Source organism: Anabrus simplex, chromosome X, assembly GCF_040414725.1.
Source record: "Anabrus simplex isolate iqAnaSimp1 chromosome X, ASM4041472v1, whole genome shotgun sequence".
NCBI classification, from domain to species: domain Eukaryota; kingdom Metazoa; phylum Arthropoda; class Insecta; order Orthoptera; family Tettigoniidae; genus Anabrus; species Anabrus simplex.
This window is the reverse complement of record NC_090279.1, coordinates 17,887,657-18,031,835: the sequence shown is the minus strand read 5'-3', so window position 1 is coordinate 18,031,835 and position 144,179 is coordinate 17,887,657. Positions and strand designations below refer to the sequence as shown.

The window sequence follows — 144,179 nt, the reverse complement described above, 5'->3', positions numbered from 1 at the left end:
TTTCGTGTCATATTGAGTATTTGGAGAAGTTAGTGCAATGGTTAGATAATTGGAGGTCGAGCAATTCTTATGGAAGACTCAGTAAAGAGGCACAACCTGCATTGGCTCTCTCTGCAAAGGGTTTATCAGAAATGGCAAATTACTTTCTTATTGATAAAGGCCACAGCTCTTTCTTGCCTGGAAAAGTGCAGACGGATAACTTGGAAACTCGGTTTGGTAAATATTATCAGCTTGCAGGTAGTCAGTACAATATATCTCTCAGACAAATATATGAATTTGAAAATAAATTGCGACTTCAGTCTGTTATGGAGCTGGATGATGCTATTGCTGACTGTGCAGAAGACAAGGAGTGTGACGTTGGTGTATTTGTGGAATGTACAACAGATGAAAATGATGTGGATGGCATTGAAGAAGAATATTGGCCTCTGTTATATTACATCAGTGGATACAATTCCTATGGTATAATGAAAAGATACAGCTGTGATTACTGTGAAGTTTTTATCTGCAATGAAAGATGTGATGGTGCTGTTGCCCATTCACAATAAATGCAAATGACGGGAGGATTGTGTCATCCACACAGTGATGTGGTACTCTGCACATCTACTGTTTCATAATTATGAATAAACTATCACGGAAGGATTTCAAAACACAATTTCTACATCATTCCAGTCACTTGAATGTGTTGTTACAAGTAGTGATGGGCGATATTTCACGAACTGTGATTTTTTCACTGATATCAACAAATCACGAGTAACGACTGTTACTTTCTACGCTATCACTGTGATCAGCCGTGATTTCAAGATTTCACTTCAAGTGATCACCGTGCGCACTCTTAACTCCATATACCGAACTAGAATGTTGCTACCTAAACTGTGACTGTGATCGATGTTGTGATCAGTCGTGATATCACGACATATGTTGCCGCAACGGTATCCTCGCGAAGCGATGCGTTCAAGGAAGGAGCATCACCATGATTACCAACAGTATGGACATTTGTTAATTTCATTTTTTAAGAACATCAACATATCGTTCAGTTTATAATGTATTTATAGGAACTGAGCACATTCCTCCCGATTATAACAACAACTGAACACTTGTAATCCTCGGCATCACTTGCAATATCAGTTTTAGGAAATTGTCAGTTGACTCGCAGTGTGGTATTATTTTTAAGCGCGCTTTCAAAAAAATCGTGATACACGGGACTCTCCTAGAATAGTAACAAACATGTATTTCTCCTGTTTTTTGAAATGCCTGGGGACATATTGTCACTGGAGCTCAGTAGGAGGCATGTTGACCGAAATTGCGTTTTCTAGAAGGAGGAAGAATAGTGACTTGTAGCAGTTCTTTAAAGAAGTGGATGAAAACTTCAATTATGTAATATGTGAAAACAGAAATTGTCTTAAAAAGAAGTACTTCAAATCTGAATAAACATTTGGAATGCAAGCACCTCTCACTTGCTTTGCCAGAAAGCAGTAATCAACAATCGGTATGTATCTGATGATACAGACCTGGGATTTTAGGCTCTAAAAAAATTGTTTTAGGCACATAAAATCGCCTTTTAAACAAGTAAATAGGTTTATAAAAGAGAATATAATCACTTCAAATATGCTTTAAAAATAGGCAGAAAATATACTTTAAAATATGACAATATAAACCTACAACGTAACGTGATATTTTTTTACTTTAAGTACAGTAATGTGGTATAGGCTACCCTTTATAAACAGGAATAGTTGCAAAATGAAGGCATAATTAAACGGGCGTTTATTACAAACAGCTATGGATTAGGAAACATTTTTTATCAGTACTGTACTGAAATTATTGAACACAATTACAACACTGTAGGCATCCCATAACGGTGTAAATGCAGAGTACCGGTATGTGTATTTATTTGTGAGGAGCATTCCTACTGCACTTTTCAGTCGTAGTTTGCTTTACAGTACATAAAAATAATCTTCTCCAAATGTTCCACAGTCAGCCTGCGTCTTTTGTCTTTAAAATAATTTTAAAAGCAGAAAAATATATCCTCTATACTCGCAGATGTTGGAGGGGCATAGCAAAATTTACCTACATTTTTCAGTTCAATTTTACTACGTAGATCTACTTTTCCCCCATCCATTACTTGATGTACCCTATTCTGCACTGCACTGAATTACCTATATTCTTCTGCAGTACACCAGCCCAACTGTCTTTTATTTTATCCCCTACTTTACCCCTAGTACTCTGGATAATATTCTCAGCTTCCTCAATTACAAAATATATCTGGGGCCGATGACCTTCGATGTTAGGCCCCTTAAAACAACAAGCATCATCATCATCAAAAAATATATGTTTGTGACTCTACTTTTTTTTCTAATTTTGGTAATGATTGACTGGAAGAAATAAAAAATTTGCCTGAATATATGCAATGTCTCTCTGGACACTGGAATAATCCTTTAGCAGATCTTTGCCCATATGACACACATGCAGAGTTGTCTGTTAAAGGTATATTGTCTATCACAGATGTTCCATATAGAGTACAGGGCAACTTCCATTGAGGAACCCCAATGGCTGATGATTGGCTGTGGTGCAAAAGGAATAGAGGGGAATTTCTCTCAGAAGATGGCTATTCTTGATGGAAGCTTACAGAACACACTCTTCGTTGTTGAAATCAGATTATTTACTGCAAGCAACTTGGCCCTAACTGTTTCTGTGAGTCTATGCAAAGCATGGGCTATGCAGGTAACATGAACATTAAAGAAGGGTAGAAAGTTTTAACGAGAGGTAGAGTAGCAATCATGTAGGAAACAGCATTGGGGACAAGGAGAAGGACTTTATAACCACCAACACTCCAAGGATACAACAATTGGAACCCCTTGTTGATGATGTATACAATGCTTTGCTCTATTTTTTGAAGCTGCTTAGAGCAAAGAAGGAGAGCAGTAAACGCCAATTGGGTTCTAGTTTTCCTTCTATAAGATTAGCAATATACCTGCCCACAGAGTTGCTAGTTTTGTCCACATACAACCATATGTAAGGACTCCCAAATATCCTCCGTGACTGACAAAATTACCTCCTATATCTAAGTAGTTTTTATTTAATGTAGATGTTGAAGGTATGTGTTGTTGGTGTATTTCTGTAAACAAATCTCTGAAAACAGTACTATGCACAGAATTCCAGGGGATATTTTCAGCAACTAAGGCTCTAAACATATGAGCATAGAAACTACTGTGGATTGTGGGAGGCATACTTCGTTTGAGCAGAGTCTGTCCAATGTTACTTTTCATGGTTGATTTTGCTTTGTGACTGGCACTATCAGCATGCTGCTGAAGGTGGCATTTTTTCTCTTGTGAAATCTAAAACGCAATAATGTGATGGAAATTACAGACTAAGATAAGGAATAGCTAATGAATAAAATTTGTAATTGTGAATTATTTCATTTAAACCAGTATTAATCTAAAGTTAATTAAGAACAAGAACACTCCAGGCCTCGAAAGATCTTGGCTTTCAATAACAGCTGCTGCCCAGCTCTAGGCTTGCAGATATTAGCCGTGTGGTCAGCACGTCACATCCCTCAACTGTATTGCCTTGCCTCTGAGACCGCTGCTCATTGTAGCTTCCCGATTGCTCTCACGCAGCTGGGTCAACGCCTTTCCATACCTTACATCTTTCTAAATTACTGCCGGTACTGGTATCTTGGGAAAGGTGCACTGGTATCGTGAACCTTACATTAGGTGGCTGAGAATAGTCATTCAACATTATATTTTTCACTTGTGCCAGATAAATGTGTAGAATTTCATTTCCTAGCACATACCAAATAATCGGTTACAGTATAGGACAGGACTGTTGCCAATACTGATCCTATTTTTTCCTTGACATATTGGTTGAACTTCGGCATGCCTACAAAAACTATTGTAAATAATAAAATGATTATATTTGTACGCCTAGAAGTAAATTGGCAACGGTCGTGTCTGTAATGCAACCAAAATGTAGGCTGTTTATTAAATAAAAAACCCTAGGTGGCTGATTTTCTTATAAATGTTTACACAGAGATAGCCTAGTCACAATAACAAGGCATTCTGTTGATCACAAGCTACAAATAACAAGCAGCGATGACAATGCGGTGATTGTGATCACGTCACGACTAAAAATCACTGATATCAGAAAATCACGATATCAAATCACGCTGTGACTCACAAATCACGGTATCGCTCATCACTAGTTACAAGTAGCTATGAAATGTTTGCCCTATGACACTTTTATGGGCCACAAGTGCCCAGTCATATGACAGATCTCATTCAACGGATCATTCTTCATACAGCTAGCAATATATTGATCAATGATTTTGTAAATGACTTCAATGATGATGCTAAATCTAAAACTCTCGCCCAGCAGTGAATTATAGTGTTTAGTGCTGTTTATGACAATCATTTTGTAAATAGAGTACAGACTGCTTTTAGTGTAAGAACTATGACTAAACTTAAAAGCAGACAACTAGTTTGTAAATTAAATTAACTTATCTGATATTTCTGCAAATGCTCTACGCAACTGTCAGTAATTGGTATTTTAAACTTCTACATTGATGTCTATGCCATGTAGGGCCCTACTGAACTTCGTTCATTGATAAGGTAATTATAGTACGATTGAGTGTGCGTACCAGTTTTTAGTTGGTGTGTTTGAAATTGTTCATGTTTTAGAGGTAAGCTTGTGTGTCATGTACTGTATTTTGTTATTAAGGCAAATATGTGGAGTCATTGAGTATGCATACCATTCTTATAGTTGGTGTGTTTTAAGATGATGCTGTTCTTGTTTAGAAATTGTTTTATGAAATATCTTAGCCTATGAATTCATCAGTACCTACTGTAAAATCTGTGGGTTACTGATTATTTCACTTTTCTCTTGAACAGAATATGAATATTATTCAAACTACGAAACGAAGTATAGGAATAGCCGGGTACCTATTTGCGTAAAATTTCATTATTTAAACATTGGTTGTATTTTCCGAAAATCCTTACGTTAAAAATAATCAGTAATGCATCTTGCATGTTTTGGTACGGTAACTGCTCGGTAAAAATAAAGATTGAACTGTAGATTCGAACTGAAATAATTCGGTCTAAGTGTTTAAGTTGCGAATAGCATGACATACGCCCATGGCCCGTTCTCGGCCTTAGCGCTGTGACGTCACGAATCTTATTGCGACGCCTTCTCCATAGGTGGTGCTGCTACAGTTGAGAGAAATGCGTCTCCTCTCATTATATATATTTGAATCGGTGAGTCGTGAAAGGAACTAAATACGCATTGAGTACTTTCTGGTAAACCGATAAAAACTGTTTGATTATTACAGTTTTAAAACTTTCATGTACTTCATTTTTCCAAGTTGTACAGAAAGGACCACTGAGTATAAAAAATAGAAGTAACTTTTGCCATTGTGTATTTTAATAGTTATAAACTAGACATGAATGCATTGTACTTAGTGCCTTTTAATTCTGATTGAGATTATATGACAACAATTGGCGTGTTATATTATCTTATTGTTATTTCTTCAACTTATAAATTGCAACTTCTGAAATACAACTGTACACACATTAGACATCATCATCATCATTATCATCAATGTTACAGGTATTTGTGGTAGGCCATTGCAGAAGTCTTTCATAAAATGTCTGTATCTCATCGTTGGGTGGAATGAATTGAGTCAGTTTCTTAAAATCAACACAAGAACGTACACACTTCATTAGCACCTTTCTTCGCATCTCCTTCGGTGTACAAGTAAATAACAGAACTGTTGTCCTTCAGATTTGTTATACAAAAAACGAACACAGATAACTGTCTCAAGTAAAACACTTCTTGCACTGGGATGCATGGGACAGACAAGTTCTGCGTATAGTCGAGGACTAGTCCACACACCGAGTCATCCCTGGCAGCTAGTTCTCTACACTTCTGTAGCTCCTTGTAAAACTTCTGGCTGAATGTCCAGTTTACCCTGTGCCATACGTTTAACTAATTCAGAGAGATGAGGCGATTTCAATTTAGTTTGTAGCTCTTCACACGTGCTGCACACATCAATTTGTGCTCTCCCAAACTTTAAATTAAAATTGGCATTGAAGTATGATAAATAAAACTATATTTAACTGTCGTTCCAGAATGAGATATTTTGAAGAGGTTGTACATGGTTTTCACATTTAATTCAAAGTGCAGATATTTTACTTATTTTCCTCCGTGGTGTGAAGTAGTAACAGGGAATGAACTTATGTGATCATAAATATCTTTGCAGATATCTCCTGGAATTGCATGGGTCTTCTTGTTGTAACCCCTGCCATCTTCTGGTCTGGAGCCTGATATTAAAAGAGAAGTTAACCTGAAAAACCTTTTCTGTGATATACAGTGAAGGTTTATAAAAGCTTTCCTGCAAATTTCTATGCGGTTTGAGTTATGCCGTACATAGAACTTAAAGCTTACTCTAGTTTGTTTCGCTTTGTTTGAGTGTTCTGCTTTATCGGAACGGCGTTTAATGTCAAAAGCTTCCATGAGCCGTTGTCGATGAAGGTCTTGTTCACTTTTGTTGTTGAAATCATGAAATTTCGAGAGAATGACAAATTGACCATTTTCTGTGAACTTCAGATAACACTGCCGGAGTTTGCACTCACATATTGGAATAATGATTTTTTGTCATCAATTAGTTTACCTGAACAACTGGTGTAGGTTTGCCCTTTCACTATCTTTTCTTCCCCCAATATTACACTTTCACTTTTCAGGTCTTCCCTTCCGCTTCTTACCTCTATCTAGAATATCTAGCTCATCTGTGCTTCTTCAAACTCCATAGTTTTCCAGAAAACCCTCAAAAATACTATTTTACACACAATAAACTCTGCTGTATACGAACTGCGCAGATAGATATCATATTTCCTTTGTCACGCAACCTTCAGCACTGCACCATGGAGCCACTATCACATCAGCTGGCGCAACGTTTGGAATTGAACAGAACTAAATGCAGCAGTTAGTTCCTTTCTTCACCAGCTCTAAAGAAGAGGTTATGCATTACATCCATATTGAAATATCTTCGAGATAGTGAATGTTCCACAACCCACGTGTCTGCCGATGGTCATCGCATGTGTCCCATAAGACGTGTTCGTATCGATTTCAAAATTCGTAATTTTTCTTGGGACTGGAATTTTAACGTTGTTCCCGATCTGACTGTTCCCCTCATCCTTGAATCTGATTTCATGTTAGCCACCGGGTTATCTATCGATTTCATCAGCTGTTCATTTGCTTTTCGTTTTGGATCAAACGAAATTTTCCCTTTTGAGAATCTCACAGATAATAATCCGTTATGCTTTGTATCAAACGGCGGTCCCCTTATCGATCCATCCGATCTTTCCGGCAATCAAGTCTCCGTACTCAATGATCTTCCATAAGATTTCCCTGAGGTACTTACTGCCAAACTAGGATGCGCGAAAGAGTTTTCGTACTGCATTAAACTGAAAGATCGTACTCCCGTCAGACACCCTCCTTTCAGTTGCTCCCCTCCTAAGCTCGCCGCTATGAGGAAGTGTATTAATGAACTGTTGGAGAAAGGTGTTATTAGCCCATCAAAGTCTGCCTGATTGTGATGTCGTTATCCCTGCCAGTAGTTTCAGTTCTCTTCAGAATGCAATCGACAACAGATTTATGTTAAATGCACTGGAAATGGATCATGACTATTTTAGTCGTAACTATGATTCAATTAGTATATATGTTGATAATGTAGTTGAGTACATTGCAGGGAGTGTAGTTTGTCAGGCATCTAAGAAGTTGAAATGCTTACAATGTTTGGAGGTTCTATTGGCTAATAGTAGTACGTACGGAAGTAGATTAGCAGTAGAAAGGAATGTGAATGGTTCTCTTGCCATCTCAAGATGTAGTAAAACTATGTAAAATTGCTGAAACAGTTTTAGAAATAATTATGAACTACTGGGAAAGCATGAAAGAAAAGTAATGTTAAAACTGCAGACTGAGGTGTTAAGTTTATTGCCGAATTGTTTATTTTTCGAATTTGATCATTTGTTCACTGCCGTGGAACCAGGTGAGGAATCTCATTATGCCTCGCCCATTAAATTAATTTTGCATCAGTATTTTACCTGTAGACTGCATCATGTTTGTAGAAGCAGATCTGAGAAAGAAGGAGGAAAGCCAGTGAGACAGATGTATACAAAATTAATATTATTTGAAGGGCAGTAGCTTGGCCTGTACCATGTGAAATGAGATAGATTTTCTTTTTCTGTAATATCTTCTAGGCTTTTACAGTCTTTGTTAAAATACAGGCGAAGTTTATTAATTCTTTATGAAATAAACTGTTACCAGTCACAAGTTCTACGGAGGATCCAAAAAAATGAAGAAACGTTTTGATAGTTAATATCTTTGGAACAAAATGACGTATCACTGCAATTCTTGCACAGTAGCGTAGTCCATTGTATTCTGAAGAGATGGTGATCACGTGAATGGCGCAACAATCTTGGCGCGCGTTTTCCAGCAGATGACAGTGCAGCAGTGAATGAAGTAAGATTGTCGTTTGAACAACGCAAGGCCATATTGAAGTGGTACTGGAAGTACGAAAACATGGAGGTACAGCGGTAATGGCGTAATGTGTGCGGAACTCGGCCGCCAACACGTACAGCAATTTATCGTATCCGGGATAAATTTGAAGCCGACGGTACTGTTCAGGATGTGCATAAGAAAAGGTCTGGCTGACGGAAAACATCAACAAATCCAGCTTACAGCGCTACTGTGTTGCAACATTTTACCAGGTCACCTCAAAAATCTATGAAGCGGGGTAAGCCGATTAACCGTACGATGAATTCTGAAGGCTGTAAAGTGGAAAGTGTACGTTCCAAGATCGTGGCATGCTATGAACGAGGGCGATCCGGATCGAAGTATGGAGTACTGCGAGTGGTTTGAAAGCATGCTTCATGAAGATGAACGGTTTGCAGGGATGATTGTCTGGTCAGACGAGGCGCAATGCAAACTGAACGGTACTGTAAACCTCCACAACTGCGTGTACTGCGCTCCTGAAAATCCTCACGTTCACGTGGACAACATATTAATCTACCTGGTGTTAATGTGTGGTATGGTCTGTCATCGCGCGGTTTGATTGGCCTGTTCTTCTTTCAACGTACCGTAACTGGTGAGGTGTATCTTCATGTGCTACGAACATCAGTTTTTCCTGCCTTCCGAGAGGTGTTTGGAAATGAAAGATATTACCTACAACAAGGTGGCGCTTCACCTTACTACCACAGAGGTCTCAGAGCCTACTTGGAGTATTGAGTACTCACCACGGCCTTCAGACCTCACACCTCTTCTGCATATGGGGGATGTTGAAAAATGATGTTTATCGACAGAAGCCAGCTACACTGAACGAGCTACGAAAAGCCATTGAGGCGTCCTCATCCTGTGTGGCTATCAGACTGGCAACCCTGACGGCCGTAGTTCGGTCAGCAGTTCAGCGGCATCGACGTGGTGTGGTTGGTAATGGGGGTCAATTTGAACACTGAAAATGAACTTCCCTCCATGCAAGGTTTTTAAGGTGTGTCATTAATATTGACTATCAAAAAAGTCTACATTTTTCTGGACCCCTCACTCTGAAAAGATTTGCTCAAAGTCTTTGAAATACATAGGGTAGTAAATCATTTAAGTCAACTTGTGGCTGGAAAGAGATTTTATTATTTTATAAGAATAAGTTCATGGCCGAGGCCTTTCCTAAAATCATGCTAATGTTTATAACATTATTTGTCTTTTGAAATACTTTGAATCAATAATGGCCCCATCAATTCAGTACAGCGAATGCGTTGACTTTTCATGCCCCTTTTTAACAGAGACTCATGTTTTTGCTCACTTTCATCTTTGAATCTGTAGTTTCTTAAACCATACACATTAACACAGTACCTGTTCATTTCCTTGACTGTAATGTGTGTGAAATTAGAAACTGCTCTAGATTTCTAACAGTCAAACTTTGAGATTCAGCTGATTGAGAATCCGATTGTGCGTTTTCTTTACAACTCTCTTAGCACTTTCATGCACTTTTATTGGCAATGTTCTGAGACTATTTTGGCATGTTTTTGTTATTCCAACAAGTTGATTTTCACACTTAAATTATTGTTGCCTTTGAGAGTTATACAGAGTATTATGCTGAGGATAAGTAGCCTCCCCCTACTTTCTTTGTAGGATTTAATTGGCTTTTGAATATATAGGGTGGTTGGTAACAAAGTGAACCAGGTGGATGAGCATTATAGTATTGGCCGTACTGATAAATAAAACCATATTCCTCACTGTTGTCAATTTAGCAGCTGCCGAAGTTAGCAAATCAATCACGACATGGGCAAATTCAAATGGGCTTTAGGAGAAGGTGTTACTAAATCTGCACATGGTTAAGGCCAGTTTGACAGCACCAGTTGATGAATCGATGCTGACAGGACGGCAGGTTTGCGTTATAGTGCGAGTCCATGTCCACTATGAACATTTTCTATTGCCCCTCAGGTACCAATGATGAGCAATCAGAATCAAAGACAAGCACACCATGGATTCAGCTGGTGTCACTTTAGCATACTTGCTATGGTGCAATACTGTCCGCTCAGAGTTTCAGGGTCTAATTCCTCCCCTGGCGATTTTTTTATTCGATTGGTGCTTTCAAGCAGTATCAAGTCACGTGCAGATTTAGCAATAATGCCTCGCATTGTCCATTTGACCTTCAACAGCTGATAAAAGTACGACGTGAGATACTGAATTACTTTTTTCAAAATATTTATCAGGTTGACCAACACTCAAATGCTCACATTCCCGGTACCTGTTGTTTTCGACCACCCTGTGGTGTATCTCATTTAGGCATTACCTGGCAGCAGTATAAAGTCTTACCAGAATGCTTGCAGGGAATGAAAAACATTGCACCCATGAGGAGCTGAATAACTGGCTATTGTACGCCTGTCACCACCTGACCTTTTCCTCTTTTTTCGATTGCCTTTATGTCACACCGACACAGATAGGCCTTATGGCGACGATGGGATAGAAAAGGGCTAGTAGTGGGAAGGAACCGGCCGTGGCCTTAATTTAGGTATAGCCCCGGCATTTGCCTGGTGTTAAAATGGGAAACCAGAGAAAAACCATCTTGTGGGCTGCCGCCAGTAAGGTTTGAACCCACTAGCTCCCGAATGCAAGCTCACAGCTGCGTGCCCCTAACCACGCGGCCAACTTGCTCACTTCCTCTTTCATTTCCCTGCTTCCTGTATTAGCTTCACTTATTAAATCAAGAGCAGAAATTTCAAGCAGCCTGGACACCAGGCACCTCAATTGCCAGAATGTGGTGATTCAATTACAGTCCAAAAGACTGTTAACTCAAAGCTAGGTGTAACCGAAAACATGCCCGATTGATTGAAATATTGCCTTTACTGTATTTCCTAGCGAAGATTCATGTTTAAAATCAAAGTAAGCTCACAAGTTGAAAGTCCTTAATAAGCTGAAAATAATGCTGTACATTACTGTTTCGTTTTTTCAAATATTATTTTGGGGAGAAAATATTATTTGAATGTTCGCTCCTCGTGTGCATTTAACAGTTGGTTATTGGCAGGTGTGATATAATTTTTGTTTGTAAATTTAATGTATGTATATTTGAACTTTCATGTTTGCTGTAATATTTTCATTCTCTGTAAATATTGTATTGCTGAATGTACTTAATGCACTGATCTCTATACATGGATCGCTGATGGCAGGTCTCCGCTGCAGGAGAAAGTACGCCAAGTTGAGCGCGCGGTTCGCCATGTTGGCGTACCCAACCTAGAGCTCTTCTTATGGGGAAGCAATGATAATATAGTGAATTTTAAGTCGCAATTAATGGCGCATTGGAATAATTAAAAATATAGAGACATGTTCACTCAAAGCATAAGGACACTGGGATCACTGACACGTCATTCCGAGGTCAGTAAATCTCCGGGATAGCAATAAACATGAGTGTATAATAACAGCCGACAAATATTAACTTAGGTGCTGAATAAATGCAATTAGCGATCGGTAACACAATACGAGTGAAAACCAGTTTCTGGAAACACTGATGTAAATTGTATACATTTATGCCACGAAATTATGCATTCTTAAAATGATGTACCTATAAACGTAGCTCACTATACAGGCCTAGATTCGACATATCGTAATCGGGGCTTGATAATGAATTTCTGTTTCCTGTTTCCATGAAATAACGCGCAGTTTATCAAATTAAAATATCATTGAAGCAAATGTACACATTTATAAAACCAGCAAATATTCAAAACTTGTCAGTATATCACATTACCTGCAGCTTAATTTACTGTTACAGACCTCTTTAATTAAATTCAGCTAGCAAAGCGATATTGATAGTTACCATAAGAAATATGTAACACCAGTTAAAAGAGTCCCAAATACCACGAATAGTATAATGGGATAGCTCTAAACACCCACCACACTTTCCCTTCTCCCACCACTCCAGTGTCTGAAACCCATAATTATTACTGATGTAAATAAGGTATAGAATTCCTCCAGACTTCATTTTATAAGATTGTTATAAGGTCACGTCAATTATTTCATCGAAACCGTCAGTTTAATTATGAGAAATAAAAAAAATTTAAGTTAATCTTTACTTGCAGTTAATGTTCAGTAAAATTGAAAACAGTTGGCTGTACATCACTTCTAAGGTGTACAGTTTGTCCATCATCATCATCTGTTTACCCTCCAGGTTCGGCTTTTCCCTCGGACTCAGCGAGGGATCCCACCTCTACCGCCTCAAGGGCAGTGTCCTGGAGCTTAAGACTCTTGGTCGGGGATACAACTGGGGAGAATGACCAGTACCTCGCCCAGGCGGCCTCACCTGCTATGCTAAACAGGGGCCTTGTGGAGTGATGGGAAGATTGGAAGGGATAGGCAAGGAAGAGGGAAGGAAGCGGCCGTGGCCTTAAGTTAGGTACCATCCCGGCATTTGCCTGGAGGAGAAGTGGGAAACCACGGAAAACCACTTCGAGGATGGCTGAGGTGGGAATCGAACCCACCTCTACTCAGTTGACCTCCCGAGGCTGAGTGGACCCCGTTCCAGCCCTCGTACCACTTTTCAAATTTTCGTGGCAGAGCCGGGAATCGAACCCGGACCTCCGGGGGTGGCAGCTAATCACGCTAACCACTACACCACAGAGGCGGTCTCAGTTTGTCCATTTCTATCAAAACAGTCTTCCTCTAAGAAATCCGAGCAGAGAACAGCTGTTTTAGAAGGCTCCTAATTCTCCCGCCTGATACTCCTAATCGATGATCTTAGATGTTCGGGTCTCGAGAAAGGAAACCTACAAAAATTAATTGCCATTTTGCTCCCGGAATATGCGAAATAAGATACAATAAACCTAAAACTCAAAACACTGCCCTAGGAAGATTCTTATCTACAGTATAAAACTCCCCGATGAAATGATTTCTCCTTCTGCTGATCGGTTCTGTTTGTACATCCATAAGCTGAACACTGCGGTATGTTAATACCCCGTAGAATGTCTCTTCATTCATATTTCAGATAAACACATACATATTTAAATTGAATCTTGTAATCCACAAGTATACTACAAGGCAACGAACCTTAATTCGTAAAATACACTACTATTTACTTTGCAATAACACAGCACAGATCACTCGTGGAACTACAATCAAGAGGCCTGGCGTCACTGAACTAAGCATAAACAAAGTAAGCGCGCTCCTCGTGGTCTACTGCACCGTGCGCTCGCTGCCATCTTACTACGCCAGTCATCTTCTATTCGGCTTACTGCTCCCCAAGCCACCAGCCATCCAGGTATAGAGATCAGTGACTTAATGCTAGAGTATTCTGATTGCTTTTGTAATTAATTATAATGTATGCATGTATAATATATATATTATTAATGTCCCTGTAATACACCCGTCAAAAATGTTCAGTGTATACCAGTTTCTGTTGCTTTCAAATAGAACCGATATCATATTGCTTCATGTGAAACTTAGAATAATAAGTACAATGAAAATATACTCAATAACTTAGGATCCAGTGTTAAAATTAAAACACTTGGTATTCAACTAAACCCCACAAATTAAAGACAGTTTTTAATGCACCCACAAGTCAATAGCGTTTTTGTCCTCTACGAAACTTGTGGCACTCTTGAATACAGCGGGACATGTTCAGTACCAAATTATTGAACATTTCTTGGGGCAAACAATCCCAACTCTTGATGGCAGCATGTTTTAGGACCTAGATCGTTAGTGGTGGATGTTGATGGTTTGAAATTGTTACTCTAGGAAGGGACCTGAATCGGTAGTGGTGGATGTTGATGGTTTGAAATTGCTACTCTACGAAGGGTCTACGCATGTTTTATGCAGTTCATGTCCAGGGAAGATGCTGGCCAGTCCATTCTGCCGATCACATATCCTTCCAGCTATGTTCACAGCTGCTGCACGATGTGGACAAGCATTATCGTCTTATAGAGTAAATACATCTCCTACAGTTTCTGCAAAATGACTTGCTATGGGTCGGAGAGTGTTGCGTTGTACACATCAGCCGTCACGTTGAATGTGAACCAGTGGTGAAACAATGCCGTCCAGGATAGCGCCGAACCTCCAAGATGTTGGTGACATTCTACCGAGAACAATTCATTGTAGCGTTCCTCTCTTGCCGTCCACACACGCGGGGAGGTACCAATTCTCACTTCATCAGTGAACCATGTTCTGGATCATTGATCTCGTGCCCAAGTCTAATTTGCTCTAGCCCATAGAATGCAATCCACCATGTGGAGGAGTCCTGAGGGGGGTTATCTTGATTAGCTCCCCTTCATGGTGTCTCTTGCGCACAGTTTGGGTACTTACAATAACTCTTCTGTTGTCTCAAAGCTCGTGCCACAGAGTAACAGCTATGTGTATAGGGTGTCTCCATGCTTAAATTCATATATATTGCTCTTGAGGTGGTGGTGTTTTGCGTGAATGGCCTGCGCAATGCACACCTGTTACTGAATGGGGGTCTTGTAACTTTTCCCACAACTTGGAACCAACACTTTGATTCATATCAACAATGTTATCGTCAGCTTATCTAGTGTGATACGATCTGCCGTAGACAGTGTAGGATGAGGTATTTCAGTTCATAGAAGCGAGTCACACTGACAAGTTTGCTTGTACGCCACTTCAGTTCTAGTGTGCTGGATTTGTTTACGAATTCTGAGTCAAATGCCCCTAGCTGTGAAGAAGGCAGGGCTGCCATGATTCAGAGGTGCCATCTATTACGGATTGTCCGTAATTATTACGGATTTCACCTCACGATTACGGAGTTATGGTCAAAGGGGAAATTATTACGGAAAAGCTGACATTATCACGAAAATATAATTTCCGACGGAAACAAAAGAAAAGGAAAAATGTTGAGTCCTTTCGAGGCTTTTTCCTAAATCGACTTTATTTCAACGCTTGTGAGTTGGCAACGATACTTATTCGATCGTGACTTCCTTTTGCTACCAATAACCGTTGTAAAATTAATTGTGAATGAAGGAGCTCAGGCGGTGCTCTTCTCCACTACAAATCCTTCAGTAATGTTGTATTTGCTGTGTTAAGTGTATCTGACAGTTGACAGAAATGTTGAGAAAGAAGTGAGGCCTACATTAAGCACATCTGCACTGGTATCGCTTATGGTTCAGAAAACGAAAATGTCATCACAGTTGGAAGGATGCTTCAAGAAAAACTACACTGAAAAGCAGCTGCTGCGTGAGAAACAAGCTACAAGGAATGTTTTATCACAGAACCAACAGGTTGCGTGCAAATGTTATTGTGTAATATGATATACTTTTCGATAGATTGCTAGAGGGAAGGGCAAAATGGATGTGTCATTATCAAGAAGGAAGGCATATGCTTTGGACTTGACTCGAAATTTTACTCGGGGACGGAGGGCAATTACTGATAATCCACTTCAAAGTTGGCACCTCTGATGATTTAAACAATGTACGCAATAATAATTAAGTTGTGTGGCCTCCGAAGAGGCCTGATGCAGGTCTTTTAACTTGATGCCTGTTAGGCGATTCGCGTGTCTGCAAGAATGGGGCCTTAGCTATGATGAATACTAATGCTGGAGACGGCACACACATGCCCATCCCCCGAATAATGGGAATTAACTGTTGAAGGTTAACACCCCGGCCCATCTGGGAATCAAATCCGGACCCTTTGGACCTTACTAACTATTTTGTCGTGGAGCTGGACAATGTACTTTATAAATATTTAAATCCATTGCCAGTCACAATTTTTACTGAATCTTCTTCACAATGCATTTCAGAGTCTAACCATAAATACAGCATAAATGTTACATTGGTACGTAAACTGCAAATATCTTTAGCATTTTTGATGAGTATATTATGATTTTTCTTTATTTAATAAGCAATTTTGTATTGTTACTGCCTTTCTAAAAATATATTACAGTTTAGTGATTTCCTAATGAAGAAAATTGTGTACTGTTCATTTTTCCTGCACGTTGTGTCCTTGATTCATCACCACGCCCATTTGTTTTAGGCCCTTAGAATACTGATGCGCTTGTGCGTGTGGGTAGGTTGTCAACTGTTTTACAGTGTCAGAATCAGGATTAAAGTTGATAACCTTCGTTCAGTAGATTCCAGTCATTTTACCACTGTTGTAATTCACATTTTACTTTGAAATAAGTTCACGGTACAACTAACACCTGTCTTGGAATATTTTGCTATATGAATATCTGTGTATGAAACAAGCAATTATGTTCCTCTTTCTGAAAAGTACTTTTTGCTTGGACATTGACTGCCTCTGTGGCATTCTCTATGTAAAACTAGCAGTATCTTGTTGAAGTACTAGATAGGTGTACCAAATAAAACTGCATATCTTTATTAATAATATTTATACATACTTGCAGACATATGTGTCAGTTGTAAGAACACATGCTGACTGACTTACTTTCTCCTTAATACATTACATTAAAAAAGCATATTGATCAATACAGAAAATGTAAAATTTTCACAAGGCTCTGAATCTCATGATTGTAAGATCATCAAGCTACGGTTTCATTGAAAATCTTGTATGTTACTGGCTCAAGATTTGAATGGCAGCTGCAAAGGTGAGTGAAAAACTTATGTCAAAACTGAGCCAATAGGCACTGCTCAAAATGAGCAGCATGTCCCTGCAATAAACAGCTGTAAATTATGAATATTATGTTACAATTATGGCCATCAGTCTGAGGACTTCTGCTCAAGTGGTTTGGTATTTGCAATTAACTAGGGTAAGTAGTAGAAAGGAAACAGTCAAAATGTATTAGCAGATTATTATAAAGCCACCATGCTTTCACTGGGGATGAAATTGGATACCATTCTCATCCATTACATGATGTTATGTGGTCTCTGGCGAGGCCAGAAGCATGCAGGACTTTGTAGCTTATGCTCATGGGCGATTGTGCATCTGCGTATGACGAAGGTAGGGAGAGGATGAAACCTGGTGTTGGCACTTATCTTACTCCTATCAAGGGGTCTGTGCAAGCCTGACATCCCCATCCAACAGATGAGTCACCGTCAGCAGAATCATATGCCCTCACCCCACATAGAAATTGCTTTAAATACAAATTAATGATGATTGATTGAAATTAAAGTCTCCACAGCTAGCACACTAGTAGATGGATTGGTTCATCATGATCTGCATTGCATTGAAATAAATGTACTGAAAGGAAATATAGATGAAGGAATTTTTGTTCATGGCTCAAAATGGTTTTACATTGATTTAACATGGTGTATGTCATGGTACCTCGGACGTATTTACAGTATGTACTATAGGCCAATATCTGAGATACACTGAGAATCTAACCCCAGATCAGGTTTGATATTTGTCTTGTCCATCAGTTCAACACCATTGCTTGTAAGGTTGGTGGTATATAGACAGCATTTGTAGGACTTGGGTAGCACGGCAAGAGTACCTATCTCTGCTACTGACCATATACAAATTGTGACACGGATGTGAAAGTGTGTGTCGCTAGTGTTGGAGTGAGTGAGAGTGATTTATCCAAAATTTTAAAAAGTTTCAGGGAGAAATAAACTGTTGCTGGTCGACAAAGTGAAACAAATCGCTGGAAGAATCGGTATTTTTTGCTTTTGGCATGTCAAATGCCCATGCTACCGCCACCTTATTCCATCAGGATTTTCAGGGATGCACAGAAGTGAAGGTGTTAGATCGCCCAGGTGGCAGCTCCCCTATCAATAGTATACCTAGCCATTTGTCCAATGTTTTCAAAGAACTTGGACATTTATTGAACATTTCCCTTTTGCCCGAGTCCTAACGTGCCGCGCATTTCACAACTTTGAATGTATGAGCGACAGAAGGTTGCCTTTGTAATAAACCACCTAAAACATGACCAGGCAATTTATAATATTTTAAAAGATAGACCTATGTCCGTTTAAGAGATTTAAATATAAAACCATTTTTCTGGAGAACTTCAAAATGAACATGAAACGGCAGTTTTACTTGCGAAGAAGAAAGTACATTCCATATTTTGTAAAATAAAAAATAAAAATACATTTACGTGTCGGTTATTGACAGGCACAACGAGGTATAAAGAGTTTCCTCTTTCCAAATCGTTAGACTGGCCTAATGTACATTTAACACCGGTAATAGGTTTATTGCGCGGCGCGCGGCTGTGAGCTCGTATCCGGGAGATAGTGGGTTCGAATCCCACTGTCGGCAGCCCTGAAGATGGTTTTCCATGTTCACACCAGGCAAATGCTGGGGCTGTATCTTAATTAAGGCCACGGCCGATTCTTTCCAACTCCCAGGCCTTTCCTATCCCATCGTCGCCATAAGACCTATCTGTGTCGGTGCGACGTAAAGCCGCTAGCAAAAAAAGTTTTATTACAGCTAATGTACATTTAGAGTGTATGTATTTCGTACTTTCAGTGATTTCTGTTCTATTATTTTCATTCTCCATGTGTTGTAATGCTTAATGACAGAGTAGGCCTAATCTGATTCTTCTTGTAATTATGGAACCGTACTGGAAATTCGTTGATTTCTCTTCTTATTTAATACGTAATTATGTATGCACTTGCAGAATACATTATGCTCCTTTGAGTACTTTCGCAATGAAGGAAATGTGACGATTATTTTTCGTGCACTTTGTGTTCTCAATCACGAACGAGTTGTAGCCCGATGGCGACGCCCACTTGATTTCATTGTTAATAGTACGGCGGACGCGGCGTTCAAGAAGATTCAAATACAGCGGTCGAATAGCCACTCTACAGTCCTCTTTGTAGCTCGTTGAAAGAAATGTAAGAACGAGTTTAGATGTTTGGTTATATTTATGTTTAGACAACTTCAGTTTATATAGAATGAATAGTTGATTTAATTGATATTACTGATTGTATTGGATGCAAGCGATGGGTTATTCGGAGCAGACGAGCAGACCTAGATCATATAGTCAAAAGTGATGGACCAGAACATTTGAACAATAAGAAACAAGAATTTATTAAGTCTGGGGTGAGTATTTCGAACACATTAGGATTTGAGATTATGTAGACTTTTTATAAGATAGCTTTATTACTTTTTAATTCTTAATTGATCTTTTCAGACTTTGGCCTGGATCTGACCCCTCATTTCTGCCATCTGTGAATGAAATCAATCCCAGGAGAAGCCCAAAGAATAGGAAGAGAGAGGAGAAACTGGAGTCAGAAACAACAGTGGATGGTGAAAGTGATGTGTTGAGTAATGACACCTTCAGGTTTAGGAAGAGTGCACAAAGTGTTCACAAATTGCAAAAAGTGCAGAGCATTGCAAAAAACAGTGTCCAGATATAAGAAATAGAATTGTGTGTTTAAAGCTTGGCTAAGTAGTTTGAATCATTCTAAATTGAGAAGTAAAACGACAGAAAAAGGATATTATTAGTAATTGAGAAGGTAATTTTTGTAGTGTTATAGCTGATAACTTTATAAAACTTTATAAAATTACAGAAAGGTTCAGGGGATGAGATACTCAGATAAAGATAAGAGTTTTGCTTTGGCCCTGAATTTCTGTTCTCCAAAATCATACAGGTTCTTGGAACATACTTTTCTTTACCTACTACCAGGTCATTGAGAAGTTGGCTACAAAATTCAGAGGTAAAGCCTAGTATGAATGGCATGGTTCTTGATTTGTTACAAATTATGTGTGAAAATATGAAACCCCAAGAAAAAGTCGTACCTGTGGTAATTGACGAAATGTCTCTTAAGTGTATGTTAACCTATAATGCTCAAAATGACTTGTTCAAAGGGTTTATAGACACAGGTTCAGAAATCTTGTCTGAATTAAATGTCACTGAAAGAAAGTTATGTAATCAGGCTATGCTCATAATGGTTAAATGTCTGTACCTCAATTTCAAGCAAATTATACGAGAGCTTTAAATATACCGGCATGATAAATAATGCATTAGTGAAAATTCAGGACACTGGACTAATACCCAAGACTGTAGTTTGTGATCAAGGGGCAAACAATGTTAAAATGTGGAAAATTTTGGGGGTCAGTTCAGAAAAACACTACCGTATATTGAAATGAATGATGAAAAAGTATAGTTTTCCTATGATGCCCCTCACTTGATTAAATCACTCAAAAACAATCTAGAGGAGGAGAAATTTGTAGCAAGTCTCATGCTGAAGAATTTTATAACAAAGATTCAACTATTGTTACCAAACTAGCCGCAAAATTAACTAAACACTGTAATTCACTTGCCCCCATTTCATCAATGAGAGTGTGTTTAGCTCTTTGGACTGTGATTCATTCTATTGCTTGTGGCATAAAGGTGCATGTTCTGTTTAATTCACTACCACCCTCTATAGCTATTACAGCTGATGTAATTGAAATATGTGACATACCATTTGAGATCTTCAATTCCTCAAAATGTAGTATCCCTAGCCATAAGCAGAATAGAAAACATCTTTGCAGTAATTTTAATCATTTAGAAAATTAGGTAGAAATTGAAAAATCCCTAAGGCAGATCATTGTGTTGAACAGAGGTGCTAATAGTAAACTCAGCCCAAAATGTATTCAAGGTTGGGTGGATAATATCACTGCTCTTAAGATTTTGTGGTCAGAATTGATGGAGGGGTTTGATTTTCAATTTATCTTCACTAGAACACCGACACAAAATTGTCTGGAAAATGCATTTGTCACTGTCAGGGGTAAAGAGGGCAATAATGTAGCTCTAGATGCATCTAATATTCACAGTGCTTTAAGAACTGTTAGATAAATAACTTACTATCTCCATCACAAGATAGCAATTGTGAGGCAGATGCTGCAGTATTCCTAAACAAATACAATTATTTGAAAATGAGTTACACTATCAATGAAAGATTAAATATTAGTGATAAGAGACCTAATTGTAATTAAAAAATGAGATCATCGACAGTAATGTGCAAACTACACAGGCAAATGCAGACAATTATGTTCTTGGTTGGGCAATCCCAAGACTGCCACACAACGAGTGTAAAAATGTTTTGATATCCCTTGAACTTAATTCCCATGACCCTGAATACTTGCTCATATTAGTGAAGAAATATGAAGCAAGTAACATGAATGTCCTCAATGAATGCTCTCTCATGTTGTATTATAAAATGTACGGTGTTTTCCAGAATAATCTAAATTAATTCATATGTGAAAGCACTCAGGATGTCAAAGACACATTAGTGAAGATCTTAATGAATGAACGTGTTAGTGTAGAAGCTATGTATGACAATTATTATTCCTTGTTGGCCCATACATACTTTGCAGATCTCAATAAAATTTTGTAAATAAAACAAATGTTTTCTTCACATGCGAGTAGAAAAGGAAAATGCCAAATTACAGAAAGTAACGCACATGGAATTTCATGTTCACGTACATTGGGATGTACATAATATAATACATATATATATATACATTTATGGTATGTGCATGGTCGTCAGTACAAATGGTTGCCTAGCCTGTCATTGTATGCAAATTGTTACGGAAATCTGTCATGACTAAACTAAGCTGCCTAGCTTGGGCATTATTATTTTTCTCCTTAATAGATCAATAAGGCTTCAATGCTGTAGATCGGAGGAAAAAATAAAGACATCTATCTATCTAAAATGGATATTACTTTGCATGCCTTATTTCGTGACTAATAAAATGCTATAACCACAGATCAAACATATTGTACTTGAAAAGCTATTCCATAATTTGTTTAAAACTTAACACAATACATTTTTGTGTACAGGTGAAATTTCTAGATCTCTGGTTGAGTTATTATGTCATAGCAGCCACAAGGAGCAGTCGACAGCGAGCCGCTAGATAGTGGTAGTGGCGCTGCCTCGTCGAAAAGCTATGCACCTTCGAGAGTGCTTCTGCTATCAGCTTCATATCCTAACTGATATGGCCATGCAATGCGTAGAGAAGCTTCGTCTATTGTACAGACGGCACTTCACATCACACCATCTGAGAACAGGCCACGTGGTCGGTCCTAGAAACACTGGCTTGATCGCCTTCAAGAAGACATGAGGGATGTTCATCTTGTTCCAAATGATGCTCTCATATAACCAAATGAAGATTGGCTTACAAAAGACAGCAGCCCCTGCTCCATTGCGGGACAAGCGCCAGGACAATGGTGATGGAATCCGTAGAACAGGTATCAATACAGTAAACTGTACACTGGTCCGATATCAGTACCGTTAACACGTAGTAATACGAGCTTGTGTCATGAGCACGAATATCTTACTTATAGAGTTGGCAAGTAATTGAATTACTTGTAACGACTACATTCTTAGTAACTTTTACTCGTAATTTACTGCTGAAAATAAAATTGTAATCCATACATTGTAGTAATCGATATTCATCGCATCGAGAGCTTGGTAACTTTGGAGCCCCAGCACTGGTTCATTTACTCACAGCTTGTTGATATTTAGGTAATCGTGAGACGGTGGTGGTGATTATTGTTCTAAGAGGAAGTATAACTGGGCAACCATCCTCTATTAACACTAATCAGAGGGAAAATGGAGGAGAAGTGAAGGTATCGGCGAAAGAGAGGGAGAACTCCCTAAGACTCGTGCACCTCAAACCGTGGAGGAGCCTAATACCAGACTCAGCTAGCGGATCCGTGGTCACCAAACGACACTCCCAAGTTGACAGTTCTTGGTCCCCCTTAAGGTCGCCTCATTCTACAGGGAGGGAATACAGCCCCCACGTCGTGGAGAATAGAGCCGGAATAAACACGTGACAGTGAACGAGTTAAGGCACTTCCACTCACCTATTTGAATAAGTTACCCTGAAAACTCGAAGGTGACATTCTAATTTTGCTCGGGAGCTCTCGTTTTGAATGTCTGTTTAGTCTCACGCAGCGATGATAGCCACTTAATGTCCTTATACTAAAAGGTACAAAACAGACTAATGCATTTCCCTCTGGCATACCCATGTGAAAAACTCAGTGGTTCTCTGAAGACTCACGTTCTACGATTATTGTAGCTTTACTGATTACATTCAGAAATTAGTTTCTGTTCGGGTAACTAATTGAGCTCGATCACTCTTATTTTGCACTTTTCCCATCACAGCTTAGTTACTGCATAACTAAAATGTTTCCACAGAGCTAATGACCACATAACTGTCGGGAGAAAATGGGATCAAATTCCACCTCAGCAAACTTGAATATTGATTTCTGTGGTTTCCAAATGCCACACCAGGCAACCTAAAGGCCAGAGTGACTTCCTTCCCTGTCTCATTGTCACCGTAGGACCTGTCCAAGTCGGCTTGAGAAAATACTGGGTGAACATCTAATAGTGAACCTGCCACCTGGTGAGTGCCCTAAATGCAGATCAATGGTGACTGACTGAAGTTTGCACCTTCCTTTTCCCATACCATGGTTATTCCTAAATGCATCAAGGAATCAAATGAGTCATTTCTTGTTGGAAGATTCGCAAAGGATTTGTTGCAAGTAAGAGTTAAAATGTTTGGCTTGAACTACATAATATCGCATAGTGCAACTAGTGACCCACTCAAGTTTCGTATGGGATCAATAGTTTCTATGTAGCGACAGCCCTCTTATGTCATTGGCCGTTATCCCCCTGTGCATAGCTCAGTATGACAGCCGTCAGCTCAGTCCGTTCAACCTGTGTTGTGTTCAAACCAATTCTGCCATTTCAATGAAACCACGGCAGAATAATATTTAGCTCGGGTTCCATTCCAGGTATGCGGTTAAAAAGGTACTTATATGGGCTCCATTGGGGGTTTGCCTCAAATTAGCTTCACTACTTCAGGGTGAGGACGCGAGTTTACTGAGCCAACGGCTTTCAAACCAAATATTCACTGCAAAAGGTATTTTATCGTCATAAGTTAATTGACATCATTAATTATTATTTTGATAAATACTATGTAATTAATCTCAGAATATGGTTTCTAATTTCAAGCCTGATTTTATACTCTGGTAAAGTCGCATTTCAAGCACTGGGATAAGTGGAACATTAGTCTGTCTCACTCTTCGCTGACACAGCCACTTGCTTCAACCTTCACTTTCACCACTGTTTAAAAAATAATTCAAATACTTCTGCAGGGATCAATGCAGGAACTACTGAAAGCATAAATGTAGTGGTGAGGAGGGAAAACATGAAAATTATAAGATGACTGAAATGCTTGTCATCTGTGTGATGGGAAAATTACGTACACTACTTCATGTTTCCCATCTGTGCCACATCTGAAGGCCACCTATCTTTGTGAGATCATGCTACATATTTCGTTGCCAGTGTCTTCAACGGAAACGTTTCTCGAGGTCACTTACCTGGGTGATCTATGGCGCTGACTATCCACACTGTCTTTAGCCTGTAGAGCGGCTTCAACCACTTAATTGGACGATACTGTGCAAGTATATTACTCTAGTCAACTCCCAATTAGGGCGAGTCATAAGGTCTGCACCCCTCGCGAACAAAGGAGGAGGGAGATGCTAATTTAATCACAAGGAAGATGGGGCTGGGGCCAACACTAACTCACATTTAACAGTTTTATTACCTTGAAATAATTTATTTGCATTGGTACAAACCTTAGCACATAATACCATTCGCTTCCAGGCAACGACACAACACAGAGTTCTTTGGTACCGGCAGAATCCCTCACTGTTGTAGGACCGAACCTCCTGAGAGAATGAAGGGCTCCTCCTCACCTCCAAGGCAAAGGTAAGGATCGTACTACGGTTAGAGGGAGACACACTAGATTACTGTTGTGTGTCCAAGTAACTTACCTGTTCAGTGAGTACTGCTCTAGGAAGCGTACCACCTCATGGTGCCTTCCCCCCTCCGTTTGGCAAGGGTCAGGCGTGCGCAACAATTAGTGTTAGCATTGAGACTAGTAGGGTCCAGTGTGGTGATGTACTTCACTACTTCAAAGTGACCTCCAAGTGCAGCCCAGTGTAATGGTGTGTAAACACTACTGGTCTTAACATTGAGACTAGTGGGGTCTAGTGCAGTGAGGTACATTATATTTCAAGGTGACATTAACGTGCAGCCCCATGTAGTGTAGTGTAACCACTACTAGACTTAACATTGAGACTAGTGGGGTCTAGTGCGGTGAGGTACTTCGTTTCTTCAAGGTTAAATCCCTGAGAAGCCAGGTGTAATGGAGTGCAACCATGAATAATCTTTGCAGTGAAACTAGTGGGGTCTAGTGTGGTGAGGTACCTCACTATATCGAGGTGACCCCACTGAGCAGCTTGTACACGAGTAATACCCAGCAATTCCCCAGTAATACCTCCCTCCTCCACCAGGTACATCACCACCTCCACTTGGCCCTCTATGGCTGACAAAGTCAGTGCAGGCACTCCCTGTCTGTGGGTACCAATGTTCACATCAATGTCACTCCTTCCAAAGGAGAGACAGTCCTCTCGACCTCGATTTTCTCCTTTCCTACCAGTGCCTCCACAATATGCAGCTGTCCCCTTCTGCAGCACGGTTCAAATCGGTACGCTTCAAGTCCACACAGGGATTTCTTGCAAGAAGGAAATTCATCAATTCGCTTAATAAGGAATTTGCTGAAGGAATTCGTGATCTGGTTCGTACTTGACGAGCAGTTCCCGCCACCGTGGACCTTCCTCTCTGTTCCACTAGCCCCTCTCTCTCTGGGGAGGAAGTTTCTCTCTCATCTCGCACGCAAGCTCTCTCTTCTCAACAACCTTCTCTCCGTCCTTAAATGCTCTTTCCATTTCCTCCTCTCTCTTTTTACGTGTTCTCTCCACCTCCTCTTCTCTGTCCTTACGTGCTTTCTCCGCATCCTTTGCTTTCTTCTCAAATGCCTTCTCCCTCTGTTATATCCCCATCTCACTCTTTTTCAGCATTTCTTCCCATAAACTCGGGCTGTTGTCTGTCTCCTTAAGGGTTCTCTCCAATTCTTCCACCACTCTGGTGTCTTCTCTCAGCTGCAATTCCCTCATCCCCACATGTTCCGCCAGTGACCCATAGAGTGCCGCACACAGTCGCACCGAGTCTGGAACACACAATAACACCACAAATTAACAGAGAGTCCTCCTTAGAGCCGGTTTACATGAGATCAATCTTAATAAAACTGGCCACCATGAGAATTACCTGAAGGGAAATTGATTAAGTTACGAAGTGCTGCAGACATGGCAGGGTTGTTACAACCTGTCAATTATCTATGATCTGAATTTTTGGGAATTTCTTTACTGTGAGAGTAATTGAAATTCTTCACTCTTTAATTTTAGTTTTAAGTTATTACATTTTTATTTAAAAATTGAATATGCTGTCTTAGGTTTTTTGACTGCTCAGTTTGTCTAGGGAATAGTTCATCCTTTCAAATTAATAGCAACCCTCGATTCCCTATTCAAAGTAAGCTAAACAACTATAATTAATGCCAGACTCGGCTTGAGGTTCTGTAGCCGCTAATACAACACTCGGAAGCTGAGAGCTCATAACACCCCTTTTTAGTCGTTTCAAACAGCAGTATTCCATCTCCCTCCTACGTATGTTACATCACTCGACCGAGAGTCGCAAGTTAGGAAGGGCACCCGGTTAGGAGAATTCAACCTCGAATTAGGGCAATACGTGAAAGAAGCCCTAGCACAGCCTCCGCCGGGTTAGTGCCATAAGAGCCCATGTATACGTGTGCTTCTACTTACTTGTGTTAGGCCACTCACTTTTATCTATCCTATCCGACCTTCCTCGGTTAACTCTTCTTCTTTTCCGAGCCCCCACGCTATTAGGTTTACGAGGGCTAAGGAGTCTTTAATTTTCACGCCTTTCGTAGCGTTTGCCTTCCTTTGGCTGATACCTTGCGCAGATGGTCAACTCTCCAAGACATAAGGTCGCTTTTCAGCGTTACGCTTCAATATATAGAGCATATGTGTTAAGTCTTACACCATCTCCCTGGTACCATGTCAAGTCCTGGGAGTTTAACGCGTGGTCAACGCAACGTTAGGCCTTCAGGGGCATCGAACGTGAAGTGTAGGTAGGGATTTTATTCTGTATTCGGGATTTCTGACAATACGCGAAATCCTGCAGAGCTAAATTCCGGCACTATATTATTTCTTACGCATTATATCGGGTATTCAGTATGAGGATAGGTTGTACCCAAGTTACGAACTTGTAGAGAAAATGAACTTTGCATTCCATGTGTCAGCAAATACATCCAAAGCTAGTCAACTTGCACGTGCAGTTATTTTTTGCTGATATGTGCATGCTAGGCTCTCCGTTTCTAGAACTTCGAAGATGCTTCCCAATATTACACACCCTATGAATAAAGCATTTGTATTACACTATATCCCTAGTCCTATGTGTAGCCATCAGCTTCCACCAATCTGAGCATCAAAGTCCCTGGATCATGTCTCATCTCGTCTATTGATCGTAGGATCGAATATCAAACTTGAGACTGTAACACCCTTGTAAAGTTAAGCCTGGTGTCAAATGTATGGGTTAACCTAGCACTTTTGACCATAATCACGTCAGCAGTTAGGTCTTGAGAGGTCACCCTCCTCAGTTGTATCCCCCGACCCCCAGAGTCTGTAGCTCCAGGATACTGCGATTGAGGCGGTAGAGGTAGGATTCCTCGCTAAGGACGATGGAAAAGCCGATCCTGAAGGGTAAACATAAAGAAAAAGGAGAAGAAGGAATTAGGAAATGCTTCCATAAGGCTCTGTGTATGCCTATTTACCTATGTGTCGTAGCACAGCTCTCCCCTGAGTTAGCCCTCACTTTTAGTCACCCTCACGACTGACAGTACACCATTGATGCAATTCTACTCCTCCACCTCACCTCATAAAAAATGAGGATCTTAGTGGAATGACGTCATCATAGTAGCAAGAGTTGTACTGACGTCACAGCGAACAAGCCTTGACCTGTAGTTGAAGACTCCGAGTTCTCTCAAGTAAGGTGTCTTGCGCCCTAACACGCTGTCTTTTTCCTTTACAACACCAGATCGGAAAAATACAGCTTAGCTCGCAAAATCATTCTTTCTGCTGATATGTACACGTCTCCCCATTTACTGAGAAAGTTCACCTTCATCGTACACATATTTCAGTCAGGGTGAGGATATTTGAATTGAACATATGCTCTTTAGTTTTTGAGTTTATGTCAATCCTTAGGAGTGGCATTTACTCTGCTCACCTAGGGCTGAAGTGCCCCTTACAAGAGTTAGCCAAGGAGGTTAGATAGACTCAGCTAAAGATCCCCGCAATTTCGCCAATGCTGACACAACAACAACAAATGTTGCTCGGCTCGCACGTAAGGCAAGGGTGCCCCTGGAGGAGCTTTATTCTGCTCGATCTCCACCACACCAGAATAAAGTGTCCTACAAGAGTTGGCCAAGGGAGGTTAGATAGACAACAACTTAGAATACATAATGCCTAGACTCAGCTAAAGCCCCGTAGTTCGCTAACCCATGTTCTCTCAATCAGGTGCCCCATTATAATAGTCTCCTTCGACAGTATTCCATAAAATAACGGCCTCCTATTGTCTGAAGTTGTCAGAGGACGTAACGCCTGGCTAGAGGTGGATTGCGCGTCGCGGACATCTTGCGCCGTAGCCCCTGGGCCAGCTCCCAGGAGTTAGTCCCATAAGAGCACATGTATAGCCACCATCTTGCGCAGTAGCCCCTGGGCCAGCTCCGCCTATTTTTCCCTCCTCAGGGCATTTGTTCTTTTATGAGCCCCTGCAGAAAAGGTTTTCATATTTGTTTTCTCGCATTTTTCACACCTTTTAATAGTACTTTCCTCTCATCTTTAGATATGGTAGAAATAGTTTACACTGTACCCGCGGATACACAACGTAAAATGCTCTCATGTAGGAAAAAGTCGTATTTATTGTTTCTATATCCTTGTTGGATAATTTTTATTTGGATATTCAGTAGTAAGTTTCCCTGCGCAACACGTTCTTTCTTGTTGTCCCCTGTAGGGACGTCTTAAGGAAGTTTTTTCTGTCATAAATGTCATAAAACAATATTTAAACTACACTATTCATAATTCATAAAATGAACACATCTGTAAGTTCAATAGTAAATTTTAGAAATAGTCCAAACTATTTGATGGCAAATTTTATCCAGTCTTTTAAAGAAATATGTTATGTTCACTTTGACAGCTGTACTCAACAACAAAATTTAATTTTGCAACAGAACCAAGGATTCTGAATTGGAGGAAAGTAACACAAAGTAACTTACAAGTAACATAAAAGACATATGTGCTAACATATCAATTTCTTAAACAATAGATATAATAAGTGATAGGAATCCGTGTGATGATGAGTAGCAAGAGAAAGATGTGCCTCAAAGTGTTCAACAGAGTTTGACTCTTGTGCAGGCAACAAACATGGCACGTAGTCTTCAGGATTTTCTTCTGGCACGAAGTGATGTGCCAGAACCTGTGTTAAATTCACGTGCAATCGTTGCTGACTGCCTTGAATATTCGTTTGTGTCTGGGAGTGTTCAGAAGAAATTCGCAGACTTTTTCATAATATAGAGCCCAGGAGATAATGTACCGATTCAGGGTAAAATTTGAGATGCTGAAAACTTTTAATTACAACATTAACACATACTTATTCCTGACAGAAAGATACACAAACACTGCTTCCTACTGAGAGAGACCGGAATAGATTTATGTTTATACTTCTTATCTCTAACATCCTCTATTGGTTTTTCAACTACATAACGGTTGGTTATGAAAATAATTCTCAGGCCCCTCTATAGATGACAGATGTGTACGTTAAGTGTCCACGGCAGCATCTGCCTCAGTACTGGTAAGTATCACTTCACTGTTCTCTTCTTCTTCTTGTTATGCTAAAAACTCCTCCACACTTCATTCCTCTGCAGTTATCACAGAATCCTCCCCACGAAAGAAGTCCTCAACAGTGCAGTTTGACTGCAGCATACTCTATACATCAGGAAGCTAGCCTCCTTCTTTCACTGGCAGGCAAGAGTTGAAATTGTAGTCAGCTTCACAACTTTCCAAGACTTTTGAATAAAGTGAAGCGCACCCACGATTGAAACATAAAATGATAAGGAATTAAATATGCTTCACATGGTTCTCCCTATATAATTACTTAAATCCCGCTCACTCCCAGGGGATTTACCCCATTGAATAAAATATGTATTTACTTGCGTAGAAACAATCTTAGACTAAAACGAACTATAGAAGTGCCCTAAGACAAATATCTATTTGAATATAGTGTATTTAATAGTTGAAAAATCCTATTGTAATTTTTCAATCCTTTACGCAAGAAGTTCTAAGAGCTTTCACACTGTGATACAGAGCTTGTTTCTCCATAATAGTTGATCTCTGTTTTTTTAAACAGTAACTTATACCTAAATATTTTAGGCAGTTTACTAACAATCTACGCATGGAAATAAATTTTATGTACTTGTAAATTGTAGATTTACAATGTTTATATGAACTTGAATGGAATAAATTATAATAGTCACGGCATTTTCTATGTTGGCTAGCGCTTTTGAGGGATCCAATTTATATAGGCCTACCTACAATTCATAAGTGACATACACGGACTATATTACACTACAGGTAATACTTAAAGTATTTTAAGTCTTCACAGTGTTATGTCTTTTACAGCTGTTCATTATGATACACACACACAAGCAGAACATGTTCATCCCGATATCGCATCATTTTTAAGATTCAGTTTCGAAACACGGTCGTTTGCTTGGTACGTGAACTTTCCACCCTGGCCACCGTTACCATAACACGTGATTCTCATCAACTGATACTCTGCCATCAAGAGTAAAAGCTTCCAAACATTTTTCTACCAGGTGCTTAATATTAAGAAGGTCAAAGACATAAGGAAACTTATACGGTATACTGGTGATAAGATGTCAGTTTCTACCATGACACTGTCAACAACTGTCCAATTACAGAGCAGGAAGCTCTGCATGAAGAAGAATTCTGATCCTCTTACAGAGAAGCTACTTGCAGTTCTTATTTTCTATTCTTAACCTATGGTCAGGGACTATAATCCATTCATTACAATGTTTACAAGGTCAGTTCTTGATAAGAGAACATGAACCGTATTGAACAATATAATATCCTATAAGACGGAATGAACATGATTGGAGATTTTGTTTGTCAAAACGACAATATGTGTCTTGTTTGTAATCACTTCATAATTCTCTAATTTCTAAATGTTGATTGAAAAGAGACATTGTAATGATAAAATCGAATTAAAAACAAAATTAAGGGACAGGTATGAAAATTTCCTTTTTCATTTTCTAAGAAAACTCAGTTCACACGGAAAACTGTACGCATCCAGAAAAAAATTGTTTCCTTACCTTCAGGGAAGGAATCTGAAATCCGTATTATAGGAATAAATGGCCTTTTACTATTTATATGGAATTTCGATAATTTCAAGCTTCATTCCATTTTGTGTCTCCCCTGTTAAATGTAATTTTGTGGACGTGTCCCCTTTTCCAGACGATCGACTCAGTTTGTGCCAATTGCTCAGCTTGACTTACGTCAGGAGACTTTGCTGTCCACCACAGAAGCTGACACCAGAGATGAGAACTCAGTTCGTTCTGATAACCACTAGCAGTAGAACGAGGAACTCTCAGTAACGTTATCAAGTCTAGCCGTTACTAGAAACGTACAACTTACCGGAAGTTCCATGGAAATGTATACATCATCGCGCTAAGGAATGAACAATACCAATTACACTTCGCCAGTGTTGAGTCTCTGCATTTGGGTAATGCGTTGAATCAACTGTACGGTATATTAATTTTAGTCGATACAGTACCTAAGTTCTCTTTGAATGACAATCCAAGTGCTTTTAAAAGTTTCCTGTTCGTTGAGATATGGATATAAATGTCCTCCATCAACAGTGAGAGAAATTTGGCTACAGGTGAACGAAACGCAGAGTGCATTCCTCAGTACAGCTACGAGGAAGAACGCAGTAACTTTGGCCTTACGAATTAACCTGGTGCTCATTTTTGGAGCTGGCTGAATATACCTCTGGGCCATGTGCCGCTCCAGAAGTTGAAATCTCTTTTCTCACATTTCTCGAACCCACGCCCTTCCAGGAGAATTGAGGGCTTGTTTGCCACCTCGGCTATGCAGCCCTTGTTAAATAGGGATTTCACAGTATTTGTAAGTGTGAGTCTCAATTGTGTGAAGTCATGACTGGCTGGTAAAAACTCAGGATATTTCTACCTCTCTCGGCCGACCAACGAGATATATTCAAGTGTTAGGCGCTTTAATACGCGTGACTATCGGGCAACACAGTTGTTCATAGACACTAAAACTGCATATTATTCTTCGTAATTTGACATTGAACGAATTTTTAACTTTACTCTGCACGTTTAGCAGTTAAAAGAGCAAACATGTATTTTAGAGAATATGCTCAGGGTGGTCGTAAGGAAGGCGATGGCAATAAACAGTTCCACACCGCGGGTGTGATTGTACGTCTTAAAATCTCTAACATTACGGTACCAGTAATAACAAAGTACATAAGAAATGTGTGTAGATCTGTTTGTACCGTGAGAGAAATAAGAACTACCAGGTATTGTATCGGTTACGACATGTACATAAGTATTTTTTGAGCATAAGTTACGTTTATTTATCACGCGTAATGTTCCGAGAGCGCCTGGTTTGTTCACCAGCAGCGAGGACCAGCTAGCGAGTGTATGACGACTGTGAGCTGTGACGTAGCCACAGGGGCTACCTAGACCGCCCGCTCGTCTCAACACGTGTTACCAGCCTTGACTGGTATTTTCAGGATTCCACGTCACTTGTTCTAGAGAGTTCGATGGAGAAAATTTTGAAATTTCTATAATAATGATGCTAGCGAGTCGAGCGACATGTCATCTTGTTTGGGATCACCTAAACGTCCCAATGCTCGAGTTTCAAGCAAATCCATCGAGGTATTCGGGAGATATTCAATCAAACCGTGTTATGACGTAGACATCCCGGATTGAATAAAAGGAGGACCTACTGTAGCCTATTCACACAGTCTCAGCTGAGTAGTCAGCGGGGACACTCTTGCTGCTACTATCATCGTGGAACTCTGTCATTATACAAGTGTGGGAAGACGATTCTTCCAAGTACTATAAAGTGGACTCATAAGACTTCGAGTGTTGTAGAAAATTTTCTAAGTCTTCGTAATTGAACTTAGAATATTTACAAGTGTTAATTAAATGGACTTGTATTATTTACGTGCCTTCGAGACTGAAACTTTTCTAAGTGTTTGGACTTGTATTATTTACGTGTCTTCGAAGCTGGAATTTTTCTAAGTGTTCGTGAAATGGACATGTATTATTTACATGGGTTCGAGACCAGAATTTTTCTAAGTGTTCAATGAATGGACTGGTATTATTTACGTGCCTTCGAGACTGAATCTTTTCTAAGTGTTCACTGAATGGACTTGTATTATTTTCATGTGTTCGAGACCAGAACTTTTCTACGTGATCATTGAATGGACTTGTATTATTTACGAGTATTCGAGATTGGAATTTTTCTAAGTGTTCGTGAAATGGACTTGTATTATTTACGTGGAATATTTGCGACTGTTGAGGAACTCATCCTTCTAATAGACAGTGATTGATTAACATTGCTAGTGATGAACTTTAACTTTCCAACGGCTTTAAACGAAGTTAGGATTTCACTTACATTTACTCAAAGACTTGTACATTTGCCAGTGTTGGTTTAAAAGACTTATAAATTTCGTCAGTGAATTTATTTATGTGGAAGGACTTGTGTTTTCGTCAGTGGTCACTCAAAGACTTTATGAATTTCACCAGAGATTATCTTTAAATATATTCAAACTTCCAAGTGAATGGACTTGTGTTTTTCATTCGAGTTTAGGCAAAGACTTGCACCTTCGCCAGTAATGAACTTTGAGTTTAACTATAATTTCACAAGAAGGGACTTGTATTTTTCGTTGCCAAAAGTTATTCAGGGACAAGGATTTTCCTAGTGATGAACTCTAAAATTATTAATACCACTCATATCGTTTTAGGAGTGTTGGAAGTCTTGATGTACAATTATCAAGAACTCTGCTTATAAGTTGATCATCCAAGGTTTCAATGGACTCAGTGCTACTAGTGACCTTGGAAACATCAATCCTCTCAGTCTCATTGGGCTGAGGTTGTACATGACTATCTACAACATCGCCTGGATCACCGGGGTTCAACCCGGGCCTCAGAGTTCGAGACATCTCTACTTGCCGTCAATCCAGACAGTCCAGCTGCCTCTGTCTGGAGTATCTGGAGTCCCTGGTATCCCTGGAGTCTTCTGGAACGTGCTTCAACCAGCTTGGCTTGGTGAGCTGGAGAACCCGAGCCATACTATTGGTATACGAGGAAGACAATCCATTTCTACTTAGAGGTTATATGCAAATTCAGGACTTATTTGAATAAACTCTTGTGCAATCAGAGTCAAAGTTTTTCTGTAGATAGGACCCTACCTACTGTACGGAGCCCTAGCTACAATTAATCCCGTTTTTCGCCCTGAGAACTATATTCATGCTACTTTAAAATTTAATCTGAGAGTCGGGCTCTTTTACTGGTACAGAGAGGGGGTATTATACGTGGCGCCCAACGTGGGGCTCGATAGCTAGGTCAACAGTGCTATCAATTAAGAGACAATTATAACACCCTGGACGTGGTGTTCTTTCTTTCTTTGCAAAGTGAAATTTATGCCCTGGACGTGGCAAATTATTTGTGTTTTATGTGTTCTGTGTCATATGGTTGATTTCTGTGTGCTGATATATGATGAACTGAGTGCTTTTGAACTTTAAAGCCATTGGTATTTCAATTTATATTTGAAATTTTCTAAGTGTCACATATTGAAATATTTTCATTACTCTCAACATGGAAAATATATTAGCAGCAATTGAAGCCCTTAGGCTTAATATGAATGAAGTTAACGCCAATTTAGAGACTAGGCTTACTGCAACATGCGCTAGCTTAGAGCGACGCCTCACTGAAACTAATACTAATCTTTCTAGCTTGGCTGAGGCTAATGTGCAAACTGATGCTAATCTTGCCAATGTAGACCAGCGTTTAAGTAACTTAGCCCAGGCAAATGTGGAATCAAATACCAACTTAGATAGGCGAATAGCTGAAGCAAATGCCGAAATTAAAGCCACTCTTGCCAACCTAGATAAGCGAGTGACGGAATCTAACACCGAAACGAAAGCCACTCTTGCCAACCTAGACAGGCGGTTAGTTGAAGATGACGCCAAGTTAGATAAGCGTTTACATGACGTGGTTCAATCCCAATTTACGGAAATGAACACAAAATTAGAATCTCGTTTTGAGCAAGCAAGTGTTCGAATAGAAGAAAGATTCACTGAGATCCACTCCCAATTTACTCGCAATATCGAAGAGATTAAAAATACTATTAAAGACCAAGTCTTAGAAGCTGTTAAGGAAGATTTAAGGAAGGTTGCTCCTTCCGTTCAACAACTTTCACAGGGCATTGAAGAATTCAAGGCCGAATTTCAGGAGTCTCATGGTCAGCTTTCGCAAATGCAGGCCAAAATTGTTTCCGTCCAGGATACCTTAAGGGAGACAGTTAAGAATGACATTTCCAGAGTTGGAAACGAAGTTGCTCTATTAAAATCTAAACAGGGCGAGTTTGACAAACGATTCACTCAGCAAGCAGATATTACGACCACACAAATTAGTCGTATTTGCAAAGATGTGGGTGAACTTAAAACCGAATTGAAGAACGATGTCAAACAGGTCGAAGGAGTAGTCCAACTCCAATTAGGAGATGTCAAAAGTAATCTCGAACAATTAGCCACTAAGGTCGTTAATCTTGAATCTCGAGATACTTCCAGACCTATCTCTAGTTCGACAGAAGGAGTCGAAGGAACATCGTACCAGACGACTATTGTTAAAATCCAAGAGGAAAAACCCCCTAAATTTTCCGGTAAAGAAGACTATACTGGTAAGGAATTTCTCATAAATGTAGTGGAATATTTTCAAGAACATAAGATTGGCGAATATAGAAAGCTAAGGACAGTTGCCCGATTACTAGAAGGCAAAGCTCTTTCTTGGTTTTCCGTATTCAAGTCCAAATCAAGGCATATTCTGATATTGAGAAGGCGTTAATTGACCGTTTTTGGAACGCAGAAACGCAACACCTTATCAAACTTCAACTGTACTCGAGAAGGTATAACACCTCCATCAATACTTCTCGATACGCAGACTTTCTAATATCCCAGTTGAAGAAAATGCAATACTTAGATCCTCCTTTGCCTGAGAAGGAACTTATTCAGGTTATTACTTTGCAATACCCTTCTCACGTCCAAGAAATTTTAGTAGCTGCTAACATACAGAACTTGGATCAATTCGACGCTGTATTACGACGTCTGGATACTGCTCATGCACAGGGCACTTTATAGCCGAGCAAGAATAAAGACATAGCTGCTCACACAGTGCAGGTTAATGCTTCTGAGCAACCACGTCCAAGTCCAGAACGAATGGATAACAAGGAAGAGAGAGATACTCAATCATCACTTCCGCGGTATAGAGGGTATAGAAAACGCCCATACCGTAGCCAGAGGCCATACCCAACCAAACCTACTTGGTTGAAACAAGAAAGAAAACAAGAGAGTAGAGACTCAAATAATCCGAACTTACACAAACGATGGAAGGAAACACAGGACTACCTCCATCAGTTAAAACAAGAGGGTCGTCAACCTAGAGCGACTTCTCTTGAATATCAAGAATATAATAAGAGGAACACCTTTGGAGAAAGTCCAGAATCCACGGGTGCTGTTACAGAAAAAAAACTTAAATTTTTCCAAAACAAGATTGCCTGAAAATGAGGAGGTCGGGTCATTTCACGTCGATATAATAAATTATTGGCACATCGATGATGACTTACTGTTTGAGGACGAGTCACCTATTCGTCAACAGGTCCAACGAGGTTTACCTATAATCAATATTACCATTGGGGGAGTCCAAGTATCATCATTGGTGGACTCGGGAGCGCAAGTGTCCCTGATTGCTGACAAACTGGTAACACTGATTAAGGATAAATGTGATCTTCTGATTTTGCCAGTTGCACAAGTGAAGATCAAGGGCATTATTCCTGACTGGAATATTAAGTGCAAGCAGCAAGTATTCCTTGAGTTTACCATTAATGAGGAAATGTGTGAACATGACTTTTTGATAGTTTCGCCTATGAAATTCAAACTTATCTTGGGTTCAGACTTTTTGTCTAAGTATAAGGCTACTATTGACTACTCTGCCAACACCATTCATCTGTGTAGGATTGGGTCTGTAGAGTTGCAGCTGGTGGATGGTGATGACTTTAGGCTTCAAGGGATTGATTTACCCTATACCCAAGTCGATGGTGTGATTGGCAACGCCGCCCCAGCCGACCCGGTATTGAGAGAAGAGGGTGATCCCGAGGAAGAAGAGGGACCCGTGTCAGAAGAAGAAGGAGATCCCGATGAAGAGGGACCCATTGAGGAAATTTTACATGACAAAGGGCCCGATTTTCTCACTTATATCTCCAGTGTAACTGAAGCGCCAGATCACCACCCTGACATAGCAGCGGCAGAGGAAGAAATCTATCAGGCTTATTCGGACGTTTTTGTTGAAAAGCCCGGAGAAATTAAGAATTTTCAGCACCACTTCAACGTCAAGGATACTTCGCCTTATAAGCGCAAACCATATCCAGTGCCCGAGAAGTACATGGAAGAAACCAGGACACTGATTCGCCAGATGGAGGCTGATGGAATTATTTCCAAGTGCGTCACGCCTTATATTTATCCGCTCACCATAGTAAGGAACCCGATGGTAAGCTTCGTTTGTGTTTGGACGCTCGTGTCTTAAATGACCGCCTGATGCTTGAATATGACCAACCTCCTCCGCTTAAAGATGTCACTAAGCGATTTTATGGAAAGAAGTATTTTTCAGGCATGGAGATTTCTAGATCTTTGGACAACGGTGCTTATGAGATCACAAGATTAGATGGCAACCTTGAAGGCATTTACAATGCTTCTAATCTCAAAAAATACTTCGAATAAGGTTCATTAAAGAAAATCCTCATCGTATTTTCTTTTCCCTGAGAGGGAGGGATATGTACCGGTTACGACCTGTACATCACTATTTTTTGAGCATAAGTTACGTTTATTTACCACGCGTAATGTTCCGAGAGCGCCTGGTTTATTCACCAGCAGCGAGGACCAGCTAGAGAGTGTATGACGACTGTGAGCTGTGACGTAGCCACAGGGGCTAGCTAGACCGCCCGCTCGTCTCAACGCGTGTTACCAGCCTTGACTGGTATTTTCTGGATTCCACGTCACTTGTTCTAGAGAGTTCGATGGAGAAAATTTTGAAATTTCTATAATAATGATGCTAGCGAGTCGAGCGATATATCATCTTGTTTGGGATCATCTAAACGTCCCAATGCTCGAGTTTCAAGCAAATCCATCGAGGGATTCGGGAGATATTCAATCAAACCGTATTATGACGTAGACACCCCGGATTGAATAAAAGGAGGACCTACTGTAGCCTATTCACACAGTCTCAGCTGAGTAGTCAGCGGGGACACTCTTGCTGCTACTATCATCGTGGAACTCTGTCATTATACAAGTGTGGGAAGACGATTCTTCCAAGTACTAAAGTGGACTCATAAGACTTCGAGTGTTGTAGAAAATTTTCTTAGTCATCATAATTGAACTTAGAATATTTACAAGTGTTAATTAAATGGACTTGTATTATTTACGTGCCTTCGAGACTGAAACTTTTCTAAGTGTTTGGACTTGTATTATTTACGTGTCTTCGAAGCTGGAATTTTTCTAAGTGTTCGTGAAATGGACTTGTATTATTTACATGGGTTCGAGACCAGAATTTTTCTAAGTGTTCATTGAATGGACTTGTATTATTTACGTGCCATCGAGACTGAAACTTTTCTAAGTGTTCACTGAATGGACTTGTATTATTTACATGTGTTCGAGACCAGAACTTTTCTACGTGATCATTGAATGGACTTGTATTATTTACGAGTATTCGAGATTGGAATTTTTCTAAGTGTTCGTGAAATGGACTTGTATTATTTACGTGGAATATTTGCGACTGTTGAGGAACTCATCCTTCTAATAGACAGTGATTGATTAACATTGCTAGTGATGAACTTTAACTTTCTAACGGCTTTAAACGAAGTTAGGATTTCACTTACATTTACTCAAAGACTTGTACATTTGCCAGTGTTGGTTTAAAAGACTTATAAATTTCGTCAGTGAATTTATTTATGTGGAAGGACTTGTGTTTTCGCCAGTGGTCACTCAAAGAAAGACTTTATGAATTTCACCAGAGATTATCTTTAAATATATTCAAACTTCCAAGTGAATGGACGTGTGTTTTTCATTCGAGTTTAGGCAAAGACTTGCATCTTCGCCAGTAATGAACTTTGAGTTTAACTATAATTTCACAAGAACGGACTTGTAGTTTTCGTTGCCAAAAGTTATTCAGGGACGAGGATTTTCCTAGTGATGAACTCTAAAATTATTGATACCACTCATATCGTTTTAGGAGTGTTGGAAGTCTTGATGTACAATTATCAAGAACTCTGCTTATAAGTTGATCATCCAAGATTTTCATGGACTCAGTGCTACTAGTGACCTTGGGAACATCAATCCTCTCAGTCTCATTGGGCTGAGGTTGTACATGACTATCTACAACATCGCCTGGATCACCGGGGTTCAACCCGGGCCTCAGAGTTCGAGACATCTCTACTTGCCGTCAATCCAGACAGTCCAGTTGCCTCTCTCTGGAGTATCTGGAGTCCCTGGAATCCCTGGAGTCTTCTGGAACGTGCTTCAACCAGCTTGGCTTGGTGAGCTGGAGAACCCGAGCCATACTATTGGAATACGAGGAAGACAATCCATTTCTACTTAGAGGTGATGTGCAAATTCAGGACTTATTTGAATAAACTTTTGTGCAATCAGAGTCAAAGTTTTTCTGTAGATAGGGCCCTACCTCCTGTACGGAGCCCTAGCTACAATTAATCCCGTTTTTCGCCCTGAGAACTATATTCATGCTACTTTAAAATTTAATCTGAGTGTCGGGCTCTTTTACTGGTACAGTATATCCAGATATATTCATCTAACAAACGTTGAAGAAACTGGAAATTCTGGTAATATTCCTTCTGTCTTTGATTTGTACACTTTCTTCATGAAGCATTCCTCCGAAGATTCGATCTCTGAGGTACACAAAACTCTACAAATTGCACTAACTACGCCAGTTTCAACAACGAAAGCAGAGCGACGTTTCAGCACATTAAGAAGAGTCAATAATGAATAATATGAGTCAAAACGGACTGAATTCATTCACTGTTTATTCAGTTCGTAAGGACGAATCTGGTGAAATGTCCAACTTCAACAACAGAGTCATTGAAATGTTTGCCGGTCAGAAGAACAGGCGTGCTCAACTGTTGGATAAGTAATGTGCCATTTGGTGAGTTCACGTCTATGTCTTCATTATTAACTACTAGCTACTGTAGCCGTGCTTCGATACGGGATTCTCCGAAAGACTGTCTCTGTGGTTTTCCTTACTACAATGAACTTAGACCATTAAAAAACGTCAGTAGGAATGTAGGGATTAAAAATAATGTTATCATATAAAATATTCGCTCAAATGAAAAAGCGCACATTTTCTCACTTTTATCAAACAGTACTACCATGCCGATCTAACAGTCCAAAGTTCCAGTACTGGAATGACCAGACTGCAGACTGCCGTGAATACTCCTCTGCCCTTGTTCCGTTAAATATACACTCTGCTCATTCCAATCAGTGCCTCAGGGCAGGGGTTGAACAGCTCGAATGCTATGATGAAACAGTTAGTTACGTACCAGTAGTATCAGAAAATGTATGAACCAGAGGAATTGCATGCTTAAGAAGAAAGTTATCTAACACCCAAGCTACTTCCCGCCAATGTTCAGGCTGGCTGTTATACTCGGTACGACCGGGCGAGATGGCCGTGCGGTTAGGGACGCGCAGCTGTGAGTTTGCGTCCGGGAGGTAGTGGGTTCGAGAACCACTGTCGTCAGCCCTGAAGATGGATTTACGTGGTCTCCCATTTTCACACCAGGCAAATGCTGGAACTGTACCGTAATTAACGCCAGGGCCGCTTCCTTTCCACTCCTAGCCATTTCCTATCCCATCGTCGCCATAATACCTATCTGTGTCGGTGAGACATAAAGCAAATTTTAAAAAAATACTCGGTATACAGCAGTAATCCCATCTATCGGACATGACTCGCAACAGAAGACACAAAGCTCATCAAAACAAACAATGGTCAATGTAATGTTATTGTTGTTCAATGTTATGAGCTTTCGGTATTGTAGGCCTTCACATTTAGTTTTCTTTCGACTCTGTGATATTAGGGCGCCTTACGAAATTATTTATAGCGTAGACTGTAGTTCCTTATTCCCCGAATTTACATAACGATTTTCATTAAATTATATTTACCCATTTTCTCGTGACTTGGCACTCATTTCCTGACTGTGCATGCCGATTTTCATTAAGATAGAACACTAATAACATAACAATTTGATAACTTAAATTTAGGCCTTCCCCTAAACTACCATTTCTTTCTGCATGAATAAGATTATTTATGGCCGAGATTGTAGCAACTTCTTTCTCGACTTTGCATACCGATTTTCATTAAGATGAGACCACTAATAACGTACATATTTGAGAATTAAATTTTTGGCCTTCCCCTAAACTACCTTTTTTCAGCGTGAATAGGATTGTTTATGGCCTAGATTGTAGCGACTTGTTCCCGGACACTACATAGCCATTTTGATCAAATTCTCTTCATCCGTTTTCTCGTGAGGTGTGTACATACAGGCAGACAGACAGACAGACAGACAGACAGACAGACAGACAGACAGACAGATAGCCAGGCAGACAGACAGACAGACAGACAGACAGACAGGCAGACAGACAGACAGACAGACAGACAGACAGACAGACAGACAGGGAGGCAGACAGATAGATAGACAGACAGAGAGAGACAGACAGACAGACAGACAGAAAGAAATTACGGAAAATTAAAAAGTGCATTTCCTTGCTACTATGGACACGACCGATACACAAATGTCATCCTTTTTAAATTCTGAGCAATGTACAGACACAACTCTTATTTTATATATGTAGATTTAGTGTATATATTTAGGCTGATTTATTTTGATATACGTACTCTCTTCTGGAGTTTTGTGGTACAGGATAGTACTGCACCCTTCGCAATGTGTTGTCTGCGACGACTCGAACTTCCTGGGATCTGCCACAGCTGCTTCTTAAAAAAGAATATACTCACCGCAGATGACTCTCTTCTTCAGGGGCGGTGACGTTCTCTTGACTGTCTAGGTGCTTCGCTACAAAGGGGATACGCTAAGCTATACTACTGAAATAAATAAACGACTGAGGTTAAATATGTATATCATTTATTATAAAACTGGTGATTATCATTCTTACGCGCGCGCGCGCGTGTTTGTCTCTGTGTGAGAGAGAGACCAGTGTAAATAGCGGTGAAATCAACCACAAACATAAAACAAAGACGAGTGAATCGGTACCAGATAAATTCAAAGTAGAATAATCACGGCTAAAATGACTTTTCTCACTGATTAAATACACTCAAAAGTAATTTAATCAAATACAAATATTTTCAATACAATCACGTCATTAGAAATGAATGACACTCACCAACTCAATGGCTACTCACTCATCTGAATCGTGTATGTAAATTGATCAGAACGCTTTGTTATTCTCCTTCACCTTTAAAATGTTAATAGTGTTGCACATAAGATCCTATAACTCAGAACATTGCATAATTGCCGGGATTCGACGCTCCCCTATAGTAATCTAACCAAACTCAGTTCACATATTTCATTATATAAATTCCAGTAGGCCTAATCTTTAAAGGCTGGATATCTCTATCGGACATTTAGAATTTTTACTCAGGACATTACTAGCCAACATATTATCATAATACCTTTACAAATTTAATGCTAACATTACTGTCAAAATCAAATGGTAGGATGTCAATTACCTCAAGCTAAATTAATTCACCTAATCATCTGAACAGCTATTTCGTCTGACATCTTTATTGATAAGAAGTTGTAGATCATACTGGGTCCCTCAGGAACCCATAAATTAGCGTACCTAAACATGACAAAATACCTTTCTTACTTTCACAATTACAGGATCAACACATCTTAATCTAACACAAATACAGTTTCCAATTTATAAGGTGCGCTGTTCAGTGATGTTAACATTTATTATGTTTGCTGTTTGCTATGATTTATCCATGAAGTGAATCTTACATGTTGCTTGGTTTAGTTAACGCGAGCTCTCGTTACCCTAACATTTAAATTTAAGGCTTCCGTCTTAAAGAAAACATATTTACAATGCGCATCACAGTCGGCCACTGCGTACCCTAAGACAAAATCAAAATAGACAGAAAATATATCTGAAACACAAATACAATAAATATGCTAAAACCCTTTACTAATGTATTTACATCCGATTCACGCACATCGTTGTAAGCCACAAAATATCTATAATCAATTGATATAACTGAACACTGCACGTTGATTTCAATGTCCATGGGTATCTTCATTGAAATCAGCCGCGACCATGTCCAAGATCAAGTTATTCAAGGCTGTCTCCTGCTTCACATAACTCGAGTAACCTCTCATGGTAAAACAAAGCCTATTAATCAATCATACTTCACGCAAGAAAGATCATCGGATGACGCTACTTCACATCAAATTATAGTGGATCACGGCGACATCATATACCCAACAAAGATCGCATTGGGAACCATTTGATATTATTTAAAATTAACTGAACTTAGCCATGCTGCACGGCCAGTGTGCTTCACTTACGCCTCACATAAGTGAACATCCGATAATTTCTTGTGTGGTTTGTATTATTCAAATTATGTCTTTATCTAGCACTTTCAACACTACCATATTTTAACATGGATCCTGGCTGTGAACTGGGTCTTTTTGCTAATTTTTAACACGTTATTATGGATCAGCGAAACATATTACATGCCTAAATTTTATACCGTATGAAGGTGTCATCCATCCAAAATGAATGTGTTAATCAGCAAGTGAATATCTGAAGTAATTTAATTATACTAGTCATATGAAAAACATGAAAAAATAGTACGGAAAAATTTACATTGAGGTTATACCAATAAGTTTGCTCAAACAATAAAAAATAATCATTTGATGCGACTACTTAGGCCACAAATAAACACAAATGCAGTGGAATAAAATATTTTCCTATTTAGGAATAGTTTGTTCTCGTATGGTATTCCTGAAAACATTGGACTATACACACTCCTTGCACCACCATCTACTCTCTTACCACTTTCCTTGTTGCCCCTGTCTGAGCATGCCTTGCAATAACGAGTATCATTCACTTTATTGTTCGTTGGAGGAACCTTTTCTGGAAAATGGCGAGCAAAATTCCTGTCAACACTGGGGGAGGGAGTAGGTTCCAGCCTTGAGATGTCTCGTTCTCCTTTAGCTGCTAACCGCGAACTGATCACTCTCATGTAATCCACCAGAGGTATCTTTGAGTTTGAGATTTCTTTATATAGAATAAAACCATTCACAACAGACATAAGGAACAAATGGAAGAAGATATTTTTCCACCATTTCATTGTCTTCCGTGCAAATGGGTTATAACTGATCAGTTGATCTGCTCTATAAACACCAGTTTTATTTATATTGTAATCGATGATTACGTCAGGCTTTAGTTTCTGTACTACACCACCCTTCGATCTACCAGAAACAAGTGTAGTGGAAGCCTTATGTTATGTTGAAAGGCATAAAACATCCCGATTGCTCTTCCACTTCACAGCAAGAAGGTGCCCTTTCCTCAAAAATATCATGTCGTCCTTCTTCAATTTCTTAGTCTTGAACGTTGGTGGTAAACCATTCCTGTTTATCATGACAGTTCCAACAGCCAGGGTTTTCTTTTGCCACAGCATATTCAGTAGGGAGGGGCTAGTATAGTACCTGTCCATTTAAATACAGTGGCCCTTACCGAAAAACTGTGAGCATAATCTATCTACAAGAGCCTGAATGCTGTTGTCAACGTTCCCTGCGGATCCCGTATATATTTCACAATTCAGTACGTAGCCTGTTGTCGCATCGCAAAGTACATACTTTTATCATACCGTACTTATTGGGCTTATTCTTCATTTAAACCCTAAACCCTACTCCAACACGGAAGGGACATATTGCCTCATCTATTGTTAGGTTCTCATAAGGCTGAAAACTGGCAATGCATTTGTGCACAAAAAAATCAAAGAAAGGCCTGAGTTTATGTAGTGGGTCATGATCAGGTTCCCCCTTCTTGATGGAGGTGGCATTGTCATTTAGGTGCAACATAAATAAAATTCCGGAAAATCTATCACGACTCAACAGTCGACAGACAAATCGTGTATGATAAAAGGGATCAGTAGACCAATAATCACTAAGTTTGGGTAGCTTCACCACACACATTTGTAAAATTGTTGCAAAAAACCAACAAATTTCGTGACGTTTTACTGCAGACCACCGGTGCCACATGGAATTTTCCTTCAGTTTGCCCTGACGTTTCATTGCCGCAATTGTCCTACCTGCATATCTGTTAGTTTCTGGTTTTTATATTTTCGATCACATCGTCACTAAAAAGTTAATTAAACAATCCATTTCGTCACTCGCCGCGCAAAACTGAGTAGAACCAGATGCCGATTGGAAGACAGGTAGCTGTGGTTGGTCATCTGTTCTGACCATTCATCATCAGGTTCAGATGATCTAGCAGATGTTCCCGGCACAGGTGAATCATCAGCCTGCGTCTCTTCGTCTAAACGAAAAAAATGAACACAAATTTCTGTAGGTGGAGTATTTCTATCGTTTGTATTCGGAGTAAAATAATACAGCTAAACACTTACGATCCAAACTGACGTAATAAATAATAATCTTACCTGAACTATCGCTTGATACGTTATACGGTTCGAAAGCAGGGTCGTCATCACTTTCATCCATCTCTGAACCCGCTTCTCCCGATAAAACATCCAAAATATTACTAACATTGAGCCGGCGCGGCGTGAAGACATATTTACACAGTAACACAGCTGACAGCGTGACACGGCACACAGAGTGCTTCGGTAGAGGTCACGGCAATGTGAAATTACACTGTAACTGCTGCATTCTAGTGGTCACTAGATGAACTATTATCTCCAAACAAAGGACGGGAACCGTACGTGGTACGTTCAGCTGGATATAAACACACGAGAAAATCACGTCCAGATGCAGGAAAGCAGCGCGCCCGTATCCCTTACGGGCATAGTGTTGAAAGTGCTAATTGTAGTGAGCAATCTCTTTACTCGTTAACCCTCTGCATATTTTATTTATCCTCATTTATATCGTTATATACCTCAAATTATTCTCATGACCTCGAGTATACCATATTACTGCGCTATTCCGTCATACTCAGAGCTTCGCGCACTTTTTGATTATTTCCTTCTACATTCTCATTATTCATCATATACGTCTCAGCTAAACCCGCTGATATAACAATACCTCTATTCTTTTGCTCAGGATAAATTTCCCAATAAATGCCCGTAATTTTCCTTATGACGGACAAGTCGACGTTAAATCCATTCGCAACCAGTTTATCAGCTTCAATGTAGCAACAATGGCTTCATTACTCATTATTCTAATAAAATGCTATAAAACAATCTCAATGGTAACCATGCGGATATGAATAAAAAATGAAATCTCAACAGGCTGAGTAGCATATCACCAAGGAATATTACAACAACACAAACATCTCCCTGCGCACGACAAATTTTATTATCACCAACTACTCGGTGACTCCATGAGAATAAAAACTCCTACTGACTGCGGTACATGAATATGTTGTCAAATAATAACTTCACCAACGTGAATGTACGTTACTCTGCACATTAAAATCTGACTTAAAGGCTGGCAGAGAAAAATAAATATCACCAACACCTCAAAGAAATAAACACAACCATTGTGCGCGAATGATAAACAACTCTATTTTCACTGGTGGCGACTGCGATGTACACGTTATACGCCTAAACTTACAAGAAAAGTAAACTTACACAGCTATAATTTCTGACAATTCGCGTCCAAAACAAATATATTACATAATTAAGAGAAACAACATGTGAGATTGGTATGATCACTTTGCCGGCTGTTCCTCTGTCGTCCCCTGGCCAGTGGAATTTAAGCCATGGCTCCAGTGATGTAGGACGTGGTCACTAACTTGCTGTATCCGGTCATGATTGATGAGCACCAGTTTTACACACGACACTTGATTCTTCTTATATACTAATTACATCTGAAATTAGCACTATAACTGGCAATATTAGGCTTGGCACACGACTTCATTAATACTCCAATAATGAACTCTACCGCAAACTGCAAGACTCTTTCCAGGAAGTAACGGTATCTCGACTGCACCTTCCCATAGCACGAGATTTCTGAAGGTTTGTGGACATTTGAGGTCGACCACCTTGCCATTCCATGAACTGACTGGTAATTACACATTCCCTTCCTGGCCACTACCTAGGCTTAACCAAACAAGTAAGCAAAGTCTGTCCTTCAGTAAATCTCTGCTTTCCCGCCCACTTCGTAATGTATCTGTTTTGTAGTTATTTAAGAAAACTGGCAATGTGAAATGCTGCCGCGTCACACTTTATATGATAAGGCCTGAATTCAATAACATGTAAGTCAGATTTAATGTTCATTATCCCACTGGAATTCCTAGCTCTGACTAAATATCACCTCTCACTGAGCACTGCGTTCTAATAATCTATGTTACTTTGAATGTTTGGAAGTTACTGTCTCCAAAACTGTCTATGCGTTAACACCGCGAAATCAAAGTTATTGTTTCCCATAACATCCAATTCAAAATTTGCAATTGCAAATGAACATTATATCTGACTTACACGTTATTGAATTCAGAAGTTTTTTGATGATATGCGCTTTTCGTCTGTTCGGAACGAACCATCTCTGTCTGAGGGAGGTCTGTCATCACTCCAACTCTCTCGCACAAAACATGCCTTGTCCCCTCTATTTCTGTCACCTTTGTTCAGTTATTGGGTGCAGTCATGGTATCCGTGAGAAAGCGCTGACCCAAGCACTTAGCTGTCGGCTTCAAAGTTTTACTTGACGGTAGTTTTGAGTGCAAATATCTTCGCTGCACCCTGGAACGTGCCTTAAGCTTGGTGACAGGACTCGAATTTGTGTCACCAACTTTTATTAGACTTGCCGTGCCGCCTGCCGAAATATCTACCGCAGTGGTTGTCTCATGTGCACAAATGTTGCATAAAATAATTCATTATTTAATGCTAATTCGTCATATGGGTGCAGTACAGTATAGAAAACCAATTTTCAAAAATGCCTGCCTCAGTCCCACATTCATGGCCAAAAACTTTATATCAGGCCCCACTGGCGGAATTGATCACGAGCCGCAACTGTATGCATTCAGGTCTGATAATATTGTACTTGGTCTTGATTCACGCTCGGGGACTGGGTGTTTGTGTTTGTCGCAGCACTCTTCTCTTGATATTTACGCAACACTACCAACACGCAATAGTGATTACATCCCATCACGTAGGCTAGGCGTCGGGAAGAGCATCAGATCATAAAACAGAGTCAAATCCACCTGTGAGAGATATCTCGCACCCACTGGTGTGGGAAAAGCGGTGAATATAACAGATCCATGTCATGGTTACAACTGAGAGAATACACAATTACTGTTGGCCACGCGTCGCGCATGCTCCTTAGCAGGATAACGACGAAGTGATGTGACTGCACGTATGGAACGTGGTCGGGAATTTGAGTACGTGAAATTAAATTGTTTAAATTCCCTTGCGTTATATTCAATACCTTAGGCACTTAGATGTACACTGAGACATAACACAAAAATGGAATGAGAGATAACTTATCCTATTACAGGGTACACCTGCAGACAGAGCGACAACTCAAACAGCTTGGAACCGGCTTGTAACCTCCTCAGCCACTAAAAACAGATATGGTCGTACTTCACTCCTCTGAGACACACGTCAGGTTCCATATGTTCCCAGATGACATCTAAGGGGTTCGGATACGGTTTCCTGCCGACCACGCAAGGGGCCATGAACGCCCATTCCTCCTCTGCATATAGTTGTTATCCAGGTGTTGTGAGAAACTGCGGGAAGGACACACCAGTAATGTTCTCAGCATTCACCTCACAGTTTGGGAACTGTTCTTCTCTTACACATCCGCCTTATGGAGACCTCGTTTGTGAACAAGGTACAACCGTAGATGGAGCATAGTCTCTCTCAACAGGTGCTCAACAGGCTGCAGTGTCCTGCCATAGGATGTTCGTCGGCAAGTTCTGTTACACCTCCAGTCGGAGCAGATGTCATCCCTCCTCTGGGCCCATCGTGTAGGGCACTTGACACATGTTGTGAGGTGATGGCTCTAATATTTCTGTACTTACCTACGAGTAAACACTTTGAATGACAGTAATGCGCCTATGAACAAAGTGGATATCTGCCAACACTTGAGAATAATTTGTACTCCTGCGTGATGGTACAAACTACAGGGATGTATCCACTCTGAATGTTCATAAGCGGAAACAACTCATTTATATATATCACACGAGGCGTCTGTGGATCACCTCACATTTATAACGAACAGTATGCTTCGAAACACAGAGCCGATGCAGTCAGTCGTGTCGCGTTAACAGGAACCCACACTCGTCAGCTACATCGATGCTTCGGAACAGCAAAGCTTTGAAACAGTGACGCAGCTTTGCTTATCCCCTCGCCTCACACAGCGTGAGACTGCCCTGAAGATGAGCCGATGTTCGTTAATAGACTCTTCATATTCCGAATCGTGAGTCAAATTATTAAAAGAACAATGTACTCTACAATGTAGGGCCTTTCATATGGAAAAAGGATTTATTGTTCTCAAACCAGGGTCACATAATAACAGAAAGTCGCTTCCGTTTGTCAAGTGCAAAAGTTTCTAAAATTACGTTTTAAAACTTCAATTTGAAGTAAATTTTTAAACTGGAATAGGTCAAGTCTGTTACTGTATACATAATACCGATCTTGGGCTCTTCGGAGATTTAATTAATCATTTTATAATTAATTATTGAGGTTAATCCACTCACTTAGACTAATAGATACCGCATGATTTTGCAACTGGATTAGGTAAGTTATACATAAAATACATATTTTGAAATGTTCTTAAATTTCGTTAATCATTTTATAATTATTCAAATTAGTTACTGTTTTAGTGTGCATTTGACGGCAAATTTAATTCCTTTTAATACCAATGTAAGCGCTTAGGGAAGAAGGAAACGCTGTTTATTACCGGTACTATATACTGGTAATATTATATTGTGCATCATACATTTATCATACTGTACGTTGTACATTTGCTCATTAAATATTTCACGAACCTCATATTTTATCTGTATCAGGACTTCGAACATTTTAGTCAGTGAATTGGAAGCGTGGTTCAAGTTCCGTCACGCCATCGCGAAGTACTGTTTCTCTTGCATTCCGAGACGGAAGTGCGCCGTGTGTCGACACACTGCTTCCAAAAATGCACTGCACCGTGTGGATGTTTCGAAACATTCAGCAGTGACAGTTAGGCTTTGTCTATTATTAAAACAGTATTTAAGCCACACGAGGCGGAATAATTCAGGTTTATCACATGCTACGTTGGACAGGATTTTTGCCTTGGCGTTGATGCATTGATACTTGCAAAGAGTGTCATTAGATACTCAAGTGTATCAATGTGTTCCAGTAAATTTCCCAATCACTTCACCTGCAACTTTAAAGATGCTCCTTTATTCCTCACGTGAAAAGCATGTGCCTGGGTGTTTGATGGATTTGGTTTGAAATTATTATTCTCTAAAGGTATAAACCACTTCAGTAGCTTATAATTTCGAATTACATGACCAAAGTACTCTACTTTATGATATTGTACATGAATACTGTAGCCCCACATCTCGAAGGATGGTGTTCAGACCTCATACAGGACATACAAAACACCGAAGAAAACAGGGGTGGAGAACATGAAGTCATTGTGACAGAGGATTTAAATCATTCTCTTGAAAGCAGTTCTTGGAACCTAGATTCGACAGGACTGCTCAAGCTGTGATCAAGTACGCAGGTGAGAGACCTAAAGCACTGGACTTGCTTCAGTGATGTGCCAGCTACGTCAAGTTCATAGGTTGAATTACATGTTTTATTACGACCATTAAATAGTATTTTTCGTGTTTAAACGCAGAACTGTGTTTGACCACACAGTTCGCTAATATCTGTGGACCTTCAGCACTTATTGCAAACAGAAAAGTATAATATGCATATGACTGATTATTTATTACGATTCCAGTAAATTTCCCAATCACTTCACCTGCGACTTTAAAGATGCTTCTTTATTCCTCACATGAAAAGCATGTTCCTGGGTGTTTGATGGATTTGGTTTGATATTATTCTCTAAACGTATAAACCACGTCACTAGCTCATAATTTCGAATGACATGACCAAAGTACTCTACGTTATGATATTGTACATGAATATGTAGCCCCACAGATATCCTGTTTCCCTTGCAGTGCTTTAGAAAAAACACCCTTTCACAGCAATTATTGAAGAGGAGTGGAGTTATAGCACAGCCTTGCCTCATCTCTCACTTTATTTCAAAAGCACAGATGTTGGTGTTATCAACGTTAACAGATGCGGACAGATTCTAATATAGGTTGGCAACGGTTCGTTTGTCTTTTACATCAAGACCAATACCATATAGTATATTCAGTTTACCATCTAAACCAAAAAGTCTCTAGACAACCGGGAATAAAACAACACCAAGATGAATTAGTCTCTTCTGCAAGGAAACAACCTGCCCTTCATGAACAATGATAACTTGATCATGACCATTGGTTTCTAGTTTAATGTGGAATCCGAGCCAAAGGCTGTTTTCTTCATCTCATAACTCACATATTCCGTGGCCGCAACTCCAACCGCAGCCAGCTCAGCGACAATGATTGTAGACTATCATGTCCCCTGATCTTTATCGTCAGATTAGGTCAGCAATACCCTTATGATAGAAACATCGGTCCTGGTCGGAACTGGCCTGTACTTTGTGTCGAACTTGGATGTCATCATCTAAGGCACCATTTGGATGGTCCACTGACAGAACACTAGAGAGGGAGATGTGGAGCTATAGGCAAGAGACCAAGAGAATTTAGAGTTTTGGTAAACGTGTTGTAAGGAAGACATTTTAAGATGTCCTTGTGACGCGGGTGGTCACTTCAGCACAGCCCGCTCCTTAGGCTCGAGAGCTTCCTGAGCTCTTTGAGATTGTCGTTTAGTCTTTCACGACCGGTATCTTCGCTGTATGCCATGGTCGAATTGCGTTAGTAGCTGCCAATGTTTCGCCCGAAACTGAGCGAGGCATCTCAGGAATCCACTCTGTATGAAGGTGTGGCATCCAGTAAATGGAAGAGCAAGCCGAAGTGCAAGAAATTTCTCTGAAAGGAAACTTAAAACACTTTGTTGGTGTAGCTCTGACGATGTAGCAGAATGAAACTGCCGTGAAAGTGCGAATCTGGCAACGCTTGTGGCCGTCGAGTGGAATGGACGTGTTCCTACAAGCTGTGGCTCAGCCAACCTCGCCCGTCCGTTATATATAACAGAGGAAGGACTGTTCAGAACCCGGCCATGTGTAGATATTTCCAACTGCACTCAACGTATAACAGCCACACCCAGAAATCTCCTGAGCTGTATAGTGATTACTTTTCCCATGACTGAACAACAAAGTGTGTAACAATCAGCCAATTTACTCCAACAATTCGATGTAAAAAGATTTAAAAGTCCAAAAATTCATCCTCTGACCAGAATTCAAATCTTGATTGTGAATAACGAATGGATGAAACGAATGTAAGATAATCAGCGGATCGAAATCACAATATTCAAAATTTAAAAAAATCCAAAATGAATCCTCAGACTAGAATTAACAAGCACGACGATGAACAACGATTATGAACATAAAACAATCAGCGGAACCGATACGCAATGGCCCACCTTCCCTGATGCCAACTTATAACAATGGTATGCACTAACCAAGGGGCTGCCTCCAAGGCACAGCCCTGAATCAATGATTCTTTTTGTCTAAAGAGGTAAAATCCAGGTCAACGGCCCCTCATAAATGTACGCATCGATAGTAAAGCAGAACCATGTTAATTCTCACGTAGCGGTACTAATTACAAGTAACGTAGACTCACGGTGCTTTATAAACATAAGGGCGCAACCCAAAGGCAACGCAAACCAATGGCTTCCCCAGATACGGGTACGAATCTCAGGGACGCGTACTAAAGCGTGGTGTTCCTCACATTATGGGTACTCATCACATGTACCATATCATCCCGCGGTGTTCCTCGCATAAGGGTACAAATCTCAGGGACCGGTAGAATCCCGTGGTGTTTCTCACATAGTGAGTACTAATCACAGTAACCTGTACTATCGAGTAGATGTTCATCACATAGCGGGTACTAATCACAGTAACCCATACTATTCCGCGGTGTTCCTCACATTGTCAGTACTATCCACAGTAACCCGTACTATCCCGTGGTGTCCCTCGCATTGTGGGTAATAATCTGTCCCAGAGGGGACACGTTTTAAGCTTTTCCCTTCAACATTTTAGACCTGGGCAATTCGCCATTGAAATGTGTATCACTTTGGGATCTTATTCGTACTCTCTTGTAATTTTTTTTGGTGCAACTTAGGTCGCTAATTGTAACTGCCATCGTTTATATGCGATGTGTTTCCTTTTTTCTTCCCTGATTTTACGTCTTTTGTTTACTTGTCTGATCTCAGGCCGGGTAGAGAGCGAGTCTGCTCTGTTGGTGTACCTCGCCTTGTCGGGAGCCATGCTGTTTGCCGTCGCTCTTGACAAGAGCAATTGCCTGGGTAACATGTAATAAAGTGCCTTATTCTTTTAATTTACTATTATCTTCTTCAAAGGAGTGGACGTGCATTATTTAACTTGTTTTGAGCTCTTCAAGAAGGTAAGTAAGCTGCTTTTCTATCTGACGTCATGCATTAGCCGGGCTTCAAAGAACAAATGTAAGTTATGTTATTCAAATATATTTTACTTAATTTTCTACTGGAGCTGGACTGAACCGTCTCGAAACCCAAACTTAATTCGTGGACATTACTAGGTTATACGATCCCCTATTCTGGTAATCCTTCATTTCGAGCCTCTTGGCATAAAGAAACTTTCGGCTTACTGACTGCTCGGTTGAAACCGCATCTGTGTGGGAGTTACAACTTTCGGCTAAGTGTTTATCGGACTAAAAGACTTTTCTGTTTCAACGGTGTTAAATAAGTCTGGAGTAATGAAAATTTTATTTAAAAAAGTATGTAATGCTATCATTTATATAGTATGAGATTGCAAGATTATCTCTGTGGATCGGAATCTGTTTTTGCTTAAATTTTTTTGACCTTATTTTCTCTTGGTGTTAATTTTCCTTATTGCTGGGTTAACGCTCTATCTTGTTTACGTCCTATACGGCTATTGTCGCCCATAGGAACTATTGCTCGAGATAATTGAAAAATGTTTGATTATTATGGCCCTTGAATATTAACTGGTGATGTGCGCGTATTTACACTGACTGACAGAGCAAATGCAACACCAAGAACGAGTGGTCAGAACTTTATGCCAATTGCAGGGTAGACTGACGTCACTGAGGTATGCTCATGATGTGAAATGCGCCGCTGTGCTGAGCACGTAGCGAACGATAAATGGGACACGGCGTTGGCGAATGGCCCACTTCGTACCGTGATTTCTCAGCCGAAAGTCATTGTAGAACGTGTTGTCGTGTGCCACAGGACACGTGTATAGCTAAGAATGCCAGGCCGCCGTCAACGGAGGTATTTCCAGCAGACAGACGACTTTACGAGGGGTATGGTGATCGGGCTGAGAAGGGCAGGTTGGTCGCTTCGTCAAATCGCAGCCGATACCCATAGGGATGTGTCCACGGTGCAGCGCCTGTGGCGAAGATGGTTGGCGCAGGGACATGTGGCACGTGCGAGGGGTCCAGGCGCAGCCCGAGTGACGTCAGCACGCGAGGATCGGCGCATCCGCCGCCAAGCGGTGGCAGCCCCGCACGCCACGTCAACCGCCATTCTTCAGCATGTGCAAGACACCCTGGCTCTTCCAATATCGACCAGAACAATTTCCCGTCGATTGGTTGAAGGAGGCCTGCACTCCCGGCGTCCGCTCAGAAGACTACCATTGACTCCACAGCATAGACGTGCACGCCTGGCATGGTGCCGGGCTAGAGCGACTTGGATGAGGGAATGGCGGAACGTCGTGTTCTCCGATGAGTCACGCTTCTGTTCTGTCAGTGATAGTCACCGCAGACGAGTGTGGCGTCGGCGTGGAGAAAGGTCAAATCCGGCAGTAACTGTGGAGCGCCCTACCGCTAGACAACGCGGCATCATGCTTTGGGGCGCTATTGCGTATGATTCTACGTCACCTCTAGTGCGTATTCAAGGCACGTTACATGCCCACCGCTACGTGCAGCATGTGCTGCGGCCGGTGGCACTCCCGTACCTTCAGGGGCTGCCCAAAGCTCTGTTTCAGCAGGATAATGCCCGCCAACACACTGCTCGCATCTCCCAATAGGCTCTACGAGGTGTACAGATGCTTCCGTGGCCAGCGTACTCTCCGGATCTCTTACGAATCGAACACGTGTGGGATCTCATTGGACGCCGTTTGCAAACTCTGCCCCAGCCTCGTACGGACGACCAACTGTGGCAAATGGTTGACAGAGAATGGAGAACCATCCCTCAGGATACCATCCGCACTCTTATTGACTCTGTACCTCGACGTGTTTCTGCGGGCATCGCCGCTCGCGGTGGTCCTACATCCTACTGAGTCGATGCCGTGCGCATTGTGTAACCTGCATATCGGTTTGAAATAAACATCAATTATTCATCCGTGCCGTCTCTGTTTTTTCCCCAACTTTCATCCCTTTCGAACCACTCCTTCTTGGTGTTGCATTGTCACTGTCAGTCAGTGTATGTTGAGAGCTCTGGGCTATTTATTCTTCTTCCTAAGTGATCTGTGATTTAATTACGGGAGCTTTTCCTGGTGGATTGAGCTGCCTGGCGTTTAATGCCAGTGGAATACTGTGTAGAAGGGATACTGACTGGAGGGTGATTGGGGATTTAAATGAGACTATGGAGTGGGTATGTGGGAAACTGGGAGTGAAATTTCTAGATCCTAATGGGTGGGTAGGAGATAGGGATCTGCGCTCAGATGGCCTTCATTTAAACCGCAGCGGTACATATAAGTTAGGAAATTTGTTTGGAAGGGTAATATGGAGGTACATTCAGGGAAACGGGATGGCCTAGGGAGCGGTGATAAGGGAACAGGGAACTGGAAATCAAGTAGGGATGACATAAAATTGTTAGTGTTGAACTGTAGAAGTATTGTAAGGAAAGGAATAGAATTAAGTAATTTAATAGATATATATTTACCAGATATTGTAATAGGAGTTGAATCATGGCTAAGAAATGATATAATGGATGCAGAAATTATCTCACGGCACTGGAGTGTGTATCGTAGTGATATGATAGGAAGGGTGGGAGGGGGAGTGTTCATTCTGGTGAAAGAATAATTTGTAAGCTACGAAAAAGTTAAAGATGAGACACATGAAATTCTAGGTGTAAGGCTCATTTCTAAAGATAATAGGCAACTTGATATATTTGGAGTGTAGAGATCGGAAAAAGGTAGCACTGACGCGGATTCGGAATTATTTGATAGGATAGTCAGCTATGTGGGAAACGACATGGAAAGAAATGTGATTGTAGCGGGAGATCTGAATTTGCCAGATGTCAATTGGGAAGGAAATGCGAACGACAGGAAGCATGACCAACAAATGACAAATAAGTTAATATGGGAAGGACAGCTGATTCAGAAAGTGATGGAACCAACCAGAGGGAAAAATATCCTGGATGTCGTGCTGATAAAACCAGATGAGCTCTATAGGGAAACTAAAGTAATAGATGGTATTAGTGATCATGAAGCTGTTTTTGTGGTAGTTAAAAATAAATGTGATAGAAAGGAAGGTCTTAAAAATAGGACTGTTAGGCAGTACCATATGGCTGAGAAAGCAGGCATGAGGCAGTTTCTAAAAAGTAACTATGATCGGTGGAAAACGGTAAATAAAAATGTAAACAGACTCTGGGATGGGTTTAAAGAAATTGTTGAGGAATGCGAAAACAGGTTTGTACCATTAAGGGTGGTAAGGAATGGTAAAGACCCACCTTATTATAATAGAGAAATAAAGAGACTAAGAAGGAGGTGCAGACTGGAAAGAAATAGAGTTAGAAATGGTTGTGGAATTAAGGAGAAATTGAAGGAACTTACTAGAAAATTGAATCTAGCAAAGAAGGCAGCTAAGGATAACATAATGGCAAGCATAATTGGCAGTCATACGAATTTTAGTGAAAAATGGAAGGGTATGTATAGGTATTTTAAGGCAGAAACAGGTTCCAAGAAGGACATTCCAGGAATAATTAATGAACAAGGGGAGTGTGTATGTGAGGATCATCAAAAGGCAGAAGTATTCAGGCAGCAGTATGTAAAGATTGTTGGTTACAAGGATAATGTCGAGATAGAGGAGGAGACTAAGGCCAAAGAAGTAATAACATTTACATATGATAACAATGACATTTACAATAAGATACAAAAGTTGAAAACTAGAAAAGCGGCTGGAATTGATCAGATTTCTGGGGATATACTAAAGACAATGGGTTCGGATATAGTACCATATATGAAGTACTTATTTGATTATTGTTTGGTCGGAGGAGCTATACCAGATGAATGGAGAGTTGCTATAGTAGCCCCTGTGTATAAAGGAAAGGGTGATAGACATAAAGCAGAAAATTACAGGCCACTAAGTTTGACATGCATTGTATGTAAGCTTTGGGAAGGCATTCTTTCTGATTATATTAGACATGTTTGTGAAATAAATAACTGGTTCGATGGAAGGCAATTCGGTTTTAGGAAAGGTTATTCCACTGAAGTTCAACTTGTAGGATTCCAGCAAGATATAGCAGATATCTTGGATTCTGGAGGTCAAAAGGACTGTATCGCGATTGACCTGTCTAAAGCATTTGATAGGGTGGATCATGGGAGACTACTGGCAAAAATGAGTACAATTGGACTAGACAAAAGAGTGACTGAATGGGTTGATATATTTCTAGAAAATAGATCTCAGAGAATTAGAGTAGGTGAAGCTTTATCTGACCCTGTAATAATTAAGAGGGGAATTCCTCAAGGCAGTACTATCGGACCTTTATGTTTTCTTATATATATATATATATATATATATATATATATATATAAATGATATGAGTAAAGGAGTAGAATCGGAGGTACGGCTTTTTGCGGATGATGTTATTCTCTATAGAGTGATAAATAAGTTACAAGATTGTGAGCAACTGCAACGTGACCTCGAAAATATTGTGAGATGGACAGCAGGCAATGGTATGTTGATAAACGGGGTTAAAAGTCAGGTTGTGAGTTTCACAAATATGAAAAGTCCTCTCAGTTTTAATTACTGCGTTGATGGGGTGAAAGTTCCTTTGGGGATCATTGTAAGTATCTAGGTGTTAATATAAGGAAAGATCTTCATTGGGGTAATCACATAAATGGGATTGTAAATAAAGGGTACAGATCTCTGCACATGGTTATGAGGGTGTTTAGGGGTTGTAGTAAGGATGTAAAGTAGAGTTCAAGTCTCTGGTAAGACCCCAACTAGAGTATGGTTCCAGTATATGGGACCCTCACCAGGATTACCTGATTCAAGAACTGGAAAAAATCCAAAGAAAAGCAGCTCGATTTGTTCTGGGTGATTTCCGACAAAAGAGTAGCGTTACAAAAATGTTGCAATGTTTGGGTTGGGAAGAATTGAGAGAAAGAAGAAGAGTTGCTCGACTAAGTGGTATGTTCCGAGCTGTCAGCGGAGAGATGGCGTGGAATGACATTAGTAGACGAATAAGTTTGAATGGCGTTTATAAAAGTAGGAAAGATCACAATATGAAGAAAAAGTTGGAATTCAAGAGGACAAACTGGGGCAAATATTCATTTATAGGAAGGGGAGTTAGGGATTGGAATAACTTAGCAAGGGAGATGTTCAATAAATTTCCAAATTCTTTGAAATCATTTAGGAAAAGGCTAGGAAAGCAACAGATAGGGAATCTGCCACCTGGGCGACTGCCCTAAATGCAGATCAGTATTGATTGATTGATTGATTGATTGATTGATTGATTGACTGATGCCCATTTGATTTAATGTGTGCTCACTCTGTTATGATTTGAGCTGCTCACCCTGTGAACTAACGTTTGAACTCTGATTTGGTGGGCGCGTTATCCACCTGGGTGATATCTTCTCCTATTTTGAAGTGTGGTGGATTTCTAGAGGTCACTTGGTGCCCTGTTTCGTGGCTATTTGGTTTGAAGTTTGCCTTCCGATTTGGGTATGCCTTCCGGGCGTGTTAATTCTGTTTTCCACTTGTATCCGTTGTGAACCCGTTTAAGAGAAGTATCTCGCGGTCTCACCTTACCATATTTCACCTGATGTACAAATAATTCCTGGGGAAAGAGTTTTTTTATTTATTAATTTTCAAGTAAATCCTTGTAAGTGCAAGGTACCTTCTTGAGCACTTCTGACGATCAGTAATAGATGTGACCATGGACATTCTTGACTTTTAACTACCTTGTACTTTATTTTCTTTCAAGTTTACCTTTAATTCATTTTGAAATCTAAAGACGTCCCTCTACTGCAAGTACCTATTGATTTTTCAAATCTAATCTATTTTGTTAAAACAATTTATTGTTACATTAATTCAGTTCAAAGTTTATTTTATTAATCTATTGACCCTTAGGCAATTAATTCGATAGTATTTTACAGTTAGTCAATGTAGGTTTGTTCTATTATCATGTGTTAATGTTTTTAAATCACAGCAATTAAATAATCTATTTTTAAAAGAAATTAAGCAGTATTTTTCTTTCATTCTTCTATTATTTACCACCGCGAAAACCGCCAGGTTACGATCCGACTTGCCTCTGTTTTGCGGTCCCGTTGCTGCATTTTGGTGAGTATTGACGATCCCTGTTTAAATATTTTTCCTGGTTGTGCTATTTCATGGCCTTGCTTACTTGTACCAGTGAGTGCCGGTACGAGCTGGTAAAAACCACATTCACCCGTACTATGCAGTGGTGTTCCTCTCATTGTGGGTATTAATCACAGTCACTCGTACTACCCAGTGGTGTTCCTCACATAATGGGTACTAATCAAAGGACCAGTACTATCCCGCGGTGTTGCTCACATAGTGGGAACTAATGACAGGCAAACCCCAGACCCGTGAAGTTCCCGGGAACGCAAACCCATGGTATTCCTCACATGGTGGTACTAATCACAGGGACCTGTACTATCCAGTGGCGTTCCTCAATAATGGGTACTAATCGAGTGACCCGTCCTATCCCGTAGTGTTGCTCACATAGTGGGTACTAAACGAGTGACCCGTACTATCCCGTGGTGTTCCTCACATAGTGGTACTAATCACAGAGACCCGTATTATCGCGTGGTGTTCCTCACAAAATGGGTATTAATCAAGGGATCCGTCCTATCCAGTAGTGTTGCTCACATAGTGGGTACTAATCAAAGAGACCCGTATTATCGCGTGGTGTTCCTCACATAGTGGTACTAATCACAGAGACCCGTATTATCGCGTGGTGTTCCTCACAAAATGGGTATTAATCAAGGGATCCGTCCTATCCCGTAGTGTTGCTCACATAGTGGGTACTAATCAAAGAGACCCGTACTGTCGCGTGGTGTTCCTCACATAGTGGGAACTAATGACAGGCAAACCCCAGACTCGCGAAGTTCCTCAGAACGAAAACTCATGGTGTTCCTCACATGGTGGTACTAATCACAGGGACCTGGTGTTCCTCATAGTGGGGACTAATCGCAGGTAAAACCCAGAACCGTGGAGTTCCTTGGAACTCGGTCCCATGTTGCTCCTCACATACTGGTACTAATCACATTGAGCCGTACTATCCAGTGGTGTTCCTCAGAGAAGGGTACTAATCAAAGGGGGGCGTACTATCCCGTGTTGCACCTAACATAGTGGGTACTAATCACAGGGACCCGTACTATCCCGTGGTGTTCCATGGAACAAAAAACCATGGTGTACCTCACATAGTTGCACAAATCTCAGGGATCCGTACTCTACCGTGGAGTTTCTAACATAGTGTGTACTAACGACTGATAATCCCCAGAATTCTTATGTTCCTCGGAACGCAAAACCATGTTGTTCCTCACATAGTGGTATTAATCACAGGGACACATGCTATACCGTGGTGCTCATCACAGAAGGGTACTAATCAAAGGGGCGTGTACTATCCCGTGGTGTTCATCACATCGTGGTACTGACAGGTAAACCCCGACCCATGGTGTTGCTCGAAACGCAAACCCATGGTGTCCGTCACATAGTTATACATGTCTCAGGGACCCCTGCTATACCGTGGTTTTCCTCACATAGTGGTACTAATCATAGGGACCCGTAATATCCAGTGGTGTTCCTCGAAACGACAATCCATGGTGTTCGTCACATAGCTGTACAAATCTCAAGGACTCGTACTATCCCGTGGTGTTCCTCACATAGTGGTACTAATCACGTCTCAGGCACCCGTACTATACTGTAGTGTTCCTCACATAGTGGTACCTATCACAGGGAGCCGTACAATCCCGTGGTGTTCCTCACATAGTGTTACAAATCTCAGCGACGTGCACTATCCCGTTGTGTTCCTCGGAAGGCGGACCCATGGTGTTCCTCACGTAGTTGTAGAAATTTTAGGGACCCGTATTATCCCGTGGTGTTCCTCGGAACGGAGACCCATGACGTTCACAGACGATGCTGAAACACACGAGCGAGATTAGCCAACTTAATGCGGGCAAAGGGATAGCCTCCGTCATTATGGTGCGAACTATACACCGGTACATTAAACAAATAGTCATCCCCCAACAGACCAATGGTATTCGTCTCTTTGTGGTACTGATCACAAGGATGATGGATTGAAACACAGGTAATTCGGTTCAAAATTCAGCATGCCTTGGTGTCTTCTCCCACCCACAGGTGTTTGTGTGTTTGGTCCACGAGAGCTCATGTCGGCCGGAAAACCAGGGACGGAGCTCGTGGGAGTCACAGCTCTCCCCCTGCTACGACACCCTAGCAGGTTCCCTCATTCTCGTCCTGCCTCGACCCCCCATCTTCTTTGAAACCTTGTACGATTGTACGGTATTAGGTATTTAAAATTTAGACCTGACTTGTAATGAACTTAATTATCGCTTGTTCATTCTCACTGTTGCTTCTTTTGAATTGTGTTACTCATTCAGTTAAATTTATATCACTTGTTAACGATTTGGCATAAGAGTTTCCACGTCTATGCATCTGTATTAACTATATAACGTTTTAAAACCTAACACGTACCATACATTCTCAACATTTGTCCCAGTATCCATCGAATTATATTTGTTATACATTGTACCCGCTGATCGGTTGTGTACACACACGTATATCTATTCTAGTGAAAGGTTGTTGTTATGATTATTGAAATGATCTTTTCATTTAGTTGTATACCTTATCACCATCCTGTATGCACCGGTTCCCTCTAGGCTGTATTCCACTGCGCACAAAAGTGTTTAATTATTATTAATATTATCAGCAATGTTAAACCTGTACTCTGTCACTGAGCAATAGCTCCTGTATAACATACGGTCACCACATGGTGCCAGAATACCAATATAACCTAGTAACAAATGATAACGTACTAACAGTTTATAAGAACATGAAAAGGAACAACAACTACGAAATGTAACATGGTAGCATGGATTCACTAAATCGAAACTCATTTCTTTGCTTCGCTGTAATTTCCATCGTACTTAACCTCACATTACCTTACGAAATATTTTAAATGAATCACTTTTCCGACGACTTCGTCAATTGTTTGACATTAATAACACTCAACCCCGGCAATTACCTCAAAGTCAATCGTTACCTAACCTCATATTAATCGAACATAATTCCCCTCATGAGTTAAATACTCCCTCCACCTATGACAACGATCGCTAATCTAATTTGCTCTTTCTGATCGCCAGTCATTCGTTCCTATTCTGCCTCTTTTTCCCTCTTTCATATTTTCGACTGTTAAGAGTAAGCTCAACCTTGATAAACTAACACATTTCCTTATACATTTTCCACAGTTACTTACTTTCTATCTATTTGCGCCTCCTTATTTTGTGCTTGTTACTTTTGACTCGAGGTTCTGTGTTTTTTTAACTGGGCAGTGATTGCCGGTTTAGGTTAGGTTCTCGTATATTAAGAGTGATAATGTTGATAATACTGTGCTTTACAAGCGTTTAGTCGTAAGTTCAGTTTTAAGTCCCAACATCCTCAACTTCGAATCAAAGTTTTATAAAATTGTTTAACCCTTTGTTGGCACATAGTAATTTGTTATTTTTTCATCTTGAGCTTTCTCCAACTTCTCGATTTCTCTTTCCATCCACCCAATTTCATCTCCCCTTTCCACCTTTCCCCCGGGAGAACGTCGGCGCTTGTTGTTGTCTCTGCTATTATATGTCCTTTTGATGACATGTTTTACTTGTTTCTTATGCCCTCTACTTGTACGGCTCTTCCGGATCCAACCCTCTTGTATGCAATGTTCATTTCCCTAATTTTTTCTCAGCATAGTTTATACACTGACTGACAGAGCAAATGCAACACCAAGAAGGAGTGGTTCGAAAGGGATGAAAGTTGGGGAAAAAACAGAGACGGCACGGACGAATAATTGATGTTTATTTCAAACCGATATGCAGGTTACACAATGCGCACGGCATCGACTCAGTAGGATGTAGGACCACCCCGAGCGGCGATGCACGCAGAAACACGTCGAGGTACAGAGTCAATAAGAGTGCGGATGGTGTCCTGAGGGATGGTTCTCCATTCTCTGTCAACCATTTGCCACAGTTGGTCGTCCGTACGAGGCTGGGGCAGAGTTTGCAAACGGCGTCCAATGAGATCCCACACGTGTTCGATTGGTGAGAGATCCGGAGAGTACGCTGGCCACGGAAGCATCTGTACACCTCGTAGAGCCTGTTGGGAGATGCGAGCAGTGTGTGGGCGGGCATTATCCTGCTGAAACAGAGCATTGGGCAGCCCCTGAAGGTACGGGAGTGCCACCAGCCGCAGCACATGCTGCACGTAGCGGTGGGCATTTAACGTGCCTTGAATACGCACTAGAGGTGACGTGGAATCATACGCAATAGCGCCCCAAACCATGATGCCGCGTTGTCTAGCGGTAGGGCGCTCCACAGTTACTGCCGGATTTGACCTTTCTCCACGCCGACGCCACACTCGTCTGCGGTGACTATCACTGACAGAACAGAAGCGTGACTCATCGGAGAACACGACGTTCCGCCATTCCCTCATCCAAGTCACTCTAGCCCGGCACCATGCCAGGCGTGCACGTCTATGCTGTGGAGTCAATGGTAGTCTTCTGAGCGGACGCCGGGAGTGCAGGCCTCCTTCAACCAATCGACGGGAAATTGTTCTGGTCGATATTGGAACAGCCAGGGTGTCTTGCACATGCTGAAGAATGGCGGTTGACGTGGCGTGCGGGGCTGCCACCGCTTGGCGGCGGATGCGCCGATCCTCGCGTGCTGACGTCACTCGGGCTGCGCCTGGACCCCTCGCACGTGCCACATGTCCCTGCGCCAACCACCTTCGCCACACGCGCTGCACCGTGGACACATCCCTATGGGTATCGGCTGCGATTTGACGAAGCGACCAACCTGCCCTTCTCAGCCCGATCACCATACCCCTCGTAAAGTCGTCTGTCTGCTGGAAATGCCTCCGTTGACGGCGGCCTGGCATTCTTAGTTATTCACGTGTCCTGTGGCACACGACAACACGTTCTACAATGACTGTCGGCTGAGAAATCACGGTACGAAGTGGGCCATTCGCCAACGCCGTGTCCCATTTATCGTTCGCTACGTGCGCAGCACAGCGGCGCATTTCACATCATGAGCATACCTCAGTGACGTCAGTCTACCCTGCAATTGGCATAAAGTTCTGACCACTCCTTCTTGGTGTTGCATTTGCTCTGTCAGTCAGTGTATTTGTAAAGAAAAAGATCCTCTATCTCCCACCTGTTTCCTTCATGTGTGTGCTCGTGCATCCACTCATCCATGGCCTTCTTTACATTATCACTCCTCTCGTTTTTCTTCAGGTATTTCATTCTCATGTCAAAAACATTTCTCTCTTCTATACTTAATTCTGATGTAACAAAATATCATCTTCTTAAAAGTTTAATTTTCAAGTAAAACACACACAAAAAAAAATTGTACAGTGCATTTCCATCCAACAAAAATGTTTCTTCTTCAAATTTACTCCTTATACCAAAATATGTAAAATATGTAAGATCTTCTTCAAAGTCCATGCTCAATTCTTATGCCGAATGTAGCTAAAATGTTACATCATGTTTATTATATCCTCCTTCTTCCCACTTTTCTACCATTTGGAGCGCTCCACATTCTCTGTCGTCCTTTTCCCCCCAAAACACTCCTGACACCCTTGGACTCTTACTGAGTAAATTAATTCTGCTCCCAGTGTAAAATTTTCTTTCTCTACGGACATACATGCTGCTGTCTCCTTGTTGGCACCACCATTGATTATGCACGATATCTCGTTCAGGAACACCATTCTCCGCCTACCTCTGCAAGCATTTACCATCTCCTACCTACTACGTTGCATCATCGCATAAATCAAGTATTTGGATCCCTGCTTCTGATGCTTGCACAAAGAAAGAGTTTCTGTGGCCTCAACTATTTTTCTACGAGCATGGGGATATCGTGCTGTACCTTGTGTAGCAGCCAAGCACATTACACTACCATCCACCGGACATGTTTTCCACAGAGTGACCGCCATTTTGAACAATCAGCTGACTGTCCCGCTCACCTGACGTCGCTCTAACGTCTCACACATTTTAGAATAAACTGTCGATCATTCCCTTTGACTGCTGCTGTTTTGGTTTCAGGTGAGACGTAGAGATCAATTCATGTACAACATCGTGCATTCATATTTCAAAACAATGACGGACTTGGGAGAGTCATGCAATTGCACGGCACCAAAATTCATTTGTGTTTTTGGCTAGTGAGCCTTAACTTACACGCTTTATCGTATTTTTGAACTACTTCACTCTTAGAGGAAATGTTATCTCCATGTGTCTGCCATTACTCATATTGGAACTCTTTTCGCGTCAATCGTGTCTCTCGGTTCCCTCATTCCCGTCCTGCCTCGACCCCTCATTTTCTTTAAACCTCGTACGATTGTACGGTATGAGGTATTTGAAATTTAGGCCTGACTTGTAATGAACTTAACTATCGCTTGATCATTTTCACTGTTGTTTCTTTTGAATTGTGTTGCACATTCAGTTAAATTTATATCACTTGTTAACGATTTGGCGTAAGAGTTTCCACATCTATGGATCTGCATTAACTATATAATGTATTTAAACCAAACACGTACAATACACTGTCAATATTTGTCTCAGTATACATCGAATTAGATGGTCGGTTGTGTACACACACGTCTATCTATTCTAGTAAAAGGTTGTTGTTATGATTATTGAAATTATCTTTTCATTCAGTTGTATACCTTGTTACCATCCCTCACGTCCCGGATCCCTCTGGCTATATTCCACTGCGAACAAAGTTTTTAGTTATAATAACAATTATTATTATTATTATTATTAAACCTGTACTATTTCACTGAGCAGTAGCTTCTGCCTAGTATATGGTCACCACATGGTGGCAGAACATCCCCGAATGTAATAATGTTGACCATTTTCCACGAGCTGGCGGGCAATCTGTTTAGCTGTTACATACGCCTGACCATCTCTAGCTGTTGGGTAACAACTCAGACGCTTAAGGGACCTTCAGGATTTCTGGATACTGTTCCTCAGATCAGTCTCCTCCATCGCTCCTGTTATTAGATATCGCTTTTAAGAGATCTTCCCCAGCTTGGACGGAATCGGAGCTCAAAGGACTGTTGTCTATGAGATCACGTTAGTTTCTCAATATTTCCCTAGTTTACGTATATGTATATAGTGTGCAGCCTCAGGGAAATGAGATACGAGAACAATGCTTGATGATATTTACAAAATCATTATATGATTCAAGAAGAGACTCTATATTCAGAATTTTATCGTCCAGTGAAATGGTACATTTCTCCCAATCAGCCTTCTTAAAATGATATCTTCTTCGAAAAGGAACTCAGATTTTAATGATTTAGAGGTATGATGTATAGAAGACGATGCCACAGAATTAGCTGCAAATAGAGGATTGTGGTGGGGCTTTGTAAATTCACAGTGGGTCGCAGACTGATTGCTGAAAGGCATAACAGTCTGTAATGAAGATGTCTGTAAAGGAACTGTCTGTGGTCAGATTCCAGCATATATCTGGCATATAAGAGGACTATGCAGGATTGCTTGACCCACTGATATCGCTGATAACTGAGATATGTCCCATATACAGTAAGTTAATATTTGGATGATATCTAAGCCTAAATCTCGCAATGTTGAATGATGCTGGAAGTTTGTTATGCAGTAGAATTATATCACACGAATCTGCCCATTATACCCCAGCATCTCCGCTTCTGTCGGTACGTGCGTAGCCCCATGTTGTATTATGACCGCTGAAGTCACTAACAACAAACTTCACATATTGATGCTGGAAGGCTGCACAAATCTAAGTACAGTACCTGGTAGCTTATTAATTGAGCTCTACTGTGAGAGTTTCAATGTGATCATGGGAGAGGATCTGGATGTTGGATAGCACTGAGGGTGTTCAACCACCAAATGCATGCCCTTGATTTTTGGATGGCGAAGATTCTCGTTTCGGCGAGTTTCCTGTATGTATATTATTAGCGTGTGGAGAAAACTGCGAGGGTTGTTGAACGACAGATAACGAGTAGAAAGTGGACCAATTTATCCTGTTTTTACTACTTCATTCATTTTTTAAATGGCCAATTATATTGGGTACATTTTTATCTAGATACAAACTTTAAATATTGTATATCTCAACATCACAAATGTAAATAGTAACAACCTCACAAATATTAGTGTACATAAGTAATGTAAATTTTAATTGATTTTCACTAGATCAATGAAGTAATGAAGTGGTATACCTCTCACAACATGTAACTTTTAAAGTTAAAAGGAAAAGATCCATTTTATTCTCATCATTTTAACACTAACTTGTCTTTAATAAGTTGTCAAATCGGGTCAGTACATCGTTTGTAATGTGATGTTTTTGCAAACTAGTTTGATATATGGCAGCTGAGGATGACCCCATAGGGGTCGAAACCAGTACTGGATTTACTGTAATTAATAGTAAATAAACATTGTATTGATAAGGTGGAGGCTTCCATAGCATTTTTATGTTGAAATGTTTGATATCGTGCATAGTCAGGCGCTTACACTGAAATGCTTGACGTAGCTTCCCAGCATGACTGCAAGTTGGATAAAGCGGCAATGACTTTGCAGAATGTCTGTAACAATAATAAACATGATTGCCAGATGGTGGTTTACATTACAGCTTTGACTCAAAATAGTACTAATGTAGAGTAGAAAATGTCATAGCTAAACATCTAAACATACATACCCTATCCTCTTTTCTCTCTCATGTTTCTGGTTGCTAGGATACGCTTTCCGCTTCCAACACCTCTCCTTGGATCACATGGAGTTATTTAACAGAACAATCTTCCATGTTATTAACCACTTTGTTCATAGGGCACGTTCAATTACATTCAATGAAGGGTCACTTTGGTCATCAGCTACGTTCAATTAACTTAAATTCAACGAGACTTCACTTTCATCATCAGGCACGTTTCCTTAACCTTAAACATTAATTTTACCGGGCGAGTTGATCGTGCGATTAGGAGCGCGCAGTTGTAAGCTCGCATCCGGGAGATACTGGGTTCGAACCCTACTGTCGGCAGCCCTGAAGATGGATTTACATGGTTTCCTTTTTTCACACCATGCAAATTCTGGGGCTGTACCTTAATTAAGGCCACGGCTCCCATTCCTGGGCCTTTCCTGCCCCATCATCGCCATAACGCCTATCTGTGTTGGTGCAACGTAAAGCAAAATAGCAACAAAATACATTAATTTTATTGGATGACCATGATAGCTGAATGATGTAAATTGGAGGTTACTCAGATTCAATTTTAGGGTCCAGGTAACTCATCCTATGCTGATGGTCAGATAGTGGACAGCCCCAATTAAAAAGGTGTGGCGATAACTTCCTGATAATTAGATGATTGTGAAACAGGAAGCATAGTGCACAGTTGTTTATGGAGCAAAGCAGATTAAATCCCAAGATGTTATTTTCTAGTCAATCACAAAGTGGTTTTCTATAAATAGCCCTTCAAGCTTTCTTTGTGGTGGATATTAATTACATCCTGAAATCGTCCGGCCGCAGCGTTATATTAATGTCACTGACCGCATACCACTGTTTAGGCCATATTTGTAAACATGCCCACCATCACATTTCATTGTTTTTGATTGAACATAGTCAGATAATGTAAGTACTTAATTTAAATAAGCAGGCCTTCCTTGGTACCCGACTGTAATGTCTGGAAGTGACGAAGAGCCATTAACAACCCCCCATACACAAGAGTTGACAATTCATGCTGAAGGCCTTTAACAGGCAAATATCAGTTTGACATGATGGAAAGGGTTCAGTATTCACTATGTCCCTTCAACACATGCAACTCTGAGATATAAGAGATTTTTAGTGACTTATTTGAGGTTCCAGTAGAGAAAAGTGAGTGGCCAATTCTCCGCCACTCCTTAAAAATGAAGAAACTTACGGACTAGTATACTGCAACTCTCACATACGAACCTTTGCTTACACACGCCTCCTCCAGAAGTACGTGATCTTGATTAACGGCTATGGTCACTAAAGCTGAACTTTCAATTTTCATTCAGAACAGGTTGACAAAGTATTGTTGTTCTAGAGTTGCGGAAACAGGTACAGTTTTGAGCTACAGGTCTACTTATAATTAAAAGAACACACTAGTGACACACAGGAAGGGGAGCAAAAGGAGTGCTTGATTTTCAGCAACAATTTCTTCAATTGCATACCCTATTATGACTTGACTTGGCACTTATTTATTCCCCTGAAATATTTATTCAAACGTTTGAATATTATTTCGTGCGCTTCTACTATTTTACTAACTGTCTTTGCCATATGATTCTTCCGTGCTCATACGGATTACTCCTTATTCTCGAACCTATACGGCTCTTCAATGAGTGTTAATGAGCACACTTCTACTGAAGTCTGAAAACAGAAAAAGCGTCGTCCATGGTGTCATATATCTGTGATTGATGAGGAGATAACTCATGAAATGTCCTTTGATCCTTCCGCACACGGACCTGGCATTGTCACCACAAGATTCCATCTCAGAGAAAATGGCACAAACGGACGAACCGCTGTCCGGCGTACACCAAGAGTGTGCCTAAAAAGTGCCGTTCTGGCCGAGGAACTTTTTTTCTCCGCTGTGTGGGATCGCAAATTCGTGGCTGTATCTACAGAATTGGAGAAGGTCGTACGAAACATCAAACTCTCTTGCAGTAGTTAGTGGGATGTAAAATAAAATACGAATAAAACAGTTCACATGTGCGGCTTCGGCCCGGCGGGCAGGTTTTAAATGAACGCAACGCCCATGCTCGAAACACTTCTTAGCTCTGCGACGAGAGACTCATGAAAATAATGGTTTCCCCTCTCACTCACCGTGGAGAGAACGATCAAAACAGGAAAAAACAACCCTGAACAGTGGATCACTCGGCTCGTGAGTCGATGAAGAACGCAGAAAATTGCGCGTCGATATTTGAACTGAAGGATACATTAATATTGACATTTCGAACGCACATTGCTGTCCATGAATTCCGTTCCACGCCTGGCTGAGGGTCGGTTGCTAAAACTGAACGCGGAGAGTTGCTGCACTGCTCCGTGTTTTGTGACATCGTTCGCACGCAGTTGGTGTACACCGCCGAGACGGCGCACCAGCATAACTTCACGCCGGAATGAAGCTGCACGAGATTAAATAATAATGTTACGAGTACATGATCCTTTGAAATTTTTTACGGAATACCGAACAGTCGTGTGCCTTAACATCCCTATGCATTCGGGTGCGAGCTCTATGATAGATTTTTCGGCTGAAAAATATGCCACGGACATTTCACGGTATGGCTTCTCGTCTGTGTGCGGCCACGTGTTGCGAGAGTACAATACTCCCGGAGACATACTGCACCACTGTGGCTACAAGATCGTGTCAGTCTGCAAATTCCCTACTAGGTTTCCTTTCCGGATGGATTTGCCACAGACACTGCATCAGTCGCCTTTACCCCGGTGTGCGTCCGCACATGTAGTGCTACGTAGGATTTACTGCTGAATGACTTGCCACATATACTACAACAGTATGGCTTCTCGTGTGTGTGAGTCCGCATATGATATGCTAGGTTGCCTTTCTGCGTGAAGGATTTGCCACAGACATTGCAGCAGAACGGCTTGACGCCGGTGTGGGTTCGCACGTGTATTGCTAGATGAGGTTTGCTGTTGAAAGACTTACCACAGACATTGCACCAGTGGCGCTTGTCTTCTGTGTGAGTCCGGACGTGTACTGTTAAATGACGTTTACTGTTGAAAGACTTCCCACAGACCTTACAACAATGGAGCTTTTCGTCTGTGTGAGTTACCAGGTGATTCGACAAAGTACTTTTATGGGTGAAGATTTTACCACAGATACTACAAGAGTATGGCTTTTGGCCTGTGTGAATCCGGATATGTCCAGTTAGGTTGCTTTTAGATATGAAGGATTTGCCACAAACATTGCATTGGTTTCGCTTCTCGCCTGTGTGAGTCCGTTTATGATCTTTCAGAGTGGTTAAATGACTGAAGAATTTGCCACAGATATTGCACCAATTTTGCTTAACGCCTGTGTGCAACCGCATGTGATCTGCTAGGTGGCTGTTCCAGCTGAAGGATTTGCGACAGATATTGCAACAATGTAGCACGTGAGAACGCATGTGGTTCGTCAAGTTACACCATTTCCTGAATGTTTTACGACATACTGAGCACTCGTTTGCTATCCCACTTGTATGTAAACGCATGTGGTCTGTCAGCATGTTCCTCTTTGTAAAGCATTTATGGCAAAATCCGCACTCTAGGAGCGGGTGGATCCTCAAGTGTTCCGACAAGATGCTTCCGCTATCGAACAACTTTCCGCAGTGACCGCACTTGAAGGGACGATCTTCATTGTGTCTCTTCAGATGTCGTAAGAGGCCTAAATTCCCGGCCAGGACATCACTGCACACATTACACCAAAAACGAGGTGCTCCACCATCCGGAGGTTGATGATCTGCATAGCTTACCTCAGGTCTCGATGTGCAGTGAAAAATTAATACCATGTGAACAATAGTTCAATAGCCACCTATCACATAAAGGAATTCCTAATGAACATTCCACTCACTGATACCCCATGCAGAGAGCTTGTTACTCATAAACATCACATTCCTGAGGGTAAACATCATCTTAGGTTAAATTCAGAGTGTAGACTTAAATTTCAAAAGCTCTCATTTGTTACGAGGTTGTGTTGCATCTTTTCTCTCCAATCACGATATCACGGGCAAGAAACTTCTGACCATTTTGGAATGAACGTGTTAACAGACCTCATTTAAAGAATGCATGAGAAGTTGTCCAGCCTCAAAGGAAAAATACAAGCCCTTTAATGCGGCACACATTTAGCTATTGAAATCTGTATATTCTGTTCTACATAAATGATGGCACATGGTTTGGAGTTTTTATCTTCTTCATCCACACTGTGCTTTGTGGCATGCAAGTAACATTTTTTGTAAAACCTCTGTTCACGTTGTGAGATTCGCAGTGATGTAGATATTAGTAAAGTTGAGAAAATTGTTTGCCGACAGTCAGCTAGATCTGCTGAATCATGGCTAATGTTTTATGAATGTTATTTACTGTCATGCAAACACACATATTGTATTTGTACATTGATATCATATCAGTGTATAGCATTCTATTATGTCATAGTGCGGTTATTTCTAATTAGGTAGCTTTGATGTGCAATCAAACAGAGCCTACCTATATATAGGACAGTAGGTTCATACAAGGAAGTTCATACTTACTACCTTCTATTACATCAGCCTACCTCTTAATTGCTGTTTTAACAGAGGCCGCATGCAACATGGAAACCAGTAATCCTGATGAAATCCTGGAAAGGCTGAAATAAAACAAGCAGATGACCGCTCGTACCTAAGACTGACACTTTTTTTCCTCACCCAGATACTGCTGTCATAGACATTATGAAGGCAACAAACAATATGGCTTTTATATTAGTGTTTATTACAAAGGGCACTAGGAAAGCTTTGCAATGTGAGTGAACGCTTTAGACTTCTTCAAAATAATTTCCACCACACTCAATACACTTGTCGAAACTAGTCACTGAACCAACTCTGTCACGTTTTTCAGTTACATTTTCACACTCTTCATCCAGTGGTGCCAGAAGCTCCACGTCGGATGCAAAACGCCGCCCTCTCAGCTTCATCTTCACTTCTGGGAAGAGTGAGAAGTCACATGGGCAAGATCAGGACTCTATGGAGGGTGATCAAGCACAGTCAACGCGGATAAGGCAAGAAAATCCAGTTACATTAACAGGATGTGCTGGAGCATTGTCGTGATGCAAGAGCCAAGTGTTGATGCGTCACCTTGGACAGAGCTACTTGATAGCCTGGAGGACCTGAGGCAGACAAGTCTCACTGTACCACTTCGCAGTAACTTTCCTTTGTGTTTCTAGCACATCCCGATTCAAGATGCCCCGTTTAGTGAAGAATACTGCAATCATCCTTTTCTTCACTAACCTTGACTTTCGCACAGTCGCACGAGTGCCCTCATCTTCACACAGCCACACCTTCTTCCGAGATTTTGTTGGGACATCGTAATAATAAAGCCAAGTTTCGTCACCTGTAACGATGCTACTGACGTTACGCGAAGTCCCATTTTCAATCTTTTAGCATTTTTCGGCACCGTTTCACTCGATGTGCCCTTTGTTCCTCTGAAGGTGAATGGGGCACCCAAAGGGAACAAACCCCTCTAACATGGAGATGGTCGTGTAGCATTGAATGAAATGCAGGTGCAGGGATGTGGAGGGACTCTTCTATCTGCCCATAGCAACCGCCTCTCTTGATGCAACATTTTCCTCCCAGCTTCAATGTTTTCCTCGGTCACTGATTCAGACGGTCGCCCAGAACGATGATCGTTTTCAACCCCAGGATTTCCCCTCTGGAACTGTTTGTACCAGCATGAAATTGTTGTCCGAATAGGAAAGTCTTTCCCCAGCACAGGAGTCACTTCCTCCAGGCACTGGTCAACAGTTAATCCATGAGCAAATCTGTAGCGGATAATTGAGTGAACCTTTAGAACACACTGACATCTTAACTTCCTTTCAATTCCATTGCTTGGTAATAACTGGTGTGAAGGTCGCACCATGCTCTCCTCTACAGCGGATTTCACCCCTCTTTTCATCCCTCACCATAACAGGGGTGACCGGCCAACCGTTTTTGCGTATTGCAAAACTTTCCTAGTGCCCTTTGTACAATGTTCTCATATCCTGAATTGAACCCAAATGCAAGCTCTCATGTACTTGAACATTCACACAAGTTTCCCCCTAACACTACGGTAAGAAGGAGCACGAAAAACAAGACTTGAGCCAAATTTCGAGATGACAGAACGATGAGTTGCACCTTAGTGGATATTGTCCCTATGTAAAGGAACGAATGAGAAGCCTTTTATTTCAAAAGTTCACTGACAACCTAATTACTTTTAGTGGATTGATAACACAGTCAGACGGCATCCAAGTCTGTGCCTGTCTCCCCACCGCAAGTGGATCTACATATTCTACGAAAGAAGAGCAAGAAATAATAATTTCTTGCTTAAAGGTGAGATCAGGCACATGGGAAATAACAGTCACGCAGAGCAGGATACATCGTAACATGAACTGGTACTTTCTAATTCATATTGTATTCACTGAATTCACATGCCCGAGTCGAATGCATGACTTCTTCTCAAGCAAAGTAATGGAAGGCTCGACCACATGTTCTTACTGCACACTTAGGAGAAAATGAGTGGATAAATAAAAGGGGGACATTTATTCCAGATACGACAGGATAGACATCTTGATCATCACACAACATATTGATGTAGACAACAGGGGCAGAAAATACGACACTTGATTGTACGTCATACGTTTTGTGGCATATCATGCCAAGCAAAAGGTGCAAAAGTCTGTGGCCATTCTTCTTTACCAGATTATGTGATTTTTGTGACAAGTGATTTATCAGGTTCACAATTAGTTTTTCAGTAATATGGCATTTCATTTTTTATTGACAAATTTGATGCACGAACCAGCTACATTGCTGTAACACGTGACGCGTCCCAGGGGAAGGATACAGGTTCCGCCCTGTCCTGCCGGTTGAATTGAGCGAAACTGAATATCTCTCGCGGACCAAACACGCACAAGTTCGTAATGACAACTTTGGCAGAGATGGAGACGTTCCGTACGGAGCAGTTGACAGAAGAGTTACTCCATCTTTTGGGAAGTTAATTCAGAAAGGAGCGTAGCGTTTCATCTGCACAGGAGCAGCTGCAAAAAAGGCGTCCGTTCCCATGTCCGGAGCGGCGTAACTCCCTGCTGTGATGAGCTCTGAAATGCCTCAAGACAAGCCAGCCATAAAATAACACCACACACATGATTACAGAAATATGTCTCATGGAATCGGAACCAAAGCTAGGATGTCCTCTGAAAGGGACGCGCATTGGCAGGGCCCAGTCACCATGAAAAGTATGCAAGGGTTGCCGTCGCACGGGCTTGACGGCTAAGCAAGCGAGTACCCCCATTCTGTATCCCCTCACTGAACTATCTCTGAATGAACTGGCAAATTACCCACAGCACATCAGAGAAGGCATAAGGGCATCAGTGAGGTGCAGGAATAAAGTGGGAGTAGAGAAAAGTCATGCGAAATGGGGAGCAGTTACTAACTTATGTTCAACGGAAGCCGAAGAACCACTAATGGTGTTGGCACTGTTTTATCGGCAAAATTTAACGGTCCAGTCTCCGAGGTGCAAAAGTATGACAATCACTTGAAGTAACTCGTCCACATTGGAGAGAGAAGGAAATTCAAATTTTTCAGTGGAATGCTCCACACACTGGCCTGGGCACGGAGAACAAACATGCCTACCAGGCACTGCCTGACGAGAAGACCGCAGACAATCTTATCGTTTCTCGTGATATGAAAGGAAGTGTCAAACGGAGGAAGAACACACAGTCCATGGCGTTCATGAATATGGACCGAAAAACGACAATGGCAACAAATTCCCGATTATGCAGAAACTGATTATCGCGAACACACGGTTCAAAAAGCGTGATATTCATCTAATCACATACTACAGTGGCTCCCATCCAACTTACACTGACTACATCCTTGTGAGACGAAGGAATCTCAAAGATGTTCTAGAGACAACAGTTGTTCCTTACGAAACCGTTGCGATGCAACGTCGACCAGTCATCTGTAAGCTGCGGATAAAGTCATCAGGAGCCCAATACTTCACAGGAAATAGGTCAAAAGAGATCGAATCGTGGCACCTGAAGAAGGAGGCCAACTTTGTTGGAAATGTTACAGTGCCACAAATCACTATAGCTGAAGTGAGTCGGAAGGCGCACGCACTAATCTTGAAACAACTCAGTCAGGGCGACGACAACGAAGGGTTACCTATGACATGTGGCTTCGAAATGACCATGTTAAGTATGCAGTAAGGTTGAAGAAACAGCTGTACCACGAGTTTCATGCTCTTCGGAATGCCTACAAAGCAGCAACTAGTAAACTGAAGGAGGTCGTTGCACTATCACAGGCAAACCGGTAAACAGGTCTATATGTAAACATGACACGCGCGGAATATTTACCGGCTACTCAAATCGAAGCATTGCGAAACGGCAGAAGTCCAACGTTTTTACAGCATCAATGAGGAAGCAGACGATTTGCTACTGGACTGACGGGAAGCGCGAGTACACTAGCGGAACTGTTTGTTAAGAGTGAAGAGATGTTTTCCAGTGTTGATTTAGTTAAATGTAACAAAGGCTTTTCAGTCTGTCAAACACACTGCAAAAACAATGTAAATTATAACACTATGAACATACATGTAAAATACACACAAACATGGAAAGAATGACATGTTTCGTTCTACAAAAACATCCTCAGATTCTATCAAATCACTTAAAGCTTATATATATTATGACCTTCCAATGAAGTGTAATTACATGTCAGGGAGTCATTGAAGGTCATAAGGTCATAAGTATGATAGATGCATATGGACGGTATGGACGTAAGATAAATTGTTGATGCACGGTGAATTTAAATATATTCGTAATATATGAGCCGACACAACTCGCGAACTGATGGTAGATCTTATGGAAGAGAATCGGTAGATCAAGCTCAGAACCCTGTGGTATACATCGGACCGCATGAAAACAGTGTAGTCACAAGCGGGTATCAATAAATATTTGCAGTAACAGCTGAGGAGAAGAAAGGCCAGACATTACATCTAGTATTACAGACGTCAAGGAGGCCATGGATTGAGCCGGAATTATACACAGTTAATCATCTAACAGGCGTGTGGTATGACGTACTTCAAGTGGAGAAGAATAAACAATAGTAGCATGTGTTCCTTTGTGAATCTCCGTGATAACATTTCCTCAAATGTCAAAATCATATGTAAAGAAGTCAGGATTGTAGTTATGTGGTTCATGGAAAGCAGCCTCATTATTATTATGGTAAATAATGAAGTTAGAATTTGTTTCAATGTTAATTCTTGAGTAGCAGAAAAAAGATCGAGAAGCAAATAGTGAGCACAGCTCTTGTATGCGAGTTAAAGTCTTTAAAATTTAAGAAGTTGAGGCCTAAATAACGTTTGATAAACTAAATATAGCATTGAGCGACACTAATTTATACAGGCCAGTATTAATCTATAACAGTGGACTTGTAAATATGTATGAATTCGCTCTAATTATTTTGTTCGAGTTTCAGATTGAAGCCAAGATGTTGCCTATATTTGTGAATAAGAAAGTCCATATACAGGAGATGTCCGAGTAAACCAGTAGGATCCTGGTGGGTCCGCGCTCTGCCGAAATGGATGAGATGGCTGAAAAATAACCTGACTACCAATACCTATGGAGAAGCGAGGAAGTCAGATGAGTAGTCGAACCTTGCCCTTCTTGTTTACTTGTAGATGCTTATAGTATTAGTAGATCTTTTTAAATGTCACACAGGTGATGTAAAGTGAAATAACTTGAATGTTCTAACGTGCTAACGGTGTTGGTTTAACGTCATATAATGCTACTGCGTATATTAGAACATCGTTTCCGTCGGTGAATATTTGGGTTAGGCGATCTTTCCTGCGTTGTTTTCCGTGTTAGTGGAACAGCTATGAAGCGATTGTGATCTTGAATGCCACAGGTAAGTTTTTAAGTACCGATGTGTGAGATATTTGATGTGGTGATCTTATAATATGAATAATTCCGCGGAGTGTTGTGATGTGTTTAGTGGATCGATTCAGTGATGGTTGTATGAATAATAGTGAAACTCTTCAAATATATTTTAGCTCATTTGTGTAGGGAATGATGATTGTTTTCATTATGTGGTGGACATTGTGTGGCGTAAAATATGTAGGGTCATCTAAAGGTATAGTTGACGGTATAATTAGAGAATGATTTATTGAGTGGTGAATTGCGGTAGTAATTTAATTCTTTGAGATGGCCAATGGTTAGGATAGTGTTATTGAGAGGTATTTCCGCCGCGTATATTTGAGTTTATTAGATGAGCGAGTTTCGTAGCGTTGATTGGATGCTTTTCGAAGAGATTGGTTAGGCATACGAGCTGACTTGAGTTTAATTTGATATCACATGGATAGCGGAATGTAATTTACGAACACACGAGTAGGATCTTCGACAAGCTACTCGAACGATAATTAGATTGTGAGAGTATTGTCACCTGTACTGTAGATCAACTTGTGGCATTGCTAGATGTAGTAAGTTGGCGCTGTAGAAGTATTTTCCAGCAGGATGGAATGGAGCCGATGCAACGCAGATCGTCTAGCATTTGATCGTTCACTTATTTATGACAGTAGTTAGTACTTTATTTCAGGTCCAGCCATATGATGCCGTTCGTTGGATGGAGACATGCAGTTATTTAATTATGGAGCAATGATATTATTATTATGTATTTGAAGGATTTTCGGTGTTTATCATGCGCCGTTAGAAAATTCAAGTTATTATTAAGTTAGTTAGGAGGTAATAATGAAGTAATAGGAAAAGTAGAGCAGGGAGGACAGGTTCGTCTAATAAATGCGTCAGCGAATGAACAAACAAGATGAATGAATAGAAACTGAAATTGCTGATTTTCCATTATATTAATTTATATTTATTTAAGTGAATCAATGTTGTTTAATGATGAGATTTTAATTTAATGACTGGCAATTATTTTTCAAGATGGACTTGATTCTTTTAATACAGTGCAATAAGAGATGCACAAGGATAATTTATTTTTATGTTGCATATTCAGTTGTTCAATTGTAGTCAGTTAATTTCACTTTATTAAACTTATTACACTTCCAATTTTTCATTGCAATTTTCATTTATGCCTAATTTAAGTGAAATTATTTTGAGACTGATGTTAGACCATTACCAGGTTAATTATTGATAGGATGTGACCTCTTTCTTTCAGAAGGGCCATGCCCTGAGTGGAGGATCATGTAAACAACTGAATTCTAGTCGAGCGCATTATGAAATTTATTATCATCTTCGAACTAGGCGTCCCACGAACGGTCACAATATATATGTATTGTACCAGGAAAAGTTCTTGGGTAAAGGGCATGAGTAGGACCTCAAGGAGTGGAACTTGGTTTTGGAGCCAATACAGAGTAGGATAGACTCGCAGAGCGAATAATAGATGGTTATACATTTTTAAAAACAACTTATTGATTCATCACCCTGCAATATGATTATTGGACTCAAATCTGGCATTGGAATTAAAAGTTTAAACGTAATCTTCTCGAATTCTGTTCATGAAAATTAAATAAATATCACTGATTCCAAAGTCTTTCATATGTGAGAATTAGATTTCCACCTAAAGTCTTTCTAAATATGAGCACACACTTGTAACTGCAAATTGACATGAGAAATTAAATTTCTGTTAAAAGTTTTCAGTTTTTCAGTTTGTAAACGTTGATGTATAGCACACTAGAAAAGCCTAAAGTCTTTCTATGAGATATGAAAATTAAATTTGAAAATTAAATTAATCACAAAAGAAGAATTGTCTGAGAAATTATGAGAACTCTGAAATATTTGTTCACACGCGGCACTGAAGTTTCCACTGTTCAAAATTCATGAGAAGATTTTAGTCAGTTTGTTACTACTCACTTAATGAAAGAAATGTTGCTACAAATGTTGAAGGATGGACATCTAGAATGTTCCGTGGAGAATCAGGATCAGCGATGTTCCCTTAACACACCATGTTGACGTCCACCGATGAGGTGATGATAGCTGGAACTGGATCGTGTAGAATTGCAGCTCGTTAAGGTGATTTTGCGCACACGGAAAATTCACTTGGTGCGAGTAGTTATCACTGACACTGTCATTTACTGTTGAACACAGTTTATGGTGTAATTGAACTTTAAGACGATAAATGAATAATCACAGTCCTTTCTGTATGAAATACTATTTAAAGTCGTTACTGAAAACGTCCATAATGACACAGTTCACACTTGAAAAAGCACAGTCTATAATCACAGTCTTTGAACACGGTCATTAAGTCACTAAGGATTATTTTCTGATTATCTTGTTATTATAACGTCATATTACCTCAGAAAAAGTTCTTAGTATTCACCCAGTTTACTACTGTAAGTTGTATACTAATATGGCATGAACACTATATGAATAAAGAAACACTGTTCGATGCTCGAAAAGAAATGAGTTCTGGTAATTCTACACATTAGTTACTGTTCATGGTAGAAGGTCAATATCATGTGAGGTAAACTAAGTCTACACGTAATGATATATTCTGTGAACGTTAAATATTTGGGATTTGCACTTCGATAAATTCACTCGTATTATATTCTGTAATGTCTCTAGAATTAGACCGTAGTCGCGACGTGATATACTAAATACAGTGCGACGTCTTTATAATTTTGTCGGCAATATAACTTCGTATTCCGGAAACGCGACGGCAAGTACTTTCACCGTGACTGCGCGGACATACTGTACGAGTGTCGGTCGCTCCTCTGTCTCACTCACACACATCTGTGTACTCGTCCTTGTACTGCTCTGCTCTGATTGTTAGCCTTGACATATATACTGGCGCTGGGAGGGGTGGTATCTCTTGGCCATGTGACCGTGAGTGCGTAATTTTCTTAGATTTTAAATTATTATAACTCAACAACCATGGGATGGATTAATTTGAAATTCACAGGGATTAACTTTTATGACGTCCGCTACAATTCAGCGTTTGTCCCGTTGAAATTGGTTCAGGCGTTGAAAAGCTTGCGAAAAGAAAATTATTTTCGAGAAATATCTGTAGGGGAGGTGAACTTCGAACGACAGGTGACGTCACTTGACTCCGCCTAGTGCACTCGTGGAGTCTGGCACATGCTGGAACATTCCTTTACTTAGATGTTCGTACGTCGGACGGATATTTTATGCTGGAATGACGTTTCTTTCGATTGATATGGACCAGGACCTAGGCTTTCCTGGTACATCTTCCCCTTGGTTGGACGAAAAGAAAATACTCAGGATTTTCTTTTCCAGGCTTTACTCTTCCTGTGATACATATTGTTTTAAATTGGCTCTCTGGAATTGGATATAGCTTCTTCTGATAAGGAGACAAGTCATTTTCATCAAGATGATATTCGTAGCCAGCTATCTCTCCAGGCTTGTCATCGAACACACTTGCAAATTTTTGTAGAACATCATTTTTGGCCTCCTCCAATTTTAATTTAATTTCCGGGTCTTCAACCACGCTGGCTATTGATATTATATAATCCGGATATATGATGGAGTTCTCATTGAATAGGGACTCTGCATCGTCCTCACTTTTGTCACCCTTTCTACATTCTGCTACGGCTGGCGCAACCTCGCTTACAGCGGGCTTAATTATGTCACCACCGGCTTCTTGTCCGACTCGTTGGCTGAATGGTCACCGTACTGGCCTTCTGTTCAGAGGGTCCCGGGTTCGATTCCCGGCCGGGTCGGGGATTTTAACCTTAATTGGTTAATTGCAGTGGCTCGGGGGCTGGGTGTTTGTGCTGTCCCCAACATCCCTGCAACTCACACACCACACCTAACACTATCCTCCACTACAATAACACGCAGTTACCTACACATGGCAGATGCCGCCCACCCTCATCGGAGGGTCTGCCTTACAAGGGCTGCACTCGGCTAGAAATAGCCACACGAAATTAAATTTACCGGCTTCTTCAAAACGGGCTCCATTCTCTTGAACTTCCAGGTCGCTTGGTCCTACCAGCTGTAGTCCTACTGAATTATTCTTTAATCTTACGAGGTTGGCATCATAATCAATGGTTCCTTTGTATTTGATCATAAAATCTGATCCACGTATTAAATTGAAGTCAAGACGTGATACTGCCAAAAATATGTGTTCGAATGACTGACTGTTAATTTCAAACTCTAAAAATGCCTGGGATTTACACTTAACAACTTTATCAGGAACTATCCCTCTTACTTTGATCTGAGCTGCAGGCAATAACAAAACATTGTTCTGATTTTTAAGTGAGTCTACAAGCCTATCAGAAATTAAAGAAGCTTGCGCTCCAAAATCGATGAGCGTAATCACCTGTAGGTTGCCTGTGCGTACTGTTATGACAGGTAACGAACGTGTAATGATTGCCTTGGTGTTTGTGCGTCGGAATCGTCAGTGTGCCAGTAATCGATAACAGCAGTACAATCGTTTGTATTCTCGTCCTCATCGTGTTCTGTAGTCAATCTCCCTATTGTGAGATCGGCGTTTTTTATAGCACCTGTTGATTCAGGATCAGGTGATCTTTGTTCACTTGGTCCGAATTGACGTTGGTATTCCAGGGATGTGGCTCCAAGCTCATCAGGATTACGATTTCTCTCCCTGACGTATTCCCGTGTATCCTTCCATCTACTTTCGAGTTCTCGTCGTCTGGGCTCACGATTTCCTTCAGGAGTGCTTTCACGCTGTCTCCATAAATTCCTAGGTTGGTAAGGGTGTCTATCCTGATTCCTCTGACGTCTAAAATTCCGGAATCTGGTTGGGTTGGTAGGGCTTAATCTGCCTTCTTCACGTGTCCTGGGTTCCTCTCTCTCTGGCGGTTTTATTTCCGCAGAGTTCGTATTTATTTCTCGACTCCTGTTAGTTATCGGACTAGATTGGATATTAGCCGTATCTATCCTGCGCAAAGTAGCGTCGAAATGTTCCCATGTTTTAATGTTGGCAGCGACTAGTATCTCTTGAACATGAGGCGGATATTGAAGTGTCAGGATCTGAATGAGTTCGATATCTGTCAAAGGTGGATCTAAAAATTGTAATTTCTTTAATTGCATTAAACAATAATCTGAATATCGGGAAGTATTGACTGAAGTACTGTATTTACTAGAGTAGAGTTGCATCTTGACGAGGTGTTGTCTTTCAGAATCCCAAAAGCGTTTCAGAAGTGCCTTTTTAAAGTCGTCATAGTTTTTAAAGTTGCTCTTAAAAGCTATGAACCATGACAAGGCTCGTCCTTCTAGAAGCTTGGATACTACTCTAAGTTTTCTATCGTCATCTACCCTATTCTCTTCCAGGTAATCGTCGACATTTAACAAAAATTCTCGTGCAGTATACTCGTCACGTCCTGAAAATTTGACTGGTTTGTCATCTGGTACTTTAATGAGGGTTGTTATGTTGTGTACTTCCCTCGAAGAACCAGGGATTGTGACGTCAGTCGTATGTTCTTTGAGTTTAATTTGATTCAATTCTTCAGACAAGTTTTAAATTTTGGAATTAATTGAGGCGTCTAAATCTGTTATTTAATTTCTCAAGTCAGTTTTAATGACTTGTACGTCTTTACAGAAAGCAGCTATCTGGGTATTCGTGCTGTCTAGCTGTCCTGTAATACGCTTGTCGAGTTCTCCTTGCGTGCTCTTAATTAATCCTATCTCGTTTCGTAATTTGCCCACGTCGTTCTTTAATGCATCTCGCAAGTTTTCCTGCACCTGAGCTAGCTTTACTTGAGCTTGTGAGATGTTACCATGGGATTCTTGAAATTCAGTCCGTAAATCTTTGAGTTCGGTGGAAAATGCTTGAACGGAAGGAAGAACATTTCTAAGATCTTTGTCTAAAGACTTGACGACCTCTGTCTTTATTTCTTCCTTGATGGACTCTAAGTTTTCAACAAACTGTTCCCGCATGTTTTTCAATGTGGCTTCGACTTGTGCACTAGAATCAGTAAGTTTCTTTTCGAGGCGAGTTCCAGCTTCACAGAATCGTTGCTCGATAAGGGCACTGGATTCAGTGAGCCTTTTATTAATGACTTTATCGGCCTCTGCAAACTTAGTGTTCAAGGTCCTGTGAATTTTAGAAGTTAAGTCTTCGACCTTGCTGCTTGACTCATTTAACTGCGTTTGCAGTTGTGTATTAGAATTTATTATTTGAGCCTGCAATTGGGAATTAGAGTCAACTATCTATGACTGTAGTGCGGTTATTTGTGTATTCATTTGAGTCTTCAATTGGTTATTAGACTCTACCATTTGCGTATTAACTCGATCTATTTGCGTGTTCATTTTTTGCTATCTGGCTGTTAGACCTACCGATCTTAGCATTCTGATCATTAATGCTAAGCCAAAGAGCTTCGATTGCTGCAAGTAAGTTGTCTATGTTTCCGGAATATTCGAATAAGTCAAATACAACAAGTTCTTCGTGTTCGTAATAGTTGCAGTCGAATCCTGTACTCAAATTGCAATTTATTATGACTTGAATCGAACCCTGAATGTTGCGGTTATATCTATTATTACTGGCGCATCATCTATTATTATGGCACGGCTCCAAATCGAGCCCCACGTTGGGCTCAATCTATTATATATTCTATCCTCTCTGTACCAGGAAAAGTTCTTGGGTAAAGGGCATGAGTAGGACCTCAGGGAGTGGAACTTGGTTTTGGAGCCGATACAGAGTGGGATAGACTCGCAGAGCGAATAATAGATGGTTATACATTTTTTTAAAACAATTTATTGATTCTTCACCCTGCAATATGATTATTGGACTCAAATCTGGCATTGGAATTAAAAGTTTAAACGTAATCTTCTCGAATTCTGTTCATGAAAATTAAATAAATATCACTGATTCCAAAGTCTTTCATATGTGAGAATTAGATTTCCACCTAAAGTCTTTCTAAATATGAGCACACACTTGTAACTGCAAATTGACATGAGAAATTAAATTTCTGTTAAAAGTTTTCAGTTTTTCAGTTTGTAAACGTTGATGTATAGCACACTAGAAAAGCCTAAAGTCTTTCTATGAGATATGAAAATTAAATTTGAAAATTAAATTAATCACAAAAGAAGAATTTCTGAGAAATTATGAGAACTCTGAAATATTTGTTCACACGCGGCACTGAAGTTTCCACTGTTCAAAATTCATGAGAAGATTTTAGTCAGTTTGTTACTACTCACTTAATGAAAGAAATGTTGCTACAAATGTTGAAGGATGGACATCTAGAATGTTCCGTGGAGAATCAGGATCAGCGATGTTCCCTTAACACACCATGTTGACGTCCACCGATGAGGTGATGATAGCTGGAACTGGATCGTGTAGAATTGCAGCTCGTTAAGGTGATTTTGCGCACACGGAAAATTCACTTGGTGCGAGTAGTTATCACTGACACTGTCATTTACTGTTGAACACAGTTTATGGTGTAATTGAACTTTAAGACGTTAAATGAATAATCACAGTCCTTTCTGTATGAAATACTATTTAAAGTCGTTACTGAAAACGTCCATAATGACACAGTTCACACTTGAAAAAGCACAGTCTATAATCACAGTCTTTGAACACGGTCATTAAGTCACTAAGGATTATTTTCTGATTATCTTGTTATTATAACGTCATATTACCTCAGAAAAAGTTCTTAGTATTCACCCAGTTTACTACTGTAAGTTGTATACTAATATGGCATTAACACTATATAAATAAAGGGACACAGTTCGATGCTCGAAAAGAAATGAGTTCTGGTAATTCTACACATTAGTTACTGTTCGTGGTAGAAGGTCAATATCATGTGAGGTAAACTAAGTCTACACGTAATGATATATTCTGTGAACGTCAAATATTTGGGATTTGCACTTCAATAAATTCACTCGTATTATATTCTCAAATGTCTCTAGAATTAGACCGTAGTCGCGACGTGATATACTAAATACAGTGCGACGTCTTTATAATTTTGTCGGCAATATAACTTCGTATTCCGGAAACGCGACGGCAAGTACTTTCACCGTGACTGCGCGGACATACTGTACGAGTGTCGGTCGCTCCTCTGTCTCACTCACACACATCTGTGTACTCGTCCTTGTACTGCTCTGCTCTGATTGTTAGCCTTGACATATATACTGGCGCTGGGAGGGGTGGTATCTCTTGGCCATGTGACCGTGAGTGCGTAATGTTCTTAGACTTTAAATTATTATAACTCAACAACCATGGGATGGATTAATTTGAAATTCACAGGGATTAACTTTTATGACGTCCGCTACAATTCAGCGTTTGTCCCGTTGAAATTGGTTCAGGCGTTGAAAAGCTTGCGAAAAGAAAATTATTTTCGAGAAATATCTGTAGGGGAGGTGAACTTCGAACGACAGGTGACGTCACCTGACTCCGCCTAGTGCACTCGTGGAGTCTGGCACATGCTAGAACATTCCTTTACTTAGATGTTCGTACGTCGGACGGATATTTTATGCTGGAATGACGTTTCTTTCGATTGATATGGACCAGGACCTAGGCTTTGCTGGTACAATATATATATAAACAGCATTTTTTATGTAGCGTAAACTTGTCAGTGATAGAGAGTTTAGTGATAACATGAAACAGTAATGACAAAAATAAATATATATACAAGTATTAATATACTGAAAACTTACGTACTTATCTAGACTGCCGATGTTAATTCCGTTGTCACCAAACACTATTCCAGGACTGCGGTCATGGAAAGTTTTTGGCGAGCACGCTGCGCGTGGAGAGGGGAGGGCAAGAATGGGAGGGGCCTTGTAGAGCGATGTGGATCTTTCCTATTGAATAATTAAATCGAGTATACTGTACAGCGGAGAAGGGAGAGAGAAGTAGGGCGGAGCGGCTGGAGCGCTGTGGAACCTTCCATCAACATTGGAGAGGGGAGGGAGGTTATTGACCTACTTCATGTTAAATGTACATTTATGTACTATGGATGAATGCAAATTAATAACTTAGGTGAATAAAGTAAGGAACGGTATTCTTCTTCTTCTTCTTATTATTATTATTATAAACGCAATTTAATGAGTAGGTGTTGCCAGATATATGTGAGTAGAGCGAATAGGGGAGATTATTTAAATGTAAATGCTCATTCAGGTTATTTGCATTAGCATTTTTTGCGACGTAAACATCTATTGCTTCTTTTATATTCAAAGATTTACTTTTATTTTCGAAGTGTAACATTTTTAGATCGGATGTGATGTCTGTGAAATGGTGCGAACAGTCGTAGATGTGCTCCCCGAAGGCTGAATGCCGATTATATCTGATCGCGTATTTGTGTTCTTTGTATCTTGTACGGAAATTACATTTTGTTTGACCTATATATGTGGCATTGCAGTTAGGTTCTTGGCACTTGAGTTCATATATTCCTGACTTTGAGAAAGGGTCCTTTTTGTTTAGGTTGCACCTGCTGATGTGTCTCTTTAGTGTGTTATTCGTTCGAAAGGCTACTTTACACCTTGTTTCTTGAAAATGTTAGCTACTTTATTATATATGCATATGACGTCATCCACGTATCTGCTCCAATGTAAGATTCCTTTCGAAAGCTGGCCCATTAAGATGTTTTCGAAGTTATTCAGAAAAATGTTTGCTATTATACCTGATAACGGTGAGCCCATGGCTAATCCTTCTTTTTGGCAATATATTTTGTTGTTGAATGCAAAGCAATTTTGGTGTAGTGTTGTTCTAAGAAGGTTAATAACTTCTTTGGTTTCTTGTAGAGAGGTGTTTTCTTTACGAAGTTTTTCGATAATTTTAATGGCATCTATTGGTATGTTGGTGTACATGTTAGTGATGTCAAAGGATATCATACGTGTGCTCTCTGTTATTTTAAGTTTATTTAGGTCTTTAAGTAGTTCTAGGCTGTTTTTAATTGATCTGTCTCCTTTAAGTGAAATTTTCTCTTTTAGAATTAGGTTCAGTTGTTTGCTAAAATTGTAACTTGGCGCATCTTTAAAATTTACTAGTAGTCTAATGGGACACGGCTCTTTGTGTATTTTGGGCAGGGCTCTTAGTGTGGGGAGTTTAGGATTTTTGATGGTGAGGCTTTCTTTTCATTGGTTTGTGAAAACGAAGACCGTTTTCTTGATAGCTTGCTTTATTTGTAGGGTCGCGTTGCAGTTCTTGTATACCGCTGTTGTTGATAAATACTATCGTTTTTTCTATGTAATCGTCTTCCTTCATTATGTGTTACCTTTATCCGCTTTCGTGATGATAAGGTTGTCGTTTTTAATTTTGTTCTTAACTGTTTTCAATGCCAAGTATTGTGTGGCGTAATTCGGTTGTTTGGTGAAATTTTCAGGTGCAATTATTTTTATGGCTTCGTAGGTGGCTATGTTTTTTATTATTTCTCTTTGTGGAGAGGGTATTTTGTTGCAAGCAATTTCTAAGTTAGTGATGAGCTGTTTTATGTTGTTTTCGTTATGACGTTCCTGGCAGTTGAATTTGAGACCTTTCTCTAGCAGATTTATTTCATTCTTTGAAAAGGTAGTGTCTGATCTGTTAATTCATCTAGGGTGAAAATTCGCGAGTTTGTTGTGCTTAGCGTTTTCTGGATTTTCCTGTTTAATCATTAGGTTACGTATTTTATTGTCAATGACCTTCTGTTTCTGGATTGCTTCCTTTTTAATGTAATCGTGTAAAAAGTTGAAGTAGGACGTCCATTGTGTGTGGTGCCGGAAGTAGCTTAAGTTTAAACGGATGTGTAGAATTTGTTTATTGATTTCCTGTTTCTTTATGTACGCGAATTTGAGTTCGTTTCTGATCCATAGTAATTGTGACTGAGATGTTGATATTTTAGCCGAAGTTGTTGTGGGTTTAGCTTTTATGGGCATGTACTTAGGAACGAGCTTCAATTCTGGACATTTATTATTGAAAGTAATTGATTTGTCAATATTCATGATTTTGATTTTAAGTGATTTGAGGTTGTTGGCTTCGTAATTTGCTGACTGGCCGAATTAAGTGATTTGATAGAATCTGAGGATGATCTTGTAGAACGAAACATGTCATTCTTTGTATGTTAGTGTGTATTTTACAGGTATGTTCATAGTGTTATAATTTACATTGTATTTGCTGTGTGTTTGACAGACTGAAAAGCCTTTGTTACATTTAACTGGCGGAACTACTTCGTCAAATTATCTATCTAGGAATCTCCGTATCTCCCAATCCCAAACCCCTCCGCTGTTGAAGGACCAATGTACAAAATTTGACGTCACCGAAATCCAGGCTATGCTGACGGAAATGAAACCAGGGAAAGCCACCAGTCCTGCTTATCTTACGGCAGAGTTTTGTTTCTCTCAATGGGGGGATGTAGCAGTGTGGCTAAAGCAAGCTTTCCAATCATTAAATCAAAAAAAGGTCCAAACCAACAAATTGGTAATGGAGTATCCATTCAAAAATAAGGGATGCCCTGCGATTTCAAATTACCGCCAATCATGCTTTTGAACCACGTAATGACAGATTTCACACAAATCTTCCACAAAAGGATTAGCGATTTAGCCCAACATACAACAGGCCAAACTGGATTTTTGTAAAACTGTGGTGCAACAGGAGCAACCCACACTGCATGGCTATTATTTGAGAAACAGTGTGAAAACAATAACAGGCTTCATCACGACTTTCTGTACCCTGAGAAGAACTTCCATCGGGTACCTCATAAGCTTATCAGTCAGCGCTATAAGAACATGGCATTCCAGAGCATCTTGCTGAGAGGGTATAATTGCTCTCCGAAGAACCAAGGAGTTATGTTCAAGCTGCCGCAGTAGCGTCTGATGACTTCCGCATAATTGCAGAATTCCACCAAGGCCATGCCTTATCACCACTGCTGATCATTCTTGTGACTGACACCATTACATCAGACATGCACAGTCCAATACCATGGACATTTCTCTATGCAAATGATATAATTCTGGCTGCAGACAATAGGGGCCGAAAAGAAGACTGGAACAATCGACTTAAGCAATATGTCCCACGCTTCAACAAAAAGAAGACAGAATACCTGACATTACATCGTCGAGAAGTTGGAGCAATGCATGTTGACAGTGAATGTATAGCACGAGTATCTTGGTTCCGCAATCTCTGATGAAGGCCGACTTTACTGAAGAGGTCAACTTACGGATATACAAAGCCTGGCCGAATTTGAGAATGACAACGTGCGCCCTTGCGATGCTCAGATGAAGGACCATCTGAAATCTAAGATCTACTGAACTGTTATTCATTGTGTGGTTTTCTACAGCAATGAATGCTGGCCAGTTAAAGAGGAGGTACAGTGCCAAATAAGCATCATGGATACAATGATGCTTAGGTGGAAGGCTGGCATAACTAGAGCTGGATCACATTTCAAATGATGTTTTAAGAAAATATTTTGGTATTGCACTGATCCAGAAGAAAATTGAGGAAAGGCCTGTGCACTGGTTTGGGCATGTGTTGATTGCAGAGGACAATATATTGGGACAGTCAGAATATACACAGATAGTCGGTGAAAAGAGGCGCAAGGGACGAACAAGAGAGCATAAGACAGATAAAGTGCAGAACGACCTGAAAGCTAGGAGACTACATACAGACATGGCCCGAGACTGAACTAACTGGAGACAATGAATCACAACAATGGACCAGGCAGGGCTAACACTAAAGAAGCAGAATAACAAGAAGCAGACTGATGAATATTCTGTTATAAAAATGGGATACAATGGATATTTTACATATCCTGTCATTTAACTTCCTGTGTCTCAATTCTCTCTCCTAAAGCCTTTGTCCTATACCAATAAAGCATTATTTTTGCAAAATAGTATTTGAAGGACAGAACGCTTCTGGATCTCATGTTTAAGTAACTCCTAAAAATGCATTATAAATAAAAATATATAACTCAACAAAATAAAAATTTCAGGATTATCTGTGTTAATCGGGAGTGACAGATTGAATATCCGGTAAAATTTTTACTAGTATCCACAAGTGAGGAGTTCGTAAGTGAAATATAGCCTGAATGGAATTTTGCAATTCATATTTCTGCTTACATCAGTCGCAGATGGCAGACGACCATAATAATTGTTATTTTCACCCCGATCATGTCTATAAATATGAAAACGATGGAGGAGTTGCACAAAGTGGTCAGCTCAGGGCCATATGACACTCTACAAGAGGAAGGAAACCGCATCACTAATTATTTAACACAGGGTGATGTGTCTCTCCACAAATGGCAGGTAATCTCATCACTAATTGGTAAGATCAGAAATATGTGTCTTTGCACAAGTCAGCAATTAGGAATTTATGAATATTAAAACCTCTTCTTATGTAATTCAGTACCAAATTGACACGGTAATTCTCTTAGACATTTTAAAAGAAGTCATTTAAGTTGCTGCGTGATATTTGTAGACTGCTGAAATGAGAATCAGTATAACATAGTGCCTGAGGTAAGATCAAAGTGGGAAGCAGTAGATAAGATCTGGCCGATTGAATCCTACAGAAGCATCTAAAATCTACGATATACAATGGACTAAGCTACATAGACAATGGACTGCCCTATGCCATGGAAAAAGGAATACACACAAAAGGCCTTTGCTGGTTTGAGAGTGTCTCTGCACAAGACATGTTTAGGAAGAAGAAAGCTAATATAAACTCCATCCAAAAATAGAAACATGCATTTAGTGTGTGAAAAGTATTTATAAGCAACATTTATATGGTGATCATAATACAAGATTGTACTGTAAAGTAGCCTATTGTGTCCTATTAGTCAAGAATTGCAAAGAGCAAAATTTGAACCTCAAAGAGTTAACGAATTTGAGCAATTCTCAGTTGTGTGCATGGTTCTACTCTGACTAATGAGAGAGTGTAAGCAGGTACTGGGTAGTTCTGAGGACTGAAATGAATATTTCTTGCCTTTAGTTGTGAATGTAGAGTAGGAACATGTCAATGCATCACGTAACAGAAGACATGACTCTAACCACCTACAAAATCAAATAAAACTTTCAGAATTCATAGTTTCCATCACAAATCATGTTTGTGAGTCAAACCTTAGGCTATGGCGAGCAATTGCAGGACCTGCCGATACAAGGGCTCGGTTAAGAGCACCAATCCAAGATTATACAATTATTTTCCAGGGATTATCAAAGATCGTTTCACATAGTAGCCAGCAAAGGTAACCTACAGTTCAAAAATCACTACTGCATTAAATGTTTGAAAACAGGATATGCACTTGTGCTACTTTGTAACATCAGTGATTAAGATAACAATTTTGAAATAATATCATTACCTAATTATTTATCTAACTTTACGAGATAATAAATTCACTTACTTGAAGAATTTGGAATTTTTTAGGGAACCTGCACAAATTTGAAACTTCACTTGTAGCTGCCCATTTTATTAGTTTATACTAATTGCGTAAATGTGTTTGCAATCAACACACTACAAGCACTTGACTAAAATGAAAAGTGGGAATTGGTGACAATCAGCAAGTGTGAGCACAACACTGGAGCAAACAAATTCAATACCGGGTACCAAAACTTTTAATGCTTACAACAATGTGGAAGTACTGCTTGATAACTATGATATCTAAGATGTAGCACTATCGATCTGAACATTTCATTACTACAAAACATTATCTGCTTATGCATCCACAAATGGAGGAATCTGACTTAACACACAAGAGAACAGAAAAGGAATCTAACCAAATAAATAATTTAAAATGACATATTTAATTTATCGCACTAATGAACTCAGCCAGCATTATACTGATTAACTAGCAAATGTACCCGTGCTTCGCTATGGTATTCTACAATGTATACGGATATCAAAGTAAATTGCTGCACATGAAGTGAATAAAAAATTTTAATTGCATGTCCCTTGGCGTTATCCGACAAAAAGCATAGGGCGGTCCGCAGACGTTGTTTCCAACGTGAAGTGCGAGTTGCAGAGTTGTGATGATAACGACAGGTCGACTTGACTGCCGCAATTCCCTATGCGTAACGTCAGTCACATTTTGATGGGTAAATTTGTTTATAATCGGGAGCACCTACACATAATGATAAAGAGAACCTGGTAAAGGAGTTAAAAAAAAAAAATGCACGCTCAGTTGCCTTCTGCTAGTCACATCAAGAAGGGAATTATGCATTACAGTGGTACACAGGCATTGGAGAACTACCCCACTCCTATTGCTAGTTAAATCAATCGATACTGATCTGCACGTAGGTCAGATTCCCTATCTGTTGTTTTCCTAGCCTTTTCCTAAACGATTTGAAAGAAATTGGAAATTAATTGAACATCTCCCTTGGTAAGTTATTCCAATCCCTCACTCCCCTTCCTATAAATGAATTCCAACTTTATCTTCATATTGTGATCTTTCCTACTTTTATAAACACCACTCAAAGTTATTCATCTACTAATGTCATTCCATGCCATCTCTCCGCTCACAGCTTGGAACATACCACTTAGTCAAGCAGCTCTTCTTCTTTCCCTCAATTCTTCCCAGCCCAAACTTTGCAACATTTTTATAACACTACTCTTTTGTCGGAAATCACCCAGAAAAAATCGAGCTGCTTTTCTTTGGATTTTTTTCCAGTTCTTGAATCAGGTAATCCTGGTCAGGGTCCCATACACTTGAACCATACTCTAGTTGGGGTCGTACTAGAGACATATATGCCCTCTCCTTTATATCTTTACTATAACCCCTAAACACCCTCATAACCATGTACAGAGATTTGTACATTTATTTACAATCCCATGTATGTGATTACCCCAATGAAGATCTTTCCTATCGTGGCCATAAGACCTATCTGTATTGGTGCGACGTAGAGCCCCTAGCAAAAAAAAAAGATCTTTCCTTATATTAACACCTAGATACTTACAATGATCCCCAAAAGGAACTTTCACCCCATCAACGCAGTAATTAAAACAGAGAGAACTTTCCCTATTTGTGAGACTCACAACCTGACTTTTAACCACGTTTACTAACATACCATTGCCTGCTGTCCATCTCATAACATTTTTGATGTCACGTTGCAGTTGCTCACAATCTTGTAACTTATTTATTACTCTATACAGAATAACATCATCTGCAAAAAGCCTTACCTCTGATTCCACTCCTTAATCATATCATTTATATATATAAGAAAACATAAAGGTCCAATAATAATGACTTGAGGAAATCCCCTCTTAATTATTACAGGGTCACATAAAGCTTCACCTACTCTTAATTATATGAGATCTGTTTTCTAGAAATATAGCAACCCATTCAGTCATTCTTTTGTCTAGTCCAATTGCACTCATTTTTGCCAGTAGTCTACCATGATCCACCCTATCAAATGCTTTAGACAGGTCAATCGCGATACAGTCTATTTGACCTCCTGAATCCAAGATATCTGGAATACTACAAGTTGAGCTTCAGTGGAATAACCTTCCTTAAAACCGACCTGCCTTCTATCGAACCAGTTATTAATTTCACAAATATAATCAGAAAGAATGCCGTCCCAAAGCTTACATACAATGCATGTCAAACTTACTGGCCTGTAATTTTCAGCTTTATGTCTATCACCCTTTCCTTTATACACAGGCACTACTATAGCAACTCTCCACTCATCTGGTATAGCTCCTCCAACCAAACAATAATCAAATAAGTACTTCAGATACGGTACTATATCTCAACCCATTGTCTTTAGTGTATCCCCAGAAATCTTATCAATTCCAGCTGCTTTTCTATTTTTTCAACTTTTGTACCTTATTGTAAATGTCATTGTTATCATATGTAAATTTTAATACTTCTTTAGCCTTAGTCTCCTTCTTTATTTGGACATTATCCATGTAACCAACAATCTTTACATACTGCTGACTGAATACTTCTGCCTTTTGAATATTCTCACATACACACTCCCCTTGTTCATTAATTATTCCTGGAATGTCCTTCTTGGAACCTGTTTCTGCCTTAAAATACCTATAAAAACCCTTCCATTTTTCTACTAAAATTTGTATGACTGCCAATTATGTTTGCCATCATGTTATCCTTAGCTGCCTTCAATTTTCTAGTAAGTTCCTTCAATTTCTCCTTACTTCCACAGCCATTCCTAGCTCTATTTCGTCGATATGTGGAGTACTGATTACAACAGCAGACGCCCTCCTGCTGAGAGTCACTACTGATTTATAAAGTATTAATTACAATGTAAGACACACCCCTTTCTAGATCACCACAAATCGGCTTAAATTAATAAATGTAGATCGACATACAGAAGTATATGCATGTTCACCTTCAGTTACAGAATGACTGCTGCTAAACGGTGTATTCATATTGGAAAAACGGATTGTATAAAAATATGATTCTGGCCTCATTTAGCTATCTAAATGGCTGGCCTTATGATATTTCCTCGTATCTCATCTATTAAAGGCAAGATTATTTTAGAATCGTTCAATAGGGCGAAATTTGTGTAAGGTTTTCACACAGTGAATTACTTTTCAGATACTTATGCGACAGCTTCAAACATAGAATTTGGCTGGGTGGGCCAATATTCATGTACAATTTGATGATCCCATCTTTCCTATAACTGACTCAAATCATCAATTATATGTGTACAAAGTGCAAAATTTAGGTAAATCCAGAAATAGAGACAAATTTAACATAAGGGATAGAGATACTACAAAAAGTCATAGGACCAAAGTTGTAGATCACTCCAAATTGAACAGAGATTGTGCCATCCGTTTTGTGATGCAACTTACCATTTAGCCACCAAATACTTCAAAAGGAAGGTCTGCACCATCATAAAATTGCCTCCATATTCCGATATTTTGGGGGGGTTAAAAAATAAATTTTTTAAACATCTCGTAAAATTTCCATCGGTTACAGGCAAAGAGTTATAATTTTGCCAAATTTCTATTTTCTAACTCGTCTGGGAGGTTGTGGTGCCATCTTGATATGGGGGAGGGGGTTAAACATTAGGACTTTCAGGAAACTTTTAAGCTCATGAAACCTATAGTTTATCGTTCAGGATAAATATCACCGACTGTGTTCCTATGCAGATTTGAAAATCCCAACGTGTCCCTCTCAGAGAATTTTGAGAATTTTCGATTTTTCTAGGGATCCTGAAGTCATCAGTTTGTCTGCTACCAAGTTTTAAGTTTTTAAGATGCCTAGAATGGTCTCATTAATTCACGTCTGTATTCATTTTTATGCCTTAATTTATATATATATAGTACAGTATATATAGATCGGGCCAAACTGACTTCAATTTATTAATATGGATTATATATTTCACCCGCTTCCGAAGTGGTTCTAGGGGCGTCTTACTCCCACAGTATGTTTTCCAGGTAGAAAGTCATACTTGAAAGTCATACTGGAACGAACACACATCTATTACCTTGGGCATTCTTGGCCATTTATTTTTTCACCCTTTCTCAGCCTCTATGCCAAAGGGGGGCATTTTTGAAACTGGACTTAAAAAATCCGGAATGTTACTATTCACCTCAGCGACCTGGAAATCTATGGATTAGGCAGAATATTCAATTATTATTATATCTCACTTCCCCCAAAAGGTGGTTAAACACTGAGTTTTAAAAATCGGGAGTGTTGCTATTCATCTCAGCGACCCCAAAAACTATGGCTTCGACACTATTTTCAATTATTTTAAAATCTGAATCCCCTCACCCCCACCAGAAAGGGGGATGAACTTGGACTCGTAAAATATCCGGAGTCTCACCATTCATCTCAACGACACGGACAACTATGGAGTCAACATTATTTTCGTTTATTTTTATATATCACTCTCCAATTGCCACCCTCCACGAAGGGGGCTGAACTTTAAAAAATTCCGGAGTGCCATTATTCATCTCAGTGACCCCGAAAAGTATGGATTCGACACTAATTTTGATTATTTTATATCACAGCCCCTTCGCGCCCCCCACTGCCCGTAAGGGTTCCTGCGGTGTCCTACCCCCACGTGGTTTGTCTCCTGATACTAACATTTCGAAGTGTACAATTCACCTCGGCAAAATCGAAAACTATGTATTCGACACTATTTTTGATTAATTTTATATATCACTCCCCCCTCGCTCCCGATCCCAAAGGGGGATGAACTTCAGCTTATAAATAACCGGAGTCTCACTATTCATCTCAGCAACCCTGACAACTATGGATATGACACTTTCGATTATTTTTATATATCATTCTCCCATCTCCTCCACTATGAAGGGGGCTCAAATTGGACTTTAAAAATTTCCGGAGTGTCACTATTCACCTCAGCAACCCCCAAAAATATGGATTCGACACTACATTTGATGATTTGTGTAACTCAGCACCTCGCCCCTAATGTTTCCTGGGGTGTATTACCCCCACGTGGTTTGTCTCCTGATACTAAAAAAACGAAGCATACAATTAACCCCGGCGACCCCGAAAACTATACATATTCGACACTATTTTCTATTTATTTTATATATCACTCCCCCCTCGCCCCCACCCCAAAAGGGGAAGAACTTATAAAATATCCGGAGTCTCACTATTCATCTCAGCGACCCCGACAACTATGCATTCGACACTCTTTTCGATTATTTTCATGTAACACTCTCCCATCGCCCCCTACTACTAAGGGGGCTCTAAGTTGGACTTAAAAAAATTCCGGAGTGTGACTATTCATCTCAGCGACCACGAAACGTATGGATTCGACACTATTTTCATTTATTTGTATATATGACCCCCTTGCCCACCCTGCCCCTAAGTTTTCCTGGGCTGTCTTACCCCCACGTGGTTCGTCTCCTGATACTAAAAATCCGGAGTGTTCAATTCACCTCGACGACCCAAAAACTATGTATTTGTCACTGTTATCAATTATTTTTTACCTGACCCACTAACCCCCCAACCCTAAGGGGGCTAGAGGTGGCTTAACCCACAGTGCTCGTCTCCAGATAGCAAAGAATAAGTTTCAAAATTTGACTGAAATTGCGCCAGTGGTTTAGGAGGAGGTGTGTCATTTACACACATACATCCATCATCAGTCCCCCCTCCCCCCCCATCCAAATGTGAGCAGAAATTTGACTTTTAAAAATCGGGAGTGCCACTATTCACCTCAGTGACACCAAAAGCTATGGATTCCACACTATTTTCGATTATGTTCTTACCTGAACCCCATAACCCCTCCCCTAAGGGGGCTAGTGGTGGCTTCCCCCACAGTGCTCTCTTCAGATGGCAAATAATATGTGTTCAAAATTGATTGAAATTGCTCCAGTGGTTTAGGAGGAGGTGTGTCATTTACACACATACATCCATCATCAGGCCCCCTAGCCCCCCACCCAAATGGGAGCAGAAATTTGACTTCTAAAAAATCGGGAGTGTCACTATTCACCCCATGAACTATGGATTTGACACTATTTTCGATTAATTTTTTTACCTGACCCCCCTAACCCCCACTCCTAAGGGGGCTAGAGGTGGCTTACCCCCACAGTGCTCATCTCCAGATAGTAAATAATAAGTGTTCAAAATTTGATTCAAATTGCTCCAGTGGTTTAGGAGGAGATGTGTCATTTACATACATACATCCATTTTTATATATAGTAAGATAACATGAAAATTATTACATTAGTTTGAAAATATTATATTGTTTACAATGTTCATCAAACTTAACCATTTTGAATTTGTAGATTTAGTTGATAACCTACAAACATGATTGTTTCTGTGTGTCACTGTTGGTATGAAAGTACACAAATACTGAGAATATATGGGGTTAATAGCTAAAGATGGCATTTCAGATGATAAGAATGTGATGAACAAATGATGTGGTAAAAGTGAAAGGAAGAACACATTTTTCATGGTTGCTTAACGGTATTGTAAACAAATATATTTCAATAATATCTAGGTTTAGCAGAGATTATTTTTGTAGATATATATTCAATAAAACTACAGGACAGAACATTAAATACGATCTTAAAATTTCTGAAGGTTTTAAACAATTTTAACCAATAGAATTTTAAGATACTAGTGTGTAAATGTAACCTTGTAAAGAAAGGATTAAACTGATGAAAATGGGCAGTTTTTGGAGATAAACCAACTGCTACTGGACACAACTGAGAATAGGTACAACATATTCCATATTGTATAGGATCTGGAGTGTACGTACTTTGTTTCTGCTTTGATGTATGGCAACAACTGATCATCAGTATGTTCTTCTATGAATATTTCCTCCTTAATATCATTGGACGTCTGTAAGTAACAAATAAGAAAAGTGAAGGAATAAAAATATATAAGCCTAAACAATAAACAGCTGAGAAAATAAATTTCATAGTGGCAAAAAAGAGTATAATTAATTTATTTCCCATTTAAAATATATAAGAATGGAAAGGAACAATCAAATCAAAATCACTTTAAATGCAAAAGAGGTGTCTACCATGGTGGCAAATGGTACACAAAAATACATTGTCCAGCACTACATTTTAAATGTACAGAGAAGAAGACAATTTCACACAATTCAGCATTATACAATTTACACATTTTTTTTTATTAACACAAAGCTCATCCTTAATAAATTTATATTATTTACAAAATTCTACTTATAATATTGTCTGTATTTACAAACATAATCAACTCATATATAACATGTGGAATTACTTCAAATAATACTTTACAACAGTTATTGGATTAAAATTTACATTACATTAATTTTTTTACCCTCTTTGGAACGTAACTTGCATAACAACCTGCTGTGTCTTAACCTGAGTCCCTTTTGCCACTGCTTCTTGGACAACTGATAAGAGAGAAAAGAACATGAAAAGGAACACACTGTAGGATAGCAGTACACAAGGTAGCATAGAAAAGGAGGAACATTTGTAAATATGTAAATTTAAATTTGCCTACTTATTTGTGAATTTCAGCAGAGTATATGTACACATACATATGGGGATGGAAGCCGTGTATGTGTACATGTACAATTTAAGGAAAATTAATGAATAAATAATAATAATAATAATAATAATAATAATAATAATAATAATTGTTACGGGGATACCGTGGTATACAGAATTGAAATAAAGTGCGGGCATGAATGGGCGGATATACGAAAATCGATAGATTAATTTAAACTCTTAAAGTTGGCAACATTATTTTGGCCATTTAATTTCTTTTCCTGACCTCTCTCTTTTTCCAAATCTTAAATATTCACACTTTGCTGAGCAAATAACAATAGACTAGCAACGAGGCTAGCCCGTAATCTTGTGCGACAAAATTAGAAAAAAGAACAACTATTTACAACATGAGCTTGAAGCACAGCTGCTCCCTTTCAATCAATAGTCAAGGAGACAGCTCTCCCAATTGCTTTTACACCATCAGTAAGAGCATATTTGCTCAACAAATCTAGCTAGGAGACTACTAACCACACATTACACCATTACAGCCTAACTAGACACCATTCAACCTTTACATCAATAACTTTACTAGGAAGAGCACCCTTGCTCCATGAATTTACACCTAAGGATCCCTCTACGAAAATTCACACTTTCAAGGACTATCAAAGGCACACACTACATTTAACAAAGCCAACCGTTTCCACCGATACCAGAGTTTCAACAAGCAGCACACCGTCCGACACATTATCACTCAGTAGCAGTGCCTGCTGCGCTTCCAGTGCCCTATATGGACACCCCCCTTGGACGTTTTGCGGAACAACTCATCAGGGAAGGCGCCCGCCTTCCACGACTCACAGCGGCTCCACCGGTCTTCGTACCCAGAAAGGCATCTCCTCTCATGGACCAGGTAATCAACGATATGCAGGCAACGGGACTCTTGGAACGACAGGAGATCACTAACGCTCACCCTTTATTTCTCGTCACTAAGCCTGACCGCTCCGCACGAGTCATACACGACTTGTCGCGATGGACACAGTATTATAATATTCCAAAGTTCTCTCTTCACAGCCCTGCACGGGCACTTCAACGTATACCTCCCTTTTCACTCATGATAAAAGTGGATTTAAAATCCGGATTTTACCAAGTGCCTCTTCACTACCACCACCGAAGGTTCTACGGTGTATATTACCGAGGACAGTCATATGCCATGACGCGCCTCCCGATGGGGCACACGCTAATCCCATCTATTATGCAAAGGTGGCAATAGCGGTCTCTGGGATACTGAAGGCACAGTTTAACGTTGACACTATTTGCTATTTAGATGATTGGCTGATCTACGGCAACGAGATCCTTGTGGACGATATAATAATGTACTTGGAATGGGTATTAGGAATTACGCTCAACAAACAGAAATCACATCTCCAGCCAACGAATGAACTCACCTTCCTCAGCATGGTTATCAACACCAATAGGCAGACTATTCAACTGATGCAGGATGTGCAGAGAAGAGTGACTTCCTACTTGACAGTGCTCCCAAGAGTGCAAACGGATGACCTCGCACGCATTGCCAGGTATTTGGCTTGGCTATGCTATGTCATGTCATGGCCTCTATTTCCAGTGCGACACATTCTATCAAGAGAATGGTACTGGCCACGACAATTATTCAACCCAGTAACTCTTGCAAGTGTTTGTTCTGTGCGTGTGAATAACCATGTAATTAGTGTTTATGCGGACGCCACTCTGCACAGTATAGCTTACTTTTTGCCTCAATTGAACTTGGCTTGGGCCCAACCTTTCCAAGTGCCAACCCGGATTAATGTAGCTGAAACAGCGGCGGCCCTGTACGCCGCAAGCACAGTGGTAGACCATATCCTTGAAAGGAACTTGATTTGTGATGAACTTAAGGTTTTTGTAGATTCTACCGTTGCAATGTATACACTTAGAACAGGTAGAGGACCCCTTTTGTACATGTATACTTGTATTTTACCTATGTACATCCTGCTCAACTGTCTGATAATTTTAATATGAAATAAATGGAGTTAAACAGGGGTAACAAGTACCCATTCTACAAAGCCTATGGTTAAAAAAGGTTAATTTACTGGTCCATAAACCAAACAGGTAAGGAGGCGAACTCTGGATCTCCTAGAATTTTACATTACATGCATAAAACCATATTTGAGCTTACGGCCCAACGTTACAGAGGCTAAGCCTATATTACGGAGGTGACAAGGAGAAAAATGTTCAAGTTACAGAATTTACAAAACAGGAAAGGTCACAAAATCATAGTCACCTTACAATCACGTTGAGAGGGAACACAAGAGGGTACACCACGTTCTGTTCCCTGATTTCGGTTAAGTTGAAATTTCCATTTTTAGAAAATGAAGTTACATAGCTAAATATATGAAACCTTCCCCTGGAGCTAGCTTTGGAAGACCACTTGATTTTAAGCAGGATCTTCCATTACCTTAAGCTGGTGGACCTCTTGAAGTGGTATAAAAGTTCCAGATTTTATAGTAGAGGGAAAGCTCCAGAAAATTCTGGGCTAAGACTCGACACACCCCCAATTCTTATAGGATAATCCAATAAACACCAGGAAATTTTGATTGGTAGAAAGATATACACAATTTTTCATTGGCCAACATCCTAAGTTGGTGGGAAGAGATAGAAGTGTTAAAAAAATGTGAACATGAAAAAACAAAAGAGAACATTCTAGTTTAGGAAACCTTCATATACAAAATGTATCAAAAATTTTAATAGTTCATCTTCACATCAGAGGGCACATCGTAAAGTTTATAGTAGAGACATCTGTTGAGAAATGTTCAAACTTCTTGTCATAGTTGTTTCAAACTTTACTTTAACGAGGGCCTTAGCGAAGGCACTTAAATTAAATAAACCGGGCAGATCTACCTCCGGTACAGACCTCCCCACAAACGTCCTCCCTCAGGTGACACGTTTTAGAAAATTTTGCTTTTTGGAAAAATTTGAAATTGGAGTTGGTAGTCGGAAAATTGGTTGATGAAAGTTCATTTGTAAGTAATTATGTCGAATACAAGTGTTGAAGTCTTCCTGAAGCCATAAAAGTCCGAGATGCACAGTTCACGATTGACAACAAGAGCGGCTGCCAATGCCGATACCTGGGTAGGGTCCCCCGAATCGCCAAGTACCCTCAGATACATCTCTCCCACTACCGTGAGAAGGTTAGATGCACCCAAGGCCAGATATTGAGACACTGCTCTGATATAATGTAGACAGTAGTGTTACCGCACCTCAGTCCTTTGCCGGCAAGGATGGTACTCAAGTATGCCGTCATGAAGGAGACTGGGCCAGAGCGGGGTGGGCCCTTACCCCATGCCAGCATCACTCGCCAGATGTAACTCGGACGCAGATTGCAGAGAGGGCATTGAAAGAGTAATTAACTTGGTGACAGAGATTGTTCTTATGGACAGCGAGAGTATGTTTATTTTTAAGCTGCAGGTTCAGATGAGGTGGGCGGCATCGATGATGAGTGTGTGGAATGCAAGCTAGGTTTTGGAGGCGGGGGAAGGTAATCGCAGCCGACCAACGGAGGAAAAAGAATTATTTTAGAGAGGAAGGTTTGTACACAGGTGGAACAAGAAAAAGCAATACACAAGCGGCATATTAGTGGGGCAGAAGGTCTCCACTTTCCAACTTAAAATTTTAAGACTCTGAGCTGTTAAGGAAAGGAATATAACTACTTCCTCACTGTCATAACTTAGTGGCCTATATTGCAAACAAAGAGATTTTACAGGTTTTATCTGAGAGAGGTGCACTCTAATAATCTTTCAGTGGCTGGGTTGCTCACCAAAAGAGTGACCGGTGTTAAGAAATCCAAAAGAATGCATGGCCCGAGAAATCTGGAGGCAAGCTTGCCTGCCGGCACAAAATTCTTAACCATTACCTGATCTCCAAACTTTAGATTGGTGGGTCTCCGTCCACGATCATGTCTCCCTTTAACCATCTCATTTTAAGCCTTGAGGTTACTGTTAGCCTTCTTCCACAGGTCCCTGATGCTATCGGGATCTATGCTCTCTGGCAATACCTCATTTGACAATGGCATGTTAGGTACAAACTTGAACACGAGAGAGGCAGGCGTAAAATTATGTGACTCATGAACAGCTGAATTTAGTGAAAAGGCTAACCAATGCAAGGAAGTATCCTACATAAAATAATCTTCTTGGTGAAAGACTATAAAAGCAGATCGAAGATTATGACTGACCCGCTCAACCAGAGGTGGCTGAGGGTAATAAGGAGTAGTAGTTACATGTTTCATGGACAAATCAAAACAGAATTTTTGGAATAAGATAGATGTCAAAGTCCTTCCATTATCATAAACTATATACTGACAAGGACCAAATGAATCAAAGATAGTATTAAGGCAAGAAATGGTCATCTGAGCAGTAGCCAGCTTAGTCGGAAAATCTAGTGAAGCCATCTACACATGGATGAACTTATTCCCGTAGGATCCAACGTAGTCTATGTAGAAATGCTCCATAGGGCGAGACGCTTGAATGATGAAAATAGCCCTAGCTAGGTAGATTATATGGGATCACTAAGTAAGCAAGATTTACATTATTTAACCATTTCTCTGATTTCACTGTCCATACTCTTCCAGATAAACAGTTCCCTAATTTTCTCTCTAGTTTTAAAGATGCCTAAGAGCCCCCCTAATGGGGTCTTTTGATAGTACTTGAATATCATGGGCACAATAACAGCTGGAACAACTACTTTCATCTTATGATCGGGCTTCGAACGGCAGCACAAAACCCCAATCCTCAGCACATTAGGGACAAGATGTTCCCCAGAAGAAAGGGTTTAAATACTAGGAGCCAGCAATGGATCTTCCCGTTGATATTTCCGGATATCACAAAACAACATAGGAGCATCCATCAAAATAGCATTAACACAAGAAGGTATGGGCATGGGAGGAGATTAATTATCGTCCTGTTCACTGGACTCAATGTCACTAGAAAACATGCGACTTAGTCCATCTACGACCATTTTCTCTGATCCTGTAAAGTGTTGCACGTTGAATTGAAAAGCTGAATTTCTGATAGCGCAACAAGTTATATGCCCAGTACGGCGAGGCCTAGCCAAAACCCAACTCAAAGCCTGATTGTCAGTTTCTCATTCATATTTACCATGCTCTAGATAAAGGCGGAAATTCTCTAAGGCAAACAGAACTGCCAGACCTTCTAATTCATAGATGTAGTATTTGGCTTCTTAAACCGACAAGGTCGTAGACGCATACGCAATAGGCCGCCTTCCGAGTTCGGTTTCTTGACGGAGGACAGCAGCAACGGCAGATGAAGAGACATCGGTTTGAACTATGAATTTCTTAGAGAAATCGGGCATGGCTAATACTGGGGCATTACAAAGAGCTAATATAAGATCTTCAAATGCATCTTGCTGCGAGGGTCCCCATTCGATCATGACACCTTTCCTACGAAGTAGGTTTAGGAGCGCCGCCCTATTAGCGAAGTTGGAAGTAAATTTCCTGAAGAAATTCACCATGCCTATGAACCTAGCAATTCCTCTGACGTCCTTAAGCCACTTGAAGTTGCGGTTAGCCTGCGTTCTGGAATGGTAGATAACAACAAAATCGGGCGACACAATATGAACTAAGAATGACACAAGGCTTAGAAAAATCTACCTTAGATAACTTAACTGTCAAACCATCCTTACGAAGGCGATTTAGAACCTCCTTAAGATGATCTAGGTGTTCTTCAAAGGTCTCAGAAAACACCACGGCATCGTCGAGGTAATGACAAAGATAAATTTGATGTCGGAGAAGACCCTATCCAGCAGTCTAGTAAGGACAGCCGCGCCCGTAGGGAGCCCAAAAGGCAAACGGTTGTATTCATACAATTTCCAATCAGTGGTGAAAGCCGTCAAATGTTTGGATTTTTCCGCCATCGGAATCTGATTATATGCTTGGTTAAGATCCAATATGGAAAAGAACTAAGCCTTATGAAATCATTAAAAACAAGAATGAAAGTCAGGAAGGGGCACTGATTATAATACAACCTTACAGTTTAAAGTTCTGTAATCGATGACAGGCCTGAAACCACCTTGGGGTATCGGTACAAGAAAAATGGGTGATGAAGACGCCGACTCTGAAAGTCGAATAATACCATCCTTTAACATTAAACACTTTTGCTGCTGTAATAGACTTTTGTCAACTTGGTAATTTCCTGCTATAGTTTAGCGTGCTTCTTTAAAAAAGGCACATTTAATAATACAAACATTGCTGCTAATACTGGACCTATGTTTATTTATTTTTCACCAGCCTGCCCGACAAAATTCCTGTCAGCTGTCTGGCTGATAGCAGGCTTCACTCAGCAGCTATGAGGGCGCGGAACAACAGTGAAGAAATCTTCAATCTTTTAGTGGCAGATTCTGATTCAGACTGTTCAGTAAATTTGGACAATGGAACAGGTGATGATGCGCATAGTGACTGTTCGGAAGAAAGTGCCAACGAGGAAGATCTTCAAGTTGTATCGGTCTGGCGGGATATCAGTGATGAAATAAGAATGACAAAAATGAAATTATGTGACGGGGCTAATTTTGATATAACAGTGAAAAGCAATGTTTCTAATTTGATGACCCATACAAGGCATTACTTCAATTTATGATGCGCTCAGTGTTTGAGCATACAGTAATGGAAACAAATAGATATGCTGAGCAGTGCTTAGATTAAAAAAATGATTTTCATCCACGTTCAAGGTATAATCGATGGACTGAATGCACAACAGAAGGTAATCAGGCAATGGTGGCTATTGATATTGGGATAGTATTGTAACATAAATCAACATTACAGACCTACTTACCGAGCTCGATAGCTGCAGTCGCTTAAGTGCGGCCGGTACCCAGTATTCAGGAGATAGTAGGTTCGAACCCCACTGTCGGCAGCCCTGAAGATGGTTTTCCGTGGTTTCCCATTTTCACACCAGGCAAATCCCGGGGCTGTACCTTAATTAAGGCCACGGCCGCTTCCCTCCCACTCCTAGCTCTTCCCTGTCCCATCGTCGCCATAACACCTATCTGTGTCGGTGCGACGTAAAGCAACTAGCAAAAAAAAAAAAAAAAAAACAGACTTACTTTTCCGAACAGTATTGGCTTACTGCTACGCCAAGTGGTGTCGCCTTCTTCGAAGCTCCATGCTGTACCAGGAAAAAAGTCTGTCTGGCTAGCTTGAAGAGCATGGAATGTTTCTAAGGTGGTGGTACGTAAGCACTGAACTTGGAACAGAGAGGGATATTAGTTCATTGAATTTATATTCTTTTGAAAATGTGGTTTTATTGTTCATTGGAAACAAATTCATATCACCTTTTACACAAGCTGATTTGATGCGTTGTTGCAGGCGGGAATCTCCAGACTTCGGGATGGTTACTAGGCACGGTCTGGACGGGGACCACGCCCATCCTTGATGCGAAGTTCTCGACGTTCTTGAATTTCTCGAATTTCTGGAATATCTGGAAGTTCTCGAATTTCTAAGTGCACAAGTTGCAGGGTCCGATCTCACACGGCAATACTGAGAGGTCAGGCGTGCCAAGCACACAAGTCCCCTGTATGGCATTCAACTCACTTGTAGCACAATCGAATAAATTAACATTGACCTTTGAATACTGCATTAATTCACTGCATGTAGATACGTCAAATGTTAATGAAAATTACACTTGAATCTATGACTAAAACACCTCGCTGAATCACAAAAATTCATGAAGTTAATACTTGAATAGAAAACAATTAAACTGAGTAACTGATCACACGTTGCATGCCAGACAAATTGACACTTGGGAAAATTATGTACAAATTTACAATGTCAAATTCGCGATGTAAATCCGCTGATAATGGCACGACAGTCTGAGTCTATTAGTTCACTAACTTTTATCATTACTGTTCCTAATTGACTGCCTTTGTCAATTTTATGATTGGAACACAATGTTGAACGTAATATTTACAGTTCGTGCAAGTTCAGGACATATAAGTATAAATTAAATTTAATGCCTCTCGGAGAATGTTCTATACTGTCTGTAATTAATTATTAAATTTACGTGCACTTGAAGACTGTTCAGCACTGTCTTTAAATCATTATAAAAGTTTACCTGCACTTGAAGAGTGTTTAACACTGTCCATGGGTAATTATTACTAAGTAGAAATTATAAGTTTAAATGTGGCACCAAAAAATTCTATGTTCCCTCGGAACTTCACGAGAAGAAAACAGAAGTTCAAATATGGCATTAATATTCTAGGTTCCCACAGTTTGTTACAAAAACACCAGTTTAAATGTGGCACTCAGAAATATTCTAAGTTCCTACAATTTGTTACAAAACACAAGTTCAAACATGACACTGGAAAAATTATAACACTCACAAGACAAATTCTATGTTCCTTTAGAACGCTACTGTTAGTATAGAAAACATGAGTCCTAATATGGCACTTGAAGAAAAATACTACAGTATGTTCCGCTTCCACTGGAACCGAGCACCAGAGATGCAGAGTCCCGACTGGACATAGATTCGGTTTGCCGCACTTGCAGGGCTCCACGTATCTCCCGTATCGCAGAGACGGTGGAGTATTATTGATCCAGTAGCCTAGATCGCCATGCTTTTATACCTGGAGCCGACAAAGTATCTCGAAACATGGATATTATCCACCCCTGTAACTCCTAAAGTACATGGTAGATTTGCTCAAGAACCTGCTAGTTTGCATCTGTTATTATGGCCTTAACGTTGGCAGTGCAAAAATAATTGTATCCTACAGTAACTCCAAATAGACTTTACAGATGGGTCAGAACATCATGCCCTGGGGCATGAGGTCAGCCCGAGGCGACCACGCCTACGTCAGCGAGATCAGCCGTATTGCCTACCCTTTCCCTCACGTGAAGTTTAACTCTCATACTTCGAACTTGCTTTCGCGTAGCTGCGTTTCCGGTACAATACATATCAATAACAATGAAAACCACATTGCTAAGGGGTCGCCAGGTTATGGTCCATTATTCAAGGTAAGACCTGTCATACCTATTGTAGAAAATACGTACCTAGAGCATGCTACACCTGAAAAATGCGTATCAGTTGATGAGTCTACAGTATGCTGAAGTTTACGGGAAGGCTGTGGTGTAAGCAACACTTTTCTTCACAGCCATCGACAAAATGGGGTGTAAAATTGTGGTCACTATGCGACAGTAAAAGTGGTTACATTTGCAAGTTTCAGACTTAGGTAAGAGAGGACAGCGATGAGTCAGTTTCCGGGGAAACTTTGGGAGAGAAAGTGGTAAAAAGCCTGAGAGAGGGTTTTGAGAATACTGGCAGAATTGTGAATGCGGACAATTATTTATCAAGCCCAGCTCTTTTCACCCAGCTTTCTGAGAAGAACATAGGTGCCTCCAGGACAGTGAGATGTAACCGCAAAGGACTAGCTCAAGAGATGAAAATCCTGAAAATGACGAAAGGGCAAAAACCTAAGCTCTGGCATATTCCATCCAAAGAAATGCTAGCATGCGCGTGGCAAGATACTGGCCGGGTAAACATGTTATCGATCGTTCACATCTGAGATCGTGAAGATTCAGAAGATGTCAAAAAAGGTGAAAGTGGCTATGTGACTGTTGAAAAACTCAAGTTAGTTGTAAATTACAACCATGAAATGAACGGAGTTGATAAAAATTGATTAACTGAAAACTAACTATGCATTTCTACACACGAAACTCAAGTGGTATCAGGTCTTGTGGTATTTTCTCATTGAAACTGCATTAAAAATGGAAGAATATTGTACAATAAGCTTCCAAAAAGAGTGCTCCTTACTTCAGAAATTCTGTCATAATGGGACTTCTACGAGAGTATCAGCGCAGTCCGGCGGCGAAACGAGGAAGACCTTCTGATTACATACCTCAAGCGCGCCTGATGGATGGGAGCTTCCTTGAGGAGCAGCAGGACAAGAGTCAAAAACCTAAGTGTGTTGTTTGCTCCATATTACCAGCTAAATGTTCAAAGAAAAGAAAGGGACGCTGCAAGAGAAAACAGACAATATTTTTTGTAAGACTTGCCCAGGACAGCCAGCAACGTGCCTAGTTCCATGTTTCGAATGTATCAGAGTAATGTGTGTTTCAAGGTCAAATGTCATTGCTAGTTTGCCAAAGTTGAGTTAAAAATGGTGCAATGGAGTTGAATGTCACTAACTTTAAAAAGATAAAGTTTCAGTTTATTTAGCAATACAAAAAGATTACATCTTTCTGTATGTGTTCTGTTTAAAAATAGCACAGCGAAAGAGTTAAGAGCCTTCATTTTATGCGGAAGATGGCCTATATGGAGGAAACCTTTCAGGAATGGAATCCGTTACCTCAATCTTATACTCGATCAGGTCAGTAACACCAAGGGTTTCTGGAAATACGTCAGGAAAGGTCTGACCCAATGTTCAAATAGTTTCAGCCTGGACCTCAGGTAGATGCCTAAGATCTAACGACATCTCACTCTGGCTAGGCGAAATAGATGAAAATGACAAAGGATTAGATTTCAAAAGGAGATATTAACGTTACTATCAAATATGAATGTGCACGACTTGCTCTGAAGGTCGAGCAAATGTCCAGAATGAGACATGAAATCGGCACCCAATATTACAGGGCAAGACAACTGTTTAGCCCCAAACAACATAATTTTCCATGTCAATTTTGAGATACGAACTTTATTAAAAATAAAATCTAAAATTTCTAATGGTGAAGAATTTGCCGAAACACATATAATAGAAGACAAACAATAGTCTGGAAATTTAAAAAAGGCTGTCAATTTAGAGTACCACTCATCACAAATCTAATAGTACACTGACAGGTTCCTTATTTACCTCAATTTTCAGAAATGGCACGTACCCTGGGGTCTCAAAAGCAATTGTAAGGCATTCTCTAGGGCCTTCAAATGATAAATTAGAAGGGGGTTCTTCCTTGAAGGATTCGTTGCCTGATTTAATGGGCGCTGAGCCTGGAGAAGATGAACCTTGTGACTCGGCCGACGACCCTAGTCGCTTCCTATCGCCTGAGTTATTGGAGGCATTACCAGAAGAAGAACAGGAAGTTGTGCTGTTAAGTGAAGTGCAATTTTTTTGCTCGATGGGAAAACGACCTGCACTTAAAACAACCTTGGGACGGACCTGCTCGTTTCCTAGTTCCACTAGATTCTAGCAAGGGACACTTATTCCTGAGGTGTTCAGTCAATCTGCACGCATAATACTTGCGTGTGGGAAAGGTTCGAAAAGGGAGTGGCCGAGAACTGTTAGATGACGGAGGGGGCTCCCTGCCTACTCGTAAGGTGTCAGCGTACCTCACTCCCTCGGCTGACAATGCCATTCGGAGGAGGTTTGACGTCGAGAAGCAAAACTAAGTACGAACTATAAGCTGGTGACATTTTTTCGACAATGGTTAGCACAATTTTATCTTCGGGAAAATGGAGAGCGAATACCCGCGTATAAAATTTTATATCCTGAATAAAATCGGCCAAATTCCCGTCCAACCTCTGTACTCAGAAGTAGTACTTCTGTATTAAGGATGACATTGCTCTACCTGGAATAAATTTAGGGAAAAGATGGGCATGAAAGTCTTCAATAGAGTATCCGTCAGCTATTGCTTTTACAATTATATATAAGTAATAATAATAATAACGTAAACGTTTCTACCTTTTCAATACTACAATATATTCACAAAATTACAAATTATACGGTACTAGTTTCGACCCATCTAGGGGTCATCATCAGCCGTATTGGAGCAAAGATCATTGTAGTATTGAAAAGGTGGAAACGTTTACGTTATTATTATTATTACTTATATATTATTCTCAGTTCAATACGGACCAAAAACATGAAATTCATAACCATCAATTTTACAATTATGACCGATAAACTCTTTCTCCCGCCATATGTAGACAGCATTCGGTCTGTGGGGCAAAATCTGCCATCCGTCTCTCTGTTTTTCTTACCAACGTGTCAGGCTCGATCTGCTTATATTCTTACTGTATTATACAATATTCACTCCCATGCCTTATTGGACTCCGGAGCTTCTATTTCACTTCTCAGTCCCACTTTCTTTCAGCAATTACTTCAATTTCATCCACACTTTCAATTACGTTTTTTGGACTTAGTGTGTTCTTCAGTGTCACATCACCCTTTAAATATTCTTGGTCAACTTACTCTTACTGTAAAGATTTCTAAATTTTCATGGTCTTTTCCCTTCTACGTCGCTCAAGATCTTCCTATACCCCTGATACTCGGATATGATTTTTTCTCACGTAACGGCTTAATTCTCCACACTCAAACCTCTTCTATTTCTTTTTGTTTTGATTCTGTGACTAGCATTCCTTTGATTAACCCTTCTGTTTACCCCAATTTATTACATCTTTCTAACTCACATGTTTATGTTACTAAGTCTCAGCAGGAAGTTTTAAGCTTGCTATTCAACCAATTTTCTGACATTGTTACTGGTACTGTCCGCAATTATGAAGCTTGTACTGATCTCTTCGATGTTTCTCCCGTCAGATCTCCACCTTATCATCTTAGACCACCTCGTATGCAACTTCAAGAGCAGCACATATCTCAGATGTTTGCTGATGGTTTAATTATCCCTTCTACATCGAATTATGCTTCACCTGCCTTTCTTGTCAATAAGCCTGATCATTCCATGCATTTTGTCATAGACTATCGTCATCTCAATAGCAAAATTAAATATGATGCTCATCCTCTTCCCAAGCTGAAAAACGCAATAAATTTTTTTACTAATGCTAAATATTTTTCCATATTTGACTGTAATTGCGCTTTTCACCAAATTCCTTTAGATTCTGCTAGTTCACCATGCCTAATGGTCTCTATCAATTTACCAAACTCCATATGTAGATGATTTATTGACTTTTTCTCCTGATTCTGACTCCCATATTATTCAACTTACCGAAGTACTTTCTCGTCTTCGTACGGCAGGTCTTACTACCAGCCCTTCCAAACATTCTCATGCTCAAACTTCTGTTAAATTCTTTGGCCATATCATTTCTTCCCAAGGTTTTTCTGTTAATCCTGATCATATTGCCGCTATTATGCAACTCTCCCCCACTAAAAATATTAAACAACTGCATACCTTTCTTAGAATGGTTTCTTTTTATAACTGCTTTGTTCCAAATTTACCTCATATTGCTGAACCATTGCAATATCTCAAGCATAAAAATGTTAAATTTGTTTGGACCCCTACTTAACAGTATGCTTTCTCTACTCTTAAGACTCTTCTTATCAATGCCCCCATTCTGCAGTTCTCTGATTTTTCTTTACCCTTCGATATACACACTGACGCCTCTGATTATGCTATTTCTGGAGTTCTTAATCCAGTTGTTGAGGGTACCCCTTTGCCTATTGCTTATTCTAGTAAACTGCTTTCTCCCAATGAACGTGATTATTCCATCTGTGAACGAGAAGCCCTAGCCTTAGTGACCACCCTTGAACATTTTTCTGAGTACCTCAATCACAAAAAATTTATTGTTAAAACCAATAACCAAGCCCTCTCCTGGCTTCCTTCTAATGCTCCTAAGATTGGCAAAACTAACTGCTGGTTGCTCCGTCTTTCTCGGTTTAAATTTTCCACCAAATTCATTTCTAGTACCCATAATTGCGTTGCGGATGTTCTATCTCGTTTATTTCATCCCTCTTCATCTGATGCTTCTCTTCCTCCCACCGTTTTCCAGTCGTTTACCACCTCTAATTCAGCCACATTGGATAATTTAATTTGTACTTTAATTGATTTCCCATTATCTTTTCATTCTTTCCAAACTCATCAACATCAGGATGATTTCTGCATTCAGACGAATACTTCAGTTTCTGACCCCTCCTATTGCGGTCCCTTTTTGTTTTCCAAAGGTCTTCTTCTTTTTAAACCCACCCCTAAATCTTCTGCTAGAGTTGTTGTCCCTTCTATTCTTTAACCCATGATACTTTCTTATTATAATTCTTCTCCTGCGAGAGGGCTAAAGAAATCAACGCCTTTCTGCAAAACAACCCTCAGAAAACCAACTCTTCACACATCTGCAGTCATGGGACTCACATGGCATTTCATCCCTCCTGCAGCACCACCCTTTGGTGGAATCTGGAAAGCAGCTGTCAAGAGTCTGATATATCACCTCAGAAGAGTGAAATAATCTTATCGCTTCCCCAACAATGAATGGACCACCCTTATAACACATACTCACATCCTCTCACCAAATAATTTTTAGACGTGTCTTAATTGTGTAATTTGTCGTTTGTTAACTTACAGAGTTTCCTCATTTTTATAACATACATTCCTCTACGTAACAAGTTGACCAAAGTAATCAGGATCCTGATTTTTACCCCTCAGGCATGAGATCACGACTGATGATGCCCACGCAATAGGCGAAACATGTCCCCTTAAATTAGTGTTACGAGAGATAAATCTTAATTTTAAGAACCCAATGTGTATTCAATATGTGGATTTCAATAAACTTTTGTTACATTGTTGAATTAATGTACATTTCAATACGGACCAGTCATAAGAATTGTAACATATAATTATCTAGAATTGTCGTAAACAACCCACAGAGTGAAATAGAGTCCACTGTTCGTATTTGAGTTGAACCCTGTATACAAATGTTAGATTAATGTTGTGTAGGAAACTATTAACTCATATAAAGACTATAAATCCAATCATAGATCAAGAAGGCCATCTTCTTGTTAACGGAAGACTGCACAATACTCCAACACTAATGGAGTGGAAACATCAGAAATACTGTTTCATGTCACAAATATAATTATGATGGCGGAACACCTTCGTCCACTTCATCCTGACACTCAACTCTCTGAGAGACAAGATTAGAATCTCATCAGCAAGGGGGACCGACAGAAGCCACACTCATACACGTCTCAAATGTTCTAAGTTGAATGCAGACACCTCTGAACAATTAATGCGAAATACACCTATGTTGCCTGTAACCCACAATTACCCATTCCTTAAAACTGCTAGCCAAATTCTAATAAAAAATCATGTGAAATCGAACAAGACCAGACTGCTTAGCTACCAAGGCTGTCTATATAGATATGATACCTGATCTCACCACGACAAATTTTCTCTCTGCACTTTATCAACTTAGGTATCATAGAGGTCAAACCCTCAACATTTACAGCAATTAAGGCACAAACTTCTTCGGATCAGGTACAGAAAATAAGGCCTTCCTGCAAAACATTCCACAGAAAATCAACTTTGCACACAACTGCAGGCATGGGACTGACATGGCATTTCATCCCTTGTGCAAAAACACACCTTGGTGGAATCTGGGAAGCAGCTGTCAAGAGTCTGTTATAACACCTCAGATGAGTGATGGATTCTTATCGCTTCGCCAACAAAGAATGGACCGTTCTTACAACATATACATTATTTCACCAAAGCTAAATGATGATCGTTTTGACACTTCTTACCTAACTACATCCCATTTCCTTATAGGAGAGCCAATTACAAAACTCCTTGATCATGATTATACTTCCGCTCTCATCACAACCTTGCCCACATGGCTATATTTTCAGCAGATAACCAAGAACTCCTGGAAGAGATGGTGAAATGAGTATCTCAATAAACGGGCAAAGAAAGACCCCATAGCAACATAGTCATACTGAAAGAAGATGATACTCAAGCTATGAAGTGGACAATGACAGTGGTAATGACGCATTCACGCAACGAATTTTCAGGTGAGTAACGATGAACTTACAAGGCCTATCACAAACATTATCCCTTATGAAGTATGAAACGGAAAGGCAAGATAACTCTTGAATGGCTTATTTATTCCATTGCATGTTTAACCCATAAGTGCCCACTGTCGACATTTGCCGACGTTAATATCTGAATACTGTTGAACTTATATCGGTAAACCGGAAGAATATTTTTCAGGTGCATTATTTACCGTTCATTGTTTGATACTTACTGCACTGCACGAAAACAAGAAACACTTGGTTTCGCCCCTTATCGCGTGGCTGCGTAAAAAATATCATATACACACAAGGGGATGAAGCTTCTGTCACGGTGAGAAATATTTTCTTATAATATTGTTACAGTTGAAAATAAGATCGGACTGTTGTGTTAAACGTAATAATGAAACGTGCCTTTAACAGATTTTGAATTCATTCATGGCTGATATGAAGTTGCTTTTGTCTAGCAGAGCACAAAAGTTCCACGTAGACATATGTCAACAGCGGGCACGAATGGGACTGCCTCAGTACTGATATAGAATTTTCATTTATCCTTCTCAGATTGACCATCAAGCAGATCGTAAGCATCCTGGAGGATTCACAAGACATCCTAGATGCTAATACAAACATAGAACCACCCCAAAATGCTTTAGATAGTGACGGAGATAGGGATGATGATGAGTCATGTGCAGATATAAACAGACTCTCTGGTAATCAACTCCGGGCTTGTGCTGAACTAGTGTGCACAAAAATAAGTGAAAATGGTACAATGGTAATGCTGAAAAGAAATACATAACAGTAATTCATCTAGCATGTATAATTTTGTATAATATGCACATGGAGGGAATCGATCGTTTGGATCAAAATATATCCTGTTACCGCATCAGCATCAAAAACAAGAAATGGTACTGGCCTCTAATTGCGTTCCTTCGGAATGTCTGCATGAACAATGCATGGCAACTTTACCGTTTGACCCCAAATTGCAAACAGGAAAATTTAGACCTTCTCAGCTTCACACGGTACATTGTTACGGCATATATCCGATCTTGTGCCGCTACGCGTTCTAATGCAGAAAGACCAAGTACGAAAGTATCTTCATGCGTGTTGCCAGAAGTGCGTTTCGATGCTGTATCCCACTAACACGAAACAAGAGAGAATCAAGTGCGGTGTGCTCAATGTGGTAAAACTGCCAGGAAACAGTGCAAAAAATGTAATATTGGCTGCCACGTCCTTTGTTTCGAGGCATTTCACTCACGCTAAACCAGACTGGATGATAAAAAGCAGAGTGTAACCTCAGAACACAAATTTAACTGTTTTAAAGTACTACTCGTAGTTTTCCTCTTTTGCTATTTTCAGAGTGATCATACTTGCTCAAAATTTGGTATTAAGTGTATAACAAGTACTACAAACACACAAATATTGTTCTTTCATTTTGAAACAGTGTGCATTCTATATTGAGACAAAACTGTTCCTCATTTATGTTTTGAAACATATATTTTGTAATATTTTGTGCTTATTCAATACTTATGTGACTAATATTTACTAAGTGATTAATTATTACATTTACATGAACTTAAAATGCGAAGAAATGTTCCTTTATTGAGCATGTCCTTTATCCTACCCATCCATGCTCACTGTCGACATATGTCAACACAGCAAATCTCCGCAAAAATATGGTAATGAAACCTAAAATCATCATAACCCTTTCACTTAGGTTACAAACAACTATATTTATGAAATACATCACAATATTCCACAAAAAAAAAAAATTTGGACAGATATGGGTTAATTAATATTATCAGTCACAATGGGCAAGTATCACCACAGACCACATTAGGAAGAATAAGAATATTTTTCACTTGCCAAAAGATGGCTAAAATGTGTGTAGTATATAAGCAAACACTCAGAGTAAACAAGGATATCACCTGCAACTTGTATCAACAAATTACAGTATTATCCAGAAATCAATAACTAATATAAGGAATAAGATAAAAAAGGTGTTTCATTTGGAAGCAACTAGTAAAATATCCTGTAACAGTAAGAAAACAATGCACCTTATAATTACTTTGTGTTCAAAACTATTTACAAATTCAAAAGTACTAGTAGGATTGATACCATCTCCCAAATGATATAGAGTAGAGGTCTTTAGAATAATCCTAACTGCTGCACAATTCACAATGCAAGATTGTGGAACAACTTGAAGGAAAAGTGAAAATAGCTAAGTAAACAGTCAATCTCATAAAAAAGTATATTTTCTGTAGGACTATCATTCATGTGCAATGAAATTAAGGATCAAACACTGATATCTGTTGAGCCATTTTTTAACCATTTCCATTACCTGACAATGGCTTATCAAGTTATGTACATTACCTCAAGAGATTTTACAATGCTTAGTAAAGCTAAAGGTTCCACCTATTCAATACGTTATCGTAATGGTCTATTTAGAACATCACATATTTATTTAACTTATCATAAAATACATCTTTGGTACCGGTTTCGGCAATCCACTATGCCATCATCAGCCATTGAGTTTTTTTTATAGCAAGGAACATTCAAAAATTTTAAAAATATGCAATAGCAAGTCCTATTCTTACATGAAAAACATTAAAAATATAGCTAAATAGCATAGGCCCATTGTACTATACAAATTAACATGTCTTTTTTGAAAAATACAATATTATTTAGTGCATCTAAAATTATTTTATATATAATTGGCAAAGTCTATGATTTGGTATACCTTATGTACAATAGAATCATGTAAAATTGATAAAAGAATCTACTTTTTGCCATTTAACCAGTTTTTAAAAAAAACAAGTCCTATTTTACATGGAAAATATTAAAACTTGGCTAGTTAGTATTAACCCTTTTTTTATGTTATACAAGTAACATGTTTTGTTAAAAAATAAAGTATCTTTTTGTGCGTCTAGAATTGTTTTTTAGGTGCTTAAAAAGACTATGGTTTGATATAGTTGATACACAGGAAATCTGATGTTTCTATAAAAACCTCTGTCATTTTTAACACAGTTTCTTAGGCACCAGTCACACAGCATCGATCGTCAGCGATCAACTACGAGCGATGAAGATCGACTGGTTTGTAAAAACAGACGTGTCCGTTTTTCAGTCGCAGTCGTTCGATAATGGCGGACGCAACATAGTCATCTGTTGATGAAATCGAAACATTAATTTGCTTAGTGTATGAAAACAAAGTGGTGTATAATCCTAGACTCCCTGGATATAGTAATAGGGAGACCGTGAATTGTGTATGGCATTCTATAGTGTGGAGAATTGGGACAAAAACTGGTAAGTAATTATTAGATTTATTACGATTATCTTATGAATAGTGTTATCTTAGATTGGTAAAAAGAGTTACACTAGGAGAAGTAGTAATTATCATTCTTGTAACTTAATTGAAGAAATGTTTGGAAAACATAAGCAGTGCTTTCCTAACCTCCATCTCGTACCTAATGAAATGAATACCATTGTTTGCTTTAATGACAAATAAGTGTAGGCCTATGCCATAAGTAGGCCTACTACATGTATATTTTCTTTGTCACAATATTCTGATTCATTGTTTCAGGAAAAAGTTGTGCCAAAACAATGCAAATTCTGAGGGCTGGATATCGAACTTGGAGAGATAACATCCTCCCTCTCCTCCCAGGTTCTGCTGTACAGAAAACATAAAATGGGTCTACTTCAATGCCCTCAACTTTCTGGAACTCTTCATTGCTGGAAGAAGGTACAATTCTGTAATATTTATTTTTAAAAGTAGGCCCACATTACAGACCAGTGTTCTAGTTGTGAAAGAGTGAGGGGAAGATTCAGTCTGTAGGCCATAAGTTCCACCCATCTGTTCATTAATTTATCAGATATAACTGAAAGTAATATAATATAATCTAACCTAACAATCATATTACTAAAATAATTATTGAAAGTAATAATTTCTTAAACAGAAGGCTTGTGTCCAGACTAAAATGTAGCTGCAATTTAGAAGAATTGCATTAATATGTTGTTCATTTTTTTCAGTTCTATAACAAACACATCTATGGAAGTGGCACCTGGTGTATGAGAGCCTTTTCACCAAGCTGAAATATAGGAGGAGGAAGCAGAAATAATTTGTGTTGGAGGGGTTTAACTCCTACAGTTCAGAAATTACTGAAGGGACTTCAACTTCCAGTCCAGTGGCTTCTGCTTCTACAAACAGCTTTGCCAGCAGTTAAAAATAAAAGAAACAGAAATGTGAAAGTGACAGTGATGTGTTAAGTGAATATTTAGAAAAGATACTGAAAACTGAAAAGAAAATATAATCAATGTTATTTTTAGTGTCTTCATGATGACATGGAAAGAATGAGTGTACTAGGTCGAAGGGTTTTCAAAGTTAAAATTCAGAAACTGTTGTATACAGTGTTAGACCAAGAAAGAATCTAATAAAATTTATGTTCTTGAGAAATGTTCTACTTTTTAAATTTAATCATTTTGTGTTATATTTATCTATCAATATTTATTGGAATCCTCAGTGAGTTATGTGTATTAGCACCTGATGGGAAAGAACCTTAACTCCAATTTTTATTAATTATTAGCATTATTACAACATCTTAATTTGTATATTTTATGTGGTAGAACATGTATGGTTTACAAGGAAAGGAGTATTTTGAAATACATGTAGTAGGTCCTTTCTGTGTGTATGTAGTAAGCAGTTGTACAGCACAGGTGGTCTGAAACCAGACCAGCGTATTGATAGTTCTGTCCAAGAGCTGACTTCCTTCTTACGGTATACTGTTGATCGCAACTGCAAACTCATTGCACTAGGTTTGTACAGCACAGGTGGTCTGAAACCAGACCAGTGTAAAGACATTAGTAGTTTTGTACAGGAGCTGACTGCCTTCTTACAGAATACTGTTGATCACAACTGCAAGCTCATTGCATTGGGTTTACTGCATCTGTGTTCAATGTTGCTTGCTATACTGCCATCCTGCGAAAATACACATCCTAAATACCTATTTGAAATTATCTACCTGTTCCAGTTTTGTATTCTCAACCTGACATTCAGTTCTATTTTATCTCCTCATTCCAAGTACTCTCCTGCCATTGTACCTGTCTGCACCAGCAATCACTACTTTCATGTCTGTTACCGTACTTATAATTTATTAATAACATATAGACCTACAGAGGGCATCAAGGTAGACTGATTATTTTATTTCTTGTACTGTAGATCCATTAATATTAGATTGCACAGTTTCAATAGACCAAGTTGTTTGCATAGGACAAAATTCTTACTACAGTTATACCTGACAGAATCCCTCCCTGCCACCTTATAACTTTGTAACTTAGGTAGCCTTTATCTCCTCATTCCAAGTACTCTCCTGCCATTGTACCTGTCTGCACCAGCAATCACTACTTTCATGTCTGTTACCATACTTATAATTTATTAATAACATATAGGCCTACAGAGGGCATCAAGGTAGACTGATTATTTTATTTCTTGTACTGTAGATCCATTAATATTAGATTGCACAATTTCAATAGACCAAGTTGTTTGCACAGGACAAAATTCTTACTACAGTTATACCTGACAGAATCCCTCCCTGCCACCTTATAACTTTGTAACTTAGGTAGCCTTTATCTCCTCATTCCAAGTACTCTCCTGCCATTGTACCTGTCTGCACCAGCGATCACTACTTTCATGTCTGTTACTGTACTTATAATTTATTAATAACATATAGGCCTACAGAGGGCATCAAGGTAGACTGATTATTTTATTTCTTGTGCTGTAGATCCATATAAACAATGAAAAACAAAGATGAAAAATTCATTTGTAACTATTTTGACAGATGTTTCCACCAAAGTTTTGTAGATTTTAATCTACAACATAAAAAACTGTATTTTGTGTGATGTGATATTAAGGGGATATGATGGCAGAATATGTACATTATTTATAAAAAATATATTCATATGACAGTTACATGCTTGTAATAAAAGGTTGAGTAGATTAATTACCCTGTAAGTCAATCCAAAATCTTACAAGGCCCATACACCCTACTCTGTCAAACATTCATTTATATAATTGGTATTTACAAACAGTTTTGACAGGCAAGGTAAGATATAGCAAAATTAAATCATTTACCACCTGAGGCCTAAATAACATTTTACTGTAGATGGCAATGGTAGTCTATTTAGTTGTTAGAAAGGCATACTCTTCACTTCTAAAAATAGAAGGCAAGGTGCTTGTTATTAGCACCTATTATTTTTTGCAGTGGTTGGTTCTCATTTTTGGTGAAATTGAAGGCAAAGTTTTCATTTTCCTTGAACTGATTCATAAGGAAAGTATTTCAGGATGGATAGATAGGCTTGGCACTGTTCATATCAGTAAAAAAGTTACATATGAACAATATACAGAAAGGCAAAATTAACATTGTGGTAAGAAGGAGAGTCCTACCAGACCTTTGCGGAAAAAGGTGTTACTCTGTACCAAGGAGTTTACCAGCAATTTGGATGGAAGTGCAGGATTTATATTAATTGGTTTTATTATTGCCAAGTGAGCAATTAGATCAGCTTGCCAGTGCAAAGTTTGGGGAGACAGTACTTTATGCTTAGTGATGAGGGTAATAAACAAGACCTTGTGTGTAATTTACATGTAGTTGTGACAAGTATCAGTCTATTACACTGCCAACTTACTTATTAGAACAATATTCCAGAAGCTTTTCCTATAGTTATTAAGCTAGTGTACAGAGCACTAGCCTCACCTGAACTCCTCAAGAAATGTACACATGTGAATACACAGAATCCTAAAGAGAATTTACTTTGGAAGAGATGTCCATAGACAACCTTTCTTCACAGCCATTTGGTAAAATTAGCTGCTTTCGAAGCTGCTGTAGTCTTCAATGATATAAATTAAGACAGGATTGTCATTCTTGCAAAGTTTGGATATGGACCTGGATTCTTTGCACAAAACACAGTAGGCCTACAGAAATTCAGCAACATGCTTGTCATGAAAGCAATATGATACTATTCTGAACATGGCACAATAACAAAGAAGAGGAGAGGTGACAAGAGATTTGCAGAGGATCATGAGGGAGAGAAACAGTGTAAGGAACTCCATTGCTTTTATCATTTTCACAATATTCAGAGCATATGTGCATTTTTCTTTCTTTCAAAATTATTTACAGGATTGTAATGAAACTTGACACACTATTTGTACATTAGGTAATGTAAATTTTGACTGGAAGCATTTCTTGATATGTCTATTATTTTGGTAGGTGGGATCTCACCAAGTGGTATGAAAAAAAAAAAAAAAAAAAAAAAGCTGTTAACCTCCATCTAATAAACACCTCAAAATATCATTTGAAAAGACAGTAATTATGCCCCAAGATCCAGCATCATTAAAACAAATAAGCATAAATGGTATTAATCTTATATTTGAAATACAATGAGCCACTTTTGTGAGGCTTTTGTTGGAATTTTCACCCTGTCAAGAATTCTGGCTGTAGTGCTCTATGAATGGCATCATATATAACAGGAACAAATCCACTGATGTATTGTGAGCAATCCTAAATCTGTATGAGTCACCAATGTCCAGAAACCTGTAGGCCTAAATAAATATATTTCCACTGTTGATGGTAGCACCTTCAAATTATGAATTCAAATTAATGTACATAACAGTTTTCAGTCCTTTTTATCAATACTTTATTAGAATCCTGCAGAATGCCACTAATCTTTTATTTGATATATTTTGCCACGGACATACAGTAGTTGTTTCGAAGGTGAACATCACTTTTGACTTTAAACCTAAAAAAATCGTTGTGAATATTGAATTTAACGATAGTGTCAGCCTTTCCTCAGAACTTATACTTTTCCTGTAATTTGTTTGCCTGATGTTTATTATTGACTTCATTTTTTCCTCTAATTCCTTATACCGTAATTATTGACGGGCATTCGGTACTAGTTCCTGAATTTTTCTTCGTCATTCCGCAACAAAGGCACACTTTGGTGGAATTCTCTATGGCTCTTTAGCTTGTCCACTGCGATCGTCTGGTTCTTTCCTTTCTCCTAATATATTCATAGGTTAGAATCATATTTCCACCCGAATTATCGCTTTCACAACACATTCTTTTTCTCTCGTGAATATGAATACATCTGTAGCCTGTACGGTACTGGGCGGGAGTATCAGCTGTTTCCGTGCAGTCGATCCCTCTCGATCGATGAGCAGTGTGACAAGGTAAATGAATTTAGTCGTTAGTACTCGATGCCAGTTGGTCGCTCTTGATCGTTCGATGCCCTGTGTGACAGCGGGCTTAGTTCCTCATAATATGCGACTTATACTGTTTTAGATAATAAATACAGGTTCTTCTTCCTTAAAACTTATTGAAACAACAATCTGTTTGACTATGTAAGTCCTGATGTGTTTTTTCTTGTTTGAGTATTGCTTCTAGTATTTAGTTTAAAAATCAATCCGTATATAAAATATTACGTAGCGCGCTAGCCTACTATCCCCGGCAAAGTCCACGCCCCCCTGACACACAGGCACACGCGAACGCAACCTCTCCTGTGTCCCCTTCCCCTACATAATACGCCCCGCCTTACAGCTGACCCGGCTGGTTGGCGTTAGACATTCAGCAGTTGTTCCTCACTCTCTCTGCACGCTGTTACATTCAACCTGAGGTGAGTTTCATATCTTCAATTCTTTTCTATAGTACCGCGTATCGTTCTCAATAACTCATACTCATTTCACTATTTCCTTTTTTAGGTCCGTACTGGTTCGAGATTAACACTATTTACGGCCCATTTCCATCTGGCACATAAAATAATATTCAAGATCTTAACCACAGTTTCGGCCTCAGCCACACAGTTATTTACATTGGAAAATACTAGAAGCAATACTCAAACAAGAAAAAACACATCAGGACTTACATAGTCAAACAGATTGTTGTTTCAATAAGTTTTAAGGAAGAAGAACCTGTATTTATTATCTAAAACAGTATAAGTCGCATATTATGAGGAACTAAGAAACTGTGTTAAAAATGACAGAGGTTTTTATAGAAACATCAAATTTCCTGTGTATCAACTATATCAAACCATAGTCTTTTTAAGCACCTAAAAAACAATTCTAGACGCACAAAAAGATACTTTATTTTTTAACAAAACATGTTACTTGTATAACATAAAAAAAGGGTTAATACTAACTAGCCAAGTTTTAATATTTTCCATGTAAAATAGGACTTGTTGTTTTAAAAACTGGTTAAATGGCAAAAAGTAGATTCTTTTATCAATTTTACATGATTCTATTGTACATAAGGTATACCAAATCATAGACTTTGCCAATTATATATAAAATAATTTTAGATGCACTAAATAATATTGTATTTTTCAAAAAAGACATGTTAATTTGTATAGTACAATGGGCCTATGCTATTTAGCTATATTTTTAATGTTTTTCATGTAAGAATAGGACTTGCTATTGCATATTTTTAAAATTTTTGAATGTTCCTTGCTATAAAAAAAACTCAATGGCTGATGATGGCATAGTGGATTGCCGAAACCGGTACCAAAGATGTATTTTATGATAAGTTAAATAAATATGTGATGTTCTAAATAGACCATTACGATAACGTATTGAATAGGTGGAACCTTTAGCTTTACTAAGCATTGTAAAATCTTGAGTCAATACGGACAAAAAATGAAGTTTTTAATACTAAATTACCTCAAGAGAGTTTTCCTGCGTTGACTCTGGCTCTGTTAACTCTGATTTAACTTCTTCCTTCAGAGCTATCACTTCTGATACATGTTCAATATTTTCCTGTGGAAAATAAGATATATTAGGTATGCTCATAGCACATATCTACAAATATAGTCACCAACAAATGTGTATGTTAATTCATTCATTTCCAGTATTACAGTTACTTTCAGAATTTCACTAATGTTTAAGGAAGATTTCTACCAGCAGAGGATTGTTATAATATAACCAAAGGATGTTTTTTTTTGCTATTTGTTTTACGTCGCACCGACACAGATGGGTCTTATCGCGACGATGGGATAGGAAAGGTATAGGAATGGGAAGGAAGTGGCTGTGGCCTTATTTAAGGTACAGCCCCAGCATTTGCCTGGTGTGAAAATGGGAAACCACGGAAAACCATCTTCAGGGCTGCTGACAGGGGGACTCGAACCCACTATCTCCCGATTACTGGATACTGCTTACATGTGATAAATATTCTTGATCCATATTGATGATCTCTAATCAACAAGTATTGACGGTCACATGACCATATTTCACTATTATCTTATGCTACATTTTTATTAAATACGACCATCTTTGTCATTTTCGTTGTAACCGCTGGTCGGCCAACATAATTTTTAGCAATCCTATCACTCGTTTATGACAGACTGTTGCTTTGTTCTTTCTTTTTAATTATAATAGAAACCTTCTAATGTCATATCACCATTACTTTCACCAATTGTAATTATTACTGACTCATTGTAATATCTTTATAACAAACTTAACTTTAATTCTTTTACTATATGTTAATTGTGATTTTAGTCTCTCCAAGGTTTTTTAATTTTATTTCATGTATATATAAATCAGATGCCTGTTTCTATTTTAAAGTTAAGATAATGGCTGATGATGCCTGAATTTAAGGCGAAACTTGTACCATTTTAGTTAATATGCCAAAGTAAACCAACTAAAGTATGACATTTTGTATTGATTACGTGGTAAATTCAATAAATTAACTTATTGATATTATTCCATTCAAGTATCATCAATACGGATCAAGAATGATATTTATCACATGTAATATTAATGCCAACCAGGCAATGATAAAACCTAATAAGTATTTGAACCTAAGAATTTAAATAAGCAAGATTTCTAGAGATATTAAGTTTCTTAAAGATTGCTTGAAATTAGAGTTGGTTCCTAAGTTTCTCAAATCTTTGCAACGAAAAGGTCATCCCCATTCAAAATCTAATGTCACTCAAAAGAAAGTAAACAGACTATGGTTAAAAAATGAAATCAAGCTATTATACAGGAAGAAATCTCTATTGAATTTACAATTATATAAGACACTTTTGACCATCTCTCAAAAACTATCTCCACTTGAATGGAATTCATTTTTAAGGCACACTGACCTTAAACTATCTTACATATTAGACAGGAAACAGAAAACCCTAAACCATAAATTATCTTGTTTACAAGAAAACAAACGCAAAACTTCCGACCATAACACAACTAACAAAGTGCCCCCTTCCCATTTGACTAACATTTCCACTACTGTCAATCTTTCTAATACTGCCTTCTCCAAACAAGAGATGAATCTATTGGATAAGGGTATTAAATATAATTTGCCTAATCACAAAAAAGCAGACGACATAATTACTACCATCGCAGAAACCGAAACTAATATTGATAAACAAATTCCGATTGAGAAGCAAAAGGACGTACGTTATGAAGTAAAAAAGAGACTCCCAACATTGTTTAATGAGATAACATCTAACAACAACTACAACATCTCAAAACAAATCCTAAATCTGAAATCTAAAATCCATAATAGTAATGTAGTAATAACCAAAGCAGATAAAGGCAACACCATAGTAATAATGAATAAAGAAGATTACATAGATAAAACAGAAACCTTTCTATCAGACAAAACCTATACTATAATTAATAAAGATACAACAAACAAAATACAGCACAACTTAAAGAACCTTTATAAATGGTCCGTTATTGGACATTATAAATTTTCCAGCTAACTCGTTCTTGTTGCCAGCGTTTCGCCCCCATGTGCTAGGCTGGGCTCATCAGTTGGTACCTTGCACACCTACCAAGACGCTGGATAGTGCATACCGTGGAGGCCACTGCGTAGGCTAATTGTAGCTACCGGCAGTGCCAATGCACTATGAGAGACTTTGTCTCATTATTAAAAATTGATGCCTGCTTGGCCATCAGATGTTATAGATGTTGATTCCCATAGGGAATCTGAAATATTTGTTCCGAATGAGTAAATTTATAATACCAATATAAATGGTCCGTTATTGGACATTATAAATTTTCCAGCTAACTTATTCTTGCTGCCAGCATTTTGCCCCCATGTGCTAGGCTGGGCTCATTTGTTGGTACCTAGCACACCTACCAAGACGCCGGATAGTGCATACCATGGAGGCCACTGCGTAGGCTAATTATAGCTACCGGCAGTGCCAATGCACTATGAGAGACTTTGTCTCATTATCAAAAATTGATGCCTGCTTGGCCATCAGATGTTATAGATGTTGATTCCCATAGGGAATCTGAAATATTTGTTCCGAATGAGTAAATTTATAATACCAATATAAATGGTCCGTTATTGGACATTATAAATTTTCCAGCTAACTCATTCTTGTTGCCAGCGTTTCGCCCCCATGTGCTAGGCTGGGCTCATCAGTTGGTACCTAGCACACCTACCAAGACGCTGGATAGTGCATTGGCACTGCCGGTAGCTACAATTAGCCTACGCAGTGGCCTCCATGGTACAACTGAGTATGAAAATTTATTCATTTTCCTAGACCAACATTTCAACAAAGATAAGAACTTAAACGATATCATTGATAAAAAAAGCCCCTCGTACGAACAGACTTTATGTCTATTACAAGATTCAATTCCCCTCACCAATATATTCCTAAAAGTTTTCAACATCAATTCAATAAGCCCCCCCTACCTCCTCTACAACTAACACAATCCGCTCCTTCCCCTCACCGCCATTACCTCTAATTCAAATGCAACCAATAGACCGTGAGCCACACCCACTGTATTTTCGCTCCCTCCAACGGCATCTCACTATTACAACCCGCGCAGAAGCACACTTCCCCCTCTCTCTTCTGCCAATAGCAACTCCCCTCCAAGCACTACAAACAAGCCAAGCCTTCGCAAACAGTTCCACCTCCAACTCAAACATACTGTTACAACACTCGCAGTAAGAAGCAGACAGTCGACAATAACGCTCAGTTAATAACGTAATAACGTAACAAACTACCCTCTCTTAGTCTAATGGTAAGTGTACACAATCTTCACTTTAACATTCAATTACGATTTTTCACTCAATTAACACCACGTTTTTTGTTTCCTTTTACAGATTCAACTGTAACACTTCTGTTTCGACTCAAATGTCAATCATCCACACATTCTTAAGAACATTGCAGTATTTGCAACAAATTGAGATGGTCCATAAAGGCCCTATTTAAACATCGTTATTCAACTTTGTATTTTTATTAAACTGAACCATATCACCATATGCCATTGACTTTCGATTTATCTCTAGTCAACAAGTATTGACGGTCACATGACCATATTACACTATTATCTTATGCTACATTTTTATTAAACACGACCATCTTTGTCATTTTCGTTGTAACCGCTGGTCGGCCAACATAATTTTTAGCAATCCTATCACTCGTTTATGACAGACTGTTGCTTTGTTCTTTCTTTTTAATTATAATAGAAACCTTCTAATGTCATATCACCATTACTTTCACCAATTGTAATTATTACTGACTCATTGTAATATCTTTATAACAAACTTAACTTTAATTCTTTTACTATATGTTAATTGTAATTTTAGTCTCTCCAAGGTTTTTTAATTTTATTTCATGTATATATAAATCAGATGCCTGTTTCTATTTTAAAGTTAAGATAATGGCTGATGATGCCTGAATTCAAGGCGAAACATGTACCATTTTTGTGAATATGCCAAAGTAAACCAACTAAAGTATGACATTTTGTATTGATTAGGTGGTAAATTCAATAAATTAACTTATTGATATTATTCCATACTGGATACTGGCCGCACTTAAGCGACTGCAGCTATCGAGCTCGGTACCAAATGATGTACTGAGAATTGTGTTACAATTATTGCTCACTCCTTATGTCAGGGAAAGGATGAGACTGAGAACAAAATATAAAATACGAAACATTTTCTAGCCATAGCAGAAGATATACTACCAGGGATGGAATTGAGGCCATCTCACACAGAATTTGGAAGGAAGCAGCTATAGCCATAAACACAAAATTGTATGACTGTTTTCATATGTACAATCATATCAGTCAAATATTAAAAGTTGTTTGAACAAATTAAAAATGTTACAACTCTTCTAAATAATTTTTTGTTCTCAGCATAGAGTTTCTTTATAGACAGATTAAAATAACTTGAAATAATGGAATCACATTCTCTACTCTGGTTTTGCCGAGATCACAGGCACTACATAAAGCACTAAGACACTTCTGTTTCAAACAGCATATTTCAATGCTTCCAATTGTAAAATAAAAAAATAAAAATGAAAGAAGCAGGCTTATCACAGCCTTATACCAGAAAAAGATGTGACAAAGCCTGAAGTCAAAGCAACTAGAAATGAAATATTTCACTACTACAAGCATGTAATGTAGTGCTCTGTGAAGGTATATGGGGATGAGGACACTGTCAGTGGAGGGTGAGCAGTGTTGGTGTGTGCATCTACTGTTTCAGAAGAACTTTTATGATCTACTACAAAATATTTAAATTTCTCACTTGGATTCATAAAACATTTTCGGCACTAAATGGGAGGAGGGACTGTGATCAAAAGCTTATGTTCTAATATAAGTTAACTTACTAATAAAAGTGGATTTAAGTATCAAGTTCTAGAATATACTGACTTAACCCATTCAATATAGAAGAGAACAGTAGCTGGAACTATGGAATGGATGAAATGGATACACAAAAAGGAGAGGGAAGTAATGACAAAGAGGAAAGGAAATTTTTTGTTTAATGTGGCATGAGTCCTTGAAGTGTCAGAGCCCACTATAAAGGGGCATATTAAGCACATTTTTCTCAGAAATCATGTATTCTAGACCCCTTAGATAAGGTACTGTATATAACATAGAATCTGACCTGCATTTAATTAGGAATAAAATAAACTAATCACTATTCTGTCTTCTAAATGAGTTCAACGTCTGAGCAAAATACTTATTTTGAGAAAACATGCATTCAGATTTTGAGCTATTTTATCCCTCGTATGCCATAGGCAAATCTGCTCTTTCCTTACCACACACATATTCCAGCACATTGAGGATTCGAGGTTAACCCAGAATAATCACACCTGTGTTGGCAGTTTATGTAGCAGACTGGTGTATCCAGCCTCAAAAACACTAACGAAATATTTGTGATTTAACTTCTTCTACACTAATTACGATAGGAGTAATTATTTTTAACATGTGGTGCTAATGGTGGTGCAGTAGTGTTGGAAGATATTAGTTAAAAAACACAATGGGCCAACCATTCTCTATTATAATCAGGGGGGAAGAACAGAAGAGGTGCAACGCTTAAACCAAAGTAATTTTGACACTGACAGTAAAAAGTGCAGACTAATCCAGTGCCAACCTTAAGTTCCTAAATATTGGCAGCTTTGTGTAAAGCTTGGTGGTGTATTCCCAGACAAAGAAACAAAACAGAGTCATATCACGCATAGATGCTCATGCAGCAAATGGTGGAATCACACAGAAATTTATTCCGCTGCCAAACTTATTCAGCTATTAAGGGTTAATTTCTGACCTCTATAAAGTTATCTAGAATGAGCTTACAAGTGATGCAGTTGTTGTTCCTTCAAGCCAGGCTGGTTCCTCTTTGATCTTTACTTCAAGGTCCATTTTGCACTACAACTGAAGTAGTCAGAAGGTACTGGGATTGTTGATTACTTCCAATGAGCTTACACTGAAACATAAGCCAGAAAAATATATTACCTTATTGCTGTCATTGCTACTTATGTGGTTTGTCAACAGACTAAGCAACAAGCTTATAATTTTATATGACCGTGAATATTGTGATCACACTGAAAAACTTGAAATTTTACATGATTGTTGATACTGTGATCATACCTATAAGACCTCAAGGTTTTCTATGACTGATACTTTGGTCAAAGCTAAGGACCTCCAGTTTTACATGACTTCTGAAACAATGATCACTTCCATAGGAATATAAGTTAACATATCTGTCGATATGAAGATTAAAGCCAAAGGACCCTTAGTATTACACGACACATATCGCATTAATAGCTATAAAACATACAGTTTTATATGGAACTGAAACCACAACAAGATGACCTTTCTTGTTAAAAATTCAACGCACATCGCTTGTGATCAAAATGCACAAAACTTCTTGAAAATTCAGTCACTATTCTGTCTGCATATCACTCTGATCACCCGGGCCCATACCTTGGAATCTTCCTACCAATTTATATCCTTTGCAATCAGCTTCAAAACTAACTGAACATGTTCACAGTTCTTGAGGTTTGTTCTATCAGAAATTTTCCTTCCCAGGATCAAATTCTCTCAAACCATTCTCCTCTCAACAAGCTGATACACTATCTCTGTATTTGAGACATGTTCTATCAATATGATCTTCAATAACCTCTGATAACATGGCCTTTCAAAGGCTTCAACTCTTTTCTTTCTTGGCACAAGTTATTAACTATATTTCACTTTCATATGGAGTTGTACTCCTTACTCTGTGTAAACATAATTTTTAAATTTTTCAATCTGTTGAACCTAAAAAATGTGATGGAGAAGAGATGGGAATTTAGGTAGGTTTCAGTGATGATATTTATCGATATTGAGGAAGCATATATCAGTGTACCAAGGCAAGTGCTCTCAGATGCATTGGTAAAAAAGAAGGCAGGGAGAGGAGCAGAACCAGTTATAAAACCCATGAACGAAAAGTGAGTAAGTAGTATGAATACTCTGATAGGACAAACAAACTGGTTCAAAGTAGAAACAGGAATTCAAAAAGGATGTGTTTCATCCCCTCCAATCTTCATTACAATCATGGATGAAATCTACAAAAGTATTCAACACAAAATGGGAAAAAAGGAGGCAAAGGCGTCACTCCTCGCAGATGACACAATAATATGTGGAGAAGATGAAATGGAAGCACAGGGACAAGATACTGTATGGAATCAGGAGATAAGGAACATAAAAATGAAAATAAGTATGGAAAAGTGTACGACAGTAGTGGTGACGAGAGGTAAAGGAGAAGGAAGTGGAAATATTGAAGAGTAAATGGAAGACCTAAAGCTTCAAATATTCATGGTGAATAATTGCAGAAGATGGGAAAATAAATTAAGAAATTGGAAAGAGTATTGAACAAGACAATGAGTTTTATCAATGTGTGAGATGTATAGTCTGTAACTGGGTCATCCCAAAGGAATGCAAGAAAATTTTGCACCCAATGTATTACACCCCAATTTTGACATATGCATCAGGAACATGGATAACAACAGAACATGATGAAAGCAGAATGCAAGAGGCCAAGATGAAATTCCTCAGTGAAATAATAGGGAGGGCATGAAGGGATAAAGTCAGAAACATAGAAATTAGGAAGAGAATGGGATTCCCTGAGCTGAAAGGCAAGACAGAGACCAGTAAACTGAAATGGTATGGACACATGATGAAAATGGAAGAAGAGGGAGTTCCAAAGTAATTCAGAGATTCAATAGAAGTTTGTCAGGACTTGGAAACTGTAACAGAAGATAGAGAGGGTGACACACATAGGTAAACAAGAAGCTTCTCATTCACAAATGAAGATATTTTCAGAGAAATCCAACTGCTTCAGCAAGGAAAAGCAGCAGGAACTGAACAAATTACTGGGGAGGTATTGAAGACAATGGGGTGGTACATAGTGCCTTATTTAAAATTTCACGTTGACTATGTTAAAAATAATAGTGTAATACCAAAAGTATGGAAGGAATTTATAATAATACCAATTTATAAAGCAAAGGGTGATAAAAGGAAACCAGAGAACAACAGACCAATCTGCCTGACCAGTATAGTTTGTAAAATATTGGAGAGTTTAATAGCTAAGTACATCAGAGGGATATGTGATGATAAAAATTGGTTCATGAGGAGCCAGCACGGATTTAGAAAGAAATTTTCTTGTGAAGCACAACTGGTGGGATTTTAGCATGACATGTCAGATCAGTTGGATTCAGGAGGCCAGTTAGATTGCATAGGCATAGATCTTTCCAAAGCCTTTGATAGAGTGGAACATGGAATATTATTAAAGGAATTGGAGGGAATAGGATTGGATGTAAGAGTTATACATTGGAAAAAACATTTCTAAATTCAAGGGTTCAGAAAGTCAAAGTAGGAAATAATATATCACAGAAAGGGAAAGTTTGGAAGGGAATTGCACAGGGTAGTATAATCAGTCTGTTACTTTTCTTAATATACGCAAATGATTTAGGGAATAATATAACATCATAAATAAGATTGTATGCAGATGAGATAATTGATTACAGGGAAATAAATAACATTGAGGATTATTCAGAATTACAAACGGACCTTGAGGGTATCCAACAATGTGTTGAAGAAAATAATATGAAGGTTAATGGAGGCAAATCAACTGTTACAACATTTACAAACATGAGCTTTAAAACTGAATTTGAATATCCTTTGGATGAGGTTGTTATCCCAAAAGATGGCAAGTGCAAATACTTAGGTGTGAGATTTGAAAGTAATTTGCACTGGAAGGGTCATGTTGATGACATTGTTCGGAAAGCATACAGATTGTTACATGTCATAATGAGGCTAGTTAAAAGATGCAACAAAGAATTAAAAGGAAAAAGTCATATAAGTATGGTTTGTCCATTATTGGAATATGCAAACAGTGTTTGGGATCCTCACCAAGAATACCTAATAAAAGAAATAGATAGTGTGCAGAGGGAAGCAGCAAGACTTGTAACAGGGGATTTCAGGAGAAAAAGTGGTGTATCAGAAATGTTACAGGAACTTGGGAGGAAAACATTAAGAGAAGGGAGAAAACTAGACTTAGAGAGAATTATATAGAGCCCGTACAAGAGAAGAAGCATGGGGAGAAACCCGTGAGAGGCTTTGGTTGGAAAATAATTATAATGGCAGAACTGACCACAAGTATAAAATTAGAAGGAATTTTAGCAGAAGCGATTGGGGTAAATTTTCATTCAATGGGAAGGGCGTGAAGGAGTGGAACAGTGTACCAGGGGTAGTGTTTGATCCTTTTCCAGAATCTGTACAGATATTCAAGAAGAGAATAAACAGCAACAGAGAAAATAAATGAAATGTTAGAGGGCATTCGACCAGTGCAGGTTATTTTAAATAAAAAATGTGTGTGAATAAATTAATTCCACCCCCGGGTCTGTGGAGTTTGGACAGCCGAAGTAGCGGATTGCCTGTAGGGGTAAAGTAGAGTGGGGACTTCAAGGGCCCTGGGGCCGCTACGGTAGCTGTGAAGACACTTCAGGAACACTGAAAAGTGGTGGCAAAAGGGGCTCTGGTTAAGACGCAGCAGGTCGTTATGCTACATAGTTTCCAAAATAGGAAAAAAAACAAATAAGTAAATAAATGCAATGAACATTTTAATCTTATACAAGTTGTATAGTATCATTTGAAGTAATTCCACATATTGTATATGAGTTTACTTTGTTTGTAAGTACAGGAGATATTATGAGTAGAATTTTGTAAACAAAATAAATTTATTAAGAATGAACTGTGTGTTTAATAGAGAAACTTGTTACCATAAATTGTATAATATTGTATTCTAGGAAAATGTTCATCTTCTCCTGTTAATTTAAAATTTAGTGCTTGACAATTTTAGTGTACCATTTGCCACCGAGATAGACACCTCATTTGCAAATAAAGATATTTTGATTTGATTTGAAGTAAGTATTTATAGAGAAAGTCATAGGAGAAAGACATAGGCGAATGCCCGGAATGGGGTGAATGGATACGGTGAGGAGAGTACAGAGAAGAGTGGAGTAAAAGTAGAAAAAATATTCAAAGAAGGAAGGGACTGGTGGAGAAAGGGAAAAGTAAGGAGGTTCTTGATTCACTTTTCAACCCAGAAGACTGGAAATGGAAAACAAAGAAAATTCTGTTGAAATGAAGACAAAAATTTACACAATACAGCTATCAGCTCTTTTCATTGAACAATGCCACCAACTTTTACTTTAAGTGTCCTTTCTTTATTTTTCTGTGCATGAAATGTCTAATGACACAACCGAGTGGTGTTTATCGGAGCGCCCCTTGTAGGGAGTTCCGTGCCAACAATTGGTTTAAATGTTTAGCAGTTTTCATTGTTCCCCAGGTGGCATGAAACTTGTCTAGGTTGAATACCTCAAGTAGTGCCTCAGAGAATTCATTTCACCCAATAGCAGTGTTCATTAGTCACTTTGTGATATTTTGATGATGATGATGATGCTTGTTTTTTAAGGGGCATAACATCGAAAGTCATCGGGCCCTGTGATATTTTACTGTAAATGTAAACATACTGCACTAACAAGGAATACTACAATTTCCCCTACAGGTAATACAACCTTCGTTCCTGTGGCTAATTGAGTCGATTCTTACACATTGCCAGGGAACAGATTTCTATGTATACACATATCTCTTCAGGAAAATATGCTCAATTGTATTTTGTTTATTTCAATGTAGGGGTCAATACTGAAGTGTGCCGTGTTTACATGTTCTGGCCATCACAGGTTATTCTATTAATGTATTATTGGTTTCACTTTCAAGTAACTACCTTCTACAGTTTCCACAGCCAGAATTTATTCCTGAAGATTGTTCTTCCATATCTGCCAGCAGTTTAATGTTGCACTAACAACTCCAAGGGAATGGGACAATATTAGATATGCAGCGGCAATAATCAAGTATAATTAATGATAAAATGGGGAAACCACGGAAACGCTTTTCAGGGCTGCCTATCCTAGGATTCGACCCCGTGTAAACTCACCGTCACTCGCGCCCAAAGATCTTTTCCACACCAATAAATCAGAGGGGCAGCCTATATACTGTTACCTAAATCATCACGAATAAATACCGGATATAGCTGCCGTGGGGTAATGAAGAGATACAGAAGAATCTCCATAACAACACTGATAATTACAAGATACAGATATCCTAAATCGAAACCTCTCAAGATTTCGAACCTACTACCATATGTCGCAGCCTACTGTGTAAAGAATAACTCATCATCCACAGCGTCACTATAAAATTGCACACAGAGGTAAATAACACAGAAAAACAATAATTAAAATTACACACTATATGTTGCGATATCTTTCTGAAACTACCGTAGCTCTTCAGTAAGAAATCCTCATTCCACTAAATTTAGATATACGGTACCGTACAACATATTGCTACTACACAAAACTTGCCAGAACTTGCAACGCAAATGCTGGGCGTTTTCTGAAAAGCAATCTAGTTATATGCGTATTCATTTTTAATGCTTAATTAAAAATAAATTTTAAGAAAATTAATAACATTAAATATTAAAAATATGTACAAATCTCAAACTGAGAAAGATAAGTATTACCTTCTAATATTCTCAATTGAGATCTATACATTTAGCAAAAGTAAATTATTGAACTTGAACATTACCGTCAATATGTCAGAGGTTGTGGACACAGTGTAAAATGATAGAAATCACAATTCCTCAATGAAGAAAATCCGTAACTCACTTAACGGAATAAGCTGTAGAATTGGCTAATACTCTCCATACATACCATACCAGCCACTTCGAAACAAAACTTCATATTTACTTGTTGATGAAGATGTATGGGCTTTTTTGCCCAGTAAGTTAGCTTAATTAACTGTATACACTGCGCGATGTTCTTTATTATGACTCACGAAATAGCTAATCAGTAGGGGAGTAGTATCACACAATGAGATCACTAATACTGGTAGCACGTACACTACCTCCTCTTCTGCTGCTTCCTCAATTATATGCACAGATTACAGCAGAAAAAAGTCCCAGACATCGGTATAACTGTCTTATAGAAATGAAAGTCTTGCTGTTTTGCTGATCAACCTACGAGACTAGACCATTAGGATAGAAAATATTAATATCCAGGGTATATACTAAAACATACTCGAAGGGTAAACCATATTTGTGGTTGTACCATTACAATTAGGGTTGGAATTGCTGGTATACCTACAAAATTAAAGGGGGTGACACAAATTATACAAGGACACAGGGTACTAATCTTCACACCAGAGTGGCCGTCTCGGCGCCTTTTCTACATACACAAACTGGACCGGGCCGACATATAAAGGATAACACAAAAGAACTGATATATGAATGTTGTTAAACCCACCGCCGTCTCAATCTCTACATACTGCCTGCTCTGTGCCGCGGGAATTGCGTTTACAGCACTGCCTGCTCGATCTGCATCCGATGGCTGCTTAAACTGCCTGCTCATTCCATACTCAAACGTGTAACACGCCTTACAAACAATCTGCCGCTAGATGGCAGCACGAAACGTACCCATTTACCGCGTGAATACAACTAGATAAGCATACCAGCAAAATTTAAAATCTGAAAGTAAGAGAAATATTAAAGAATTTTACGTATAAAGTGGTGCTCTAGAGAGTTATAGCTTCAGCACTTTTCGAGAAAGAGGTTTCGACGAACAAGAAAACCTGGAATGTCTGTATGGTATATCCCTACATTACTAAGTAGAGGTTTCACGACTTTGGCCACCACAGTTTCTGACACAAGTTCCTGGTGCTTATTGTTAATAAAACACTTTAAAAACTTACATTGACACAAAGAAGGTATAGAACATAGCTTTTTATAGTCTGGAGCAGACTTGCAGATTTCTTGCAGTACGGTAGAGCAGCCTCAACAAATTTCTGAAGCCTCATAATTAGGCCAATAAATCGTTGCTAGGGCTAGCGCAGCTATCAATGGGGATGAATTAAATGAGGTAGAAACGTTATTCAAGCACGTGCTGCATTCTGTTTTTTCTTTGATTACATGCACTAAATAACCACACACTAATCCCTGGTAAGCAGTTTCCGAAGTGACACACACTGACTCAGGGGGCTCACGAAAATCTTCTAGTAAATCAGGTACATACTCATAGAATAATAATAACAGACGGCCTATTAGGCGACTTTCATATCTGTGAAGATGAAAGCCCTACCTAGGATGATTTCTAATGCTGAAGATGCCACACACACCCCAGCCTCCGAGCCACTGGAATTAACCAATTAACTAAATAGGCCCTACTTGCGTAAATAATAATAGTAATAAAAAGAGCAGTATATTGACACGATTTTATACTGCTAGCAAAAGACTCGTAACGGAATCTTAATCTGCTTACCCTCCAGGGTTGGCTTTTCCCTCGGACTCAGAGAAGGATCCCACCACTACCGCCTCAAGGGCAGTGTCCTGGAGCTTCAGACTCTGGGTCGGGGGGATGAAACTGGAGAGGATGACCAGTACCTTGCCCAGGCGGCCTCACCTGCTATGCTGAACAGGGGCCTTGGAAGGGATAGACAAGGAAGGGTGAAGGAAGCTCCCGGCATTTGCCTGGAGGAGAAGTGGGAAACCACGGAAAACCACTTCCAGGATGGCTGAGGTGGGAATCGAACCCACCTCTACTCAGTTGACCTCCCGAGACTGAGTGGACCCCGTTCCAGCCCTCGTACCACTTTTCAAATTTCGTAGCAGAGTCGGGAATCGAACCCGGGCCTCCGGCGTTAGCAGCTAATCACACTAACCACTACACCACAGAGGCGGACAATGGAATCTATGACAGCATATTATTCTGTTTTGTACCTTCACATTAACAGTACAGTGTCCCCAGATATTATATTACTTCGTATGTAATATATCCAACCTTACGTTTACCATTTTCTGCAATGGTGTTTGAAGAGCTCTTGTTAGACGTCTCTGTGCTTGAATCCCTTCTCTTAATCATCGCTGAAATTAGCGGTTGTTTATAAGCTGGATAATCAGGGAAAGGGCTGGGTACAGATCCTGTTTTTAATTTTCGCGTTTTGCTGGTCACTTTGAAATCGTCATTTACGAAATGTAGACTGCAAACCACGGAATAATCAGAAGGAATCCATTTACTTCCCTTGCTGTTTCCTTCCCTGGATATAATACTTAACCACTTTCGACGCAATTGTGTACTTGAAGGTATATCATGGAATGAAATATCACGGCATTCTGGTTTCCATTTCTTTGATTTGCAGAAAGGCACGCAGCAGTACACCATTTTCACTGAAAACAAGTACAGTCTATCCTATTTCCCGCTATTTCATTCCGACAGGTCTGGAGCCGGTTGGTGCTGCCACCTGCTGTGGGTATTTGTAAACGGAGTGTTTCATTTAGTGCCATGTTAAAATGTTGTAATGAGCAGGCAGTATAAGCAGCCATCGGATGCAGATCGAGCAGGCAGTGGTTTACAGCGACATTGCAGATGGCAGCACTTACCGCACCCAGAGCACATGTTGGTTAAATGAGAGTTCGTACGTAAAACCAATATAAAATGAATAATAATAAATCTTAGCATGTTACTATTTGAGAAGATAATACACATACAGAAACTAACATCTCACATTTGAACTTGGCTTAAGATATAGAAACGTAAAATATATGAAATCTTAACATTTACAGCAATTATATTAGAATCGTCCCACTGCTGCATGCTACATACAAATTTCAGAATTTTCTCGACACGAATGACGGAGCACCTTTTTAGTCTTACTGTTGCTTACCAACAGTGGACGCAAAAAAAAAAAAAAAAAAAAGGTATATCAGTATTTCGCTGGCCCTTTGTTCATGACCAGATTTCAGGATAAGTTTTACAGTACATAATGCGTGCGTTCGCCATGTCATTAAATCTACCACCCAATCTCACTGAACGATATAGAGCTTCTATTGCGTCTCCAGAAAATCACCTAGTGAGAAAAAAATTACTTTTTTTGTAACAGATAAGACAATCGTTCCACTATAGATTTCACAGTTAGCGACACAGCATCAGCCGTCTCATAAGTCAGGCACTTCAGTTTTCCACGTTTTGAATACAAACGAATTATTTTAACGTACTCGATGAAATCATCATTCAACCTTTGTAAGTATTTTATCTACTGGCCATTAGAAATGCACTCAATCTGGATTGTTTTGCCGAAAGGCATTACAGTAATCATTTCTGAACTAAAAGGTTAGATCGGAGACTTCTAAGCCTTTAACGAGGAAGTAGGCAGCAGGACTGGAAAACTTCATTAAAAGTCGGATTACAAGAAAACACAACAGTTTATTTGCGAGAGCAGGAGATTGTACAATATTTGTGCCGCATACACCTTCAACATGACCACGCAAACGAACTTGTCACTGTTTCGGTCATAGAGGAGCCGTACCGCTACCGGTACCTAATCAGCCATTTAATCGTCGATCACTGTTACACTCCTCTCTGTTGGTCTGAAAGTTTTACATTCAGCTCTAAGTCTTTCGTTCACTAATTGGGAAATTCCGACAAACACTATCAACATTTTCCATTTAGGCTACCTGTCCAGAGTACTTTGTGACGGAGCCGACACTAGACCAGGGGTCCTGCCATATTCGTAACTGTTTGGGATACTATTCACCACGGCACATAGTACCGCATGATTTGTTCTGACTGCCCGGATTTTGTCTTGCGAAAATTATGAATTTCATTTTAAAAACCGGAAGATTTTCCTTTATATTTGGCTGCTTCCTTTACTTTATTCAGACGATCAGTTTCGTGGTTGTCTTCGAATTGCCTCCGCAGTCTTTCAACTTCATTATAGATACCGGTAGTCATCAGCTGTTATCGCAGTCTTAGAATTCTTGATCGGAGCCTCTAATGTCTCATTTTCTAATCACAGCTGGCATTCTTACTCGTTGGAATATTGACTTGGATTGATACATCGTAGTTCAAATGAATTTCGTACTCGTCATCCAATGCAGTTCCTTCAGTTGAAGAGCTTGTTTTATCACAGATTTCTTCCGAAGAAATATCTTGTCGCTGTCTGGTCTTTCGTCGGACAATTTTTCTGGTTTGAAGGTAATGGGGATAATTCGAAGACCGACTAGGTACGCTGTCTGGCTTCAATATAGTTTTCTTTTAGTTTTACCTTTTATCTCCATCTCTAAAATTCAGGTTACAAACACGAAAATAATCGAATGGAATCCATTGATTACCCTTGGTTGATCCTTGCACTGATATAGCGTTAAGCCAATTTTCCGAAAGTTCTTTACTTGGGGGGGGGGGGGGGTAAGAGAAATCCTCACACCTGAAGAATTTGGATATCCTGCTGTGATATACAGAAAGGAACACAACAATTAATCATTTTATAACCAGAGACACACACAAATGCTCGATACAAAAGCCTTAGAACACTACATCGTGGGTACGGAGAAAAGTTGGGTGCGTTAGCTGGCGCCCCTAGCGGAGGTTCGTGACACTTAGAGCTCACACTGAGAAGCATGTTAACTGGATGGCATAGAGCAAGTAGTATATAGGTTTGAGACGGCGGTGGTTTAACCACTTGAAACATACTCTGGAAGAAAAAATTTGATTTGTAACAGTCAGTAGAACCGGTAGAATTTAGGAAAGGATGCATTACCAGTCACAACTACAGATTATGCGACACTTACTGAAAAGAGCACTGGCTGCACTGGGTGCAATGTCCCGCTATGTCTGGCTCAAATAGGATTTTTGAGAGGTGAAGATGCAAAACTCTCATTCTCCAATTTTTTAAGGTATTGAGTTATGCATATCACCATGATCATCTTGTAAAAGCGCATCGAACTCTGATGGTAGTTTGAACCAAAACGCACATTATAAGACTGAAAAATATACTGTAAATGGAGTTTTGAAACATAAGTCACGTTATCCATCAGATGTTTTGCAGCAAAATTCACTCTCTCCATTCCAACCAATCTGAGAGCATGTGGTGCGCCCAGGGCATCTTGGGATTGTTTTCACTCTGTTGATGTTTTGTTCACCTCATTCTTAGCATTAACCTCTCAGTTTACGCTGCAAGTTTTTAATTAATTAATCTTTTATTATTACGGCTGGGGGCCTGTAGGAGGATTGTTCTGACAAGAACTAAAGCTAAGGACGTACTTGTTCGGGGTGAGTACACATACAAGTCAGACCCTGGAGCGTCCAAATCTCTAACCAAGCCAAGGAAACGGCTTTCTAACATGAGTCCTAACGTTATTCCTGCGTCAAACACAACAAAAGAAACCAAGAAGTTTGATGTCAACAACTTGTTAAGGAAACATCACGGGGACCACTGGAGAGATAACGAGGAGTTGCTACTTTTCAAAAACATTATTGATGGGGCTGATGACACTGAAGAAGAGTAACCAGTTTGTGAGCCGATTGAAGAAGTCATTGTCATTAATGTGTAAAACCTGTAGACTACTATACATATTAAAATTTGTTATTTCCTTAACGCTTTTTGTTTCCTTTTTGCTAACCCAACCTATAACAGCACACCAACCCACGATATTTTCCTTGGTCCGTTTTCAGAGTTAAACCGTTTTGCTTCATAACTAACATTATCCATGAAAGTTTGTTGCAAACTCACAGTTGACCACAGTTTTGTTCAAAACTCACATTGTCTGAATTTTTATTTAAAA

The 144,179-nt window shown here is 39.5% G+C and overlaps 1 protein-coding gene, 1 long non-coding RNA gene and 1 pseudogene across 2 annotated transcripts; 2 read left to right on the top strand and 1 right to left on the bottom strand.

Moving 5' to 3' along the window:
• Positions 1-26,174: 26,174 nt before the first annotated feature.
• Positions 26,175-138,282, bottom strand: LOC137503077 (uncharacterized). The gene is made up of 5 exons (XM_068230517.1): positions 138,155-138,282; positions 132,326-132,455; positions 126,452-126,547; positions 100,311-100,393; positions 26,175-26,445 (listed from the first exon to the last, which is right to left on the bottom strand). Exons 2-5 carry the CDS (start codon positions 132,389-132,391, stop codon positions 26,331-26,333), a joined length of 360 nt encoding a protein of 119 aa, XP_068086618.1. The 5' UTR covers positions 132,392-132,455; positions 138,155-138,282; the 3' UTR covers positions 26,175-26,330.
• LOC136886900 (5.8S ribosomal RNA) lies at positions 71,418-71,566 on the top strand (annotated as a pseudogene).
• On the top strand, positions 120,357-121,204 carry LOC137503181 (uncharacterized). Its single transcript, XR_011019090.1, has 2 exons — positions 120,357-120,493; positions 120,781-121,204. It is a non-coding gene; the product is annotated as an uncharacterized lncRNA (long non-coding RNA).
• Positions 138,283-144,179: the final 5,897 nt, after the last annotated feature.

Excerpts from the sequence above, each read along its gene's own strand:
- LOC137503077 (XM_068230517.1), bottom strand. The coding sequence starts at position 132,391 with ATGGACCTTGAAGTAAAGATCAAAGAGGAACCAGCCTGGCTTGAAGGA. Across the intron at positions 100,394-126,451 it reads CGCAGGAAAACTCTCTTGAG|ACGTCCAATGATATTAAGGA; the intron begins GTAATTTAGTAT and ends TGTTACTTACAG. Across the intron at positions 26,446-100,310 it reads TACATCAAAGCAGAAACAAA|ACTCGGTGCGACTGTGTGCG; the intron begins GTACGTACACTC and ends TGTGTGTTCCAG.